The 141,938-nt window shown below is 47.3% G+C and overlaps 2 protein-coding genes and 3 long non-coding RNA genes across 9 annotated transcripts; 3 read left to right on the forward strand and 2 right to left on the reverse strand.

The window, feature by feature from the left end:
- Positions 1 to 2,166: 2,166 nt before the first annotated feature.
- Positions 2,167 to 9,041, reverse strand: LOC115511731. 2 transcript variants are annotated; one of them, XR_003968153.1, is made up of 3 exons: positions 8,888 to 9,041; positions 8,282 to 8,682; positions 2,167 to 2,676 (listed from the first exon to the last, which is right to left on the reverse strand). It is a non-coding gene; the product is annotated as an uncharacterized LOC115511731 (long non-coding RNA). The 2 variants fall into 2 exon arrangements; XR_003968152.1 differs by lacking the exon at positions 8,888 to 9,041 and having other exon boundaries at positions 8,282 to 8,873.
- A 307-nt stretch (positions 9,042 to 9,348) lies between these two features.
- AGPAT5 (1-acylglycerol-3-phosphate O-acyltransferase 5) lies at positions 9,349 to 70,979 on the forward strand. 2 transcript variants are annotated; one of them, XM_030312059.1, is made up of 8 exons: positions 9,349 to 9,705; positions 25,136 to 25,205; positions 30,113 to 30,228; positions 32,622 to 32,711; positions 43,898 to 43,988; positions 58,007 to 58,168; positions 64,444 to 64,567; positions 66,663 to 66,831. In XM_030312059.1, the coding sequence occupies exons 1-8, from the start codon at positions 9,487 to 9,489 to the stop codon at positions 66,679 to 66,681; spliced, it is 891 nt and encodes a 296-aa protein (XP_030167919.1). In that variant the 5' UTR covers positions 9,349 to 9,486; the 3' UTR covers positions 66,682 to 66,831. The 2 variants fall into 2 exon arrangements, with proteins under 2 accessions (XP_030167919.1, XP_030167918.1); XM_030312058.1 differs by lacking the exon at positions 66,663 to 66,831 and adding an exon at positions 66,838 to 70,979 and having other exon boundaries at positions 9,351 to 9,705.
- Positions 70,980 to 72,893: 1,914 nt separating this feature from the next.
- On the forward strand, positions 72,894 to 76,590 carry LOC115511733. The gene is made up of 2 exons (XR_003968154.1): positions 72,894 to 75,653; positions 76,037 to 76,590. It is a non-coding gene; the product is annotated as an uncharacterized LOC115511733 (long non-coding RNA).
- Positions 76,591 to 83,599: 7,009 nt separating this feature from the next.
- LOC115511736 lies at positions 83,600 to 103,964 on the forward strand. 3 transcript variants are annotated; one of them, XR_003968157.1, is made up of 4 exons: positions 83,600 to 83,728; positions 85,342 to 85,484; positions 102,235 to 103,045; positions 103,640 to 103,964. It is a non-coding gene; the product is annotated as an uncharacterized LOC115511736 (long non-coding RNA). The 3 variants fall into 3 exon arrangements; XR_003968156.1 differs by having other exon boundaries at positions 102,235 to 102,420; positions 102,890 to 103,964; XR_003968155.1 differs by having other exon boundaries at positions 102,235 to 103,964.
- Positions 103,965 to 112,807: 8,843 nt separating this feature from the next.
- Positions 112,808 to 137,844, reverse strand: XKR5 (XK related 5). The gene is made up of 7 exons (XM_030312060.1): positions 137,778 to 137,844; positions 135,706 to 135,889; positions 126,617 to 126,801; positions 125,311 to 125,520; positions 123,238 to 123,407; positions 117,143 to 117,254; positions 112,808 to 114,819 (listed from the first exon to the last, which is right to left on the reverse strand). The coding sequence occupies exons 1-7, from the start codon at positions 137,833 to 137,835 to the stop codon at positions 113,708 to 113,710; spliced, it is 2,031 nt and encodes a 676-aa protein (XP_030167920.1). The 5' UTR covers positions 137,836 to 137,844; the 3' UTR covers positions 112,808 to 113,707.
- Positions 137,845 to 141,938: the final 4,094 nt, after the last annotated feature.

Below are 141,938 nucleotides of genomic sequence, written 5' to 3' on the forward strand. Positions count from 1 at the left end.
CTCTCATCTTAGATCTTCTCATCATTCCAATTTTAATTTAAATGTCTCCTCCTTGGAGAGGCATTTCTGGACCTTATCATGTACAATGATCACATCACGTTGTCTTAGCTCACTGCTTGCCCTTAGAATTCATTGATACACTATTCTTCATCTCTCACCACGGACCTGGAAGTAACACCTAGACAGGGATCTTACCTGCTTTGGTCAAGGCTGTGTTAGCAGTTCCTACATCAGAGCCTTGCAAACAAGCCTTCACTAACAGATTGAATCGGCGAATGGATAAGGACCTAGTGCCAACAGGTGAGCAACAGATAAACGTAGAGTAACCCGTACGTTTCTAGAGGGGAGGACTGGGCAGACAGCAGAAAAGAGGAGAACCCACATCAACCTGGCTTTCACAGAGATTGGCTTGCTCCTGTAACCACGGGGTTGAGAGTGGGTTTCGTTTGATTCAGTAGCTGGAGGTTGTCATCAAAGACTTGTCTATTTCTCTGCTGGGCGTCAGCAACATCCCCAAACTGACTTCCCTTAACGTGGCAAAGGGACTATGTAGACGCAGGTGTCCCCCCCAGTCAACTCACTCACGGGAAGAGAGAGAGGGGCATCTCTTCCGGCAGCTCCTTTAGCAGAGTGGACAGGATTGCTTTCCACACTCCCCCAGTTGTCTTTGGGTCTCAGAAGCCCTCACGGGTTCATTCCTAAACCGATTTTTGTGGCCACACAAGTGGGGCTACTTTGTAATAGACCAACGGTTCATGAAACCTGTAGACAACACTTAAAAAAATCACTTCGGGGCACGTGGGTGGCTCAGTCGGTTGAGCGTCTTGACTTCAGCTCAGGTCATGACTCGGGGTTTGTGAGTTGGAGCCCCACATGCAGCTCACTGCTATCAGCGCAGAGTTGGCTTTGGATCCTCTGCCCACAGAGTTGGCTCTTGGACCCCCCATCTCCTGCTTGCACGTTCTCTTTCTCTCAAAAGATAAACCACTAAAAAATAAAAATAAATAGATCAGTTATACCTATTGATATTTACCGTATTGGAAATTTAAAACAAGAAACTTAAAAATATCTAGTTCCTTTAAAAACACTTTTAAACCTGTTACATTTTAACGATATTTTCATGAAAAAAGATAGACTTTGAAAAGGAGATTTAGTAAGAACAGTGGCCACAGCTTTACATGGTCTTTCAAGTCTCTTTGATGTCTGGCTTAGTTGCATACACCCGGCTTGTCTCCATTCACTCTGTTGCCGTGATTTTTTTGGTGGAGGCAAATGAAAAATATCCAGCCTCCACCAGATATGCGATTGGAAAAAGGACGGTTTGTATTGGCCTTTCCAGATAAGAAAGAATAGCCACATTATTACAGGAAAACCCAGCAACTGGTAGTTTCTTAGAGGTTGCTAGCCACGTGGAGCTTACTATAGGACGTTTTTGTACCCTATAATATTAAAATCCTTTGCTCTGTCTTGCGCTCTGAAAGAACCCTTTACCCATGCAATGGCTTGGACACCAAACACTGGCTTACAAATTATTGGTTCACCGACGTTTGCCTATCTTCCAGATAGGGACATAAAATACTGAAAAAGTCACTGTGGTGATTATCGCAGAATTTTTAAAAGTCTGAAGTATTGGGAACACGACAAACTCATGGGAGCAAACTTGAGCTTCCCAACTTGAAGTGACACTTGGTTCATTTTTGAGAAAGTATCTTCCAGAATAATCATAGCTTATGTTATTCTTCCGAGAAAAAAAAAAAAAAAAAAAAAAAAAAAAAAAATGTTCCATTAAAAAAAAAAAGTGGCTAGTTCAGTTCGAAAAAAAAGGCGTTTTTTTCCCATCCAGAGAACTATTGTACTTTGGTGAAATCACATGTGCTTCATAAATAACTCTCCATTTACTCACAAACAGTGTTAAAGTGTAAGGATTTAATAAGCTTGGTATTTTTTTTAAATCTTTATTCACTTTTGAGAGACAGAGACAGAGCATGAGTGGGGGAGGGGCATAGAGAAAGGGGGGACACGGAATCTGAAGCAGGTTCCAGGGCTCTGAGCTGTCAGCACAGAGCCCAACGCAGGGCTCGAACCCACGAACCGCGAGATCACGACCTGAGCCGAAGTCAGACGCTCAACTGACTGAGCCACCCAGGCACCCCAATAAGCTTGGGATTTTTTTTTTTGCTTCATCAAGGACATTAAGTGAAATGAGTGTGTTTCTGCTGCGAGTCCGTGGTGATGGGCACCTGGGCACTCGCGTGCTTTGGTACCTTGGCTTGGATGCGTGCTAAGGTGCTACCAGGTTCACCTGAAGTCGTCCCTGAAAAGTCAACACAGTGAGAAAGGCAAATCAGGATACAGTACCATCATGAAACATTTCCCCTGGATGTGTCCTGGGGGAGCTTCAGGGGTTCAAGGTCCACGCTTCAGACACCACTTCCTGACACCTGCTAATTTTGGCCCATCCCCAGAGCACAGGTGGGGTCAACTTCCCCCCAAATGGCACCTTCGTTGGGGATTGGATCTGCTCAAAAATCTTCATGTGAAGAGGGGAACAGGGCCATGGACGGACAAACATCCACTAAGAGGCAGAGGTAAACAACTAGAAAGTTTTTATAGCTCTAACTTCTAGGTGAGAAGTCAGGACTTGGGACAGCGGCAAAAGAGATTTCCAGATTTCATCTAACATTAAAAAAAGAAAAAGTACTGTGTAAGTCTTTTGGAACAAGGATGCCTTGTTTTAGTTTTACAAGTAAAAACACAGGATTGCATGGTAGCTGACTAATAGAGACCAAGTGTTGGGCTAACAAGTTTAGGTTGTTCGTGAATAGAAGGTATTCTCGTTGGAGATCTTCTATCCCTTTCTAAGGGCACTACACCCAGATCAGCACCCTCTGTTACCACCTACGAGGGTCTATTTACAGTATAACCGATTCGGTTACAGCTTTCATGACACTCCACACCTGAGCTCATGTGGATTCAATTTGGGTGTTCCTCAAGGCCCTCAGTGACACTCTAACATCTCACGGCATTCAGGGTGAATATTCTGTGGTTTGTAGCATAAATATAATTGCTTACTTAACTCTGCTGTCAGATTACTCTGTGGAGATTCCAAGATCTCTTGAGAATCTATACTCAAGGAGGATTGTCTTAGGATCATCCCAGATAAAATCTCCTCTATCTGAATATTATAAACATATTGTCTTCTATTTTTTATAGTATGCTCCTGTTTTTAATTTTTGTTAACGTTTTTATGTTTAAATCCTGTCTGGTTTTTATTTTGGTGTTAGCTGTCATGTTTGTTCACATTTTTCAAAACATGAACACTAGTATCAACATTTTTTGACTAATTCTTTGTTTCAAAAGCCACTTTCAAAAAATTCAAAATACACAGTACATGCGTTTCTCAACTCTTCATTTTGCTCACCTGAACCTTCTATTTCTTCACTAGTAAAACACTATGACTGTATTTTAGAGCACGTTTTGGTACCTACTGGAGAAATCCACCCTAGCGTGTTTCTATTGCTGCTATAGCAAATTACCATAGTAGCTGAAGTAATGTCTTATCTTGGAGATCAGAAGTCCAAAATTGGGCCTCACTGGATTAAAGTCAAGGTGTCAGCAGGCCTGGTTCCTTCTGGTTTCTGGGAAGGGATCTGTTCTGCAGCCTTCCTTCATCTTCAAAGCCAGCCAACAGGCCGAATCAGCCTGAGCTCCTTGTCTGCCTCCCTCTTTCCCTTTGTAAGGGCCCTGGTGATTACGTGGAACCCACCTGGATAGGTAGCCCAGGACTCTCTCAAGGTTAGCTGATTGGTAATCCAAACTCCAACGGAGTCCCAAATTCTCTTTTGCCATGTGAATTAATTTACTCACAAGTTCAAGTTGGGATCTTTGGATAGCCATCATTCTGTCTGCCATTCAGTATTCCTCCTTTAAAAAAATTTCTCGAGTTGTTTTCCTTCATGAGTTTTCGAATGGATTTGCCAAGGTCCCACTATACTCTATTTTGCTCCTTCACACCTCCTCTCAAAACAACAACAAAAAATCTAGAGTTTTAGTGAACATATATTAAAGTCAAGGTGTGAGGTTGAGCATTTTATTCATCGTAACGATGATAAAAACCCCACTTCCATTTATGTCAGAGGAGCGACTATTACTTCTCTTGCTGTATGTAAAAAATACGGTTTTCATAATCGAAAGGTATACTCTATTTGCAGATACATGATACAGTTACATAATGTTACTTTTCTGGATATTTTATTTTTGTGATCCGCCGGCTATTTTTGTGGGGTTTTTTTTCACTCTAAACAAATATCCATGTTAAAATCTAATTTTGTTTTTGTAACCTGTGTTTTTTTAAAAGGCTCCCACACCACCAGCTAAGTTCCACGCCCCATGGGACTGTTTCCATCTGTAGGCGAAATGAAATTCCACCTGGCTACACAAGCCTGAAACTTGGAAGGCATCGTTCACTCCTCCCTTTCTCATTTATCACCACCAGTCAATCAACTCCTGTGGATCACACCTCTTAGCTACCTCTTACAAAAGGTCACCTCTTGGCTTTTTATTTGCCCACGTAATAAGGAAATCCCAGCTCCTCCCCTGCCCCAACACACACCTCACAAGGGTCACAACCTCAGGGCCTTTACCTGTTCTCCATCTTTACCTCTGAAACCCAGCAGAGTGGGTGGGATATACAATTAGCAGTGGCTATGTATTTGTGGAATCAATATTTCTTTGTAAAAACTTGCAACAATCAAGTCCAGTTGAACTTCATCTGTGCTTCCTTCCCTGCCCCAGAGATAATCACGGCCATCAGTAGTTTCTAGACATTTGCATGTACAAATATATGGTTTTAGTTTTTACTGAAATGGGATAATAACTGCACATGTTATTCAGCAACTACTTTTCCCACCTAATGTCTTGGAGATCTAGGACAGTTCATTTGGATCTCTTTGTTCCTTTTTATCTACAGCATAGTATTCTACTTGGTTGTCTCTGTGAATTCATGTAATCATTCTACTGTGGACATTCATTTAATTAGATGTGTTGACTCAAAGGGTAGCTGTCCAGGTTTACTAGATACTGTCAAATTTCCCTCCAACAATGCTGTACCTGAGGAATTAGCTTCTTGTTCTCCATACATGGTCACTAACAAAGTCTAAGCCCACACTATTTCTAGCTAGGAGTCTAGCACATCTCCCAACTGCTTCCAATCTACTTTCCACACTGCCTAGAACAACTTTTTTTTTTAAATCAAGTCTAAGGTCACTTCCCTCTTTAAAACCTTTTAATAGCTTTCCAGATCCTTTAGGATAACGTCTAGAATCCTTTACATCTCCTAAGTTCTGCTGTCATGTGGTTCTTGCCTATCCGTCCTTTCCAGACTAAACCGCTATCATGTCTCCTTCCCTCGCCCACTTTCTCCACCAACAGTTCTCAAACTATTCCACGGGATGACCCTGAGAGTCTGTAAAGATGTGTTCATAAGTAGTTTTAAAGGAATGTGACTTTCGGATGCTTAACTTTCCTAAAGCTGGTCTATGAAGACTCCTGGAAGGCCAGACCCACCTTGCGTGTCATGATGGCTCCACCCACCTGGCCCACCTCCAATCTTACTATATGGTACTACAGGGAGGTGGAAAGGTGTAACTTGAGGATGGCAAAAGACAATTTAAACTTTCTTTTAATGAAGGCATCATTAAGGCACGCATTGCCAATAAAACTTTACTTTTATTTGCAATAATTACCAGATTTTGTGACACACACTGATTACACTGTATGATGTTAACAAAAGTAAGAGCTCAATCCAGAAGGAATTTTTACTCTTAGATACCTGAGATAAGACTGGTAAAAGACTTTGAGTCTTAAGAAGATATTCCATAAAGTCAAATTCTGTGATAGAAGTGGAATGAAATATGTTTTCAAGGAGAAAAAGAAAGGATCACTATAAAATCCTAATTGAGTAAAAATCTTAAGTATTTAAATAAATGATGATGGATAATAAATCCCCATGGTATTCATAATCCACTCAGACCATTTAAAAGATTTCTGTAATCACTTTAAAATGTTGGGGGCTCCTGGGTGGCCCTGTCCGTTAAAGGTTGGCCTCCTGGTTTGGGTTCAGGTCATGATCTCGCGGTCCGTGAGGACAAGTCCCAAGTCAGGCCGTGTGGTGGCTGCATGGAGCCTGCTTGGGATTCTCAACCTTCCTCTCCCTGTGCCCCTCCCCCACATGCACGTGCACTCCCTCAAAATAAATGTTAAAAGAAATAAAGTGTAACTCATCAGAACTTATTTTGTAACTAATTAAACCTATGACAAAAACAACTTTAGCTATTAACTGTAAAATGTGTGAGGGAAATACATTTCTTTTAGGGGGCATGCAGACAATTTTTTAAAAGTGTGGCCCATTCCATTGCTCCACACGGGGCTTTTCAGAGCTTGAGGGCACCGCACACTCTTTTTGGGGGGGCAGAAGGAGAGAATCTTTTTTTTTTTAAGTTTATTTATTTTTGAGAGAGAGCACACATGTGCACAGAGTGGGGGGACAGAGGATCCCAAGCGGGCTCCGTGCTGACTGCAGAGAGCCTCATGGGAGCCTTGAACCCACCAACTATGGGATCGTGACCTGAGCTGAAGTCCGACGCTTAGCCGAGTGAGCCACCCAAGGGCCCCAGACACTGCACGCTCTTATTTCAGCCCTTCAGGTACAGCCTTCTCACTCGGGAGGCTCCTCCTCTCCAGCTGCAGCCTAGCTATCTCCACTGTTCAGCTTCATCATAAGTGTCACTGTTCACGAAGGCTTCTTTGTCCCCAGACTAAATAAAATCTCCTTAATATCTTGCCCTATCCCAATATCCTGTTTGCATACACCTGGTCCCACATGTAAGCCCTCACACAACCTCGGCACCAGGAAGGCCTACACAGAACCAGTCTTTTCACTGTTGTTTGTATCCCAGGGGCAATGTCTGCAGGCTAGGGTAGCTATGCTTCTCTAAAAAAACCCGTTTTTCTAGAGTGGTACAAGAGGAAGTCAGATTGCAAGGAATTAAAAAAAAAAAAATGTACAGGGGCGCCTGGGTGGCTGCGTGAGTTGAGCGTCCGACTTCGGCTCAGGTCACGATCTCCCCGGTTTGTGAGTTCTGGGCCTGCGACGGGTTCTGTGCTGACAGCTCAGAGCCTGGAGCCTGCTTCGGATTCTGTGTCGCCTTCTCTCTCTGCCCCTCCCCCAAATAAAAAAAAAATGTACAAAGTGAGAAGCAGAAGCAGAGGATGTGGGTTGATTACAGCTTGGGGGAGGAGGGGTTGCTAGCACCCAAAAGGGAAAGCGAATCTGCCACTGTTAGAAAAGAGAAGAGCACACGGGCGTCACCAGGTAGGGAGGGGACGGGGAAAGAGGCTCAGCTCTCGAGTCTCCATGCCAAAACACTGCACAGAGCTTTACGACCGGTGACCAACAGTAACTGGGGCGTAATTCACAGAAATAACGCATTTACATACGTCCACTAATTACTGACTCCATACACACAGATTGTAATGTGAACGCCGAGCCTGTTTTATCTCTTCATACATTTTTCTAATTGTAGGGATGTCTGGTGTCCATCAAAGGAAGCAGGAGCGGCACTGGGTTTGCACATATCCATGCCCATGACTCTTTCCCTCCAAAAAGAAATCTAGTTCCTCTCACAGTACAAGCCATTACCTTCCATAGAAAGAGAGGGGAAACCCTGCAAAGTCTTCCTTTTGTGCAACACTTCCTGTTGGCCGTATACTTGTCCAAATACTTGGTGCCTTGAGAACTCTCTGCCCACCTGGCTTGCTCTCCTGACATAACCATCTACCAATCATCATACAGATGATTGTCAATCATGTACAGATAGAGAAAGGAGCCACTGTCCTGGCCCGGATTCCCATTTTCCATTAAAATGCCTCCCTGCATAAAGGTACCTCACTGGCTTCCAAGAAGAGAAAAACAAAACAAAATTTTATCATTGAAAGCCCTTGGCATTCTTTTGAAGTGCAACTCTCCCCGGAAAGAATTACATTTTAAACCTTTTGTAGTGAAGCCAAAGGCAGTAGAAGGATCCAGAAGTTCTCTGGATCTGTTTTTACATGAATAAAAATGCCCTGCCTCCGCAGGCTTTTGTGAAGGTCACCCAAGTAGGTCAGTACTTTACATATTCTTTATGCACAGTCCTGGTACTTTTTAAGTACTACATAAAATGAGGCTATATATATATATATATATATATATATATATATATATATATACACACACATACACCCTGGCCCTGGGGGGGGGGGGGGTGGTGAAGCAAGCGTGAATTGGAAAGGTCTGATCCAAGTGTGGTAAGAACCTCCCGAAGAGGCCGGCCAGCGGTGAGTTAACGTGTAATTATCATCATTATTGTGATGGAAGGAGGAGGCCTGACTCCCCACCACCCCAGCGGAAGGAAGGGAGTCCTGTGCACTTGCTGGAGAGAAGGGGAAGCAGCAGAGAAGGCGGAGGGTGTGGGAGCCGCCCTGAGACTGAAGCCATCTCGCTAAGCCTAGCCGAGGACAGATAACCCGGGGCGGAGCTTTGATGGCGCTAACCGCTCCAGTTCCGTCTTTCTGGCCTTCCCAAACCAAGCTTGACAAATATTTGCTGAAGGCATGAGTCCTCTTGACTGGAGACCGCAGAGTCTGCAACGCATGAGATACACAGCGCGTCATCTGTGCACCCCGAGTAAGGGGACGGACGTCTCGGCTTAACGGGCGCATCCCGGGGACCTAGGGGCCCTCAGAGCATGCGAGCTGCAGGTGGGGCATGCCCTCAAAGCAACCCGGGCCCAGAATCCAACGGAGGGCGCACACGACCGCCCGGGTCCCCTCTCCTGGCCGCACCCACCTTCACCCCACGGGCCTGGCAACCGCCACCTTCCTTCCCGCTTCTGCAGCGAGGCCGAGCTTTGAGGCATGCGCGGCGGCACAGCCTGACGGTCCGCGCGTCCGGTCGGCAGAAGCGCTTCAACCGTCAGCGCGCTCGACCAATCAGAGCATGTGTTAATTTCACGGAATCCCGCCCCCTGGGGGGACTATGGCAACCGGAGGCCAATCAGGCGGCGTGTTGTTGCCGCGGAGCCCCGCCCCCAATAGGGGTACTGGGTGACGGGCGAGGGTCATGGGGTGTAAACTGCTCTGAGCTGCTGAACCTCGGAGGGCCGCCGCATCCCCTTGCCCCGCGGCGGCCATCAGCGCGCGCGGCCCCCGCACTCGGCCGCTCACCCACCGTCCCGCGGCGGCGCGGCCCATGCGGCTGGGGGCGGAGGCCGGCGCGGGCGCGGGCTGGGCGTCTCAGGTGCGGCCGGCGGCCGGGAGAGGTGAGGGGGCGGCGGCGGGGCCCGCCCCGGCCCGGTGATTGGCCGCTGGCCGAGGGCAGCTGGGCGGCCTGGAGGCGCCCCGGGCGGGGAGCAGCCGGCGAAGCCTTCGGCGCGCGGAGCCGGGAAGATGCTGCTGTCCCTGGTGCTCCACATGTACTCGATGCGCTGCGTGCTGCCGGCCGCGGTGCTCCTGGGCACGGCCCCCACCTACGTGCTGGCCTGGGGGGCCTGGCGGCTGCTCTCCGCCTTCCTGCCCTCCCACTTCTACCAGGCGGTGGACGATCGGCTCTACTGCGTCTATCAGAGCATGGTGCTCTTCTTCTTCGAGAACTACACCGGCGTGCAGGTGAGGCTCTGCCCGCTCTCGGCGCCCGTCGGCCGCACCTGCCTCCTCCCGCCTCTCCACCTGGGTTCTCGGCTTGGAACCTTCCAACCGGCGCCCCGCCCCCCACCCGGGGTTCTTTAGGATGGTTCGGGTCTGCCCGGCAGATCCGGCGCCAGAAACACGTGCCGTCACCTCGTCCTCCCACCGCGAGGGGAGTCTCACGGTCTTATGTAGGCTTTGGCCCCATGCTTCTTTGCAGATACCCCAAGATCACTAGGATCTTGGAGTGATTGTAGTTCTGTTGTTCGCAGGCTACAAGTGGCACCCCCAGGTTTTGTAACTGTCTGTCTCGGGGCTTCGCGGAGTCGGTGCAGATGGACGTTTAAGTAGGGCAAGCAGTTGACAGTTTTTGGCGTTTGGTCTAAGAAGGTTGGTAATGTTTGAGGTCAAAAGTGCGCTGTGAAAAGCCGGAGACATTGTGTTGAAACGGATTGGTGTTACTATCTGGACAGCAAGTACAACTTTTTTTTTTCTTTTTTTGCGTTCTTCCAGTGTGAATGAAAGCTGGACGAGGAAATTAATAATTTGTTACTGTAGGAGCCCTACGGTACTTAAAATTCTGGCCAACTTACACTAGGTTTAAATGTGCGGCTCATTTTTTTCTCTGATGACTTCGCTTCTGTTACTTGGTGGAGATTGGATCTTTAGATTAAAATTTGTGGGGGGGAAATGGATAAGACCCTCTTTGGTTTTATTTCAAGCCTCTTTTACAAAAATAGCATCTGCGAGTTTTCCTTTTATTTCCCAGTTGGGACAAAAGAGCTTGATTCTTGGTTATGCCTTATGTCCATCCCGTTCTTCCTCTCCACCCCTCCCTCCCGTGGTCAGGCTTGGGGTGGAGGGAATGCCCTGGTATGGTTTTGTCTTTTATGCCCTTTCCCCACCCTCCCCCCCAGAGCAGCTGTTTTCACCCCGTTGTCGACCAGCTCCTATTTTCAGTTTGCAGTTGCACTGCTGTGGATCCCTGATGACTGGGAGTTTGCCCCAGTTGGAGGTTGTTTGGGGGAAGGGAAGTAGGAGAAGCCAGGGCCTACATTTAAACCAGTGTCTGTAAGTGCTTCCTAGGAGAGAAAGATCGCTCTTCCAGATCATGGCTTCCTCTTCGTTGACTTTTAAAGTGGGCTTCATTTAACATTTTCAGGAGTTCGGGTCAATCATTAACCCCCTGTGCTCCTACTTCGCCACATTGGTTTAAACGGGTGGCTTCATCATGATTACATCTTTAACTTCACATCCCTTGACAGCCGGCCTGGGCTAGGACGAAGACAGAACCTAGGACAAAGTGCCTTACCTTTTAGAAAAATGGTGCTTCCTGTGGTGGATTATTGTGATTTTGTTCAGAGAATAGAGCATGCAGTGCAATGTGTAATATACCAGTGACATACTGCGTGCTTAGCAAGTTTCCCATTTTATTTTTTTATTTTTTATTTTTTAATGTTTATTTATTTTTGAGACAGAGAGAGACAGAGCATGAACGGGGGAGGGTCAGAGAGAGGGAGACACAGAATCTGAAACAGGCTCCAGGCTCTGAGCTGTCAGCACAGAGCCCGACGCGGGGCTCGAACTCACGGACCGCGAGATCGTGACCTGAGCCGAAGTTGGCCGCTCAACCGACTGAGCCACCCAGGCGCCCCAAGTTTCCCATTTTAAAAATGGTTGCAAAATTTCAGAGTTCCTAAATTGTGTGGCTCACCTCATACCTTGTTCAGTGTGGGCTTCCAGTTTGTTTTTTTTTTTTTTAATGTTTATTTATTTAGAGAGAGACAGAAAGAGAGATGACGAGTGGGGGAGGGGGGAGAGAATCCCGAGCGGGCTCCACGCTGTCAGCACAGAGCCGGACTCGGGCTCAAACTCACCAACCACCATGAGATCATGACCTGAGCTGAAACCAAGATTCAAATATTTAACCGACTGAGCCACCCAGGCACCCCTGGCAATCAGCAGTTTGATCTCTGTATTTATGGGTCTGTTTCTTTTGTGTTTTGTTTTTTAGATGACACATGTAAAGTGAAGCCATTTGGCATTTGTTTTTCTTTATGTGATTTATTTCATTTTGTGTAAAACCCTTTGCATCTATCCATGTTGTCCCAAATGCCAAGATCATTCCTTTTTATGGCTGAGTAATACTCCAGTGTGTGTATGTGTGTGTGGCACATCTTTACACATTTGTGTATGAATGCTTCCATATCTTGGCTGTTATAAACAAAGCTAGAATAAACATCAGGGTGCATATCGTGTCTTTGTGATTAGTGTTTTCGTTTTCTTTGGGTAAATACCCAGTAGCGGAATGACTGGATCAGATCGTATTTGTGTTTTTAACTTTTGGAGGAATCCGCACGGTGGCTGCACCACTTTGCATTCCCACCAACAGTGTGTGAGGGTTCCCTTTTCTCCACATCCTCGCCAAAACTTTTTATTGTCTTTTTGATACTAGCCATTCTGACAGGTGTAATGTGATATCTCATTATGTTTTGATTCGCATTTGCATGTTAATTAGCGGTGTTGAGCATAAATTAGAATGTTTTTAAATGGCACTTTAATGCTTTTTATTCTGGATTTAAAAAAGAAATGGTTCATGGTAGCATAACAATATTTTTTTATGCATAGGAGTTTTAGGCTGAAGGAACAGAAGTCCATGAAATTCATGATTTGTGCTTGGCAGGTAAACCTATTTCAGCAGGGATACTTGAACGTTCCATTGGATTCTAGGTAAATGTCTGTTCTTCCTATTTCTACTACTTTCTTTTCATATGCATTTTTTTTTTTTTTTAATTTCTTTTTTGACAGAGGGAGTGCATGAGCAGGGGAGGGGGCAGAGGGGGAGAAGGAGAATCTTGCGGAGGCTCTACGCTCAGTGCAGAGCCTGACACCGGGGCTTGGTCCCATGACCCTGGGATCATATCTGAGCCAAAATCAGGAGTTGGACGCTCAACTGACTGAGCCACCCAGACACCCCTCCCGTGTGGTTTTGACACAGGAGAACATTTCAATCACTGTTGCTAAAGTTACTGTTTATAACTATTTATCCTTTTAGGTTCTCCTAGAATCTTTTTAGTACTGAGATTCAACTGGGTACCTTCACCATTTACTTTGCAATAAGCGGTAGGGTTTTTAAAGTTTCAGGGCACCTGGGTGACTCAGTTGGTTAAACATCTTGACTTCAGCTCAGGTCATGATCTCACAATCCGTGGGTTTGAGCTCTGTGTCAGGGTCTGTGCTGACAACTCAGAGCCTGGAGCCTGCTTCAGATTCTGTCTCTCTGTGTCTCTGTCTGTGTCCCTGCCCTGCTCTCTCTCTCTGTCTCTCTCTCTGTAAAAAATAAACATTAAAAAAAATTTAAAGAAAGGATTTTAAAAGTTTCGTATATCTCCCAATTTGAGACTCACTGAAAATCAATACACACTTCTTTATCATTTTGAGGGGCACCGATTCAAATAATTATATTTCTTTTCTGTTGCTGCCATAACAAATGACCTCAAATTTAGTGGCTTAAAACAAGAGAAATTTAATCTCACAGTTCTAGAGGCCAAGTGTCTGAAATCGGAGAGTTTGCTGGTTTACACTCCCTCCTGAAGCTCTGTGGCAGCGTCATTTCTTTGGCTGTTCCAGATTCGGTGGCTGTTGGCATTCCTTGACTTGTGGCCATGTAAGTCCACAGTCTGCCTCCTCTTCTGTCTCAAATGTCCCTCTGCCTTCTCTTCTAAGGACACTCGTCATGGGTTTAGGGCCCACGCAGATAATCCAGGATGAGCCCCTCAGCTCAGATCCATTGACTTAATTGCAAATGCAAAGACCGTTTTCCTGAGTAAGGTCACGCTCACAGGTTACAGGCGTAAGACACGGACAGTCTTTTGTGGGGTCAGCATTCAGCCCGCTAAGTAACTCAATTCTGCTTATTCTTAGAGCTGGAGTTCGAGAGAAACTTGGGAAGCTAAGGAGAAAGTGGGGAATACTGGCAGAGGCAGTGGTGAGGACTCAGGAGTTGGAAGGTGATGTGATTACTGTAGTCTGGAGTTTCTGTCCTAGGGTGCTGTCCTGAATGTTGAGATTCCTGCGTAAACAGTAATTGTGATAGTTATGGCAGATGATGAAAAATGCAAACATGTTGTTTTGGAAGCTGTTAAAAGTTCATGTACTTTTTTTCTAAATGTCAGAATTCTCTTGTCATTGTTTTCAAAAACAATTCTACTCTTTCCCCTCCTTCCAGTGGAATGCACTAAACACTGATCATTGATATTGGCAGGACGAAAATATCTAGAGATACAATACACGTCTCCTAATCAACATTAATAAACAGTTGAGTCAAATTTTTTTTCCTGCTTAAATCATTTTGTACCACTCAGAATTTACTTTAAAATGGTTTACATTAATAGCCCTATCTTCTAATTTGCTCTTCCTCAAATGCTAACGTGATCTATTGTAACAACAAAATGTGGACTTTGAGATACGAAAAATTTAGTTTTTCAACTGACCTACTTCAAGTACAAAATAGTCCAAAAAACACTGGAAAGAAGATAGAGCCTTTATGCCTAAGATTTTGATGTTTTTTTTAAATGTGCTCAGTTAGAATACTCTTAAATAAATCTCTGATAATGCATACCTTTAATGAAAACATTATTTTGAGTTCCTCAGCAACAACCAAAGCTTTCCTATTCTAGGTATGGTCTCTAAGACCATTTATAACTGGTTCTCTCTGTAGCTAATCTATTAGAATGAAACATGTTTATTTAGAACAAGAGAAGGGCCTTTATGAGTCGGCCTCCTTTTTATTGCATCTGGTTGCTGTCTGCATTTCTGCTAAAACATTGCCCAGAGATGTCTTGAATATCAGTCGTCCTAAAGAGGATATAAATATTTTGTATCCTTGATTTCCTTTTTCTCTATTTATTCATCATCCACGTGAAGACCTTAAAAGACCTTAGATTACTTCCTTCAGTGTAGCCGGTGTAAGGGAGCTGGCCAGATGGGCTTGTGCTTAGGCATTTGCTTGTTCAAGAATGACACCGGCCTTTCAGAGAGGAAATTAAACATTGCCCAAATCAAATATGATGTTAGTCTAACACATTTGAAGTCTGGCTAGGGAATAGACTTCTAAGAAAATCTTAGAGAAATGTAATTAGAGCCGTGCTTTTATACTTTCTATAAATAAAGCCCCCCCATTGAGCAAACAAGTTATTTTAGGTTGCATTGGTGTAAGATTTCTTTTAATGTCTTTTTTCTATTTTAAATCACAGATACAATAAAATACTGAAACACTGATACAATAGTTTGAGAAAGTTAAAGTTCCCTCCACCCACACACACCTTTCCCAAGTATGCAACAATTTGGTGTGTAACTTTAGATTTCTTCTCATTAAATAAATGTACATTGTGGGAAGACTCCCCCAATGAATTAACCTTTTGGATGTTTTTGTTTGTTTTGTTTTGTAGTGTTTACTTATTTTAGAGACAGAAAGAGAGGGCAGGAGAGGAGCAGAGAGAGAGGGAGACCCAGCATCTGAAGCAGACTCTGCACTGTCAGCACAGAGCCCCACACCGAGCTCGAACTGACAAACCATGAGATCATGATCTGACCCAAAGTTGGGCGCTTAATGACTGAGCCACCCAGGCACCCTTGGATAGGTTTTGTAGTAGTGCTGTATATGCCTGTGACTCCTGGGGACACCTCTGTGCTGTTACGATGAGGAAAAGTATGAATCTAAAGATCCAGTTTACTTTCCCTCTTTTGTGAATTTGTCTGAATTTGTGGAGCTGAATGAACTGAGAGCTGACTCTTCCTAAATGAAATCACAAGTTTAGTTTTACTTTGATATTTTCTCTTTTTTTTTATTTAAATTTTTTTTAATGTTCATTTTTTTTTTTTTAATTTTTTTTTTTTTTTTTTCCAACGTTTATTTATTTTCAGGACAGAGAGAGACAGAGCATGAACAGGGGAGGGGCAGAGAGAGAGGGAGACACAGAATCGGAAACAGGCTCCAGGCTCTGAGCCATCAGCCCAGAGCCCGACGCGGGGCTCGAACTCGCGGACCGCGAGATCGTGACCTGGCTGAAGTCGGACGCTTAACCGACTGCGCCACCCAGGCGCCCCTTAATGTTCATTTTTGAGAGAGAGCATGAGGAGGGGAGGAGCAGAGAGAGAGGGAGACACAGAATCCGAAACAGGCTCCAGGCTCTGAGCCGTCAGCATAGAGCCCCACGCGGGGCTCGAACCCACGACCCGCAAGACCATGACCTAAGCTGAAGTCGGATACTTAATCAACTGAGCCACCCAGGCGCCCCGATATTTTCTCATTTTATTATGGTTTCTTAAACACAGGTTTAATACAACCCCAAACTAAGTAGTAACTTCTAAGGAGTCCCCAGAAACTATCCTTCCTTCCTTCCTTCCTTCCTTCCTTCCTTCCTTCCTTCCTTCCCTCCCTCCCTCCCTCCCTCCCTCCCTCCCTCATACATACAGTACTGGAGTATGCACCCTGTTCCAGTCCTGTGCTGGGTGCTAAGGGGTAGGTGGGCAAACCGGAGACAAGATCCCTCCCCTCATGGAGCTCACCCTCTGGTGGGACACAAGCAGTAGCAACAGAATTACAACGTACTGTGCTGTATGAGATTGAGACTAGTGGGTGGAGGGCAGGGGGCTGGGGAAGTTTGCCCAAGCAAGTGACATTTGCACGGAGCTCTGACAAAGGGCTGGTGTGGGAGGGTTTGTAGTGATCCCGGCGAGAGATGGTGGTCAGAGTAATGGGCAGAGTGGACATGGAAAGAATGGAAAGAACCCTGGATCCATTTTCAAGGTAGCTGGGCCTTGTGACTGGAGGTGAAGGAGAAAGGAGAGGAAGGGGTTCCTAACAAACTTGGCATTTTGTGAGTGCTGTGTGCCAGGTGTTGTACTGCCATCGGCCTGTCATCCTTACAAGGTAGGCGCCTTCTTCCCCCTTTACCCTGGGGAACAGAGGCACAAAGAGTTCACATGTGTGGTAGCTGGGCAGGATTCCGTATATGGCGCTCCGGCTTCAGGACCCATTTTCTGAAGATACTTTGCCAGGTGATGTGGTTATGTTGCTTGGAACGAGATCCCAGTCTCGATTTATTCATGCCAGGAAAAGCGTGCACGAACAATCCCAGTAGAGGCTGATCCTGAGATGGGAGTGTTCGTGTTTGTCAGCTTGGTGACACGAAGGTGAGACACCTGCCTGGATTATTCAGGAAGGCTGTGTCACTTATCCTGAACTGCTTTGAATCCTATTTCAAACAGGAGTTAAGTATCACGGCATGCTTAGGAGAAAGAGGCCCTCGATTGATAACTGAACGAAAATGAAGATTCCTAAGGGTGGCCTTCAAAGCCGTCTAAATTCTGCCCTGGCCAGTTTTTCCTTTCACTGGTTTCACTGTAGGCCAACCACTGCTTCCTCCCCAGGCCCCAGAGGCCCCTGTGTTTTCAGCCACGTGCCTTTGGACCACTCTTCTGTAGCTACTTTCTTCCAACTCAGGCCCCAGCTCTTCCTCACCCCCTCTTGGTGTCAGGATCACATACGTGATATTAACATAACATTAGCATATTTTAACGTCTGTATTGCCCTCTCCACAAGGTTGTAACCTTTTGGAGATGGCAGTAAAGGGGAGAATAGTTTGACTTGATTTTTGCCTTTAACCAAAGGGCGGAAGTACTTGGGATGCTGGTCTGGTTGGGTTTCTGTGGAAGTGCGGATCCACTGTTAATGGGGATGGATTCTTAAAGGACCTTACTGGTTGACAGGTTTTGATTTAACAGGGACAGCAGGTCTAGTGAGTCTGATTGTATTCTTAAGTAGGTAAAGGGGAAAGACAAAAGAACAGTACCCTCAGAGGTACCACTGAGAAAGAGTAACGTCAGACACTTTGTAAAAGAGGGAGTTCTAAGGGCGCCCAGGTGGCTCAGTCGGTTGAGTGTCGGACTCTTGGTTTTGGTTCAGGTCATGATCTCATGGTTCCCGGGATCGAGGAAGTCTGCCTTGTCGCTGACAGCACGGAGCCTGCTTGGGATTCTCTCCCTCTCTCTGCCCCACCCTCCCTCCCTCTGTCTCTCTCTCACAAAAGAAAGAAAGAAACATAAAAAATAAATAAAAGCGGGCCTTCTGGAACAGTCAGCAACATAGAAAAACCTTTACTGACTTGTCAGTAAACACCTGTACTTTTTGCTGCTTTTGAACCTATGCGGTTCTCTAAGGTTTGTTCTCTTTCTCTGTGGGAACCGGCGATGCGCTTGGGTGTCTTAGAGGGTGTTGTAAGTGGTATCTTAAGACAGCCTTACTCTGCCTGGTCTCCGGGTGGGAATTTCAAGAGCACAAAGAAATGAGGGGGTTGACACCTGGAAAGGAGCATCACCTTAACTGCTAACCACATGCCAGGCTCTCAGGTTTTAGATTAAGAAAGTCGTCTCTACTCTCCAGTGACACACAATTCGGCAGTGTAGGAGGAAGTCACTTTAAAAAAGTGCATATGAGATAAGTTATAAAGGAAAGAAGTGAATAAAGAGCTGAGGAAATTGAGGAGTCATGCGTGTGAATCCCAGCACTTGCTTCGCTGTAGGGAGCATCGTGCATAAGCAGGTGGTTCCGGAAGTTGGATCCTGCAGAATGGATGCCAGTGCTTAGCGGCTCACAGATTGCTGTGCTCCCATCCTTAACTTGTATTTCTGGAGGAAAAACATTTTTTTAACTTATTATTTGAGAGAGAGAGAGAGAGAGCGAGCAAGCGAGCACACACACAGGAGGGGCAGAGAGGGAGAGCGAGAATCCCAAGCAGGTGCTGAGCTGTCAGCCCAGAGCCCGATGCAGGGCTCTGTCCCACCACGGTGGTATCATGACCAGAGTGGAAACCAGGAGTCCCACACTTAACCCACTGAGCCACCCAGGTGCTGAGGAAAATTTTTTATGTCTTATTTTTTTCTCATGAGTATCTTATCTCCTTAGAATTCAGATTGAAAAAATCACATAAGCTCCTAGTATTTGGAATTTTTGCAGAGAATAGTTTTGTGCCCGTCAAAACAGTTTTGGATCTTGGTGTGAGAAACGGGAGCGTGAGTCCTTGTTCTCTGCCACCGTGTGTGTCGACTTGAGTAAGTCAGTGTCTCAACTCCATATTCTCATCCTTAAGTGGACTACTTCCTGTCATTTTATTTTCAAGAGTAAATGAGATAATATGTGAAACTGCCCTCAATGAGGGGTGCATTGTAGATGCTCAGAAAAACACACCCTAGAGAGTAAGGACAATACCAAGAGATTTACATGAGGAATGTACAAGAAAGCTTTGTGATTCGTAAGGTTCCATTTTAAATGTTGCTCCATCATTATTTTCACATACTGGTTTTTAGACAAATGGCTATGTGTATAATTTGATCTTGGTTCTGAGGGGCATCAGACTTCCTGTTCAGTGAAGTGTTGTTTCAGATTGAGCAGAAAAAGACCAGTGTTTTTGTTTGCATTACAGTAAAAATCTTGTACTGGTTAACCAGTAGTATATTCCATTGGCATAAAAAAAAATACTGTTGAAAATTCATTTTAAATGATTATAAACAGTGTAGATTATACATGTAATCTTATTAGAACACATTCTTTATACACATTTCTGTGTAATCAGAGACTTTTTTTGTCTTATTCATCACTTAACACAGTTTTGAATAAAAAACTTCACTATTGGACAGTGGTAAGAACAACAGTTAGCTTTTGGAGGGATAGTTACTATATTCAAAGCATGGCACGACTAGTGTCGTAAATTTCACCACAACTGCATGAGGAGTGGTTGCTGTTATTACAATCATTTTACTTGTAAAGAAATAGATGAGAGAGGTAAGGTACTTTTACTCAAGTTCACATAGTAAGGTGATAGACTAGGATTCAAATCGAAGTCATTTTTTTTTTTTCTTAATGTTTATTTTTGAGAGTGCTAGTGGGGGAGGGAGGAGTGCAGAGAGAGGAGGGGACAGAGGATCCCCAGTGGGCTACACGCTGTGGGGTTCGTACTCCGGAACCATGAGATCGTGACCTGAGCCTGGAGTGGAGTCCGATGCCCAGCCGACTGAGCCCCCCCGGGTGCCCTTCACATCCGAGTCTTAATTCAAGTCAAATACTTTAGCCTGGGCTCTTAGTGACTGTTATGTTGCACTGCAGAGGAGGAAAAGCTCTTCCTCCGCTTTCTTAGGTTTATAGCTGAGGTCTGCGCATCAAACTGATAAAAGCCAGATTAACGGGCGAAAAGACATTTTCTGATGTTAATGTTTTTACATGCATTGGTGCCTCACAGAAAAGAAGTGGAGACCAAAAGAACTGAATAGACTCGGCTTAGGGGTTTATATGTCATGTTAACAAAGGGCAGTAACTTGTGGAAACATGGCTAGATAGAACAAGGGCTTCGGACCTTTTTTGGGCTGGTAAATTGTGGGAAGGTCCCTGGGGAATGTGTGCCAGAAAAGGGTGGTTTAGTAAGCTTTGCTCTGCAGACTCATCGGCTGCCTCTGGTCTTCCTGGCACTTTAGAAGGGAACGCCTTTAGGAAGGGGTATTAACGTCACCTGGACAAACGGAAGTTTATGCCTCAGGCAGGCAGAAGGGGTGTCTGCTGTTCCTTACTTGCCTTCAGCTCAAAGTAATGCCGTGCCAAAGGGGCATATTTGGGGGTAGCATGCTCTGACCCCCCTCAACAGACTCTATACTTAAGGCCAGTGAGAAAGTTAAAAAGTTCACTTTGCTTGCTGAAAAAAAATGGGTATTATTGGGATAAATGAAGAATCTTGTTTGTTTGTTTTTTTTCCCACAAAGAAAGAATGCTGTACATCCGTGTCCTGGTGGTGTCATCAGTTGGGTATTCTACTGTCTACTGTGTTAAACGTGATTGCTTTCGATTCCATTTCACTACCTCTTTTCAGGATACAGAGAGTCTTCAGGTAGTTTACATAACATGGAGAAGAGTAAACAATGTAAAGATGATGGTGAGGGAAAGAAGTCCAGCTCAGTCCATGCCTTCTTCTGATAGCCCTTTGGGCAGGTTTGTGTGACTAAAGGAGAATAGTCACCAGAGTGTTGCCATGAAGATAATTATTCATGGAGCATTTTTATTGTCCCCTTCTAATAAAATGAAAAGGAAAAAGGACTCTAGATGAGCTTTTAAGAAATGGGTGAGCCTAAAATCGAACAATTGTGATGAATCTAAAATTAAAGAGTTAGGAATAACAAAAAAGCCGTATGTTTTTCATCTGCCTGATTTTGAAGGAACAAATTACCTGCGAAAAAACCTGATTAATGTGATTCGAAATACGTGTACTAGAAGATTCCCAGAATGGATGCCTTAAAAAGTCACTGGTGCACTTAAAGCATTTTACTTTGTTTATTCCAAAACCTCTTACTGCTGAAAATGAGATGCAGCTTTATCTACTTGTGAAAAATAAAAGTGCAGCTTAATGATTCAGTAAACTTGTGCTCAAAACCACCTGAGTGCTAAGCCCTGGGGTAGAAAAATGAAGAAGACCCTGCCACGGAAGAGCTTATGAGCTCTAAGGGGTAGTATATGCACAGACGCACACAGCGCGTGGATGCTCCCATAGGAGTGTGAACAGGGTTCGTCCTGGTGCAAAAGGGAGTGTGATTAATCCTAGGCTCTGGGTTGGAATGAGAGGGCGCAGGTGGGCTTATAGGTCGTCAATAGAGTTGTCGGGGAGGAAGAACTTCCTCTGCCCTGTGGTCCTTCCAGCTGGACTTAGACTCAAGTTGCCATGAGACAGATGAACAGGAGAAAATCAAATTTAATAGGCATATGTATGGGACGCCACACAGGCGGATTGCGAAGATAGTGAGGCCCTGTGATGCTTACAGGAGCCGAGGACAAGGGAAGGGTCTGCAGATCCAAAGTGGAGAAGGCCTTTAGCAGGAAGCTAAAGGAGATGATTTGAAAAACAAAGACTGCTCTATTATGCAAATAAGTTTCTTAGGTAAAGAGGAGTCTCTGTTAATTGCTCTCTTCCTCGTACAGGCTCCCCTTTTCAATGCAAATTTAGGCAGTTGAGAGGAGGGGAGAGAGAGAGGCAAGAAGGTATCTTTTCCTGCATCTGCTGGGTTTTGATTACTTTGAACTTGAAATAATCTTTTTGCCAAAGTGGACTATCTTGGGGCAGCCTGCCCTTTTGTGTTTATATTTATGTGTATGGGTATGTTGTAAATTCTTAGAAACTTTTTTTTTTTACATTTAGCGAACACTACACCTGTCTGTCTCGTTGTATACTTAGTAAGGTAGTAATCGCTGTTAAGTATTTTGAGATTCTGCATTCTTAAAAAATGAAAATTTTTTCTTCCTCTCCATGTTAGTAAATTGAAAAACGAACTTTCCATCTAATGAAAGAAATTTGACAATTTCAAATTAGAACAAAAAGTTTTTTCTTTGAAATCTGGTAAATCAAGTGAAGGACCTTAAAACTTCATATATATGATACCTAACATTGTAATTCTGTGTTCCTTTCTTTGGTTAGTCAACATTTTTTCAAAGTACTTAAGAATGATATGCAACTATTACAATAAGATTTGCAGTTCATAATTTTATTTACTTTGCTTTTAGATATTTTCAAGTTTTAATTAGGAAGACTATTCTTTTCTAACTTATTTCTGTTGAATTTACAGTGGCAAATGAAAAAACTTAAATAGGCAATCATCCAAATGCCTACTTTAAGATATTAAATTATGTTTTGTGAAAGGCTTACCCTCTTTTGTACCATCCTGCATTTCATTTGGAAATAGCTTTTATTTCATATCAAACAGTATTGATATCGTATCAATCAATTAATATCATATATCAGTTTGATATTCATATCAAACAGTAATCTTTAAAAGTATGATTGATGTATTATGTATTTTCCCTTAAGTGGCTATGAATTCGTTGTTGTGGTTTTTTCCCCCCTTCTGAGTGGTGTAGCCGTAGAACTACATTTTCTCTATCTGTTTTGCCCAATTAAATTCATTGCTTATCTGGGGCGCTTGGGTGACTCAGTTAGTTGAGCGTCCGACTTTGGCTCAGGTCACGATCTCACGGCCCGTGAGTTCGAGCCCCGCGTTGGGCTCTGTGCTGACAGCTCAAAGCTTGGAGCCTGCTTCATGTTCTGGGTCTCCCTCTCTCTCTCAAAAATAAATAAACATTAAAAAAAGTTTTAAAAAATTCATTGCTTATCTTACTGTCTCTAGCTACTGTAGAGGCCACTTTTAGGCAGCAGGCTTGAGCAATGGAAACTCAAGGCAAAAGGGCCCAGAGCGACCACCAAGCTGAACGCAAAGAGGCTCATTAAGTGACCCACCAGGAATGGCCATAGGCACTAACTAACCAACGGGCTACTGACAGCCAGGCACAGCTACCAAAAACGGGAAAATTCCATACGTTCCCATCCTTCGTCACTGCACCCTGTAACTAAAGCCCCTCACCATCACCTCCTGGAAGAGTGTCTCCTCTGCTATCCCGCCTGCTGCTTTCTGCAGTGTATTCAGTAAACTTCCATCTCCCTTGCTCTGCCTGGGGTGAATCCTTTCACTGCCTGCGCCACTGGCCCCCATCTAATCAGCACACACCAGAATTACCACAGTCAATCTAAAATAACACCTTTTCATAACTTGTCTGTTATCTGCCCTTCAGAGGCTACAGCCTAGCAGTCTGTTACCCAAGCCCAGAGCAGGATAGGAAAAGGAGGGTCTCTTCTTGTATGGTCCAAGTGCTGACTTCAGCTTGAGGGCAGGCAGGTCTCCAAAGAGTAGTAACCTTTAAATGTGAGTGTGTCATCCAAGGAACTTAAGCCAAAAAACAGTCGCATCGCTGCAGTACCATAAACCCAGTGCATTGTAGCCAATGGACTCGAAGCAGTTCTGGCTTTTTGGTGAGAGAATGGGGATTGCTCACAAACAAGAACTCCCTATTAACCCTGCGTAGATCAGACTATTGGTTTAGGGTTTTGTTTTGTTTTGTTGGCATTGATTTACTTTATTAATAAAAATTTAAGCAAATATCTAAACAATTATGTATTATAAATTACATGTATAGCACTGAATAGTTTTCTGAGGAAGATAATAGAGATCTCAGTCTGAGTTCCTGACGTCCAGACCTCTATGCCCTCTATTTCCATTTTTCTACAGAGAAGCAGGGTTAATGTCATTTTCTTTCTTCTGTTGTTAAGATAGTAATGAAGAGTGTTGCCACCAATATATCTGTGTGGATATCTAAAAAGCCTTGGTTGATTCATAATCTTGCATAATCCATGATCACAAGGTACAGAAACAAAAATGCCCTGAGTAAAAAAATACCACTGTTAGCAGTCCTTTCCTTTAAAGTCTTTAAAAATATACTTTTAACTTCTTTAAATAATTTATTATGAAACATTTACATTTAAGACATGCAGACCTACAGAAAAACTTCTATAACGAACACCTGTGTTCCCACCATCCGGTTTAAGAAATAAAACATGACTTCTAAGAGTTGAAGCCACTGTGTACCCTCCCATGTTGAAGCCTCCCCCCTTTCCTGGAAGTCACCTGTATCCTGAACTTTCTTGTTCTTTTGTTTTATTTCTTATTTTTTAATTTTCTTAACTAAGTTCCATGTCCATCATGGGGCTTGAATTCGTGACTCTGAGATCAAGAGTCACATGTTCCACCGCCTGAGCCAGCCAGGCACCCCATCGAGCTTTTTTCTCTGTTCTTCACAGAGCTACCGAGAGTCCTAATCATGAACCGTGTTTCCCTGTTACTCACAAAATCACATTTTAGTCTTGAGTGCGGTGTTCAGAAGACTTTCCCCTTCTGATTCGGGTCTCTGTGGGGTCTCTCTGCTCCAGCTCACCAGCCCTGCAGGTAGCTTGGTCTGACTGCGATACCGCTAAGATGCCTCAACAGGTCTCAGACGCTACCGATTCCATTTCTTCGTCCGCCTTTTCATGAACGTCCTTCCTTCGTCTCATTTGCTGAAATCACACCTAATGGATGCTGCCTCTGCTCCACAGTTGACAGTTCTTTAATATAAAATGTGCCATATTTTCATCAAGTTTGCATTATGTCTCATTACAGTTGTATGTATCCATGGCTGTCTCGGTACACGGTAGGCTTTTTGAAGGGAGGCGTATCTTACAAAAAGGGTTCCGGAGATTGTAAGCGGTCAGTAAATGCTTCTGCTTTTCTCATGAGGATGTTGATCATTCTGTTCCACTCTATGACCTGCTCTGCACTAACTATGATAAACCTGTGCCACTTATGGTCTCTGATGCTTCTGAGAGAAATCTAATCTTTGTTCATCCTGGATGGAGATACTCATGACGTTGCCGATTCTTTGACCTGTTTTGTTACAGTGGTGTATGTTTTGAGATGTTAAAGTAACGTTTCTTTCTGTTTTATCTTTCAGATATTGCTATATGGAGATTTGCCAAAAAATAAAGAAAACATAATATATTTAGCAAATCATCAAAGCACAGGTTTGTATTTCATTTGCATGAAATGTAGGTTTTCTACAGAAAGTAGATGAGCCTTCAAAGTGATGTTTTTATTCCTTTAAATGAATTTTTGTTGCTGTTAAAACATGAGTTTTCAATGCAGACATTATATCATGATCTTACATTTTTATGATTTTACTTTTTTGGAAAGTCAGGAATATGAAAACTGAATTTTCCTAAACTTACCCTTCTCCCTTGAATGGGTGTAAATAAGCCATTTTCTTTCATTTATTCTGTCTCTTTGAATAGTTCTTTAAATAATTTATGCCTTCTTTTTGTAAGTTACGTTTCTGGAAGTAAAATTGGGTCAAAGAGTATACACATCTTACATATTTGACTGTTAACTTGCAGAAAGGTTGTGCTAGTAAGTGACTACTCCTTCCCTAAAGACAGTACTGTATTAATTTCTAATACCTGCAGTTCCTTTTGCCTCATCAAATGTTTTGCTTTAATTATAGCTTGTTATTCTGTCTGAAGAAACACAGAAGACTCTGGTCTTCGATTATAGTGCAGTGTATACTTTAAGGCACTTTAAAAAAAACTTATTATTTTGAAATAATTATAGGTTCTCAAGAACTTGTGAAAATAGTATATGGAGTCCATGACCTCTTAATCAATTTCCCCAGGGATGGCGTGTTATGTAGCTGTTGTACACTATCAAAACCCAAGAAACTGGCCCTGGTTCAGGTACTTTTTAGTTCAACAAATAACTCAGTCCAGAGAAAATCCCACTTCTTTTTATCAAACCTGTAACTGCTTCTGATGCGCACTCGCCAAAGTCCATTTTTATTACTTTAAAAAGTGTAGTACCCAGGAGTTCAAAGCCACACCAGCCTGATGGACGATTGTACCGTAATGGAAAATCACTTCAGCCTTGGCTGTTTATCTTCCTCCTGTCAACGGTGTACCTTCACGATTATGATTTGGTTGCTTTTATCACTGCCTGTGCCCTAGGTAAGGTAGAGGAAGGAGGCAGAGGTTGAAATGCATTTTTCTCAGTTTTGCTCATTGGTGATTATGCTCTGCTTTATGGGACCAGAGTTGATTTTATGGGACAAGGGTTGATAGGAGTTTTGAGGCAAGATGACAAACAGCCCTGCTTCTAATGCTGGCCTGTAGGGCAGGCCAGGGATTTCAGTGTTTCTCCAGTCGTGCCGGGCTTCCCTACCACCAACGTCCTGCTCCTGCTGTCTGCTGCCGATGACGCATTTCTCCCGGGCTTCCAATCTCTGAATGTGAAGGACTCAGGGGTCCAGGGTAGGGAGCGGCTCATGCTAGCCCAGATTTCCTTTGCATTGACCCACTCGTTAATTTCATTAAAGTTTTTTTTTTGGCCTAAGAGGATTCTGTTTTCAGATTCCTTGTTCAGGTTCCCTGCCCACCCCCCGTTTTCCAGGTTTCAGTGGGGAAATAGTTGATGAATGGCACTGTGGAGCTAGCGTGAACACATTCCTGGAGGCGGTGGGACAAATAGTAACAATAAGATAAGAACCGCTACTGTCATGCCAATGTGGGTGCTTCCTACGCGCTGGCCTTTATATACGTTACTTCAGAGGGAGGACTTTTGGAAGAGAGCGGTTTTGTTTTGTTTCCTGCTTGTGTTTGGAGCTAGAAAGCAATATGGGAAGTATGAGCTCCACAGTCAGCCCACAACTGGCCTGAAGAAAGGTCTCACTTCCCAGGTTGGAGAGCCATGCCCTCGTCCCCTTAACCTGACCCCCGAGGGCCTCAGACTTCCTGGTAGTGGGTCCTATACCAGTCAGCCTTCAGGATTGGAGAAAGGCGCTTTTCTGAATGCCTGTTTAAAAACCCACAGCTTGGGAACGTAACTAGATAGTGATTTTAAATTACGTTAGAATTGCCGGTTTTAGTCAGAATATGAAGGAATATGCCCAGAAAAATGAGCACATACAAATTTGTGTGTAGTTCCCGGTTCCAGAGGCCCCCAAGGCATGTTCACGGGTCATTGGCCGGTGGTGTCTGGGTGCCCTTTTTAAAACCCCTCTGAGATTATTAACCGCAAATGAGTATCTAAAAACATAATTAACAGAAAGAATATTTCTGTGTTCACCTTAGACTTTCTAGAGCACCATCTACAAGGCCTGCCAGAATCCAAGTCTCTTCTCGGCCTGACCTTCCAGACAACTGACATTTTAATTAGTTTCTCTTCTCTGTTGTTTTCACTTGATGTGTCCTTAGTCTCTTGTAACTTCTCTGCAGTGAGGATATAGGGGCCATTCTTCCTTCCGCTCAGCCTGTTTAAAGATCTGCTTTTGACACTGTTTGCCTCAATCTCATGAAATGCACCCTTTTCTTGGTTTAAGTGACATTTGTCTTGACTGACCGCATATGTGGTGAGTAGATGATCATAAAAAGACACGGGCTTTGCAGTCAGACCCTCGTTCATAAGCTGTTCCGCAACAGGCTGTGTGACAGTGGGCAGATTACCTAGCTTCTCAGCCTTCCCTGTAGGCAGTGAGTGATGTCTACTGCTCAGGGTTTGGGGGCAATTTCCATAGGCTAGCTCCTGGTTTCTCAGCCCGCCTGGCTTACTGGGGACATTTCGCGGGTGGGGGGGGGGTGGTGGTGGTGATGATGATGATGATGATGATGATGATGATGATGGTGGTGGCGGCGGCTGAGGAGCAGTGCAGTGCTAAATACACCCTACGCAAGTGCGTCCTGCCTGGTGTGTCTGACTTTGGGCCTCTTGTTACATAATAACGTAAGTGAGAAAAGCCTGGCTTTTCTTGCTATCCCTCCGCACTGCCCTCTCTTTTAACAAGTTGATGGGAATGATGATACTGCCTTGGCTGGATCGCTGTTGAGGAATTCTTATGTAGCCACATTTCTTGATCTCTTCACTAGCGTATTCTTGCCGGAAAATAAATGGTGAATAGTTACTGTAAAGGTACCTATTACCATCTCTGCTTTCAGTAACTTCGCTGTAGTCTAGAAACCCTATCAGAAACCTAGTTGAGAACAGTCAGGAGAAGTAAAGGTCATCGAGTAGCAAAAATTGATGGCACAAAGTGTGTGTGTTTTGACTACTAAAGCTTTTCCACTAAAATTTGCAAAAGTTTAAAGTCCTAGCCTAGGAGAGTTAATACCCTCATGACGGATTTCACACTTCGTCTTCGGAGTCCTCGGGAGACGCTTTCTTGGCCCTGTATACCATGCTTATTTCAATATAAAAATGTGTCACGAAAACACCTCCAAACTTTAAAAAGAAATTGTTCCAGGAAAAGATACCCTGTCTTGTTTTTAGCCTTTGATTTAGAATCCCAAATATATCCCAGGATGTATTACAGCCTTGGAACCATGCATTTAGTTCTCAGAATTTATTTACATTAGGTACCATTATAACAAGCTGGTTCATTTGGTTTCCGGGACATAATCAGAAAGAGAGGTGTTTATCAGTATTGTTTAGGTGATTTTAATTGGAAGGAAGGGGGTTGGCCGTTGGCCTCCATAGGAAGTTACGTGCTGGAGAGTAAGGTGGTAGTTGATGGTTCTTTAGCATAGGGACGTCCAGCCGACGTGGCTCCTACGGTCCCTGCTCTCCCTGCTCGGAGGGGAGCGTCTGCATCACTCTGCCCAAGGAGAGCCTTAAATAGAATTCATGCGTGTAATTTTAACTTAGATCCTTGAGAAAGAACTTGTGAATGAGAAAAAAGATTAAAAAGAGATTTATAATGATGGAATGTTTTTCCACAAGAATAATTTTTGGAGTTCCAGTGGCTAAGTCTTCAGGGTATTCTCCCTGGTATGATGTGTTGCCCAAAGGATTCGCACAGCCGTGACTCTGCGAAGGGCTGTCCTTTTTGGTTTAAACTAACACTAGCTCCTTTAATTCCCAGGCCTTTATTTGCCCCAGGTTTTAACGTTTTTTCTCTAATTCAGTCCTTTTGTTCCGGCTTATCAGGCCCTGGATACGCCTGTGGTAGTAGGACTGTATATTTTTCAGAGATTCTTACCGATTTGTTTTCCCACGTAGCCCATTCTCTGCTTCAGTTTTCATTCTTCTTGAAGAGATGGGGTAGTTCGTAGCCCTTGGATTTCCAAGCAGAATCTCTGGGCTTCGAGACTTCCTACTGTTTGCCCCCTTCGTGTCATTTCCTCTGACTCTTTGCACCGTGTCCTCAGTTTACCACCTTCTGCACACGCTTGCCCGGTTCCGATTCTTTGCTTCGGCCAGGGCTGGTCCTTCTACTGGGAATTTCTTCTCTCTTCCTAGAAGTTGTGTTATTATTAACACACTCATGTCTTCTTATTTTTATTTTTGTGACCCCTTAGTAGTAAGTTACCCGTGTAATGACACTCACTAGCAGCCTGGGTCCGTGTCCTGTGGTTCTGTAAGGACCACTCACCTGCCTGGCACAGCCGTGAACTTCAAGCGGGTGTTCATTCTGACATTACAGCCTAGGATCGTGTCCCGAAATTCTTCAGTCAGGACACAGTGTCCTTGCCTTTTGTCGTGCATGTTAGTACATACACAATATTTAGTTGCACCTCACTGCTTCACTGAACCACTTTTTGCTGGTAATTTCGTCCTGTTTTTTAGACTAAGAATTAGAGGAGCTTTATTCCTTGTTCACGCCACTTTTGTGTCACTCGTAGTGGTTTGTGACTTTTTTGCATTTTATCTGTGAAATAAAAAGCCTTTCAAGTAATGCGGGGAAAAAAAAAACACCAACAAAAAAAAATTAAAAAGTGGAATTTGTAATTTTTTAAAAGTCTGCATTTGTTACAAAGTAACTTTAAAATTCTAATCATACTTTCCGAGTACATTCCTAGTATAATCTTGGGAAGAGGCTTTTTCGGTCTCTGTGAAGGGAATGCTGGAGTTTACATGTGGATCGTTCACGCATTCATCTGTGTCTTTGCAGTGGACTGGATTATTGCGGATATTTTGGCCATCAGACAGAATGCTCTTGGACATGTACGTTATGTGCTGAAAGATGGGTTAAAGTGGCTTCCACTGTATGGGTGTTATTTTTCTCAGGTAACTTTTTCCATACTTTTTCATATATCTGTACCTTATAAAAATTTTAGATTTAGAAAGCTAACATGCACTTAAAAAAAATGTATAGGTTGTTTTGTTTATTTTTTAGGTTCAGTAGCTTACTCCAAATGGAAGTCATTTCATTTGGCATTTTTAATGGTGGGTGTCTATATACATATCTGATCACCTAGGTGGGTACATAGCATAAATACAAATGTACAAAAATCAAACAACTAGGAAAAATTAAAGGCATAGAATTTGAAGGACGATTACCTTAAGAAGCTAATAGTAAAAATTAATCATGATCAGTAACACACTAAAAAACAGAGAGCTGTATATGCGAAGTGCTTAGCATGAGTGTCAGACACATGATTAATATTTAATAAATGAAATTTTCCAAAATGCCTTTTATTTACTTCTCAAGCCATAAATTTGGTCAAGCCACTTGTCTGCTCAAAAATGTGTGTTTCTCAGCTGCATTAGGTCCTAGTTGCTATGCAGGCATTCACGGTCCACCGTGACCTATCTCCCTGGAACCCACTTTCCTTTTTCGAGCCTGAATTGGTTTCTCCCTCCCTATCCTTCTTCAGGCTGTCCCTTCAGTTCAAGGTAATAGGCTCTCCTCTGCCTCCAAGGCCCAGTTTAGATGCTATTACGAAACCTTTCCTGCGCCTGGAAGTTTTCCTCCTCCCTGCTTTTATCTTAGGCTCTTTATTATTACACTCCTCAGATTCTCCCGTTATCATTCTTGCATATGTATTTTACTGCACCAATAATTTTTTAAGTTCCTTAAGGAAATATACCTGTTTTTCACTTTTGTAGCTTCCATATACCTGGGAAAGAACCCGGATGTTTTTGAAATAAAATAGACTGTAATAAGCAAGTTAAACAACAGGAGAGAAATAGTATGCAAAGAATAGACATAAGGTCTCTCCCAACTCGGAGAAATTTTACTCGTGGTCTATGCATCCCGTGGCTTTTAATTCTAACGAGTTGGTGAAGAAGGAGTTTCTTCTTCGCAGTCCTCTCTGGGTGGATAATGACATGCATTGTGTAGAGCACGTGGAGTTCTTTCTGTGCACCCAGGCAAGCCAGTTTCTCTCTGGAGGGAACCACAAGCAAGCTGGAAGGCCACTCCACCTCCCCCCATCTTGAGATCACCCCCTCCTTGCTTCTTTCTGTGTGTTTCCTCTTATTTTTGCTTAAGACAAAGTCAAATTCAGCCAGCTGGTTTATTTTACAGACGTGTTCGAATTAGCACAAGCAGGTACAGATAATATGGTGACCTGATGCAAAGTTTTGATGAAGTACACTCACGAAGTTTAAATAAGGATGCCTTCATGTGCATGAAAGTGCCTGTGTCAGTCAGCCAGGGCTGCCCTGACAAAGTACCACAGACTGTCTCAAATGACAGACATTTATCGCCCCACAGTTCGAGAGGCTGGGGGTTCCAGATGCATGTGTCATCAGGATCACTTTTTCCTCCGTGTCTCTTCTTTGCTTGCAGTTGGCTGCTCTGTGTCCTCCCTGGGCACGTACCTGTTGGTGTCCTAATCTCTCCCTATAAGCCACAGCCCTACTGGATTGGGGCCTACCCTTAGGACCTCATTTAACCTTCTTAAATGCCCCATCTCCATAGACCATCACTTTGGGGGTTAGGCTTCAGCATACAAGTTTTGGAGGAACACAATTTGCGTTCATAACAGTGTTACATAAACATCTGTAGCTGGGTCGGTTTTAAAAATCCCTGAAGATCCGGGTGCCTGGGTGGCTCAGTCGACTTTGGCTCAGGGCTCAGGTCATGATCTCGTGGTTTGCTCGTTTGAGCCCCGCATCAGGCTCTATGCTGGCAGCTCAGAGCCTGGAGCCTGCTTCAGATTCTGTGTCTCCCTCTCTCTCTGCCCCTCCCCTGCTCATGCTCTGTCTTTCTCTCTCTCTCTCTCTCTCTCTCTCTCTCTCTCTCTGTCTCTCAAAGATCAATGAACATTTATTAAAAAATCCCTAAAGATCATGAGTATTGACATTTTATGGACACTTTGAGTGATTCTGCGTCATTGGAAAAATTGAAAGCTAAGAATTATGTTACTGATCGAGTTTTTTATTTTAAAAATATATTTTTGAGAAAGAAAGTATTTTTGTTTTAACTGTTAACAAAACTATATTCCTGTATTTTCTGGGACTATGTAGCACACAGTTTTTATTTCAATTATGTTGAAACCTACGGGCAATTTCAGCTGAATGTTCGTTAGATGGTAATATTTCAGTGTATTAGGAACAGTTCAATTCCTAGGATGTAATTTTATTCTTTACTTTTGGGGAGTCAAGTTACCTTTTGGATGGCTGGCCGCTGGATATTTTAATAGTAAATACCCCCGTTTTTTTCCACGTGGCAGCATGGAGGGATCTACGTAAAGCGCAGTGCCAAGTTTAACGAAACGGAGATGAGAAAGAAGCTGCGGAGGTACATGAACGCAGAGACTCCAGTAAGATTATACTCGTTTCTCTTTTCCTTTTCAAGTCCAGTGTTTAATTTAAGAACTAAATTACAAGTTAAGAATTGTTTAGTCCGCGGGTCATAAACCACTGAGCTTTGTTTAGGCAATAATAAGAAGCCTCGGGATACAGGTGAGATCTTGGCGGGCCGAGGCGAAGAGGCGGCAGACGAGTCCGTGCTTGCGGGAGGCCGTGGGTCCCGGCTCGGAGGCGCGGCAGGAACGCGGGTGTCTGGTCCGTGAGCGGAAGCCCGGGCCGCACGCGGGACCTTGCCCTTGGGCTGCCCACTCCTCGTCGTCAGTATCGCCTGTGGTCGCGGAGGAAGCAGCTTTCCTGTGCGTGCGCGTAAACAGTGATTGCTTGTGCATAGTGAGTTATTTGAAAGGTCAAAAGGGTGTGAAGAGCTGCAGGTGAAGAATCATTCAGTGTAAATGCAATTTGGGAAACCTTTGCTCCCTAAAAAAGGAATCTCCATATTCTCCTCGAAGAATGCTACTTGCGGCCCGGTGACACCTTGACCTGTAGTCCCCAGCGCTTGGGAGCCTAGCACGTGTCCCCCGTCAGGTCTCGTGTTCTCTCTGCCTTCCTTCCTCGGCAGGGCTCGTGGGTGGCAGGCCAGAGCTCGTATTTAAAGACGAGTTTCCACAGTCAGCTGACGGAGGCCCTGACATTCACAGTTTTTGCCCGTAGACATGTCTGGTTGTTTCGACCGTGTATCCCGGTTCGTCCTCTCTGAACTGGCATTTGTGGCTGGGGGACTGTCACTAATTTTGGAACATTACGGGCTCTTAGTTCATTAAATGTTACTCCTGCCCTGTTCTTTCTTCTCCAGTTACATCTGCTTTGGGCCCTCTGTTCCACAGTCCTTGCATGCTGTGTGTTTGTTTGTTGTTTGTCTGTTTTTCTTCACACTCTTTTTCCCTGTTGTGTTCCAGCTTAGGTCATCTCTGTTGACCTGTTGTCATGTTCATGGACTGTCCCCTTGGCTTGGCCCCGTCTGCTGATGAGCCAGTGCAAGGCATTCTTCACGTCTGTTCCTGCTTCTCATTCCCAGTGTTTCCCTTTGCTGCTGTGTCACCATGTCTGGGTCCGTGCTAAAGTATCCATCTGACCATGAGGCTCGCCCACCCCATCTACTGGGCCCTTGGTCCTGTCGTTAGTAGTTACTTTAAATCCCCCTTCTGGTAATTACAGCATCTCGACTCTCCCTGAATCTGAAATTTTTGATTGCTTGGTTTCTTCAGACTGTGCATTACCTTGCCTTTGCTTTTTTATACCTTCTGCGATTTTGTGGAAAGTTGGGCCTCTTGAGTAGGACAGTCAAGATAGAAGTAGTTTTGGTACCCGAGAATGGGTACACTTTTCTTTTTTGCTAGGACTTCATGGAGGGCTGGAGTCCATTTAGCCAGTTTTCCTGGATTTGGGTTTTACTATTGCAGTAATGTTTTTCACAGACTTCAATTACTGTAGCATTCGTTACTCTGTGTTTAGGGTGGGAGGTGTTTTGCTGGAGATTTTTCCTTCGCTTTTTTGCACTACACGTAGAGTTGGTGTCCTTTCTGCGTCTGCCCCAACAGAAATCTTCCTAGATTGGCAGGCGTGGAGGGTGAGGCGGAGAGGGCAGAGAGAGGGTCTTAGGGGTGGAGCCTTCTCCGATCCTGCCTTGCTCCCAGCTCTAAGTCTGTGCCCAGGATGGGTTCCTGCCCCATCCTCTGTGGAGAGTTTTTCCTTTCTGTTCATTTCCCCCAGCTGCAGGGGATTTTCAGCACTTTGAGAATTTAAGAATGTTGTCCCATGGGAGAGAGGCGAGGGCTCCGTGCTGGGTGCCGGGCTGTGTGCTTCCTGAGCCCCAGCTGCTGCTTCGGGTCCCCTCAAGCCTGCCTCATCATCTTCATTCAGGGTGATGTTGCCAGATGTTGCCCTGACCCAGGTTTTCTTTCTCTTTCTTTTCTTTTTTGGGGTGTGTGTGTGTGTGTGTGTGTGTGTACAGTGTGGTCTGTGGAGTAGACCTTGTGAGTTGTGGTAAATCCTCCTGTGTCTGCAGCCCCCAGAGGTTCTTCTGGAGAACTAGCTCACATTCAGCCTTTTGCAATTTGTTAGAATGTTAACCGAATCTTTTTATTGGCATCCGTTGGCATTTGCCCAAGTCAACGAGCGCACGATCTCATCTCTCTTTCGAATTGCTGCTTCCCTTAGATCTCCAGGGGGGGTTGGTCGCTGTGCAACCTCAACTCTCCGGAGGGTTCACTTTGCAGATTGTCCAGTGTTTTGTTCTCCTTTTAATAGTCTTTGTCCTAAGCCTCCTCTTTTTTGTTAATGTGTCCTAAAACTTGGAGTAATCTTAGATTTACAGAAGTGTTGCATAGATAGTACAGAGTTCCCATTTATTCTTGGCCCAGTTTTAATGTTAACGTTTAATATTAAAATCTTTCCTAACCATGGTACATTTGTCAAAACTAAGAAACATTGGTGTCATCCTGTTAATGGAACTATTCAGTTTCTCCAGTCTTTCCACTGGTTAGTCCTTTCTTTTGTTCCAAGATGAGTCCACTGTACCCCAGATCCGTTTAACACCTATGCTTTAAGTTGACTGTACTTTTCATGGCGTGCTGTACTATGCAGTTACTATCAAATCTGCCATTTTTGTTCTAATCGTCAAACTTTGTTTCTTTAAATGTTGAAGGCATCATTTAAGAGATGTATTGAGTAAATATGTGTTTAGTGATCTCAGTATGTGAAGCCTTGTTATTTTCTCCCAGTTCCTGCTCATGGTACTTTCTTTCCCTGTGTGCTTGGTTATCTTTATTTGCTGCTGATTGTATTTGGAAAATTATTTGTGGAAGTCAGCTCAAAGCTTAGAAAGTGCCTTCCTCCAGAGAATATTTGCATTTGTTTCAGCTGGCCCCCTTAAGGCTTCTCTAGTCTGAGCCCATCCAAATTAGATTGCGAACTTGAGGTTAACTGGACCAAGATTGCAAATCCACGTGAGACTGATTTTGATGTCTGGTTTATTTTTGCCCTGAGAGTGTAGCCTCTGATGTTCCCTTCACTTCTTTTCCCTCTTAATAGAAGGTCCGTGGGCTTTGATTTTTATTCCCCTCACTTTTCAGTCTGTTAAAGCAAAAGTTGTGTGGTATGCTTACTTCTGCTTTACTGTGTTTGTGTTAATTTTGGTCTTATTATCTTGTCAGCTCTTTGATAGTTTTAAAATGATGTTACATCCAGCTTTTTAAATTTTCAGTGGGAAGTCCTGTTCACATAACCTAGTTTTTTACTTTGGGAACCTGTCTGTTTTTCAAGGGCAAAAGACTAGCTTTTTGATGTTCATGCAACAGTGTTGAACAATAGACTGGCAGTGCCATGAGTGGTTGTCGCTTTGAGGCCACTATGGTCTAAGGTGTGGATTCTTAGAATCTGTACAATTGCATCAGCTTTTCATATTTAAGCACTGTGAAACAGACTTTCTTTGTTATTTAATCTGTTGTTTCTGGAAGTTAATCAAGTAACTGACATGGTAGAATGTATGAAATAAGTCCACTTTCATAGGGCTAAATATCCTCATAGGAATCTATTTCCCGATTAAATCAGCTTTTATCATTCAGTATTAGTATTATTTGAGAGGCTGCAGAATTTTGTTTGCAAAAAATATATCTGCATTATAAATTACTAAGAAATATATCTACTCAGTAATTACAGCTGGGACAATATTTTCATATGGTACTTACCAGTTGTGGGTGCAAATGAAACATTTGTAAAAATCACTACTTCATCTCTAGAAGTCATAGAGTCAACATTTGAGCTAGTACAATTCATGGCACGAATGTTAGGGTCTTACACTTTATTGTTGTTTTTCAAATTTAAAAATTTTTTAAATTTATTTATTTTGAGAGACAGCGCAATGGGGGAGGGGCAGAGACAGAGGGAGAGAGAGAATCCCAAGCAGGCTCCACACTGTCAGCGCAGAGCCTGACACAGGGCTTGAACCCACAAACTGTGAGATCATGACCTGAGCTGAGATCAAGAGTCGGATGCTCAACTGACTGAGCCCCTGGTTTTCCAACTTTTACTCAGGTTCCTTCTTAAAATGGAGGCAGCCTCAGGGATAGGAGTGTTGGCTTCGAAATCACATTTGTTGACTCTCAGATCTGCCATTTAAACTTTGGTACTTTGCACAAGTCACTTAACTTTTCTAAGCTTGTTTTCCTTATATGTTCCATCTACTCATAATTACTTAATTTGGTAGCTGGGATTAAGTAACATGTTTGAAAACGATGCTTATCGTATTAGTTTACTATTGCAGCTATAACAAATGACCACAAGCTCACTGGCTTAAGTCACACAAATTTTGGCTGTGGCAGCAGGAGCAAAACTACACAAGTAGGACCACACCACACCAGACTAAGAAGTTTCTGTGCAACAAAGGAAGTAATTCACAAAAGGAAAAAACCTACAGAATGGGAGAAAATACTTGCAAACTGCGTATCTGTTGTTAATTTCCAAAGTTAACCTGTAATTCACTAGCAAAAAAGCCAATAACCCAATGAAAAAAATGGGCGAAGAACTTGAATAGACGTTCATCCAAAGAAGGCCTACAAATGGCCGACAGGTGTATGAAAAGGTGTTCCACCTCACTCATTGTCAGGGCAATGACACTCCCAGCACACGGACGTTAACACCTAACACCTGTTAGCATGACTGTCCGCTAAGGTCAGAAGGGATTGGAAGGGATTTAGAAAAAAGAGAACCGTTAGATGTTTAGATGTTTCTGGTGGGGCTATATATTAGAACAGCCGTTATGAAAAATGGAATGGGGTTTCCTGAGAAGTTTAAAAATAGAAATATCATATGTAGCAATCAACTTCTGGGTGTATATCCAGAGGAAACAGTATTTCCTGCTCTCTTGTTCACTGCAGTATTATTCACAGTAGCCAAGGTATGGAAACAACCTAAATGTGTATCAACAAATGAGAAAATAAATAGTATATAGTATGTATACACAACGGAACATCTTTCAGTATTAAAAAGAAGGAAGTCCCGTCACTTACGACAGCAGAGATGAACCGTGAGGGCATTACACTAAGCGAAATAAACTGGACACAGAGCGACCAATACTGCATGGTCTCACTATATGTGGGATTTTAAAAAGTTGAATTCATAGAACGGTGGCTTGGGGGTTGGGGTTCGGGGGAATGGGGAATATGTTAGTCAAAGGGTACAAACTTTTGGTTTTAAGAGGAGTAAGTTCTGGACACGTAAGGTACAGCGTGGTGACCATAGTTAGTAATGCCGTATTGTATACTTGAAATTTGTTAACAGAGCAGATTTTAAGCACACACAAAAAATATGGTAACTATGCCACGTGGATATCTTAATTACTTTATGGTAATCATTTCACAGTGTCTATGTGCATTAAAACATCACATTGTGCACCTTAAATGTATACAATTTTTATTGTCAGTCATACCCCAGAAAAAAGCTAGAAAAAGTGACAACGTTATCTTCACCATTCCAGAGATGAGCAGTGCAAACGGGGTCTCACTGGACAGAATCACAGTGTCTTTGGGGCTGAGGTCCTCTGGAGACTCTAAGGGAGAATCCATATTCTTGCCTTTTTTGGATTCTAGAGTTTGCCCTCATTCCTTACCTCATGACTTCTGTCTTCAGAGCCAACAGTGGCCGGGCTGGTCTTTTTTTGCCAGCGTTCTGGTTCTGACTCTTTGGTCTCCTTCTTTCCTGTTTAAGAATGCTCATTGTTAACACGGGGCACACCGGGACATTCTAGGCTAACCTCATTGTTGTGCAGTCCACAGTCAGCAGCTCTAAGACCCCTGCCACGTTCCATAATGTCCGCAGATTCTGAGGGCGAGGATGTGGACGTTTTGGGGAGGGGACATTATTCTGCCCGCCACATGCATGTATGTATTTACATGACTTTGTAGTTTTTTTTCTAATCATACATGTAGCACTTTCATGCTTAAATTATAAGCTCTTTGAGAGATTGTTACTTTGTATCCTGCTGCTTTTTGGCATTTTTTTTCTCTGTAAATGTAATGAGTTGAATGTGTCTGGTCGTTATTTTAGAAAAACCTTTTTTAAAAGTTGTGGTTTGCCAGACTGCATTAATTTTGGGGGAGGAAAGCAGAGATGAACCATCTTGTTTATATTCTGCACATCTCAATCCGAAATGGCTTTTCATTTAAAGAGAGAGAAGTAACTAAAAGATGTCTAGCTAATCAAAGTTTGTTAAGTTCTGAGATACTATTTCCATATAAATACGTCTGCTTTGAAAATACTTAGTGAAGTAGATAGAATTTTAAAAACCAGAGGGGAAGGAAACAATATAAAGAGCCTGCCACGTGGTGCTTAATATTCTCACATGTAGGGGCGCCTGGGTGGCTCAGTCAGTTGAGTGTCTGACTTCGGCTCAGGTCATGATCTCGCGGTCCGTGAGTTCGAGCCCCGCGTCAGGCTCTGTGCTGACAGCTCGGAGCCTGCAGCCGGCTTCGGATTCTGCGCCTCCCTCTCTCTCTGCCCCAACCCACTCGCATTCTGTCTCTGTCTCTCTCATAAATAAATAAACATTAAAAAAAATTTTTTTTAAATTCTCACGTGTTTCCTTTTATCTCTCAGCTATCCTGAGTCTTCATTTGGGAATGAAACTGAAACTCAATTAAAAGTAAATTAACTTATCCAGTGCATGGAGGAAAGGCTATTTTTAATAGAAAGTCATCAGTTCCATAACTGGTTGAATATGAGTATATTTTAAACTCTTAAGAAGCTCTTTTCTTTTTGAATGGAATTTTAATATGGAATTGCTCACTGGTTTCCATTAGATGCTGAAGCATCTGTGCTTAGAATGGTTCATCACATCTTGAATATAGATCTTCTGTGCAAAGTCAGTCCCTGTTAAAGGAAACAGAATCTCTGGTTCCTTCCAAATGAAACTTTAGCAGAATAAAAGATTTCTGTGCACACTAGCAGTAATCTACATGATTTGGTTTGTTTGGAACTGTCAGTTCTCTGTCATTCCTGGGGCTTCCCTGTCCTTGAGCGGGAATTTTCCTTAACTGAGAAGTGGGTCCAGGAATGTCACACTGCTTTGTGGTAGTTTTTTCTTGCCCTGATGCTCCATGTTTAATCCTTCCTGTCCTCTGTTGCCACCTTCTCCGTTTCCATGGGAACTAAAGAAGACAGCTGCCTTTTTTGTTAGCAGTGTGAACGCAGTGCTGAGGAGGTCATCAGATGCGAACCGCGGAAGGAGGAAGGAAGTTTGACTTGGCGGTCTTGACTCTACGTCTGCTGTGTGCCACAGTCCGCTGGTGCTGGAGAGAGCCAGACCTGCCTTGGTTGCACAGCCTCTAGGGGCAGTTGTTCTCGAGAATGAGGCGCTGAGCTGCATCTGGGGTCGCGCTCCCAGCTGCTCCTGTCATGTGCCTTTCTTCGAACCACATACGTCCTCTCCCTGCCATCTCACGTTTCTAAAGCAGATGTGTTTTACTTTTAACAACAGCAAATCGCACTGTTATTTTGTGCCAAGCACTGTGTTAACGTAGATCACACAAGTTATCACCTTTTGTCATTACAGTATGTGAACTGTCATTTCATCTTGTAGTCAGGGAAGCTTAAGGCACAGAGGGGATGAGGAGGTCATCCCGGGGATCGGGGCCTGCGAGTGGAGTCTGGGATGTGAAACTGAACATCCAGACTGTTGTGTTCTGTGTGCTTTGGTTACGGTCTTTGTAGATACGATTTCCTATAGAAGATCGCCCGCTTTGTGACGTAACGGGCGGGTTTGGGCGTTAAAATGTAACTGCTAAGAATTTGCATCTGCGGCTTGCCCTTTCATATCCCAACAGAATCTTCAAAAAAGTTTTAAGATTTTTGCCTAAGTGCAGTTTATTGATTTTTCTCTCCTAAAATTTTTGCCTTTTCTGCCCTATTTTAGAAGGTTTATAGTTTCAGCATGCATTTAGGTCTCTGGCCCGTTTCGAGGTAACTTGTATATCTGGTGTAAGGCCAAGGCTCCTGTGTCTAAATATGGATATCCGTCACCACTTATTGACAAGGTTATTCTTTTCCCCATTGTTTGAAATAAATTGATTTCATATATACAGGTCTGTCTGTGAACCATTTGCTCTGTTGGCACTGATCTATACGTGTATCCCCATGCCCGCACTACACTATCTTGATTACCCTTGCATTACAGTAAGTTTTGAAATCTGGTGTAGTTAAGTCTTCTAAATTTGTTCTTTTTCAAAGGTGCTTGGCTGTTTTTGGTCCTTTGCATTTCCATATAAATTCTGAAATCAGTTGTCAATTTCTGCGTGAAAGCTTGCTCGTTTTTTACTTCAATTGCATTGAATCTGTAGATCCATCTGGGAAGAGTGATGTCACAACGATATTGAATGTTTGGATCCAAAAGCGCAGTATTTAGGTCTTCTTCAATATCTCTCAGCAGTGTTTCATGGTTTCAGAGCATACAAATTTACACACATTTTGCAAAAGTTAACCACATTTGCCAAAATAAATTCTTAGTTTCCTGTTTTTTGACGCTATTGTAGATGGCATTTTTAAAAATTTTATTACATGCTGATAGCATGTAAACATACGGTTGATTTTTGTATATTGATATTTTCTTCTGTAACCTTGCTAAACTTATTTATTATCTAGTAACATCTAAAAATAGTAACGTTTCTTAGGATTTCCTACATGGAGAGTCATGTCATTTGTGTATAAGTACAGTTTTATTTCTTTCTTTTAATCTGGATGCCTTTTGTTTTTTTTGTTTTTTGTTTTTTTGTCTTGCCTGGAGTGCCCTGGCCAGAACCTCTAGTCTAGCTTTGACCAGAACTGGTGAGAGTGGGCATTCTTGCCTTGTTCTGCATCTGTGGCAAAAGCACTCATTCTTTCCCCATTCCTTAGGTCTTAGACCCACCATGCATTCAGTCACCCTCTTGTTACTCTCCTTCATAACATTTTGCTCTTTTTCTACACGGTCATAGAAGTGTAATTACATTTTTATTTGTATTTCGTTTAAGTTTGTTTATTTCCAGTGAGACAGAGACAGTGCAAGTTGGGGAGGGGCAGAGAGAGAGGGAGAAAGAGAAACCCAAGCAGGCTCCGCGCTGCCAGCACAGAGCCTGATGTGGGGCTCAAACTCACGAACTGAGATCATGACCTGAGCCGAAACCAAGTGTCAGACACTTAACCAACTGAGCCACCCAGGCACTCCTGTGTAATTATATTTTTAAAACTTATTTGTTTAATGTACTTTTTTCTCACTTGTCTCCAAAACCATATCTATTTCATTACCCTCTATAGTACCTGGCACATAATACTAGGTGTATAAGAAATATTTCTTGAATGAATCCTGAATGAATTGTTCATTCTTGCCTTCTTGCTGACCATCAGTTCTCTTTTTAATTAAACATGTAAAGAGACAGAAAATAATAACCACTTGAATTATTAATCATTCAAATCATGAATCATTTTTATTAAAAAAAATTTTTTTAACCTTTATTTATTATTGAGAGAGAGAGACAGAGCATGAGCATGGGAGGGGCAGAGAGAGGGGGAGACACAGAATCTGAAGCAGGCTCCAGGCTCTGAGCCCCGACACGGGGCTCGAACTCACAAACCGCAAGATTATGACCTGAGCGGAAGTCGGATGCTTTACCAACTGAGCCACCCAGGTGCCCTGAATCATTTTATTTTTGAGTGCTTGAACTAAAAGCTAAAATCCATCAGTAATTGCTTTCATGGCGTTGAATACAAACTTTACTTATTTAAAATGTATTCTCCTGATAGTGAATTTGTGGTTTTTGGAACTAATTTTAATTTTTTTTCCTGTTTTTCCTTCTACTTACTGGAATATAATAAGGAATTCTTAACTTTTTTTCTTAATTTTACCCATTTTTCTACATTTTCTTGGTAGCTCTGGTTAATCTTTATTATCCAATATTAAGGTACATAGAAATCTATTAATTTCTATGTTTGGCAAAAATAGTGGGCTCCAAAGACAATTTATGTAGATAAATAAAAAGTTAATCTATTTTCAGGGAAGCTGAAAATGCAGAATTGTAGAGCCACCATTAATTCAAGTTTTTCACCTAGAAGATTGAAAGAGATAAGCTTGTCTAATGAAAAAATTTGAACTGTCACAAAGGTTCATTAGGTAGGAGTTTTACAATCAGAAATCATTCAGATAAGGGAATGCTTCTGTACTAGACATCTAGACAGACAGCATTACCTACAATCTGATGAGGGTGGATTAAATGAACAGAATGTTCTTTCCTTCTCTCCCACTATCCTTTTGTTTCCTGTATTCTGTTTGTACTGGAAAAGATTTGATATGAATGCCTTACTTTTGTCTTTTGGCTGTCACTTAACCATGTTGGTGTAGTTTTGGTAACTCAGTTCTAAAGTTAGGAGTTTCTCCCAATGTTGTATCGTATGTTAACTAATTAGAATTTTTTAAAAAAAATTTTGAAAAGAAAGAAAAAATCAAGTTAGGAGTTTCTCATTGTATATTTTTATGGTCTGTATTTTTCCAAGCAGATAGAAGTAAAAGCTCAGATGAATTGATTACTTAGTAAACATTCACCTTCCTTTTTTACTTATACATGCATTATTTCAGTTTATGAAACTGCTAATAAATTGAATTATTTAAAATGCAGTAAGGGAGCTCCGTAAAATAAGAACACTGTGGGAATCTTTTACAATATGAATACTTAAGTATATTTTATACTGTGGAAATTTAGATATTGCCTCAAATGAGATGTGCTTTTCTTATCGATACTTAGGGACACTGATGCGTGACATTTGCAACTTTTAAAAAAGTCGTTTTTCAGAATCTTAGGGCAGAAAAGCTCTTTATGAGTCAGCATTTCATGGGCAAATTTTTAATTAAGGAATATTAGTGTGTAATTAGAAACATTGTTAGATTCTTAATGATTGACCTACCAGTGTATGTAGGACTGCATTTTAAATATAATCCGTTTTAAGACTTAATTGCATTTTTTTTTTTGCATTTCGGTTGCTCTGCTGGAAATGAATCGTGTAAAATGAATATACATTTTCCCACCATAGAATCTACTCCCTTCGCATTGGCATTAAGTTAACAAGAACCACAAAAAAAGCTCACATGAAACAAACCATATTTCTTTCTGCTTCACAGATGTATCTTGTGATTTTTCCAGAAGGAACAAGGTATAATCCAGAACTAACAAAAGTTATTTCAGCTAGTCAAACATTTGCTGCTAAAGAAGGTAAGTAAAACTTTGACAGTATTTGAAAAAATAATTTTTAAAGATACCTTTGCAGTTTTTCTTCCTGGAGAAGATATTTATGTTTTACAACAATGGAAATGAATTCACTGATTCATTTCTTTGGTGAGTGCGTATATTAATTACTTAGGAAATGAAGTTTCTCAATTAATTCATATGCGTGTTATTATATATGTCTGAAAGATTAATTTCAAGTGCTTGCTAAATACGTATTTCAGTGCCATGGGTTTATTTAAAATCTGTCTAGGTACCCGACTGTGCAGATGGAGCCTTTTTCTTCGTTGTGGCTTCTGTGTGGTGGAAAGGATTTGTGTTCTGTGGGCTCACAGACCTGGGTTGGAATCCAGACTCTGACGTCTGCTAGCTATGTGGCTGCAAGTTGCCTCATGTTACAGACCTTGTTTTCTCGTCTCTTAAGAAACACATACCTCATAGGTATACCTAACTGGGTGTAAGAATGAAGCTAGAAGATATGTGAAGTTCCTGTTGGAGCATGTTACACATAGTACTTGGAAATTATTAATGTTCCCCAAGACAGGAATGTTTCCAGTGTCCTTATTTTAGAATGTGGGACAACTAATACACCTATAAGCTGTTCACTTTAACCAAACTGGGATGTCAACAGAAAACAGTGGCCATGCCGTGTTTTCAAAGTTGTCCTTGAAGATTGAGTTAGTATACGATCTCCGTACATGAATCACCAGACACTCACTGAGCAGATGTCTTGTTGATGGCGTTCTGCCAGGGTCTGTGCAGTGCTGTCTGGAAGGATTGGCTGCAGCAATGGTAGTCTTTTCTCTGTCTGCTCTCCCCAGTGTGGTAGCTCCTGCCCACATGAGGTGGTGTATCAGGGGAAATGAAGTTTTAATTTTGTTAAATTTTTTTTAATATGAAATTTATTGTCAAATTGGTTTCCATACAAAACCCAGTGCTCATCCCAACTAACTTTGTTGATTTTAATTAATTCATTGTGATCTGAAACAGAATTCTTGATACTTTTCCTTATTGAAATTCTTTCCCTAGACTTCTGTAGGGCTTGTCTCCATTTCCTTCTCCCTGTCGGGTGATTCCTGCTCAGTCTCCTTTCCAGCCTCCTCTTCTGCTTCACTCTCTCCCGTTTCATATGTTGTGTCTGTTGTTGGCTGGTCTCCCATTCATTGCATTTTCGTGTTTCCCTGTGGGCTTCATCCACATCCCTAGCGTTGGCCTCCATTGATTTGGTTGCTGATGACTCACAGAAACCTTTCTCCCATCCATATCTCTGACTTTAGACCTAGAGGTTTGGTTGCCCAGTAGACAACCTCCCTCAACCAGCCCAAAGGCCAGTGATGCTCAGCATCACTCGTCAGGGAAACACAAACCAAAACCACAAGGAAACATCACCTCACAACTGTCAGAATGGCTAAATCAACAACACAGGAAACAGCAGGATGTCTTTGGTGAGGATGTGGAGAAGGGGGAACCCTCGTGCACTGCTGGTGGGAATGCAGGTTGGTGCAGCCGCTCTGGGGAACGGTGTGGAGGTTCCTCAAAAAGTTAAAAATAGAACTAGAACTACCCTGTGGTCCAGCCATTGCACTACTAGGTATTTACCCAAAGGATACAAAAATACTGACTCTCAGGGACACATGCACCCCAATGTTCATAGCAGCACTATCAACAACAGCCAAAGTATGGAAAGAGCCCAAATGTCCATCGACTGATGATTGGATAAAGATGTGGTATATGTGTGCATATAAATACATAAATAAATACACACTCAGCCATCAAAAAGAATGAAATCTTGCCTTTTTCAATGATATGGGTAGAGCCAGAGAGTAAAATGCTAAGCAAAATCAGTCAGAGAAAGACCTGCATCATGTGGTTTCACTTACATGTGGAATTTAAGAAACAAAACAAATGAACATGATGGGGGCAAAGGAGAGACAAACCAAGAAACAGACTCTTAGCTATAGAGAACAAATTGATGGTACAGAGGGAGGTGGACAGGGGGGTGGGTTAAAGAGATGATGGAGATAACGGAGTACGCTTGTCATAATGAGCACCAGGTGAGGTGTGGAAATGTAGAATCACTATAATATACACCTGAGATTAATATAACACTGCGTGTTAACCTACTGAAATTAAAATAAAAGCCTAAAAATAACCTATCTCAAGGGAGAACTAAAAGTTAAAAATCAAAAAAATAAGAAAAGCATATCTTACAAGAGAAGTCACAGATACATGGCTTTTTTAAAAAAGGGTTTTATGTCCAAAAGTGTTAGAGAATGTTGCATTTTCTATCCTTCCCTTGGGGAGGTACAGTTCACATTTATGTATTAGTCTCAGAAAAGTGCTATTGTAAAGATGTCTGATTTTGTGTATTGAGCTGGGGTTTTTTTAATGTTTGTTTATTTTTGAGAAAGAGAGCGTGAGCGAGCATGAGTGGTGGAGGGGCAGAGAGAGGAAGACCCAGAATCCAAAGCAGGCTGAGCGGTCAGCACAGAGCCTGATGCGGGGCTCAAACCCATGAAACACCAGATCATGACCTGAGCTGAAGTTGGACAAACAACCGACTGAACCACCCAGGTGTCCCTATTGAGCTGTTCTCTAATTTTCATATTTAAAAAAAAATTTTTTTTAACGTTTATTTATTTTTGAGACACAGCATGAACAGGGGAGGGGCAGAGAGAGAGGGAGACAGAATCTGGAACAGGCTCCAGGCTCTGAGCTGTCAGCACAGAGCCCGACGCGGGGCTCGAACTCACGGGCCGTTGAGATCATGACCTGAGCCGAAGTCAGATGCTTAACCAACCAAGCCACCCAGGCACCCCTCTAATTTTCATATTTTAGAAAGGAAACAGTGATCTAAAATTACTAAAATTTGGAATTTTTGTGGGGTAAATGTTTAGAGTTGCAGAAAATTCTGTCTCTAAGATTATTCCTTCTCTAAAGATTCTAGATGGCTGAGTTCTGACTTCAACAAAATGTATATTTTACTCTGAAACTTAAAATAGCTTATAGATGAGTCAGTTGTGGGATTCTTTTTGTGTGTGGGGTGGGGAGGGGGGATTCTTGATAAACTTGAATATAGACCTTACACTATATAAATTTTCAACTACTCTTATGTGTCGTCTCGTGTAGCCATGTTAATTCTGTTCCAGAATTATAGTTTTGGATTAGATAAGGTGAAAGGGAAATAATAAACATGTGGGGAATTTTTTTTCTTGCTGCTTTTCACGTGTATTGTAAAATTTGACACATTTCATTGTTACTGTATGATCGATTTCATCTTGAAACACTTGTGTTTTTTATGAGTTGAACAGAGTTGGCCTTGAGAGAAGTTTCCTGGAGTGCATTAGATGCTCAGAGTCTGCTGATTTTGTTTTTAAAACAGTACAGTATTCTACCTTTAAATATTAACAAATCTTTATTAAATTTTGAATATGTAAAACGTTCCGCTAAGTGGTAGAACTAACTTTGATGTTTTCTAGGAAGTTATAATTAAATAGCAGAAATGAAACAGAGTTGTATTCATCATCTGTTGATGTGTAACAAATTATCCCAAGCCCTCGCGTGGCCTCAAACAGTAAACATGTGTTATCTCCCAGTTGATGTGGGCCAGGAGTCCCGGTGTGGTTTAGCTGGCGGCTTCTTGCTCCGGGACTGTCACTGGCTGCAGTCATTTCAGGGCCCCCCCAGGGAGGATCTGGTAAACGCCCTCTCACATGGCTGTCGACAGGTCTCAGGTCCTCACTGGCTGTTTCTTGCCACTTGGGTCTCTCCACTGAGCTCTTCAGGACATGACCACTCACTCCCCTCGATCACCAGAGCAGAGAGGGGTGGGGAGGGACCGTGGAGGACGTAGTGGAACGGTGAGAACATAGAGTAGGGTGAGCAAGACAGAAGTCACGGTCTTCCTGTAACCTAATTCTGGAAGTGACGTCTCATCATTTCGCCATATTTTATGTGTTAGAAGCACATCACTAGGTCCAGCCACGCTCAAGGGCAGATTACATGGGAGTGTGAATACATGGGGGTAGTGGGGGACCAGTTTACAGGCTGCCTACCTCGGTGATGTTGAAATCAGATTTCTACGCAGTTACATCAAACTAGAATAAGGTAGGGATAAGCAGAGTATGCTTTAGGTTAGATTACCTGCAGATGTGGGCTCAGCAGGGCTGTGTGGAGGGGGAAACACTTGGGCTGGGCTGGGAAGAATTTCAGCAGGTGGAGGTGAGGAAGGGCTGCGTTTCCGTGGGAAGGAATGGGTGAGAGGCGGAGAAGGGGAACCGTGAGAGCCGTCCTCTTGAAAGAGCAGTGAGTACGGGGAGAGGGCAGACGAGCGAGAAGCTGGAGTATTCTTGGTTACGTGGGAGGTCCTGCCCCGGACTCTGCAGGAGAAGTCCAGCTGATGGAGCGGTGATCCACTTTCCGAAAACCCCAGCGTGCCGTTTTCCAGCAGTTTTGCCTCTTGGAATGTGTGATGCACTGCTTCATTCATTTTAAATATGTTAACACAGACATTTTATTATATCTTGTCGCTGGGCAGATCGCCATTTGTTGAGGTATGATAAGTTTGCATGACAGAATGGGTATAATCTGGGATTACTGTGTTTGTGTGAAAAGTAATGTAGAATTCTTGTGGGGCGCCTGGGTGGCGCAGTCGGTTAAGCGTCCGACTTCAGCCAGGTCACGATCTCGCGGTCCGGGAGTTCGAGCCCCGCGTCGGGCTCTGGGCTGATGGCTCAGAGCCTGGAGCCTGTTTCCGATTCTGTGTCTCCCTCTCTCTCTGCCCCTCCCCCGTTCATGCTCTGTCTCTCTCTGTCCCAAAAATAAATAAACTTTGAAAAAAAAAAGAAAAGTAATGTAGAATTCTTGTGTGTTTTAGTATTCAAGGACTTCTGACTTCTTTTATAAAATTTACCTGTGTGTGTGTGTGTGTGTGTGTGTGTGTGTGTGTGTGTTCCTATTTGAATATTGCCATACTGCTTTCAGTTGGGCAAAACAAATGTTTATGTGGAAATAGATTTATTTGCTGTGTAATAATTATTCAGAGTTTCAATCTCAGTCCGCGTTTTCGGGCCTGTGCTAATCCCCTTGGCCGCCGTGACAAGACAGCACGCTGGGGGCTTAAACAGACACTGATTTTCTCACAGCCCTGAAGCCGGAAAGTTCAAGATCAAGGTGCCCACAGGGTTGGTTTCGGTGAGACTTCCCTTCCTACCTCGTAGCTTGGTCTCCTTCTGGCCGTGCCTTCACGTGGCCTGCTTTCCGTGTGCTCACACACAGAGGTCTCTTTCTGTGAGGAGACTGGTCCTGTTGGATCAGGGCCCCACGCTTAGGACCTCATTTCACCTTAATTACCTCCTTAAGGCCCCGTGTCCAACTACAGTCACGTTGGGGGCGGGGAGTGGCTGAGACACACACAGGGTCTTCACTTATCTTTCTCTGTGGAATTATATTTAATACTAATGTTTCTTAGTATTTTTAAAACAAGTTAAGATGAATATTTACCTTATGTCTTACAATCTTACTGAGATGACTGTTTAATATAGCTCCCAGAAGTTACTTATCTCTTAAAAATCCACACTAATTTTGTAATGCCAGATCAAGTGTTTTTAAGTAATTCTCAAAATGGCATAATAATGACATACACTCTTTAATCTGATAACACCCCCACTCACCTATAATCGATCAATTATTGGTCTGTCATTTTTCCCTGAGTTGTAGATCTTTCTCAACGTTACCAAAAGGGGGGAAATGAATAATTTGTCCTGTAGATAATAATTTTTCATTGCTGACTGTTCTTTCTTTAAATTCTTCAACTGGGAAAACTCGGTATCTATCAGAACTATATTTTCTTGTGACTGTAAAGGTAATTATTTCCCACCGTATACAAAAGAAATTGATTGTGAACTGTATATCTAAAGGAAAGAGAAGAGGAAACCACTTCCTGTTTTCTTTCCTCTTAGGTCACAACTAATTGAGATTACTTAAAAATAAAAATGAGGGGCGCCTGGGTGGCTCGGTAGGTTGAGCATCTAGCTCTTGATTTTGGCTCAGGTCGTGATCTCACAGTTCACGGGTTCAAGCCCCACTCCACACTACGTGCTGATAGCACAGAGTCTGCTTGGGATTCTGTTTTTCCCTCTCTCTCTGCCCTTCCCTGTTCGTGCTCTCAGTAAATAAATTAATTAATTTTTTTTTAATTTTTTTTTTTAACGTTTATTTATTTTTGAGACAGAGAGAGACAGAGCATGAACAGGGAAGGGGCAGAGAGAGGGAGACACAGAATCTGAAACAGGCTCCAGGCTCTGAGCTGTCAGCACAGAGCCCGACGCGGGGCTCGAACTCACGGACCGTGAGATCATGACCTGAGCCGAAGTCGGCCGCCCAACCGAGCCACCCAGGCGCCCCTAATTAATTTTTAAAAAATGAAACAACTTGTTTATCTGTTAAGCTAATTTTTCTTCAAGAAAGATGAATCTTAGTGGCACTTGTCAGTGTATAATATTTAAAACATTATTATTATTCCGAAAGTAACTTCCTTTGAACGTGACAAAAAATAAATAGAAAAACCAAAGCCAACCTTTTTAATTTGGATTTTTAAACGTGTTTAAATAATTATACCTTATTTTCCTCTTCAGTTTTCTGTCAGCAGTTACTTTGGCCTAAAAAGTATGGGTGATGGGTATGGTTTGTCTGTCTTAACTCTAAATATTTGAAGGTTCTGGTTATTGCTATTTCCTAGAAGTGTTTTCCTTCGAAAATGTGTTTGCCACACACTCTGTCCATTCGATATCAGGGGTGTTACTGAAGATGATGTCTGTGTTACAGTGTCATGAATTCTTAATGTTTACTTCACAGTTTGTCATGATAATGCTTTCTAAATTTCTCACTGAAAACTGAATGTTAGTTATTTCTTTAAAGCAGACTTATTCAGGGGCGTCTGGGTGGCGCAGTCGGTTAAGCGTCCGACTTCAGCCAGGTCACGATCTCACGGTCCGGGAGTTCGAGCCCCGCGTCAGGCTCTGGGCTGATGGCTCAGAGCCTGGAGCCTGTTTCCGATTCTGTGTCTCCCTCTCTCTCTGCCCCTCCCCCGTTCATGCTCTGTCTCTCTCTGTCCCAAAAATAAATAAACGTTGGGAAAAAAAAAATTAAAAAAAAAAAAAAGCAGACTTATTCGTATTTTTAAATAAATTAGCCAAGATTTTGTTTTTAGTTACAGTCTCTCCAAGACAAAAATTGAGATCTGGAGAGGTCTGAAATATAGGTAGAGTCTCCAAGCAACTACTAAACGTCAAGTAAGCGAGGTATATTTTGAGGGCTGCTCAATTTTGTAACAGTAAGTTAGGGAAAAGAGAATTTTATTTTCAGAATGGCTAACATGGAACTTGTCATTTAACAAATCAGTGGTGAAACATTTAGTAAGAAAAGCTTCAACATGTCAATAAGACAGTATTATGTAATTGTATTATAAATATAAGTGAAATGGCATGATAGGTAAAAATGATCATCCTATATGTTAGTAAGATGTTTTGCTAAGTGATTAGATGAATGTAAGTCCAACAAACTGGTCACAGAGTGACCTCTTCCTCTGACCTCCCCAGCCAGCTCATTTCCGCGGCAGGTTTCAGCTCTTATCGCTGTATTGTGTGGTCGACTCTCCATTCGTTCATCTTTGTGGTGATTTGTGGGTGCAGAATGCTGCCTGCTCCCAGAAGGGCCACAAAATGAATGTCAGGGGCCTCGATTACTATTGAATGAAGGATCATAGATGGCTCAGGAGATAAAAAACAGAAAAGAAGCACATTGGAAAACCACACTCAAGAAGACCACACTGGGACTTTCATTCCCAGTGTAGAATTATTTTTTCTTAGATGCTAGGCATTTTTGAAAAAGAGTAGGGATGAGTAAAGGGAGTGAGAAAGCTTTCAAATTTATAGTGATCCTCAAAATGAATCAGCAAGTTTCCCTTTGCATATCAACTTCCCCATCAACAGATTTCACTTTGTGTAACAGCTTCTCCTTCCGGGTCTGAATTGCAACTGTATTTCATTCTTAGCCTTTGGCCCTACTCTCCTTCCCTGTTTCTATAGCATGGTTCCAACTGGCGCCTGGGTCAGGTCACAGCCTTAGGGGTGACAGCAGCAGGGAGCGTTGCCGGTAACCCCGCGTGTTCTGAGGGGGGACCAAGTCACCACCATAACGCTCTCAGGTGTGACTTGGGACATCGCGAACGTTCCAGTGGCTTGGAGAGTTCGGTTTTCCCTCTTTGAGGCCATTTCCATACCATTGACTTACAATTTTTTACCAAAACAAATATTACCCCTTATTCCTCCAGCCTTTCCACTGCTTCAGCGGCCCGTTGATCTGCTCAAGCCGCAGTCTCAGTTCTGAGTCAGTGGTGCAGGAAGTGGTGCCTGAACCAGCGGCCTCAGCGCAGCCCTGAAGGTTGCCTGTCACGCAGCTTGTCCATACCACTCAGACCCCCTCCATCAGCTGTTCCAGGATAGAGTTCTGCCCTCCGCGCGATTCTCACGCACCCTAAAGTTTGAGAACCGCTCGTTTCAATGAGATTAGTCGTGCTCCGCAGGTTAGTGGAGTCAGACTTTTGTGTTTTCCAGAACATGCAAATCTGGTATTTATTGGTGAGCCTTCATTTTGTACTTAGGTTTCATTCAGAGACAGGGAAGTTTGGTAGCAGTTACCCACCCAGTGTAGGGGACTTGGAGGCGGGCAGGGAGGCTCCACGTAAACATCCAGGCACTGGTGGAATAACTTACACCCCTCTCACTTACGTGAAGTCTTTCATTTCAACTAAGTTTCCTTAGAGTCATTTTAGATATTTTGCTTTTCATTGGTTACTGAGGGATTTGGAAGCTGATGTATCTTAATCTTCTTCCTGAACCTATTAACATGAGCCCCATGGTGGCTTTCTTTTACTATAGCAGCTAGCAAATTATATATTTAGACTTAATTGTCCTCGTAATAGAAGGGAGGAATTTAGCAACACATCTGTAATAGCAAACCAAATACCTCAAATTTTCATATTATTGAGCAAGTAAAAAGATCCTTGTAGTTTTAAAACTCTTTAGAATTTATGGAATTTGGCTTTTACTATGTGAATAACACTGGCTATTATGTAGGCTTAATTGTCCTTTTAAAATATAAAAACAAAAGGTTTTTTCTCCTTTGTAGACTTAATAAAAATTATTGTTATATCTGTGATACCATATTAACAAATTTAGGTGGCAAATGACAAGCTAATGATAATTGTAATAGATGGCTTATTAATAAACTTCATATAAAAATCTCTTGCTAGTTAAGAAAAAGACATGAACTAGAAAACTGGGAAAAGCACATGAATGGGAAATTCAAGAGGTATGACTGACCCACGCACATGAACCTGGCAAACATTAAAAAAGGAAGTTACTGTCCTGTGTTGGCCCAGCTTTTGTGGAACAGACGCACTTCTCCTTCATGCGGGAGCCAAGATGGCACGTTTGCTCCCTGTGGCTGCAGCCCGTTAAGAGACGTGGTGTCTTAAGACAATGCAGATGTGTTCTTTCACACTTCAGGAGGCGGGAGGTCTGACACGGGTCTCACGGGGCTGAAGTCGTGTGTGGGGAGGGCTGTGCTACTTTTGGAGGTGGGGAGAACCCGTTCTCTTGCCCAGGATCCCGTGCTTCGTTGAATGCTCTGCTTTCACGGTCTTAAGATTGCTTGCACTGGGTTGTGCACATGATGTCCACGACGGTTCTGCTTTGACCTCTTCCTCGCTCTTTCTTCCCCTGAGCCTGGCTTTTGGTTAATTCTGACCTCTTTTTCCCTGGCCCCCAGGCTTTCCAGGCCTGGAGTGGTCCTGGTCTGCCCCCTGCCCCGCGGCCCCACCCTGCGGTTCACACTCAGCGCGCGCGTGCGTGCATGCGTGCGTGTGTGTGTGTGTGTGTGTGTGTGTTGCGTCCTCCCCCATTCTCAGCGGTTCTCAGCCACGGGGAACCTGCTTGTCTGCTCCCTTCTTTCCGGCTGGGGAAGTGAAAGTGTGTGCCGATCGCCAGTCTGTACCGTCTGGTCTCAGAGCCCGCTAGTGTTGTTTGGCGCTTCTCTTTTTCCTTGGGGACCATGTCTTCTAGTTTTCGGACTTCTTCTCCTCGCATCTCAGAGTGCCTCTGCCTGAATTGGAGAAGTTTTCTCTGACTTCTGCATCAGGCAGTCACGCCTTCCCTTCTTTACTTCAAACTTTTTATGTGATTGCTCCAATAATTTCCTTTTGCGTACCTCACCGCCACGCTCCTGTCTGCTGGGTTTCCCCCGGTTTACGAGCACAGTCTGGTTCTCATACAAAGGAATCTGTGTGTTCATATGGCCCCATATGGCCCCCCTGTGGCTTTGCTGTTTTCTTCTCCCGCTCTCTTCCCGCTAACGGAGGAGTTTGGGCCCCTCGCCTTCTCCCGGCTGACTCCGTCCAGTCTCCAGAAGCGTATCCCACTGCCAACTTACTGGTGACCTGTTAGTGACCCCACTCGCCAGAGAAGCTTCCTTTTATCGGTCCTCCTGTCTGTCGGGGTTTCTGGCAGTGCCTGGGCTGCCTCATCCCCCACCGTCTGACTTTCTCAGGGCGGCCAGTACGGCCAGTACCTCTGCCGACCTGTCTGTTCAGGTGATCCCAAGTGTTTGTGGCTGCTGGTTGCCACTTTACAGACCCTGGTTCTCACCACTTCTGGAGTGTTCCAGCCAACAGTGCCTAAGTTGAACACACGTTTTCTTTCTTTAGCTGCCTCCCGCCCTCACCTGTGCTCTCGGACGATGGGCGTCCGCACACGTGTGCGTGCGTGCGTGTGCACACGCACACCCCCAGCTCTCCTGCCTGGCCGCGCTCCGTGTGTTTATGGTACAGCCTCGTGTCTCCAGGGGCAGAAGTCTGGTTATGTTTTACTCCTTTTCCTTTTTTACCATGTTTGATAAGCTGCTGGATCAATGTGTGTTTGGTTCTTGTAACATCACTTGACTGCATTTTCCCTGTCCATTTTGGTTCGGTCCTAACTCAGTACCTTGTTGCCTGTGACTTATGCCCTAAAGTATTTCGGAAAACTAATGGTTCTCTTGGCACCTAGATTACATCTCTCCTTTGGCCTAAGATCCGTGGAGTCCCACAGTACCAGCCTGTCACTGTGCAGCTCTTCTCATGGGATGCCAGTGCCCTCCTCAGTCCTGCCGCTCACACGCTGGGTACCTGTGCTCCCCAGGCCTTCCGGACCCCGACTTCTTACCTTGTTCATAGGTCTGCCTGTCCCCGCTTCGTATGCCCCATGCCTCCCTCTTGGCCTCTCTCCAGGCTCCTCTTTAGCCTGAAACTTTCACCAGTCAGATATGACAGATTGAAAAAATCTTTAGTATGAGGAACATTTTTGTATTCTGGGAATATTTTGTATCTCTTCTAGGACATTCTACCACGTTATAGCTACTTATGTTTATTTTATTGACTCATTAATCTTTAACCTACATGCTTAGAGTGTTAGATTAGTATCTTGGTAATAGACACGAAATAGAAACTAAGTACCAAACGGGACATTATAAGGTCTTGTTAGCTAGCTATGTGACTTTGAGCAAGTCACTTTACCTCTCTGAGCCTTAGTTAAATTAATTTCCAGGAGTCAAGTCAGATGGTGAGATATATATCATCTAGAGGTTGTAGACCATTCCCTGTGTGGACCGGAGAGGGTCATGGGCTCAGACTTAGGATTGCGAAGTGACTTCTGGTCTTCAGAGAAGGGCCGCTGTCTATTTGTTGTCGTGGTAAGGGCGTCCGTGTAATTCTAAGCCTTAGAAAGTACGTCGACTGTGTGTTAGTAAGTCCGTGCGGAGAATTGGCAGCTGCTGTGTCCTTACCTCACTTCACCCACTCTTGGAGCTTCCGTTCTTGCCGCTCCATGGAAAGTGCGAGTCCCATGACACATAGCCTTTGTTTGGCCACACAGCCCCTTCTCCATTCCAGATGTCTCGGTGGCCTTCTGGAGATGTTCTCTTCTCAGGGCCCCTTTGTCAGCTCAGTCTCCTTGTTCTCCTTCCTCGTTGGCTGTTCTGTCTTAAGAGCTGGAAGATAAAAGCTGGAATATTCAGGCTGTAGACTGGACTAGAAAATGTGTCTAGTGCATTCCTCAGTAAGAAGGTTATTTTCCTTAGTCTTTTTTTTTCTTTTTCTTTTTTTTTTTTTTTTTTTACACACAGTAGTAATGGGCATTTCTTACTCATCTGTCACAAAGCTGATATTTTCAGGCCTTCCTATAACTTTTTTTTTTTTTTTTGAAATACTATTTTTCTGTCTTCCTATCTTCTTACTGACTTACTGGAGTTTTGTAATTGTTCTCACTGAATAAATACCACAGGGTGATTCTATGGAACTTTGGACTTAATATTGGGTGAGCTCCAGTAGTGAAGAAGGAAGTATTAACTAATTTAATTGACAAATAGATGTTTCCCAGCCTGGTATACTATTCAGATTTTTGTTATAAGTTCGTGAATAAATTAAGCTGCTTCTGCCCTAGGGACTTAAGTCAGATATGTGGTTGTGGGAATCTCTTTCTTTCCCACACTGCTTTGCATTTTAAAAATTCTTCTGCAGGAAGATCCCAACATACTATAGCTGTTCGTCTTTATGCTGCCTGTTTTCCCTGGAGAGTCGGGAGAAAATCCAAATCAAATTTTGTCTAGTCTAGGTTCGTGTCACTTCAGAGAGCCACTATTTTCTGTTAAATGGTCAGTACATATTCTCATTAAGAAAAAGGGAGGCAGTGGGATATGGGAAGGGGAAAGAACAAATTCGTAATACTGGTAGAGCACTCACAGATATGATGAATTCTTCTATAGGAACTGCAGTGTTTTCTCCGTTACAGAAACTTCATATATATAAATGTGTGTGTACATATATAATGCAAATGTACCCGAGAGCATTGAAATCCTGTGTCTATACAGAAACTTACTTAGCATTCAGTTTATATCAGTGTTCATGGCAGGATTATTTATAACAGCCAAAGGTTGAAAACAACCCAAGTGTCCATCAACTGATTGTCGATAAAATGTGGTATATACATACAGTGGAGTATTATTCAGCCATAAAAAGTAACGGAGCCCTGATACTTACCCTCAACATGGAGAAGCCTCGAAAACAGAATGCTAAGTGAAAGCAGTCAGGCACACAAAAGTCCACAAGGTGTGATTCCGTTTATGCGAAGTGTCCGTCATGGGCAAATCCAGAATGTGCAGTGTCTGCAAAAGGTACAGGGTGTCTTTTTGGAAAGAGGAAAGTGGTCTGGAATTTGACAGTGATGATCTGCAAAAGGTACAGGGTGTCTTTTTGGAAAGAGGAAAGTGGTCTGGAATTTGACAGTGATGATGGTTGCCCAGCTTTGCGAATATTCTAAACACCAGTGAATTGTACAGTTTAAAATGATGCATTTTATGGCATGTAAATTATACCACAATTTAATAATAATAATAAAGCATTCCGAGTATCACGCCTGGTTTCCACATAATATATATCACTTTGGGTATCGTGCAGCAGGGCTCATTTGGGCGATTCCGCACTCCCACGTCCCTATTTGAATAGAAATAAAATTAAATCATGGACTAGGACTTAGAAAGTATGAACTGTATTCCTGAATCTTAAGTGACTGTGGATGTTCCCACCTTTAATTCTGTTGCCAGAAATGAGGGTGATAATACCTACCCTTGTCAGGGTTTACCAGATTGAAGGGTTTCTGGTTTTCTGACAGCTTCCCAAAGTATCTCATACAGGTAGATGTTTCATAAATACATAGTAAATGAATGTTTGATTTAAAGAGATCAAGTCATGGGAGTACTTTCTAAAACGGCAAGCCCTGTACCTATGAATGAGAACATGGCTTTAATATATTCTGGTCTGTCTATTCCTGGAAATGTGAAAACAATTTGGATATTCTACTCCTGAGGTGTTTTGTAACTAACTTATGGCCACACTGAATCAACTTCTTTTTTAGGCCTTGCAGTATTAAAACATGTGCTGACACCAAGGATAAAGGCAACTCATGTTGCTTTTGATTCTTTGAAGAATTATTTAGATGCAATTTATGATGTGACAGTGGCTTTCGAAGGGACTATTGACGATAAAGGGCAGCGGAAAGAAGCACCGTCCATGGCTGGTGAGTTTATATTTTCAGTGGAGTCCTATATTTGTGAATGTGTCGTTATTCTTTTTAACGGGTAAGTAAATGTGCTTTGTAACATTTACTCGATATATTTTCCGAGGATATACTTGATGTGTTTTTCAAGTACTTTTTATTAATCCGTAACAGTTTGAATTTCCTGAGTCCTGCTAAGTTTGATATCTCCTGGTTGCCATAGGAGTCCTTTGGACTGGCCCGTTATCAGCCCCTTTCTACCCAAAGTTTCACACATAAAAATGGAAGGCTGCATAACTCAAAGGGGGGAATGAGGAGGAGAGTGCTAAGCTAGCCACCCGGAGGTGTGCATCGATGGTTAGCATTCATCTTTGTATGTACTTTTATAGAATACTTAGGAAACTCAGTATCATTGGCAAGAAGAAAAACAGTTAAATGTGGCTCCGTTTTTCAAACCTGTGCTAGGTTTTAAAGACCTTTTAGCTACTGTCTATGTGTCCTATCAGATATGACAAGAAAAAATAGAATTTTAAGTGAGTGGAATATTTTAGTTAAACATAAACAGAGACACTCTTGCCTGTTAGAGAAATTGAAATATGGGAATAAGTAAGCATGCAGGGAAGCCTGTGAAGCTGCTGCCTGAGCTCTGAGCCCGAGGGAGAACACCGGGCTTTTGATTTCACGTTGGTGGCTGTTGAAGGTCGGAATCCCGGGCCTGGAAGAGTGTGTCAGTGGGTCCTTGTGAAGCCCGGTGTCCCCAGTGTGTCCCGGAGACAGCGACCTGGAGGGAGGACGGGCGGGCGAGGCACGGGGGGGCTGAGTGGTGTGGGCATCCGTCGCGGTGGGGGGAAATACAGATGCGAAGTAGTGACCGCGATTGCTGTCACAGTTGCCTTTGACACAGAGCAGTTGTTATGTAGGAAGCTGAAGATTTTCTTCACTTTAATTTTTTGGAATATATTATACATCGAACAGTTTAAAAACCAAAACTTAATAAAGTTCACAGTGAAACAGCTTGCTTTCTGCTATGTCCCCTTCCCACTCAGGATCCACCTTCCCCTGCTCAGAAGCGACCACTTTTCTTAATTTCTTAATTTTGAGTCTGCATTCTTACTCTCCAGTCCCTCCTTCATGAGTCCTTCTTATGAAAAAGGCAGTATATTAATGTTTTTCTCTTTTTTTTAACCATCAAAGGAGTCATTGACCTATTTTTACATTTGGAAACACATGAATTTAGTTGTTCAACGATATTGTCACCAGTTTATCACCATTTAAATAATGAGATTTATTAAACATGTCTTTATTATAAGTTTCTAAGAAACATATAATTCCCGTAATGACCTCTGCAACATGCTTCCATTGTGTCGCCGTCCGGACCCTAAGAGCTCCTTGGGCCAGGCTCATGTGCCCCGGCACCCCCTCGTGAGCCTGCCCTCTTGGACCATGCACCCTCACTGTCCTGCCTCTCTTCCCCCCCCACCCCCCTTGCCCCGTGTAGGCCACGCCTCCTTTCCAGGGGAAGCCCCTCCCCTTGCAGCCTCCCCCACTCTGCCCCCACATCGGTCTTCCAGGGGCCCACTAGCTTTCTCCTGCTTTAGCGCTCCTGCCCTCCAGCCCCACGGGGAGTGCTCAGCATGTGGCAGTTCTCTTCCTCCTCTAGACCGGAGGAGAAGGCCCTGAGGAGGCCGACCAGTTCAGAGTTGCCTTGTCTAGATCCCAGCCCTGCCCCGCTTCTGTCCCGATTCCTCTGTCTCCTACACATTAGCCGACAGAGGTTCTGTGTTTTCCTTACAGATTGTCTCTTCTTGAGAAAGCTGGCTTTTCTGTCACACCCAGAAGCCATGTGGCAAATAAATCTGTCATTTCAGTCAATTAAGCGTGAATATTTCTGCAAGGAAAAGTATACCAGAGTAAAATCAAAAGACTGAAGACATACTGGGGAGAATATTTGCAATTTAGATCACAGAAAAAAGGCCTGATTTCCTTAATGTATAAAGTCCTTCTACAAATTGGTAAGAAGGTGATCAATAAGTCAGCAGTAATTCACAGGAAAAAAAGTGTTCAGTCTCATTATACTAAAAATGCAAATTGAAATTTACAGCGAGATACCATGTTTTGCTATCATATTAGCAAAAATCCCAGTATCAGGTTTTCTAACAGGCCCTGTGGGGGAAATACTTTCCTACTTTGCTGTTAGGAGTGCAGTGCATTTAGCCCCCCAAAAGTTTCCTGGCAGTATCTATCAGATTTATAAATGTGCTGCTGAGAAATCATTCTACCAGTATACCTGTCCGCGCGAGATGGTTTTCCGTGTTACCTGCTGATTTTAATTATGAGTTGGGATCTGTAGCTTGAAAAACCCATCTCTCATTATTATGTAAATTGATTGATACTCTGCTCTACTTAAAATCTATTATAGATTAAGATGCACCTTCAATTTATGATGTAAATTGGATTGGATAGAAAAATTCCTTAATTAGATATAAAATTCCAGAATATTGTACATTCTGCGTCTGGGTGGTTGAGTTTAATATTAAGTATAATCCCCACACATGGTGGGTTGTCATTTAATAGTTGTATTTTGTAGCCCACTTAAAAAACATTTCCGTAGTTGCTAGATTGTTCACGTATAAGCTGTATGCCAGTCATTTCGAGCACTTTAGGAGCATTAGAACTCCATCAGAACCGTCTGGGATGGTTGCTGGCTGTGCGGGCCTCAACACCACCCTAGACCCCTCCCCCCCCCCCCCGCGACCCAGGCTGGCCGCAGGCAAGGGTAGACTGCAGTGTCAATGAACTCTCGGGATCACTGGTGTCACGATTCGGGCCTGAAGGAGGCGTCACGAGAGCTAGGCAGCAGTGGTGTCCCTTGTCCTTCCCCATTGTGTGGTGTGTGTCATTACAAGGTGAGTGGGCTTGCACTTGTGATTCATCTGGTCTTGTCAGAGTCAGTCTTCCCTGGACGGCGTCATTGGCCAGAGGTGAGCCGGGCCCGTCTGAGTATAATGGGCTTATTTAAAATCCTGTTTCTACAAGTGGGTGGTATACTGTAATGAATTCATGAAGTTAAGGATAACATTTGATGCTCTGTTTAACCATTTAATATGGTTCTAGGTAACTTTTTTCTATTAGTATTTTCTTATATGAAAATAAAACTTACAGGTAACCCAAAAGAAGAAGGAAAAAAACTCCACAGGCTCACCTGTGCAGATGGAACCCCAGTTAACAGTTTGGATGTTTTCCTCAAAATCTTCCTTTTCGTGGTGTCCATATGTTGGAGTATGTTTGTGCCTCTGGATATTTTTTTAAATGAGATCATTTGTGTATATTGTTTTCTTTACATCCTGCTTCTATTTGCTTAATAGGGTGTCATAAACATCTTTACATGTCAGTATATGTACTTCTGTAATTTTTTAAAAATGTTACATAATGTCCATTGATGTGGACATTGATGTGACTATGCCGCAGTTTATCTACCCAGTTTGCTACTCTTGGATTTAGGTCATTTTCTTCCCCCAGAGGGAATGGGGGCAGGTAATAAGCCAGTGAGCCAGCGGTGTGGGGGCCAGTTGGGGGCCAGGGCCACATGGGCATTTTCTGCCCTGCTCCCTGAGGTCTGCTTTTCTCTTCTGTCTCCGCCTTGCCTGGCTCCCCAGGCCCAATGCGCATGGGACTCAGTTTCTCCCGAGACCAGACCCTGTGACCTGTGTGAATACTTGGAAGACTTTTGTATCACTCTAGCAGATCAATACACTCTAGGCTCTACTAGGAAAGTTCTAATTAGGAAAAAATTATACCTTAATTAGAATACTTTTTCCCTACATATCCTAAATATTATGGGGCAATTTTTGCTCATGCGATACGAAATAAGCTCCAACTGAAATAGATATTACAAGTATAGATACACGAGCTTTATTAGACATTGAGCAAAAGATCTATGCCACTTCCTTGTCTGCTGAAAGTCATTTAGTGTTTATCTGATGATTGTCTCGTGGTCTATGTTTGGGTCCTCACGACAGACCCTGGACTGATCGGGCTCCACTGCTGTCGCTCGGGGCCTTATCCTCTCTTGGCCCTGCAGGGGTAATAGTACTTGCCTGTGAAGCCTCGTGGACGTCAGATGAAATCAGGCACACGAAAGTACCATGTAAATTTTAGGGGAGGGGGACCCTAAAAGCACCCGTATGAATGTGGGAGGCAATGCCTTTTCCCTTCTCAGCTGATGTCTCATGAAAGACATCATTTCCCAGGCACTGTGGTTACAAGCATCCATTTCTGACTTGGGAGGTACGCTCACTTTTTCCTTACGGCCTGTGGCTCTGTGGCTCTGCCCCAGTGTGTGCAGTGTGAAGGAGAAATCCAGGTCCCTTGCACTGCTATTTAATTATGGAGATATGGTGGGGGGGGGGGGTGGATCATTAAATGGAGGTAGGAAAATTGGTGTCAGGGTCTACATTTTTATGAACCAGAAATGCAAATAAGAAGGCCTGCTGAGAAGTCCTTGTCACAAACACATCGAGCATCCCAGGCGCTAGGCACTGCTTCCCGGGCCCCAGCTCTCCTCACTGGGATTCTGTCAGGCAGCTGCTGTCCCGGGGTCTCTGTTTTGCAGACTGGGGAACAGGCCCAGAGAGCTAACACATGTGTTCAGGGCTGACCAGGGATCGAAACCCTGGCTGCCTGCCTCCCTGGTCGTGCTCTTAACCACTGCACAGGTCTGCTCTAAAATACCTCTTAAGCAGTTCTTGGATGATATACATGAAAATGGAACTTGAGGAAAATGAAGACAAAAATATTGAACAGTAAAATCTTCCCTATAGCAGTGCTTTGTGCACATTTATCATCAAAGCCAGTTCACTCCTAATGTATATAACCATGAGATAATTTTGATGACAGAAATGCGTGTTATTAAGGATAGCAGTGGTAAAAAAACAAACAAACAAAAAAACAACTGTAGAGAATACTTAACAAAACAGAGATGTGTGTGGAGTCAAAAGAATAGAGACTTCTTTAAGCTTAAAGTCTTCTTCAGACTGTAGAATATACGAATCACCTTTTAGAACATGGTCTTTGAACATACTTAACTTGTTATAACAGGGTCTCCGCCGCCCCCTTCTTGCATACCCACCGAGGGAATGAGGGAATGTAGCTTTCTCTTGGATCTCTTAGGAACGTTTCCTTGTTCTCCAAGGAATTTAAATATGTTAATAATCTCACCTCTTCACCAAAAGCCACCTACCAAAAAGGGAATTTCCCAGCTTAGAGTTCTATTTTGTCTTTAAATAAATTCTGGCCTCCTCCCTTGTGCAACCAGGCCTGAAAAAAGACTGTCTGCTTTGTTCAAAGGAGCATGTTTTAGGAATTGTAGTTAAGAGCTCATAGCTATTCCACAAAAAGAATGTTGGTTCCTAAACCGAATATAATATGTGAAAATACAGCAAAGGCAAGGAGAGCAGTGAGTACCAGTGAATAGTAACCAATAGCAAGTCACAGAGGGACAGAGATCTCTCTACCATGTCTGTAGTGGGAGTGCAATGGTGAGGACAGGCTTCCGTGCCTCCGTGCCCCCAGGGCTCTGGCAGAGTGAACCTGACAGACCTATCTCCGTCCTTCTGGGTCTCAGTCTAGTGGCAGCAGCAGTGACCATGTGTGGTGCGTGAAAAGCTTGGGAACAGCAGACTGGTGGTTTCCTGCAGATTAGCGAGTCTGGAGGTGGTTGACATTTAGGGGTCCCTTCAGAGGGTGGGTACGAACTTCTAGCGGAGTCCAGCTTCCTATTCCTAGGCCATCTGTAGAACTAGAGGTTATTGTATGAAAAGTAACATTGGGGGGGCGCTTGGGTGGCTCCGTCGTTAAGAGTCTGACTTCGTCTCAGGCCATGATCTTGCAGTTTGTGAGTCTACGTCGGGCTCTGTGCTGACAGCTCAGAGCCTGGAGCCTGCTTCAGATTCTATGTCTCCCCCTCTCTCTGCCCCTCCCATGCTCATGCTCTGTTTCTGTCTCTTGATAATAAACAAACATTAAAAAAAATTTTTTTGGAAGGTAACATTTGGTACTATTGATGTAACGTAATGACTTCAGGTAATTGCGGTAGACTCAGAAATTATAACAGGTTCTTCTACTTTAGCTTGAAACCTAAAACCGTCAGTCTGTAATTCTTACTTTTAACTTTTTTTTTTGCTAAAGAAAGAATCTGGTTTTTCGTCATTTGAATTTTTTTACCTCATTTTTCAATTGTTTTCTATAACCATGAGTTCTAAAACAATAAAAAATGAAATATTTTTGTTTCTTGTTAGAATTTCTCTGCAAAGAATGTCCGAAAATTCACATTCACATTGACCGTATAGACAGAAAAGATGTTCCGGAAGAACAAGCACGTATGAGAAGGTGGCTTCACGAGCGCTTTGAAATAAAAGATAAGTGAGTAACACCAGTTCTTGCGCTTGAAAACCTTGGGTTCAGCTAAATTTCACTATAATACAGTCTTTTTATCTTAAGAATGCTTTTTTATAAACTCAAGTCCAATCTGTCCATGTTTTCAGCCTCACTGTTACAAAGTCCCATGAAAGAACTTATTACAGGAGGCCTCTGTTTCCATTCATGGTATTTCCTAGACACTGTTCTGTGGGGGGATATGAGATTAGATCTCTCTCTCTCTGCCTTTCTCTCTCTCTCACTCTCACACACACGCGCGCGCGCGCACACACACACACACACACACGCACACACACACACACCCCTGCAGTCCCAGGTCAGACGAGGCGATGCTGTGGTTGAGGGCTAGCTGGACTGCCCACGTTCCCGGGAAGTGAGGCTGTGGGATAGAAGCGTTAGTCTGATGTACGTGTGGAAATGACATGGGTGTACTGGTTGGAAGAGGAAGGGGCGGGTGACATGTTTCTGACCAAAATGTCTTTTTGCTGTTAGTATTTGGGGCCTAAATGGTTTTAGGCTTCACCTTGTGTGTGTCCATGCTAATAACATCACTTGGAGCAAACAGTGTTGACCCTTGCTGAGCGTTACCTGTAAGTAAAGTACAGGTGTGTTTAGATACCTATTCGGTGAGGCACAGCTTAGCGTCAGGCTGAGGGAGGGGATGTGACGTGCCTGGAAGAAACAGGTGCCCCCGGGAATAGAGTATATCAGAGCCCTTTTGATTCAATATAAATTTCTTTTTTTTTTTTTTTTTAACGTTTATTTATTTTTGAGAGAGAGAGAGGGAGACACAAATCTGAAGCAGGCTCCAGGCTCCGAGCTGTCAGCACAGAGCCCGGCGCGGGGCTCGAGATCATAACCTGAGCAAAGTCGGACTCTTAACCGACTGAGCCACCCAGGCGCCCCTCATACAGATTTCTAAAGGAAGAAATTTTAGAATTTTCTTCTGTTTTTAGGAAGATAAAAAGTGCATCTTGGTTTTTATTTAATACTTAAAAATTGAGTTTTCTTGGGGGAAAATTTTAGGATATATTATTTATTTTCTGTTTGTTTGCTGTCAGTGGAGGTTTTTATCCTTTCTGATACATTCCCTGTTTTTTGAAAGGTCCGTTTTAAACATCTCTATTTTTTATCCTCCTTTTGAAAAAAATGGGTCCGCTAGTTACAGGATGCATCATTTACTAAAACCACATTGAGACGTGTGGAGTTCTTACAGACTCAGACTTAAGACTTCCAAAATTATGTTGAGAAACTTTACCTATTTCCTTCTCCTGACACTCTTCTCAGCAGATTGCTTCGTGCCCCCTGTCTTGTTGTTTTACAGTAAAATTATCTCCTCATTAGTCCTTCTATGTTAACTCTAAGAAGTGAAAATTACTGAAAGTGTGCTGCATTGAAAATGAAACTTCGTGAAGCTTATAGACAAGTAGCTGGATTCCTGTGTTCCGTTGACTGTCACTTGCATGTGACAGAATTGATTCAGCCAACCATCGATGCCACCCACTTTGGTTGTGGAAGAAATTTCGAAAAGTGAAATACAAGTGTTTTGACATGAAAATCAGTTCTCAGATAAAAAGCCTGAACAATATGTTTCGTATCCAATGTATTTTGTGGTATCGGTGCTTATGTGTACTTAGACTGAGTCTGGACATTTTGAAACAGTGGTTACTTTAGGGAATGTGTTCTGGTAAAAGAAGCACTTTCCGTTTTTTATCTGTGTTTGAGAGTTTTAGGCTGAGTCTCTTCTGCTGTAAGTTTATATTTTTTAAGTAAGATAGGAACATGAGTTAACTATGCTGTTTTTCTAATTCCATGCAAATAAGGTGTTTTGGGGGAAACTCCATACATGTTATCAGAACTGCTGATCTTTTCCTTGACTTTCTGGTAGAATGGGAGGTTTAGGAGGAAGGAGGAAGGATTCGGGAAGCGAGATGGGTTATTACCCATGTGTGAAAAATTATTAAAAACTTAAAGTTAAAAGACCAAAATCATCCCCATAAATTTACTTAAAGCCATCTTTTAAAAAATGTACATCTAATTCATCTACACTAATCATGAGCATATTAAATATATTTTTCAGGTCTGGAAACTCCAATTAAATCAAGTCCCTGGGTATTTTCCTTATTCATCTTTAGTTCCCAAGGACCTGTAACTTCTCCAGCATGTAATTATCATCTAGTAGCTATCTGTTAAATTAAAATCTTAAATGACTAAACCTGAAACTTTACATTTCTTTTTTTCCATTCTGACCCTAGGTTGCTTATAGAATTTTATGATTCACTGGATCCAGAAAGAAGAAACAAGTTTCCCGGAGAAAGTGTTAATTCTAAATTAAGTCTCAAGAAGACTTTACCATCATTACTGATCCTAAGTGGCTTGACTGCTGGTATGCTTATGACCGAGGCTGGAAGGAAACTCTATGTGAAAACGTGGGTTTATGGAACCTTAATCGGCTGCTTGTGGGTTAGTATTAAAGCGTAAACAAGTAGCCGTGTCCAGGCAGTGGACTGTGCTACGCGGTTTACTGTTGGCAGCCACACGGGACATCAGATTGTTGCCTGAATTTAATAAGAAGTGTAAATAAAGCCTTGTTGATTGAACATTGGATAAAATAGAATTTCTGACTAAAGCCGACCTGCAGGTGGTCTTGGGCAAACATACGTGGTTTTGCAACTTTAGAACAAGCTGCTGGAAGGGGAAAGCTAACCTCTCTGCCATCCTTGGTGTTTCCGTGATCTAGTGTCATCTTCAGAAGATGGTTAGGATTGTATGCTTTGGTATCGGTTCGTGACTCAGATGGCTGCATTCATGAACGTTAATTTGCAGCGTATTTCACCGTATTCGTTATTTTTAGTTTTTTACAACCTGACTAGTCCCAACTCTCATCACCGAAGTATTTAGTATCTTGCAGCTGTGTACTATTTTGCCTTTTGCTTAATGTCTCCAAGTGGATGAAGGAAATTGTATTTATGTATCAAGAAGGATGCAAGGAAAAGGTCAAGAAATGTCTGCGGGGAAGAAGCTGTGGTTTGCGCATGCTTTGATTGTAGTGTATTATTAGCTGATCTTATTTTCTCTTTGCAGAGTAATTAACATGTCTAATATTTATTGAAGCAGCTTAATTTGCACGCCCTGCATTGTACACAAAAGGATAATGTGTCAAATGTGAGCGTTGAGTTTCGGTTGGAGGCGTGACCCTGGCCCGCTGTCGCGGCACTTGACGCTGCCCAGCGTTCTGAAGAGCCAAGCGGAGCCCTCAGTACGTCCCAGTGTCTGCGCCAGAATTGCTTAAAAGCCTTCAGGCTTCCTGTTATTTTTACATCAAAACAGTCACTGTGAACCTTGGTGGGACCCGAGTCCACAGATGCTTGAGGTGATGGGAGCCTTCACACGTCCGCCTGGATTTCCGAGCATGTGCCTTTTGCCTATTATTACTCTTGGGTTCGGCGGAAGCCTTTGCTTTTCCTGGCATCATGGTCGATTTCCACCGTGTTTGAATTCTTTTCCTCTGGACTCCTGGCAGCGTGCTGCTCGGTGCCTGGCACAGGACGGGCGCAGGGGAGAAGCATGGAGCCGGCCTCGGTCCTGCTGCGGGTTGAACTTGGTCGGCGAGGCTCTCTTGAGCCCGCCCCAGTGGCTGCGGCTAAGACGCTCGTCTGTCTCCCTCCTCAAGCCAGTGAACCACAGGCTCAGCCCGCGAGGCCCGGATGAACTCGTGGAGTCCCCACTAGTTTTAGTGGGGAGTCCCCACACAGTTCATCCGTGCCCCCTCAGAACAAGAGCCGTTTTCAGTCAGGAAGTAATAACTATGGCCTGTGGCTGACTTAAACTGGATTGTTGCCTACTAGTCCCTTAAGGTAACATTTCTGCCTGATGGATTTTTGTTGTAAACTCGTGCCAGTGTCCCCAGATGAAACACACCAACTGAACCGTGATGAGCAAAATGAAAATAATAAGTAAGGGAAATTTTGTGTGACTGACTCTCCAGACCCAGAGACCAGGCCGTGTGAGACAGCACCTTTGAAGCTCTGGGTAGTCTGAACTGGTTTGTGTGTGTGTGTGTGTGTGTGTGTGTGTGTGTGTGTCTGTGTGTGTCTGTGTGTGTCTGTGTGTGTCTGTGTGTGTGGGGATGGACATGTGCCCGCAGGATATGGTTGGTCTCCTTATGCATGGGGGTGTAGGTAAAACTTCTGAAAAGTGTTCCCATGCCAAATTGTGATTTTCTCATACCTGTAAAGTGAGATTTAAATCAGTCTCACCGTCTTTGTTAATACTTTTTTTAAACAGTCCTAAAGATTGAACCGATTTCTAATTTATTCAAAGTAAATGTAAGTTGTGTAACTTACTTTGAATATCATGGATATGCTCTAAATTTAAACTTTAAGAAGAAATATCATTGGAATTATGTTGATTATAACTGATCATAAGAAGTTACAGTGAACTGCATAAGATCACTTTGAACATCATGTCTCTTATGACCATACTTATATTCTCACAAGAGTTCTATAAGATATATTTGTTAGTTTAAAAATTTTGTATTAAAATATTTGGAAATTAGAAGCTTCTTTTTAACATGTGTTGATATGACTTGAATTCTTACTTTCTAAAATTAGGAGCCCTGTATCTCCCTGTAAATCTTTTCACATATCTTTTAAGCCTGTGTTTCTGTTATTATTGTTCATTTGCAGCTTAGTTATTACTTAGTTTTTCTTTATAAGAATGCCATCAATGTGCATGCTTTTATGTTTTCCAGAAAAGGGTGTGTTTGGATGAAAGTAAAAGAAAAAATAAAATCTTTCACTGTCTCTAATGTCTGTGCTATTTAACATTTTGCGACCCAGAAATTCCCCATTGGTCTTCTGTTACGTTGACTAGGCTTCGTGGCTGGTCTTGCATTCTGAATTTATAAAATTATAATATTTTTTCTTACATGTTGAACAAGTATAAAAAATACAGTACTCAAAATTGTGAAGCAATATATTAGTTTTGTTATATAAACTCATATTTTATACAGTGAATATAGCAAGTACTAATTGCTTGAGAATTCTGTAATCATTAGGGTATCTCACTGAGATTTGTCCAATGCCTAAATTTAGCCGGGTTGGTAGGGAGAGTAACGATCTGACTGGTCCTTACATCACACATACTGCTGCCTTCTTCCAGGTTGGTAGGGAAAGGGCCATCTGACTGGTCCTTACATCGTACATACTGATGACTTCTTCCATTTATTTCATTTCTGGGGGATTTTTTTTCATTTATAGTCATACCAACTTTCCTCTATATCCAGATTATGTAAGCTTTATTTTTCTTTTGTAATGCTGTGTGGTTTGTTTTTACATTCACTGAATGAATCTTTGTCAGTAAAGTGATCTTTTAAATAGATGGGCCATTATAAAAATACAGTCTATATGAAATTTGTCCTCTCCCAAAATGTGCCATCAGGAATAGATACAAAGGGACTACCAGATACATATCTGACTCATTTAAGAAGCTCGAGAAATGTCTGTCACGGTGCTATTTCGTGTGCACAATTGTAAATGTATAGTACAAATAGATTTTAACCATAGTAGTATTTGTTCTTGACGTATTAGATGAAAGACAAGATGGCCGACACTCCAGATACCACCGTGTAGTAAGTTACATATCTTTATAAGTAGGTTTTGGGGGGCAGGGGGAGGGGTTAGACCAGTTTTTATTGTGAGTTACACATACCTTCAGATTAAAGACTGGCTCACTTAGAATGTTGCCTAATCAGTTAGTATGCTTGGCATTATACAAATTGTTAATTTGGAAACGTTCAGATATTTGATATTATGTAGGTAAAATAACCATGTAATCAAATTTAAAATTTCCTTCAGATATCTTTAAGTGGTAGATCTACAGTTACTGACTTAGTTGGGAGTAGTTACGGCACGACATTATCCCCAGGATTTCATTTGACACATTTTCCAATTTGTGGGCAATGAAGTAAATCCATAACTTTTACCAACCGGGGAGTCACTCTTGGTGTAGTCCTGCATGAGGTCAAAGAGACAAATACCTTATCCTGAGCAGGAAAAAAACACAAAGTTATTTTTCAGAAAGCCACTCCAGATGGAAAGCTTGAGTTATTTCTGTTGTTAAAGGAAAGTAGGATCCTGTAGGTGATACAAACTCGCAGTGAATGTTTTCTGATGGTCCGTTACTCCATCCAAATTAGTAATGGCTCGTGATTTTGTATGTGAATATGTAAGAAAGACCTGTTCTGCAATTTTATTTTTATAAATCATTATGTCCTAAAAAAAAAAAAAAAAAAATGCTACTGATACTCTCTGTGTGTTCAGCAGGAGGGAATATTTGACTAACAGTCTTGGCTCCTTATGATGTGTTCGGAATAAATTGTGATTTCTGTTCTCGAGTTTATTGGTGCTTCATTAATCCAGAAAAGGAAAAGGAAAATCTAAATCTCAGAAGTTACTTGGTGATACATAATACATCTATTTCACGATAGTCGTTTCATGTATATGTGATAATATGTATGTTTTATATACGTATATGTTTTACTGCCAAACAATAGCTACAGAATACATTATTTTAAGATTTTACTTTGTTTTGATACTTGCCAAGATGTGTTGAGTGCTCGCCGTCTGCCGGGCAGGGCGCTAACCTCCTCTGAGGCTCTCTCCCTCCACACACGTGGCCCCCAGGCCGCAGGCCGGCTCAGCCTTGAGGTCAACAGGTCAACAAGTACAGGCCGAAGACCAGTTTTGGGTCCTGCTTCGACCACTCGGGATTCAACCTCGGACAGGTTAATGTTTCGGTTTCCATTTCATGTTTCTGTTGAAAGTTTCCCAATTTTCTCTTCTGTCAAATAGTGATAATAATTAATATATTTACCTCAAAGGGTTGCTGATGATGCAGTAAGTTACCAAACCTCTGGATGTAGGTAGGGCATGAAATGTGGCAGGTGCTAACTAAATCTTGTCCTCCAACTACTCTTGCTCCCAATTTTACAGCTGAGAAAACGGAGACTTGGAGTTTGAATAAAATACCCAAAGTCACACTAATATTTCTAGTAGAAAAATGTCTGCCCACTCTTTCCTGCTTAACAAAGATGTATTTCATACCACCTAAATGCCTTTAGAAGTAGATAGTCATGGGACACCTGGGTGGCTCAGTGGGTTGAGTGTCCAACTCTTAATTTTGGCTCAGGTCATGGTTCCAGAGTCATGGGATCAAGCCCCGCGTCAGGGTCTGTGCTGAGCACGGAGCCTGCTTAAGATTCTCTCTCTCTGTGTCTCTCTCTCCCCTGCTTGTGCTCTCCCTCTCTCTCTAAAAATAAAATTTAAAAAGTAGGTGGTCATAACTGTAATCTTAGTCACTTAAAGATATTTTGCTTAAAGTCTAAATCAAACAATACAGAGATTACAAAAGGAAAGATTCTCTATCTTTCATGAGAAAATTTCATGGTCTCCAAACCAACTCCATGTTGGGCTTGAGGGCTGGGGTGGGGGTGGGGGGTTGTTGCCTGTCCCCTGTGTTGGTAGCACAGCCCTCACCATGGCAAAAGATGATACGAAATGGCAAATAGATTCAAAGATCTTTCCTGATAGTGGCACAGAGAACAGTAATATTTGAAATTGTTCCCCTGAAGGTCACTCACTATGGGAAATCCCAAACTACAAAATGGTCTGTGTTGCATCACTACATGTATATAACCTTAAACAAACTACCTTCCCTGTTTGAGCCCTTGTTGTTTTTGTTTTTTTTTTTGTTTTTTTTTTTTTGAGAGAGAGAGAGACAAAGTGTGAATGGGGGAGGGGCAGAGAGAGAGGGAGGCCCAGAATCCCAAGCAGGCTCCGGGCTCTATCAATAAAATAAGGGGATTGCTTATTTGCCTCCTAGAGTTTACTGCGAGTCAAAGGAGATAATAGTAAAAATGCATTTTTATATAAAGTTCAACATAAATGTGAGACGTTACTGTAATTCTTCCTAAATCGTTTTGGCTTTACTTTCTACAGTGTGTGAATAAGTCCATTCTTCTCTGATGCAGTTTGGAATTCAAACACATGATCGTTAGCACTTGTTATTTTGAAATGTTTTCAGTCATTCAGTGGTCTGTCCATGCACACTTGAGTTATTGTCTATTTGGGTCAGGTCAGTTTATAATTTCTTTTTATTTTTTTAATGTTTATTTTTGAGAGAGACAGAGCACAAGCAGAGGAGGGGCAGAGGGACAGGGAGACACAGAATCCGAAGCAGGCTCCGGGCTCTGAGCTGTCAGCACAGAGCCGGACGCAGGGGTCAAACTCACGAACCATGAGACCATGACCTGAGCTGAAGTCGGATGCTTAACCAACTGAGCCACCCAGGCGCCCCTCTTTACAATGTACGGACAGTTCATTGCTCGTGACCCCTGGATCTTCTCCCTCCCCAGTGCCCTTCTTGTGTAAAGCCCCTGGAAGGGTGTGGAGGGGAGATGACAGAGATCTGTTCTCCCCGTGGACGCCCCGTCCCAGTGTTTTGTCGCGGCCGCCGTGGGAGGTGAGTTCTCGTCCGTGCGGTGGAGACCAGGATGGAGCGAGAAGGCGGTTTGGAAGGAAGAGCGCTTGGAACAAAGTGTGCATGGAACAGACTTGGAACCGAGGAGGACATGGGGAGTCAGGGCGTAGGGCCGCGGGAGAGGAGAGCGTGTCCGCCTGGAGAACACCTGCCGGGGGTGTGTGTGCTTGCTTCGGCTGGTTTGATTTTATTCCAAATGGTGGGAGTTGAAGTTTGGCCTTTGAGTAGAAAGCCAGGCAGAACTGTGAGCATCACAGCCCTCGTCTCCCCCCATCCTCCCCCCCCCAACCAAGCCAGAGCAGCATGCGGCTACGTGTTGTGCCCCCTCCTGTCCCCACAGTGTTGTCACCGCACCAGCGTCGTGGTTCGCAGACCCCGGTCCAAATGGGGCACTGCTCTCCAGCCGAATCCACGGACTGGCCGGTTCGGCAGAGTCAGCCAGGTCAGGGGGCGACAGGAAGGCCCAGTCGCTCCGCACGCTGGACTCGGCCCTCCCTGCGGTGTGACCATCAGCGGGCTGTCCGCGGGGGTCCTCCTTCCTAGGAGGGGGCTCCCCTCAACCCAGGGAGGGTGCTGCTGTGCTCCGGGCGAGCCGGAGGGCGAGGGCACCCCCGAGTCAACCTGGACCCCGCCGTCGGTTACACATTCGTGCGTCTCTCAAAATCGTGGCTTTCTGTTGTTCACGTGGTGGAAACAAGGGTCTTCAGAATTCATTTTATCTTCTAACGTCTCTTTGTGAAGGAGATTGGGGGAGGAGTGGTGGGGGGAGCACGGGTTCCGGGGCCAGGTCCCCGGGGCTTGAATCCCAGACCTGCCCCTCGCTCGCTGTGGGAACTTGATCTCCTTCCCGGTCTCTGATGCCTTCATTGTAAGCTAGAGACTCTGATGGTGGGACCTGCCCCCTAGGCGGGTCACCTCCGTAAAGTACCTGCATTCGTTTCTGTCACATCCTCTGGATAGCGCTGGTTCTCGGCCAGCTCTGTGTCCCAGTGATGGCACCGACCCCCCCTGCCCGACGTCCCAGTGCTGGGTAGTGGACTGCAAGTTCTGTTATCCTTGTGCCTTTTGCTGAAACCCCCTCAAATACTCTGCCCACGTGTACGTCCGTCTGCAAGTGGGTTCTGCCGTATACTAGAACTCGCAACTTTTTGCTTTTAGGTTATGGGTACGTTGGTCCGCTTCGGCGTGTGACAAACACAGACTTGACCTTGTGACGTGAAATAAAGTATATTAAAAACAGCCCAAACAAGGTATCCTCTGTTCTCGTGTGCTAATGTCTTTGTTTTTGTCTCTGTATTTCCTCCCCTCTCTCTGTTTCTAGAAGTTGAGATTTAAAAAAAAAAAAAGGAGGGGAGGTGCATTTGGGGTGACAAATAAATCCACTACAGAGCATGCCGCCACGTGCCTTGCTCTCTGCCAGTTCCTGGCTCTGGTTGTCTTCACCAGGCCGTAATTCCTGGTCGTCTGCCGGCTTTCCAACCTGCCCTGTCGTGTCGCTATTGTATTACTGACCCCAAGCTCCAGTAAAACATAAAGCAGCAAAGGCCCAAACTGAGGTTGGCTTCAAGGTGGTGCAGGGCACAGAAATGTTCGTCTGCGGTGGGTCACGTCCATCTGGACCGCCGCGTGTTCTGTGACACGGACGGAGTCTCGTTGCTGGAGACGTCGACCTTCCCATCTGTCATTCCCTCCTGCACGAGTGGCCTCCTGGCCCACGGGCCCCACGCGGGGGCACCTCCCACCTGTGTCCTCAGGCGAATCTACTGGATGGTTTCTTCTGCTTCCAGCGGCTTCCCCTTCCCTCACCCCCCAACCCTCCACAGCCCCTTACCCGGCAAACCCCTGGCCAGTACGGTTTCCCAACTTCCCTCTTGGAATGCGGGAGCCACACCTGCACTTGGCCGTGTGGTGACCCTGATCCCGTGTGCCACAGAGCCCCAAAGTGTGCGAGATGTGCTGTAAGTGTACAATGCACTTGCTTATAATTAGATTGCTTATAATTAGTTTTTTAAAAAAATGAAGTTCAGTAGTATTTATATTGATTACATATTATAATAACATTGGATATATTGTGTTCAGTAAAATCCGTTAAAATTTCACCCGTTGTTTTTAAATGTGGCTACTGGAAAATTAGGAATTGTGTGTATGTCTGACATTGGATTCCTTGCTAGACTTTTCTATCCTGAGAGTCTACCACAATTGTCAGCTTTTATTAGGCACTGAGCACGGTTTGTCTATTCAGTAGATGGAAATCTGAGGCCAGACGTTTTGCGATTCGATCAATTGCATTATCAGATGACGACAAGTTGAAGTTTTTCTAAAGCAGTCATGTTTCTACAGTCTGAGGCCAACAGGTTGCTTTTAAAAGTAAGTGGCACACTCAACAAATACTTCATAAGTGATACGGAAGTTACGATTTGGAAGGATCAGCAAGGAATTCTCGGCGTTTGGGATAATAAAGCACAACCAAGAAACAAAATCTGAAGAAATATGGCAACACGGAACTGTGTCATTCTTGGGCTTACAGTGGGTACTGTATCATCCTATTCTTGGTGGGTTTTTTTTTTTTTCTATCTTTAAATGTTACCAAATTTTAAAAATGTTAAATATAGGCACATAGGTTATTTTGTTTAAGCTGTGTTATGTGAGGATGATTCCATATCATATCGTCATCACTAGTTAAAGAAGTCACCACTTTTCCTTGATCACTAGTCCAAGTGTGCAGGGCATCAGTAAACTCTCATCATCTGTAAGTGAAGAGTCTAAATGTATCTAAATGAATGTAATCAGTTAACGGTACCTGGTACTGCGATGCCAAGTAATTAGTGGAAGTATTTCTTTACTGGTGCATCTGCTTATAATAAAGAACTAAAATCTTGTTACTTCTGTCTATTTCTTTTATTCTTCCCACAGGAACTTAGTTGGCATGAATTGTGTTGAAAACCAGTGTCTGCAGTGGCCTCAGAAGACACATTAAAAATGGCAACAGCAGAAGAATGAGTTTTCACAAGGCAGCAGCTAATAACCCTGAGCGGTGTGTAGGAAACCAGAGGATTCCGCTTGCATTGCTGAAAGAATGTTCTTTTTATCTAGTAAATAATGTGGGCACTGTAGGTTAAGGCTGATGGTTACCTATAAGATCGATTTCTAAATAGCTCAATGCAGTGATGCCGTTGGGAAACCTGAGAGTTGTGGGAGCAAACGTAGAGGAGGAATCAAGCCCACTGTCTCACTTTCCGGATACAGAACCGACCGTCCGGACACAAGGGAATGCGGGGACCTGATTAAGATCTCCCAGGCAGAGGGAGCGAGTGGTAGAGATGGAACGAGAGCCTGGTCTTCCTGGCCTTCGCCTGTTTGAACCGTAATCACCAAGTATTGATGTGACTTTATTGTAAGGAATATAATACGTACAAAAGAACATATATGATATGTAAATCTACTTTCAAATATACGAAATACGTATGTGTATGTGTGTATATACACATTTCCCACCGATGATAAGGATTTTCCAGGCTGCTGAGTCGCCTGTCTTCTCATTTTTGATGTTTAATTCAGGGTCTAGGCGACCTCGCCAGAGTCCCTCCACGCTTCGTAGGTGAGCAAGCAGCTTGCTGTTCAAGGGCACAGTGAAGGCTTTAGCCCATCTCCGCCTTGAAGCCTCAGTCAGTTTGCAGACAGCCGACTTAGATATAAGTGACTTATCCATGTGTTCCTTAGTGTCCACACATGCCCGATGACCATGTCTCTTAGCACCTGGTGGAAATCTTAACTTTCTAGAACGGATTACCTTTATATGCATAATCATGCCATGTTCATCTGTCCCCACTGAATAATGTCAAGTTTTGCAGTTGACAGATTCTCAAAGTATCAGCCATACCCAAATTCAGACAGATGGTCCGTCGTAACAGAAGAGCCATCCTGGATCACTTACCATCTAATGGGCAGGGTGCAAACCGCTTCACATATTCTTTTCCTTGATAACCTTGTGACATAGAGAAGGGTCCCCAAGTGTCCTGCAGGGACTTACCTATTTCGTTTTTTTTTTTTTTAATTTTTTTTTCAACGTTTATTTATTTTTGGGACAGAGAGAGACAGAGCATGAACGGGGGAGGGGCAGAGAGAGAGGGAGACACAGAATCGGAAACAGGCTCCAGGCTCCGAGCCATCAGCCCAGAGCCTGACGCGGGGCTCGAACTCACGGACCGCGAGATCGTGACCTGGCTGAAGTCGGACGCTTAACCGACTGCGCCACCCAGGCGCCCCTACCTATTTCGTTTTAAAACTATCATCCCGGGGCACCTGGGTGGCTCAGTGGGTTAAGCATCTGATTCTCGGTTTTGGCTCAGGTCATGAGCTCACGGTTTGCGAGTTCAGGCCCCACATTGGGCTCTGTGCTGACAGTGTGAAGCGTGCTTGGGATTTTCTCTCTCTCTCTCTCTCTCTCTCTCTCTCTCTCTCTCAAAAACAAACAAATAAATAAATAAACTTAAAAAAATAAGTAAATAAAAATATCATCCCAAAGCAGAGCTGAGTCCTTAGAGATGCCTGACATTTGCTCTAGAACACGACACGTGTCTGCCGAGGCTGGGGATGGGACAAGGTCTCCCCCATAGGACTATAAAGAGAAAGCTGCCACTGAAACCATAAACCTTTGACGCTATGAACACACAAACGCCGAGGACGCCTGGTTAATAGGATCAAACACACTGTGGGTTTTCACACTTCAAAGCCTCTCTCGACCGGCCGCGTGGGGAGTGGTGTGGTCGCTGTGCATTCACGGACCTGGGACTCACGTCAGGTGTGGGAACAGGGCACTGAGCCGAGCTGAATCTCACTTTGTATCCAAGTCTTTGCCACAATTGTCTGCCACCCCCTGGTGGCCACTTAATGGCAGCAAAGTGCTTCAGGAAGGGGGACAAAGACCTCTGGGGAGAAGTCACGCTCGCCAGGTGGACAGCCTCACATCCTGCACTGCCCAAAGATGGGGAAGCCACAGGGAGTGTCGCTGGCATCTTCTCTCCCTGCTCCCAACCTGGAGGACCTCATCTCAGCCTCTTCCACGGCCACGCGTGCCAGAAAAGGAGCCCACGGGGCAGGCTGTGCTGTCCTGCAGGCCAAGTGCAAACCCACAGCGTCTACCCAGTGCCGGGCCTGCCCACTCTTGTCTGGCCCGTCTCCCCTTCTCGGGCTGCGTTCTCTTCGAGGTCACGAGGCTCGGGGACCCTCGGAGCCCTTGGGAACAGCATCTGCAATGTCCTAAGTGGCTCTGACGGGTCAGTGAACCGGCAAGAGGGGCTCTGGATCGGTGCCTTGGTCAGATGGGCTCTCAGTCCCCCACTCGGTTGAGGCCGCCACCCCAGGCCATTGCACACACGCAAGGCAGACAGGCCTCTGGGCGTTCCTGCGGGCCTGGAAAACCTGTTCTTCCCTGCCCGCCACCCGGCCGCGCCCACACGACAGGCAGGCCCTGCTCCAGAGGCCGGAGCCCCACATCTGGGAGCTAGGCAGTGACATTGAGATGAGGAGGCTGAGGCCAGAGTGGAGAGTCACCTCCTCTGAGGGGACGGGACCAGGGTCCCCTGACTGTTAGTCCCACATGACAGGGTGTCTGCCATCCCCGGAGCAGCGGGGACCCCGACCTTGGCGACCGAAGCTTGGACTCTAGCTTGGAGCTAGAGGGCTCCCAGCGGCCGAGTGCCAGCAGGAATGTTCCGGAAGGCGGGCTGCAGAGGGCACCGGTCTGTGCAGGCCCCAGGCCTCATGGGCACGGCCACAGCTGCCCTCCCCACCTCCAGGCTGGTTTCCCTCAGGGCCTATGTGGATATTTGTGTTAACCTTGAGAGGAAGGCACAGGGACATTACCATGCTATGCTTAATCCTTGACATCTGGAGCTTTGGGCCTTGTCCCTGTCCCTCCCCGAGGGACAACCTCAGCCAGACTCCTGCCAGTTTGAAGGTGAGTGTCTGGCATCTTCCCGAGTCACAGGACGAACAGCACTGATGCGTCCTCACCAGATTGTAAGCCGCTGGAAAGGGTAGCAAAGCTTCATCGGGCGCCGCTCTGGCTGCCGTGACAAGTGACAGCCCAGCCACCGAGCGCTGTCGTGAATCCTGCCTGCCGTGACCCAGAGGAGCAGTGTCCTCCCGCTTCCAAAGTGCGGCCACCTGTACCGGCTGGGCACCGTCTCTGCACCTAGAGCACAGCCCAGCGGGGGCCGGGCCCGTGACCAGCCCAGGAAATGACCGGACACCTGCTAAGGGTCCAAGTGCGTCTAACGGCTTCTAATTTCCAGGGGGAAATCAGGGTTCGTAGAACAGATGGACCCTGAGCTGCACTTGAGTAGTAACACCACCAAATGTCAGTTATCGTATCTCGGGCGCCCACTGCACAGGTGTTTTATTTTTAAGTTTATTTATTTTTATGATTTGAGAGAGACAGAGAGCATGGGTGGAGGAAGGGCAGGGAGATGGGGGAGAGAGAGAATCCCAAGCAGGCTCCCCGCTGTCAGCGCAGAGCCCGACGTGGGGCTCGAACTCGTGAAACTTTGAGATGGTGACCTGAGCCAAAACCAAGAGGCAGGCTCTTTACCAACTGAGCCACCCAGGCGCCCCTGCATGGTAGGTGTTTACACGTTTTCTGCCTCCTCACAGTGGGAGCTCACAGCCAAGGAGGCCTCAGAGCTGGGAGGAGACATGCCCTTCACCACAGAACTGTCACAAAGAGCTGCCGACACTTGACCCCACGAGCCTTAGAGGGCAGATAACCGGCGGGGGGGGGGGTGGTTCAGGAAAGCAGAATATGTGAGGAAAGGTTTGGCATCTGTGGATGGACAGAACATGCACGGGACAATAACACCAGCAGGGGCGTGGGGAGGGGAGGGCCGCCTGGAGAACGGGACAGAGAAAACATAAGGAGATGAAGCCACACCAGACCACGCCCACACCTGCCAGCCCTGGGCTGGCATTTGGGGGTCTCATCCCGCTCGCTCCTCACAAAACCCTCAGGACACAGAAGTTCATCCCGCTTCCGCCACTGAGGTGAACGAAGCCACAGCCTACATAATGCATCCAAAGTTACTGGAAGAGCGAGCGGCTGGGCCCGGACCCCACAACCAGGGCTTTCCCCACACTCCCCAGGGCCTCAGAGGAGGCCTCAGGAAACACCACCGCCTGGAAGTGAGGAGAGGCAGGCCTGCCCCCATCTTCATGCAGCCGGGCAAGGCATCTGCTGCGCTGGGTCATTTCCCGCGTCTGTGCAAAAGTACAGTTAATCCACAAGCTCACTCTCAGCTACGGAACTACCGACAGCTAACTGAGAAGCTGTTTGGACATGTGGGTTTGTACTCTGCCCGCAGAGCGGGCGCGAGCGAGGTGATCTGCATTATAACCCGTATGCAGCTGGCGGAGAAACACGGGCCCACCTTCTCCTGCCCGCAGCGTGCACCTGCCGGGCAGGACTGAACTTGGCCCCGGAGAACAGCTGATGCTTCCTGGTGCCGGTTCTTCCTGCTTTCTACTTGTTCTTCTGCTTGCACAACATCTTCCTTCGGGGGAGTTGTGGCTTGGACAAGCACGACCTCGCTGTCCCAACTCAACCAGAAAGGATGGGCTGTGCCGTCCACATTGTCTTTCGGTGCCTCTCTGCCTTTCATGGCTTCGGTCCCTTCAGGCAGGCTCCTGCGGTGGGGGTGTTGCATGGGCGACGAAGAAAGCAAGTGTGGTCAGTGAGCAAGCAGTTGGCTCTGTCTGTTTTTGCCACCGGTGGCACCAGAGCTAAGATTGATTGGTGGCGATGGCAGGGGGAGACAGTGAGTCTGTCCCTATCCACTCTGGCTGGGGCATCTGTCTGCAGGGGGGTGTTATTCTGTGTGGACGGTCAGGGTGAAACCCAGGGGATGAGCAGCAGGTGGGACACCAGACAGGCATTTCCCCAGGAGGGAGCTGTGCGCAGAGGAGCTCCTGACCACCTCCTTCCGGAGCACGCGGACACGCTCAAATGCCCAGCCCAGCCCAGTTCATGGATCCTTTTCTGCCCTCGAAGTGCCTGTTGATGTTTAGTCTACGTAAATCCACTGTTGACAAGTTAGCCCATTTTTCTAGGGCCGACGGGAGTGCCATGGACGCAAAAGGACGTTGGGTTGAGTGAATGAATATGTGTCAACACTCCCCTCTGCAACGTGCCAGGTGGGTCTGGAATCATGGAGCTGTTATGGACTGAACTGTGTCCTCCCAAAGCCGTATGTTGAAGTCTTGACCCCAGGACCTCAGAGTGTGACTGTGTTTGCAGATACGGTCTTGAAAGAGTTGAGGGAGGTAAAATGAGGTCGTTAGAATTGGGCCTTAATCAAATCTGACCGGGGTCCTTATAAGAATTGAAAGAGAGGGGCGCCTGGGTAGCTCAGTTGGTTAAGTGTCCGACTTCGGCTCAGGTCATGATCTCACGGTTTGTGGGTTCGAGCCCCCCGAGTCGGGCTTTCTGCTGACAGCTCAGAGCCTGGAGCTGCTTCAGATTCTGTGTCTCCCTCTCTTTCTGCCCCTCCCCCACTCATGCTCTGGCGTTCTCTCTCAAAAATAAACATTTAAAAAAATTTTTAAAAAAAAGAATTGAAAGAGAGCCCGGGGATGTGTGTGTGCACAGAGGGGGACCATGTGAGGACACAGCAAGAAGATGGCATCTACACACCAGCTTTCAGGACTGTGAGCAAGTAAATTCCTGTTGGTTAAGCCCCCAGTCAGTGGTCTTTGTTACGGCAGCCGGAGCTGACTGATACAGAGTTCAACGAGAGATCCTCTCCGCCTCGGAGGCCTCACTGTCTACAGGTGGCGCTCACACCTACAATGTATGTGTTGTAGCAGAAAAGGAACATTAGGGCACCTGGGTGGCTCAGTCGGTTAAGCAACTGTCTTCAGCTCAGGTCATGATCTTGCAGTTCATGAGTTCAAGCCCCACCTCGGCCTCTGTGCTGTCAGCTCTCTCCCCCCTCTGTCTGCCTCTCCCCTGCTCACATTCTCTCTTTCTCTCTCAATAGTAAATAAAAACATTTAAAAAAAAAAAAAAGAAGAGAAAAGAAAAGCAGCATGCTTTCCGTCTGACTGGCCTGCCTCTCGGTGTCCCCCTCCACACCTGTATTTAATTACCAGTTCAGGATAGCTCTCCAGGCACATCCCGTATACAGTGAACCTGCACCAGACAGAGGCAAGTTGAGATGGCCTTGACCGAGGCTTTTATATCTCCCTGCCATCCCAAATCACTGAGATCTAAATACCTCTTATTGTTGACGTTCTGAAAGTAACTCAATACTCGTCCATCCGTCTGGAGATCTCTTAAGGTCCATTACAGTGGAATGGTCGCTCTGGAGATTCTATACGGACTCACTTCTCAATGCTGTTCACGAGGGACACCCCTTTGAGTGAGTTAAATGCTTTGTGGAGGAGTGATTTATTGGATGGATTCGTCCATTGTTTTACTCTTTGAACAATTAAGAAAAGTTGCTACCGCCTAAATCCTTGGCTGGGATTCCCTTTCCCTTGGTCTGCTACTTACTTCATCCTTGACAAACTCCTACACATCTCTCAAAACCCAACTCAGGGGTTTGTCTTCCCTAAGCTGAGCTGACTAGCCCCTCTTTAACACTATCACTCCTTGTTAAACCCCATGACCAGTTTGCTATGGACTGAATGTGTCCCCCCTAAATTTAATATGTTAACACCCTAACCCCCAATGTGATGGCATTTGGAGGTGGTCCCCTTGAAAGGTGATTAGAAGAAGTCATGAGGATGGGGTCAAGGGATGGAATTGGCAACCTGGTAAACAGAGGAAGAGACCAGAGCTGGCTTTCTCCATAATGTGAGGACACAACAAGAAGACACTGCCTGTGAACCAGGCTGCAGAACATCCCCAGACACCTGACCTGCTGGCACCTTGACCTCAGACTTGCAGCCTCCACAGCTGAGAAACACGTCTGCTGTTCAGGCCTCCAGTCTGAAGCATTTTGTTACAGCAGCAGAGCGGGCGGACGGAGACACGGTCTGTGTGGCTTCCAGGTGGGGTGGGGACCCCTGGAGGGGAGCGGGGCTTTGGCGCCGCTCTCTGGAAGCATCTGGCCACAGCTCTGCGCATAGGAGGATGCCCCCCAACGAGGAGGCGAATGAATGAGCTGCCACCTCAGGGATCCAACCACCCCGCAGGCCCCAAGCAACCTCGCAGGTTGTTGCCTAACCTTAGGGTGTGATGGTTTCCGGACGTTCTACGCCGGAGGCAGCCCAGAACAAACCAGTGGTATTTTAGGGGGCGAGGAAAAGCCTCTTCCTTTATGTGATAAGAAAACCACTATCAAAAGGCGATCAAAGTGAAGTGCAGAGCAGCCGAACCGTGCTTTCTTGATCCTGGTCTCCAGGCCTTGCTGGTTTTCCCGGTGGGCGGAGCTTGTTAGGGGCACAGCCCGCTGGAGCCACGCCGCCCGCTCAGCGCGGCCCCGGTGGAAAGTCACAGCAGCGCGCCCGGAAGGACGGTCTGCAAGGTCTGCACGGTTTGCACGGTTTGCACGAGGAAGGTGGCGACCCCGGGCAGGCTCCGGCTTTGAGGGATTTACAGCTAGCCTCGTAAACACCGCGCCCGAGCCCTCCAGGGACCCCAGAGGCACAAGCAGCCCGGGGCTTCCTGCGGGGGGCGCTGCGGCCCGAAATGCCCGGGTGCAAAACAAGACCCAGTAGCAACTTCCGATGCCGCCCTGGGACAGAAAGCTGCGGGTCTCACGGGCCCCGCTCGGGGCGCCCGGGTTCTCGTGCACTTTGCCGGGTGGGGGTGGAGCTGTGCTGATTTTCACCGAGAACACGCCACTTCCGGTGCCCCACGCATTATTTCGGCGCCATATTGTTTCCCAGACCCGCGTCCAGATTTGGTGCGTTTGTATTTGGCGCGTTTTCTGCAAATCTTTTCTAGATTTGACGGCCCTTCTGGCTTCTCTCCCGCGGTCCTCCCGGGAAGGGGCGGGGGGGGGGGACGGTCACACACTCCCCCGGGTCGGGCCCCAGCTGGTGCGGCGCAGAGAGGCGTCCCTGTGGCTATCGGCCGCTTGAGGCTGCATATGAGCTGGGAATTAGATAAAGTAGACGTTTATCCACGTCCCTCAGCCAGGAGTTCAAATCCAAAGATGCACAGAGCAAATCGAAGTTACGGGCAGGTGTCTGTGTTAACGCAAACCGGTCCTGCCTCAGCCCCCCACTTGGGTGGGGACAGCACTGTAGACCCAGTGGGCCCGGGTCTTCGGTTCTGCCTTGGGACCTACTTTACAGAGAAGCTGTGGGTGCAAGGCCCGGGCTTGACCTGCGGGGATTTGTGTCTGCCCGCATCCCGCATCCCTCTGGGTTCCCTCCTGCCTCCCAGCTGCTGCCAGAACAGAGCCAGCGTTTTCCATCGGCCTAGCTCTGCGCAGAGCCCTGCACACTGCAGGGAGACGATGAGGTTAGCGTCCCCGATGGTCTGGTCACTAAATCACCCAGGTCCATCCTCCAGAAGCGGGGTCAGTAGGTCTGGGAGGATCCCAGAAACTCTCCGCCTTGAACACCTGCCAGGTGAATCTGAGCCAGGCTGTGTGGACAAGGGGCAGTGGCTCCCAGTGGTAAGCAGGAGTTGGCCTGTGTGTGGCCACCCCACATTTTCTGCCACAGCCACCCACGTTCATAATCTCGCGCACCAGTGACCTGGGCCAGCTCTTCCTTTGAGGATACAGTGGCCGCCTTGGGGTGGCACAGGCTTTCGTCTCTCAGGAGGAGACTGGTTGTTGCAAGGACAACCGGTTTGGGTCCTGCTGACATGTGGTGGACTGTGCAAGATACCTAGAAATAGGTATTTCTGCTTTCTCTTTGGACACCGGGGGTAAGATATTCGCTGGAAATATAAAGCAAAGGGACAGTTTCAGACAGCTGCAAAGAGGAGAATCACAGAGAGCCTGGCCTTTGAGTCCTGTGATGGATGGGGTTTTCAGAGGCAGGGGACTCGGAGGAGACAAGCCTCAGCCATCCCCCGTGCAGTCATGCCTTTGTTTTCACAGAACAGTGGAGAATCATGCCCCAGAAAGCACACGGTGAGGTCTGAAGAAGGTCTTGGGAAGAAAAGCATTATGGAATATAACTAAAACAGGGTTAGGGGCCCACATATAATCTGCAACAGATCATAATTCTTAGGGTTGCTATTAAAATGTGCTTATTTCCAGGTTGAATGAAGCTGGCATAGACAGGAAAGTTATGAGGTGTGGAGTTTCGCTCCCGTGTCCTGTGGTGACGTAAGCGTGGACCTCTGGCTCTGGGCAAGAGTGTCTCCAAGTTTTGCTGGCCTCATCAGCAGCATGGGGAAGAGGTAAACAGTTCCCTCCCTGCTGGGTTGTTGGAGGGATCGGGTGAAACACTGCATTATGTCTGACACGTGTAACAAGTGCTTGATAAGTATTTGCTACCTGAAAACAGTATAACTCGTTGAAAGAAGTCCAAAGAAATCAGTGGAAATGTTAAGCTGGTATGTTTTCCTGTGAATGGAAAACCATCGTCTTTAGGCTAAAACCAAACAAAAAAACCCCAAGTTGTATTTTCCTTTTTGGCTGGGTTTTCCATTAAAAAAAATTCTTCCTAAACATAAACAAGCAAATGAACTAAAGGAAATTTACAATTGTGGGTTGTCATTAAATTGCAAGGCCCCCCCTTGGGACCGGGTAGAAGCCCATTGCTCCATACCCCTGGCCCGCGGAGTCATTCAAGGATGCCCTTCCCGCGACTGGACAAAACGATGCAGGCCGATTTTCCATGTGTGACGTCTACCGTGCTCTGGGGATGGTTCCCACTGGCCACTGACCAATCTGAGGTGACTGCTTTCTTTCCACATGGAAAAACTGCATCTACTGGGAGAGATCAAAGTCCCGGAGTCCTTTGCGTCTCATGACGTCAGAAGCATTTCCTAGTCCATTTCCCTAGAGTCTGACCACCAGGAGCACTGACCCTGTTTTAAACGTGAAAGTCCCTCTGACATGACTAGAATTTTCCCCGATCACAGCCATTCGACTCAAGTTGGAACGCACGGGTAGTGTGGGTGTTCCTCGTTCGTACCAGGGCCCCTACTCAGAGGATGAGTAGGAATTAGCCTTTGCACGGACACCAGGCTGCCCTCAAGGGTATTTACCAACTGTATGGTCTTGAGATATTCTTCCTTTCCAGTTTCTGGGTATTCATCTGTAAAATGAGGCAATAGAAGCTAACAGGGTTAGCGTGTGAGGAATAAAACCCTGGAATATGAAGGTTTGTTATACAACGCTGGATGTGTAAATACTAAGTGAATAGTATTTACATATTCACTCATGTATGTATGAGTATGTAGTAGGGGAAGGGCTGATATGTTGGTAAGGTTAGGATTGCAAAAGGTTTGTGGAAACTGTGAGAAAAAACTTTCAGTATGTTGGTGAATATATGTCAAATGCTCCCACTTATCTGAAGGAGAGATCCGGCAAATACATCAGTGTGGGTACAGGAGGAATTAGTCTGTTTCCTAAAGACTTCTGGAAAAGTCTCAAAAAACCTTACATGCCTGTTGCTTTTTAAGAATGGTGATGGCACTAGGTTTCCCCCTACAAAGCTGTTGCGGATTGTGCTGTGTGTGTTGGGAGTAACAGAAGACCCACAGGGACACCAGGGGTAAGGGACTAAGGGACTAGGTCAGTGACAACCACACCATGGCACAAACCTAGAAGAAGACCAATTGAGTTCCATTGGGCTTGGTGTGAGTTTCCACCTGATACGGGTCCGCCATGTTGAATGGGAGCAAACACCCCCATCGAATCCTCTTTGTGGATTCCTATAACATGAGGGTGAACCCTGAGAAGCAGGAACACTTGACTTAGGCTGTATTCTGGATTGTGGGGAATCTCTGCACCACTTCTGCATGCATCTGACTGTGCTCCCTGGTCTCAGAAAACAAGTAGGAGTAGTGTCCTTGTAAGAAGGGACACGAGAGAGCACACTTTCTCTTTCTCTCTGCCTCTCCACACACACACACGCATGCACGCACGCACCCACGCAGAGAAAGGCCACGTGAGCAGACAGCAAGAAGTCAGCTCTCTGCAAGCCAGGAAGACAGCCTTACTAGAAACTGAATCAGCCAGAACCTTGATCTTGAACTTGCAGCTTCCAGAACTGCGAGGAATACATTTTTTGTTGTTTAAGCCCCCAGCCTCTGCCGTGGTATTTTGGTACAGCAGTCCTAGGAAGCAGTTTAACCGGTCATATCAATCAGGGCCTGCTCCAATGACCTCATTTTAACTTGATCACCTCTGTGAAGACTCTATCGCCAAATCAGGTCACATTCTGAGGGACTAGATGTTGGACTTTGACATACGTATTTAAGGGAAACGGTTCAGCCTATAACCTAATATGGGAGCTAAGAATACCTACTTCACTGGCTTGCTTTGAATACTAAACATGTGTATAAAGCACCTGACACAGAGTAGGCCGTCAATGGCAGTGGCTTTTATTATAATGACTGCCAGTCAACATCTTGCTGATACTCTTTTTTTTTTTTTAATGTTTATTTATTTTGGAGAGAGAGAGAGACAGAGTGTGAGCAGGGGAGGGGCAGAGAGAGAGGGAGACACAGAATCCGAAGCAGGCTCCAGACTGAGCTGTCGGCACAGAGCCTGATGTGGGGCCCAAATTTGTGAACTGTGAGATCATGACCTGAGCTGAAGTCAGACCCTTAGCTAACAGCCACCCAGGTGCCCCTTGCTGATACTAATAATACTACTAATAAAAAAGACTACTACTACTAAATTATAAGTAATATATAATATATAGTTAATAATAATAATAATAATAAAGCTTCCGGTGCCCTCCTCTTTGCTCCGTTACCTGGGTTGGGGGGTTTCGAGCCATATGGTCTGCACACCCCTGGAGGAGGCCATCCAGGGAGTGGGGCATGTTGAACCTGGGCGGTGGACCCCACGTTGAGCCTGGCACAGGCCTGCTCCCCATCGTAAATGCTCTGGGAATGTTGGCCTCCCCAAAAAGCTGCTAACAACAGCCTACCTCTCTTTCTTTCCTTGTTGACTTGTCAAAATTATGGTAAAAAATACACAAATTTACCATCCTAACCATTATTAAGGGTACAGTTCAGTGGCATTAAGTGCATTCCCATTGTTATTCAGCCATCCAGCCTCCAGAATTTTCTCGTCTTCCCAGACTGAAACTCTGTCCCCGTGAAATCCTAACTCCCCAGGCCCTGGAAGCCTCCGCTCTATTTTCTGTCTCTATCAGTTTGGCTCCTCTAGGGGCCTCACGTGAGTGCGGTCAGGTCACGCGGCTTTTACCCTTAAGTGACTGGCTCGTTTGACCTCGCATGACGTCCCCAGGACTCATCTGTGCTGTTGGCGGTGTCAGGATCCCACTCCTTGTTTGGAGACTCATTGATATTCCCTGGTATAGGGTATGGCCGCACCACATTCCCCCGCACCGCCTTGGTGGTTTCTACCTCTTGGCTGTCTTTATCTGTCCTAAGACCTCGCTCTTCCCCACTCCCGCGTGCCCTAGGGCACTTCCTCCTTGTCATTCATCATCATGTGTGGTTACTACTCTGGAGTTGCCATTTATAAATCATGCCTTTTCCCCTAAAACTTACTTTGGCTCATGGGACCGAAAAAGGACAAAAAACACAGGCAGGATCACCATGGCCGTCGTAAGCAGAGTTCTCTGTCCGGGAGATGGCAGCTGGGTGCAGGTGCATGGGGTGACCAGCCTCTCCGGCATCCCCTGTCCAGTTTTATATATCAAATCTGAAAGCTTCACTACGGGAAAGTTTTCTGCAGCCTAGTAGATTTCCACATTGGCGCTGAGGCCAGCTGCAAGGGGTAGGAATTACCGGCTGACTTGGCTCAGTTCACCTGGTTTTGTTTCAGGAAATGACCCTGTTTTTTTTCAAGAGGTCAAGAGCCACCCACCCAGTGCTCGCTGGCAGGCGGGAGGTGAGCAGGGCGGGCCACGGGGACTCCCCTTCCAGGTTCAGGGTGCAGCCCGCAGGCGGGGACCCCGGGGTCACCCTCTGTCCGCGCACTGGCAGGTGACCACCTCCCTGAGCACCTGCCTGGCATTGCCCCCACTCCGGCATCTGGGCCGTGCCCACCATGTCCCCCCACCCCCCCCCGGGGCTCTGGCCCTTCCCACCTCGCGGGGCCCCAGGAGGGCAGCTCTAGACCAGCCGCGGTGCCCCGAGTCCACAGTGTGATGCCACTGGGAAGTCTTCCCGACAGGCCACTGCGTTTCCTCTTCCTAATCACACCCCCTACTCGCGCTTCCCTCTCCACCTGCTGGCAAAGTCAGTTCCTTTCGTGCTGTTGATGCCTCTTGGATGTTTGTGGGCCGTGAGGGCATTCCCTTCCCTCTTGTCCGTCCGTTCTAGTGACAGTCCGCACTTGGGCTGGCCCTGCCTTTCTTCCTCCATCAGTCCCTCCTCCCTCACCACCACTGCCCTTTGACCCGTCCCTGCGGCGCACGCTCACACCACAACACACACTGACACGTGCGCGCTCGCACCCCCGAACACACTCGTACCGACACAACCAGCAAACACACGCTCACACCCAAACACATTCACACCCCCAACACACAACCAACACAGGCAAACGCGCGCGCTCGCACCCGAACACACTCGCACTCAAACACACGCGCTTACAACTGAGCACGCTCACAATCCTAACGACTCAAACACGTGTTCACACCCGAACACACGTGTTCACGCTTGAACACACATGCCCCAGCACACATCTAACACTCAAACACACGCACTCACACCTGAACACATCCATGCACACTCACACGAGCTCCCTCTCTCACACCAGCTCACACTTACACCCCACAGGGGTCTGCGCTTCCCTGCTCTCTCCCTCCATGACACACACTTCCCTCTGTGTTTCTGTCTGTTCACCTGCCCCTGACCAGGCCGCGGAAAGCCAGGGAGAAGAGTGGTGTGGCCCAGCCAGCTGGGAGCCATCTTGTCCAACAGACAGATTTTTAAAAGCAGCCTTCCTCCCAGTGTCTTAACTCACCCCCAGCATGAAATAACTATTCTTATGGCTCTGCAATGGGAGAAGCACTACGCAGGGGTAGTTCGCTCTGGAACAACCATGAGAAGCCAGTGCCTGCCCGCCACCTGGCTTTTTGTTTAACTGAGCTCAGTCGACAACTTAGCCAACTCCTCCTACATCTCAGAAGCCGACCTAGTTTACTACCAGTCAGACAGCCTTTCTCCGCCCTGGAGGGGCTAACAGTCTAGTTATACACGAGTATAGGAGTCGGAGTCCACAGATGAATGACTACATTGTTACCCACTGTAGTGAGTGCTCCTCAAGGAGAACTCCCGGCCCCTCACCTCTTTCTTCTCAATGGTGTCTGCCTTCCAGCTCAGACATTCATGCCGGTCACACCCTCAGAGCCATCCCTCCAGAATCTCAATGCCCACTACTGCACATTTCAGCCATCACGTTCTTGCTCTGGAGCTTGCTTCCTCCAGTGCCCCCATTCCTGCCGTCTCCTGACGCTGGGGACCTGGGGACCTGCAGTCCTTCCCTGGAGTGCCTTTCCTCGCTTTCCTCCCCACCACCCAGCAGAGATGCACCATTGATCACTGCGTGGCTGCCTCCCAGGCATCTCCAGCTCCCCTGTCACATTCTGCTTTGTCCCTCTTGGCAAAGTCAAGGTCCTGAGTCAACGCACCTTGCACTTGGCTGCAGGAAACTGCATTGTATGGTGACTATCCTCCTCGAGGTCTTGGTCATACTCCTCAAATGTGCCCTGAAGGCGGCCCAGATCTGTTTTCTCGTTGTGTTGTGTCCTCTGAATGTGCTGTCAGTACATTCAAATGGCTCCCTTCCGTCCCCACTGAGATGCATAATAAATACGACACTGGGAAACCAGATGGAGGTTTGATGCAGAGACAGGTGATGTCAATGAATACTTAGGTGTGCGCCTTTCTTTAAATCTTAACCATGTATTATGTGTGTAGAGTGTAGGATACAGTTCTCTTGACTGATCATTTGTATTTATGTATTTAGCATTATATCCTTGTTGTTGCAAACGGCAGGATCTCTTTTGTTGTATCGCTGATTAATATTTGGATAAATACCCAGAAGTGGATTACTGGATCATAGGGTAGTTCTATTTTTAATGTTTTGAGGAACCTCCAGACTGTGTTCCAGGGTGGCTACACCAGTTTGCATTCCCACCAGCAGGGCACACGGGTTCTTTTTTCTCCACACCCTCACCAATACTTGTGATTTCTTGTCTTTTTGATCCTAGCCATTCTGACTGCTGTGGGGTGGTAGCTCATATGGTTTGGATTTGCGTTTCCCTGATGATGAGGGCTGTTGAGCGTCTTTTCACGTGCTTGTTGGCCATCTATATGTCTTCTTTGGAAAAAATGTCTATTCAGATCTCTGCCTATTTTTATTTAACTTTTTAAAGTTTATTTATTTTGAAAGAGAGACAGTACACACACAGGAGGGGCAGAGAGAGAGAGGGAGAGAGAGAATCACAAGCAGTCTCTGTGCTCACAGCATGACCCTGACATGGGGCTTGGTCTTACACACTGTGAGATCATGACCTGAGCCAAAATCAAGAGTCAGGCGCTTAACCGACTGAGCTGCCCAGGTGCCCCTGCTCAGGTTTAAATTAGATTTTTTCTTTGCTATTGAGTGGCATGAGTTCCCTTTAGACCGCATCTAACCATGTAGTTCACCGGCATTAAATACATTCTGTGTCAACGTCACTATTTTCCCCTTTTAAATAGAACTTGTTTTCCCCTTTTCAATAGACATTATGTTTTAGAGCAGTTTTAGGTTCACAGCAAAATTGAGCGGAGGGCACTAAACTCCCATATACCCTCTGCCCTGCCACGTGCACTGCCTCCCCCATTACCATCACCCCCCACCAGAGTGGGGCATTGGCTACAACTGATGGACCTACAGTGACATGTCACAATCACAGCGAGTCCACAGTTTACGTTAGAGTTCACTCTGGCCGTTGCACACTTTATGGGTTTGAACAAGGGCATAATGATATATATCCATCATTATAATATCATACAGGGTGTTTTTACTGGTCTAAGACTCCCCTGTGTTGCACCTATTCATTCCTCCTTCTACCCCTGGAAACCTCTGACCTTCTCACTCTCTCCATAGTTTTGCTTTTTCCAGAATGTTATATAGTTGGAATCATTCAGTATGTAGTCTTTCCAGATTGACTTCTTCCCCTTGGTGATATGCATTTAAGATTTCCCGAGGTCTTCCCATGGCTTGATAGCCCTCTCCGGAAGTTTTTCATCATCCAGAATTGAAAATCTGTACAGCTTAAGTTTCTTAACTGACATAAATTTGATCAAGAAATAACCTCTGCAAAGCTCTGCTGCCCAGTGCTACATTGAGGTGTCATTACGGACCAAATGACATGGATCTTTAATTTAATATTATTTTACTTTTTATGTTTTTTAAGTTTATTTATTTATTTTGAGAGAGAGGGTGTGTGGGAGCTGGGGAGTAGCAGAGAGAGGGAGAGAGAGAATCCCAAGCAGGCTCCATGTTGTTAGCACAGAGCCCAATGTAGGGATTGAACTCACGAACCCTGAGATCGTGAACTGAGTGGAAATCAAGAGTTGGACACTTAAACGACTGAGCCACCCAGGTGCCCCTGGATCCTTTGTTTTAATACCCCAAGTAGCTCTTATGTTTTACTGAATCATTTACAACAGAGGACATTACATGTGATGTCAGGAGTGCCCTCCTCCCTCTCAAGGTGCCCTCTCTACCTCCTGTCCCCCCTTTTTCCTCCTCCTCTCTGCCATCGCACTTCCTGGCTCCTTCTTTTATGAAAAGTGCTGATAGGATGGTATTAGGTGTGCTAGGTTATTATGGTAACAGACAAACAACGAAAGACAAAAACTCTCAGAACTTAGGACTAAAAGTTTTTTCTTGCTCAGTCTGCCTGTCTGGTCGGACTGGCAGGTGTCCCTGCTTTTGGAAATTCCTTAGGGGTCTAGACTTATGGGGGCCCCATTGGAACACGTGTTCCCATGATCGCTGCACCAGGAAAGAGAAAGTAGATGGAGACACGGCAACTTGAAACTCCCACCTAGAAGTGACACACATCAGATGCTTTCGCATTTCACGGGGCAGAGCACGTACATGGCCATGCTTTACGTCAAAAGGGACATAGTTCCACGTGACCGAAAGGAAAGGAGAACCAGAACATTTGTACAAAGCCCTAATGACTATCATAAGGAGAATAGATTGCATTAAAACCACTTTGTATGTAAGCATTTTTTTTGGGATGCAGATAACCGAATCTTTGTCTAAAATCTCAACTTTCCAATTTCCCAAATATTTACACATCTAATACAGCCTTTGTTTGAAGCATAGCCTTGTGACAGGCTGGGTCTAACGCTCTTTCCCAGTGGAAGCAGCGTCATCGGAAGCCAATGCTTGCAGGTGAGCTGGTCCATTTGTGGGCACCAGGAGGCTTCAGCCGGGGCTGGCAGGATCCCTCAGAGTGTTTTAAAGAATCAGTACAGCATGATAAGTAAAGCCAAGAGGAGGTGCAGGCCATCTGGGACCTTGTGCAGGGAAGTGAATGTGTGCATCGTCAGTGGGTGATGAGGCTTTGCAGAGGGCCGTGCGTGTGTCTGGGGAAAATGGGGTGACGGGGCCATGAGGAGGTGTGTGGGGTTGGTGAGGAAAGAGGGGCAAATGGTCAGACAGAGCTAGGTTCTGTTTGTGACTCTGACAACTACCAGCTTAGGACATTGGATGAATCCCTTGTTTTCCCTAAACAGCAGTTTCATTATCTAGAAAATGAGGACACTATGACGAACTGAAGTAAATTGAGACAAGGCATGTATGTGCTTAGCACAGTGCTTGGGTCAGTAAAGTATAGCTGCGATTATGATTTAATGTCACAGACAGCCACGACCTGATTCTAGGTGGTTCTAGTCCCTATAGCCTGTATAAGGTAGCCCTCTGCCACACCCCCACCGCCTCCCAAAAGACCCCATGACTGAGGGAGAAGTTCTGATTGCTCCAGTCTCCTCTTCCCGTCCCCCAGGGAGATTCATGAACGCTCCCCTTGAGTTCAAGCCAGGAACCACCCCCATCTCGGCCATGCGAAGTTTTTCCTTGTACACCAGCCCCATGCCCCACCAGGGGCCATGTGATGGGGTTCCACTGCTCCAGCTTTCCATTTTCCGGGCCAAGATGAATTGACAAGAACTCCCAAGACACTGCGAAAAGAGCGGCCACACAGCGCTACACCTAAGAGCTTTGGTGGCCACAGGGCAGGATGCACATTGAGGGGCTGTTGGAAAGGCGCGAGGAAAGGGTCCACACCTGCACTAACACTTACTTGAGATGCCTCCTGCGTCCGTGGAGCTCAGAGTAATTGCTTCCTGGCCGCTCCCGCCACCTGCTTTGGGCGGGCTCCTCGACGGCCTCTCCTCCAGGGCTCCCAGCTGATAGCGTTCTTCCTGAGGTGCTCCCTCCCAGCCAGCCTGTTCCAGCGGAAGCCCACGCCTCTGCCAGGGGCGTGTCTGCCTTGGATCTTGTGAGAAGGAGTCCAAGGTGCATGTGTGTGGATGTCTGGCTGAGGTTCCGGGCCCCACAGGGGCTTTTAAACTGGGGTGTGGAGGAAAATGGGGCTCCGCCTGCCCAGAGTGAGATCGGTTGATGGGAGAACTGAGTATCTAGATCCATCTAGGGCGCTGAGGAGGCATGGACACCGGTCTTGTGTGTGACAAAGCGGGGCTGTGGTGGGAGGGTCACCGGGCACGGCTGTGTGAGTGGTATTTCGCAGCAGGCGTCTGGGAAAGAGGGAGTCCAACCCAACCCAGATCGGGGAGCCCTTTCTTGACCTGTATGAGGGGGGCCATGAGGGCTGGTGGTGTTTGGAACTGGAGCCCGCCGTGCTGTGGGGGCAGAGGGCCGTGGAAGGGGAGAAGCTGATGTGCAGCACGAGGTTCACTGCCACAGTAGTTCAACCAAGTTTCTTTCTTTTGTTCTTTGCGTTGTTTTGTTTTGTTTTTGTCACTGGCATTTATTATGAGTCTAAAATGCCAAACACCACGGTAGGCACTTTACTTCCATGATGTCCCTGCACAGCAGCTGTTAGGTTAGACCCACTCGACAGATGAGGAGACTGAGGCCCCAGGTCGGTGACCTGGCCACAGCCATCAGCAGGATGGCTTGAGTCGAGAGCTAAGAACTTTGCTTTGCATTTGTCTGCTCCTCCCCACCCCCACATGGAGGCCTCCCGGTCAATGATGTATTTTATTTTCCTCCCCACCTTTGTAGTAGACATTACATCAATTTTCAAATAAAAATAGCATTTTTCTGTGGGATGGGAAAAGCACAAAGAGAGTATCTTGAAAATTGCTAAGTGTCCCAGAGACAGTATTGCAAACAGCCTCATTATACGGTGTGGCACAAAGTGTTGTGGTTTCTCTTATTAGGATGCTGTAAACATGTCCTAGAATTGGCGTTTCCTTTTACTGCCTAAGGACTGACCCGGAGATGGGTGGGAAAGGAAAGGAAGAAAGGACTTCTCTGACTAGCTCTCCAGACAGAGGCTATCCAAGGTGTCTTCATCCAGACAGAAATCAACCTCACTGAAAGAGAATCGGTTAAATAACTAAAGGAAAAATGAAGAGTGAATGAGTGAATGAATGAAAAGGTGGTAAGGACCAGAGTAATTGCTTCTGGAAGAATCTTTTTTTTTTTTTTTTTTTTTACTTTTTAAAATTTTCAACATTTATTTATTTTTGGGACAGAGAGAGACAGAGCATGAATGGGGGAGGGGCAGAGAGAGAGGGAGACGCAGAATCGGAAACAGGCTCCAGGCTCTGAGCCATCCGCCCAGAGCCTGACGCGGGGCTCGAACTCACGGACCGCGAGATCGTGACCTGAGCCGAAGTCGGACACTTAACCGACTGCGCCACCCAGGCGCCCCTTTTTTTTACTTTTTAAAAAGCTTATTTATTTATTTTAGAGGGGTGGGGGAAAAAGAGAGAGAGAGAGAATCCCAAGCAGGTTCCACACCGCTAGTGCAGAGCCCATTGCGGGGCTTGAACTCACAAATTGCAAGATCGTGACCTGAGCTGAAGTCAAGAGTCTGACGCTTAACTGACTGAGCCGCCCAGGCGCCCTGCTTCTGGAGGAATCTTGACCCTAACTGTCAACTGAATTCTAGTGCATCTGTTACCTTTTCTACGGGACAAACCTATAGGGCCTCTTTAACTTTAGAAGGGAGCCAGAACGATGGAATTGATAGGCTTACTGACCAGGCCCTCCCGAAGGAAAACTGTATGCTGTTTAAAGAACGCTACGAATATGAACAAACCAATGATTGGATGCTAAGTAATTTCAAATTGTCTTTTGCCTCAGCCCTGTTCCGCACTGTTGGAGACACACTGGGGAGGTCTGTGTGCACTGCCTTCACGATTCCTGCAGGAAGGACTCCCCATTTCAAAAGCAAGCCCCCAAAGTGGAAGCAGGGAGCCCGTGCCCTTCATTGCATTGTGGAAGAGAAGGGGCCAGGGCGTCACGTCCAGGGATGAAGTGTAGGGGCGGGAGGCACTGACCCAGGGCGGCTTGTGGGGAGTGAAGAAGGGCTAGCAGGGCAGCCCTGGGGCCGGTGCAGAAAACCAGCCCAAGTGGGAGCGGAAGGAGGGGGACCAGCTGAGCTGTGGGTGAGGGAGAGAGCGCGTTGTTAGGTGGTCCTGGGGTGGGGAGGGGCGTGGGAGAGGGGAGCTCTGAATGGGAAAGTAGTTCAGGGCTCTGATCCCGAGCCCGCCTTCACTCCTGTGACTCTGGGAGGAGAGTGTCACCTGTACTCACCCTTCAGCCTAGCAAGGAGAGCTGAGATCTCGTCTAGATCAGACACAGCCTGCGTGTGGCGGCTGTGTGGCGGCTGCCACAGTCTGGGAGAGCGCTGGCAATGGATGCAGAGGCTGGGGTTGAGCCCCAGGGGGTGAGGCATGGGGGTGGAGAAGGGGGGAGTCGAGGAGGGAGTGGGGCGAGAGAAGGGTGTAGGGCAGTCCTTCTTAGTGGAGAACACTCAGATGCGCTTGGGACCTTAGGGGAGGCATCTAGAGAGAGAGAAGCAGGGTCACTTGTGGAGGAAGGGCAGGAGGAAGCAGGAAGGGGGGAAGCACCAGAGGGGGAGATGGGTTTTTGTAAGGAGGAGGGACGATTCAAACCCTTTATAGTGGGAAGACCTGGGACTCAAGGGGGTTCCTCACACGGACACGTTCTGTGTTCCCTCCAGAGGAAGGTGTTTGGGTAAATGGCGTGGCCAGCGTCACAGGGACTGAGGGGCGGGGAGTCCAGCATTTTCAAGAAAGCACAAAGATCCTCACTTGGAATCAAGAGGGTGAATTTATAGTGAAGTTGGTTGCCTGCTCTGCTGCTTTTCTCCAGGAGCCTAGAGAATGGTTCCTAGGGCTCCAGGATAAGGTTCACAGTTGCCATTCCCTGTCCGGCACTTCCCAGTCAGTGTCAGCGGGCTGTGATGGCCAGATGAGGAAGGAGGGGCCCGGTGCCCTTGGCAGCAGGTGCACACTCCCTCGAGCCACGGGGACCTGCAGTCAGTGTCAGGGGCTTTCTCCCCAGGGTCTGGAGGCCTCCCTCATTTTGGGTTCATCATGAAAAAGAGGAATAGCCTAGGTCTCATCACCATTTCACTGCAGAGTCGAAGGCACTAAAAAAGTCAGTCTGTTTAGGAAACATGCATTGAGCACCTAGGGTATTCCGGGCATGGTTCTAAGCCCTGGGGATTAGAAGCGGGTGCTGTCAGTGCAGAGCCCGATACGGGCTTGTCTCACAGACCTTAAGATCATGACCTGAGCCAAAATCAAGAGTCGGATGCCTAACCGACTGAGCCGCCCGGGTTCCCCTGTGGATGCTTCCGAAACCCGCTCCTCTGAGTGCGCAACAGGGGTCCCTCGCGGAACAGAAACACATTTAAGAAGTTCGCTTAATTTTCAGTCGGGAGCGTGTCATCACCGCTGGCCTCTGGCCAGTGTTTCTGCCCCCGCTCAGTGAGGAAGCTGCTTTCTGTGTGATCCGAATCGGTCCGTGCAGTGGCTTTGACCCGCGTCCTGCCTTCAGCTCAGCCTTCTGGATGGAAAGGGCAGAGACGGGTGGGGTCATTGCTGTGTGGGAGAAACCAGCCATCCTATGCTGAGTCAGCACCTGTTGCTGAAGACACTGCAAGACCGGTGCTCAACCCCTGTAACCTTTTGCCGCTTGTTGAGCCAGAGCCTTTTTAAATGTTCCAGAACTCTCTCTAGGCAGAAAGAATGCGCCCGCAGCCCTCATCAGGGCAGCCCCCAACAGGACAGTTGGCTGAAAGCAGGAATCCGTGGAAATGGGGTCACCTTCCCAGTGCACGCGGTAACGGGGCCTGTGGGGGGCCGTCTGCAGTGAGGGTACCCGTGGGGAGCCTGTCTGGATCTGAGGTGTAACGCGAGCGTCCAGGTCTCGGCCGGAGCAGCGGTCTGCCCGGCTGGGGGTGAGGATGTGGAGGAGGCTGGGGCAGCAGTCAGGGCCCCGGGGATACACCACGCTGCCCGCTGGCCCCCCTGCAGCGCCCGTCCTGGACTGCCTCTAATCTGGGGGGTGTGCCCCCTGGAGCTCCTCCCGGGGCTGACGTTTCTCCCGGGGCTGGAAGACTTCCCTCGGTGTGCCTGTGTGACGCTGAAAACGTCCCGGGTCCCAAACGAGGCGAAAGGGAAGCAGGCCCAGCCAAAACCTGTTAGTCCTTCTTACGGCCCCGCCTCTGCGGGCCACCTGCAGCACAGTGTCCCCGGGGCCTCCGACCCCTGGGAGGGCCCGGGGAGTCTGCTTCTGTGAGCGCTAGCTGAAGACAAATGGTCGCCCGTGGCACTTTCCTGGGCGCCCTCGGTGAGACACCGGTTTCTATTCGGTGGGTGTTTTCCTTGGTCCTTCGCCAAACACGGCTTTCCCGGAGGTGGAGCAAACCAATTTGTTAACAATTGTCATAAAATGAGGCCAGGGGAGGGGAGGGAGAAGAATCTAGAGGCAAAACCCTCAAGGCAAGGACCACAGGCGGAGTGAGAGGCTCTGGTGCAGGCACTCCCTTTGCCTCCGTGCCTGGCCCTCAGTCCGACACACCCTCCTGCCCCTCGGGGCCTCCTCCACCAGGAAGTCTCCCTGCTGTTCTCCATTGTATTACCCGCTCTCTTTATTACCCCGAAGGACATGACCTCCATATCATTGTCATTTTGATTTGTTTTTATGTTTCGTCGCATGGTGCAGCCCTGCTTCAAAGTGCCCTGCTCCTGAGCCATCAGGACATTTTTGTTTCCTTGTTTATTTTTTTTAATGGAGTTCATTTTTTTAGAGCAATGAGACATTGCTTGATTCCATTCAATCATAGCAAAATTGAATGGAAGGTGGAGAGATTTCCCACTTAGCCCCTGTCCCCCTCACTCGGCCTCCCCCAATATCCACATCCTGAACCACAGTGGTACAGTTGTTGTGATCGATGAACTTCCATTGATTGGCGCGTCATCATCACCCAGAATCCGTAGTCCATATCAGCATTCATTCTTGGTGTTGTGCATTCTGTGGGTTTGCACAAGTGCCTAATGACACGTATACACCATTGTGATATCACACAGTCTTTTCACTGCCCTAAAAAGCCCTCTGTGCTCGTCTATGCCTCCCTTCCCCCAGCTGCAAATCTTACTGTCTCCATAGTTTTGCCTTTTCTAGAATGTCAGATAGTTGGAATGACACAGTGTGTAGCCTTTTCACATTGGCTTCTTTTACTTAGTAACACGTCTTTAAGTTTCCTCTGTGTTCTCATGCTTTGGGAGCTCGTTTCTTTTCAGCACTTAATGCTGTTTCATTGTCTGGGTGGACCTGTTTATTTATCCATCACCTACTAACGGGTATCTTGATTGCATCCAAGTTTTGGCAGTTATAAGGCTCCTGTCCACCTCCATGTGCGGAGGTATGCGTGGACATAAGTTTTTAAGTCCTTTGGGTAAATACCCATTGCCGGGTCACATGGTAAGAGCATGTTTAATGTGTAAGAAATTGCCAAACTGTCTTCCAAAGGGGCTGCGCAGTTTGCATCCCCACCGGCTGTGAGCTAGAGTTCCTGTTTCTCCACGTCGTCCCCAGCATTTGGTGTTCTCAGTGCTTCCAGATTCTGGCCGTTCTCACAGGTGTGCAGTGGGGTGTTCATAGTCGCATTTCCCTGATGACAGACGATGTGGAGGGTCTTGTCCTGTGCTCATTGGCCATCAGGGCATCTTTTCCCCAACGCAGTGACAGACACACGACAGCCACCACCAGAACTGAGTATGGGCCTCGTTCCCGAGTTCCTTATTTCTGAAATGAGGACGAGAGCTTCCCGCAGGCAGAGCACGTCTGTCCTGTCTGCTACAGTGGGCCCAGTGGGGTAAGTAAGAGCCATACCTGCTCATGTGATCACGGAGAGACTGCTTCACCAACCTGAGCCTCAAGCTCTTCATCTGGGAAATGGGAGATTAATAGGACCTACTTTGAGAGAGTTTCCAGCGGTAAATGTGCTAATACATATAATGTAGCTCAGAGCCTCTCACACGGGCAACGCTCAGGAAAGATTAGCTGTCAACAATGATTAATTGCTTTTTGGAAGCACGACGACGTTCCATTAGTCCAAAGAAGGCCTGAGCTGGGACAGACCAGCTGGTATTCTCTGACACCAAGAAACATGAAGCCAAGCAAGCAGAGTGGTTTCTTGCATTGTTTTCTTGTGGATATTTTTTCTAAAATAGGTGCCTAGGAGCTTTTGGGTAATGGATAGGTAGAAAAGGTTAAAACAAAACAACCATGCCATGGAGACAGCTCAGTAAACTTTAAGTCCCCAAGCAAGTGTCTGCTGGGAAAACACAGTTACGATTTAAGAATTAAATTTAGAGATTAAGAGGAATTAGCTAGTTTTGGGATGTCACCCAGGAGTCAGGCTCAAATGTCAGCAAAGGGGTCAGCTGGTTAACGGAAGACTGGTCTCTATGCCACTCAGTCATTTTCGCGACTCTGCTCAAGGTCAGTGCTGGCCTGGCCTCCTTCCTCACACCATTAACACGACAATTAATGAAATACTGGAACAGGGCCCAGACGAAACACTTGTTTAGAACACTTCCTCTCCACTTCACCGGCACAAACATCTATTCTGGGTTTGGGCTATTTTCCAACGTGGGTTACATGATGATAAACAAGTTGTTTTACTTTAATTAATTAATTATTATTATTATTATTTTTGGTAAGTGAAATTTTAACTGGGTACTTTGCAAAACACAATTAAAAAAAAGTTATTTGAAGAAACTATTGAGCGGAAAAGTTAGAGACGTAAAGAATTGCATGTGGCTATAAAAATGTTTTCCACTAAGCTCTGTTTATTCCTTGGCATTTGAAAAGACCTGCTTGGACACGTTTCTGACCAGAAGTATGCATTTCCCACAGATTTGGGGGTTTTCTTATGTAGACCGTCAATAATTATCCATCTTGTTTTAAGGACAAAAATGGAAAGTGAAAAGTTCAAGAAATCAATTAGCTGGCTTGAATTTGCTGAGGAATTCAGAACAACGTTCATGGCTGAAATTTACAAAGTAAATCAACATAATATGAAGAAGTAAATTAACCCAGAATGACACAATGCAAGGATGGTTCCCATGTAACCTCATAAATTTCCTGCTTGATGGATTTCAAGTCTCTGATTTCTAATAAAATTCTCATGAGAATGTGGTATTGCTCCATAAAAACTCCTGAACTCTCCCCATGAGAAACGGCTAGTTTATAAGGGCACATGGGTTCACGGCTGTGGTTTATTTATTAAAAATTTCTCAGTAAATATATCACGGTCCAGTGGATAGCGCCCCGTGATTGTGGAGGGGCTGTGTGTCATTTCTGCTGCTCCCAAAGTATGAAGAAAAACAAGAAGAAGCATGTCAGGAACTTTCTGAACCAGAAAAAAAGAAAAGAAAAAACCCACAGCACTGTAACCTTTTTTTTTTTTTTTTCCAGGAGAAAGTTCTATGAGATCTGCTCCTTGACTTTACCTTTGGTCCACAAAGACCCTGTAGGATTTTCACATTTGTCTTCGGAAAGTCTGAACACGCCTGCCAGATGGTTGACAGTGACCCCCACAAGACACAGAATGGAGGCTTGGTGTGGTCCCGGTCCCTGCACGGGGCACACAAAAGTTGCCAAGTGGGTATTGCAAGTTTTGAGGGACTTCAAATATCTCAGAGAAAAGATGTGTAACTACACATAGTCACGAAGATAATGAGTTCATGGCTTACTCACTTCTCTTCACCCGGAAAAATAATGTACGCTAAATGCTGTGTTTTTAATCTGGGCCAAATAACTTGGCTGAAAGCTCTCTGGGCTTATCCTACTTGATTCTACACACAGTCCTAATATGTAGGCTGTTACTGACACCCTTGTTTTAGAGAGAGGGATGCTTTCCACAGAAAGGGGAAGCTGCTGATGTCACGGACCTCACGAGGAAGGGAGCAGGTATTCAAACCCAGGGAGACCGACTGAATGCCGATATACTAACGACCAGACTAGACTTTGAGGGATTTGCCCCCTTCCCCCCAGGGAGGGTGGTGTGGGTCTTGAGGACCTTTCAGGATTGCACCCTACTCATCCAGGATTCTCCTCAAACAATCCACAGGTTCCAAGCTCCCACTGGCAAAGCACCAGGAGCGAGTTACAAAGTGTGCTGAACTACCCATGGAGGGGCCACATCTGATCTTCAGAGCAAGCCTCTGCCCCTTCCTCCCACCGGGTTCCAATATCCAAGAGTCAGACCTTATGTTTCCAGCCCCTGGTGCGTAGAGGTGCTTGATTAAATCTTTTGATAAGAATTAAGTTTTGGTCCATCACTGAGAAGAGAGCATAATTAACAGGCTTAAAAAAAAAAAATAGGCTGCTTGTTAGAGCAGTTTTAGATTCACAGTAACATTGAGGGGACAGTACAGAGTGCTCCCTCACCCCTGCACCGGTTATGGTTGATGAACCTGCACGGATCCACCATCATCACCCAGAGTCCATAGTTCACGCCAGGGCTCACTCTTGGTGTTGTGCATTCCGTGGGGTTCGACAACTGTAGAAGGACATGCATGCACCAGACAGTATCATTCAGAATAGTCCCACTGCCCTAACAGTTCTCTGTGCTCTGCCTTCTAACGCTTCCCTACCCAGCCCCTGGCAACCACTGCTCTTACTGTCTCCGTTCTTTCGCCTTTTCTAGAAGGTCATATAGTTGGAATCACTCAGTACATTGCCTTTTCAGATTGGCTGCTTTCGCTTAGTGATTTGCACTTAAGGTTCCTCCTTGTCTGGTCACGGCTTGATAGGTCATTTCCCTTCAGTGCTGAGTATTAGTCCATTGTCTAAGGAGAGCATAATTTTCATCTCATAGAAATGAAAAGCACTCCCTAGATCCATGGAATTTGTACTGAACGTCGGAGCCAGAACCAGCACAGAACTGCTGGCACATCCAGGATCCACTGTCCCTAAAGAGACACAGAAAATATTTTTTTCCCCCTGAATGGCAATAGCGATTGGATCCTGACCCATAGGTCCCCATGATAAAAAGCAGCCCATGTGGCCCTGTCATCTGAAGTGCGAACAGCTATTATGTATACGGTCCAGTCTCAAGGACCGGCATGCTTAGCTTCATGAATAAAGCGCTTGCTGGAAATTGCACTTCTAGGTATTTATCCAAAGGATGCAGGTGTGCTGATTCAAGGGGCACGTGCACCCCAATGTTTATAGCAGCGCTATCAACAATAGCCAAAGTATGGAAAGAGCCCAAATATCCATCGACAGACGAATGGATAAAGAAGATGTGGTGCATACGCACGATGGGATACTACTCGACGATCAAAAAGGATGAAATCCTGCCATTTGCAACAACGTGGATGGAACTAGAGTGTATTATATGCTAAGCGAAAGAAGTCAGAGAAAGAGAAGTAACATAGGATTCACTCATATGTGGAATTTAAGGAAAACAGATGAACACAGGGGAAGGAAAAATAAAATAAGATAAAAACGGAGAGGAAGGCAAAGCATAAGAGACTCAAATATAGAGAACAAACAGGGTTGCTGGAGGGGAGGTGGGGGGTGGGGAAGCTCTGAATGGGTGACGGACACTAAGGAGGGCACTTGTTGGGATGAGCACTGGGTGTTATATGTGAGCAAGGAGTCACTGAATTCTCCTAAAATCATTATTACACTGTATGTTAAATAACTTGGATTTAAAGAAATAAAAAGAAAGACACTTGCTGGATATCTCACGAATGCTGACTTCCAAGTTAAGGGCACTTGCTACTGAAATTGGAGATTCGTCATATTCCTTTAAGGGGAATGTATAACCGCATTTGAACACGTCCCTATCTCAATAAACCCTTAAGCACACGACTTGAACCAGGACAGGTCCCCAGCTTGCTGAGAAAATGCAGAAGGCACTGTCTGTGCCAAGCGTTTACAAGCTCGGGGTACAGTCCCCGTGGGGTGTTTGTGTGTGTGACCGAGAGTAACGAACTGATAAATCAACCACCCAAACTTACACTTGAAATAGGACAGGAGGTGGAGAACTGGATACGACACCGCCCCCCCCCCCCCCCCCCCCCCCCCCCCCCGGGCTGGACTACCGGGACGCCGAGTCCCCGTCGGGATGGAGGGGCAACAGCGCCACCTGCCGGGCCCACGCGGCCCTGCGCCACACGGCGAGCGCGCCTGCAGCTGGGGGCTCAGGGGGCCGCTTGAAATCCCAGCTTCAAGTACTCTCTCTACGCTCTGCCCACAGCTGGGAATTAGGCGACATTACAGTGGCATCAGGTGCTCAGTTAAAACATGAGTGTGAAGTGTGCTCCGCTCATAATATCGGCCTATTCAAATTGCCCCCGGGGAATGTCTCCATCGGGAACGCCAGCCAGGTCCCCAGCCGCTCAGGGCCTTAACCTGTCAGCGATCTGTTCATTCCTACCCAGGACCGGCTCCTTGGAACTCGTGGGTGTGGATGAGTGTTGTCATAAGTGAGAGACGAAGGCATTTGGCCATTTATTTCAAAACCAGGTCAAAAGGAAGCCACATTGAGCTTTTAGCTGACAGGTGTTTAAAATGAATGACTCAAAACGCTGAAAGTTTTCGTAGCCTGACAAAATTCAACCTGGACCCTTGCCCACCTAACTCCATTACTCAAATTAATCACATTACTTCTTGGCCGCTGGGGAAAAATATGTATTGACCTCCAAATTCTTCAGACATTTGAGAAAGGTGAGTGGGGTCCTAATACAAGTAAAACTTTCTTTTTATCGTCCACTTCAAAATGGCTGTGATTTAAATTTTTTTTAATGCTTATTTATTTTTGAGAGAGAGACAGCATGAGCCGGGGAGGGGCACAGAGAGAGGGAGACACAGACCCGAAGCAGGCTCCCGGCTCCGAGCTGTCAGCACAAAACTCAAGAACCATGAGATCATGGGCCGGAGTCGGACGCTTAACCGACGGAGCCACCCAGGTGCCCCTTCACGGTGGCTGTGATTAAAGCAAACAGATGCACGATCAACGACTAGAATTGGTTCCCTTCACGATTCCCAGAAGTTCTGGTGATGAGAGGGAACGCAGCGATCTGACACTTTGGGGGATTCCCATTTTGTGCCCTGGTCATTTCACCAGGGCCATGTTGTCACCCTGTGAACCCACGGGGCCTGAGAAGGGTCTCTCTGCTCCACTCTTCAACCACAGATGAGATTTTTGCGTCTCACGTCAAACAAGGTCAGGAGACCATAGGAAGTTGACCCCAAACAATTTTATGGCTTTGGAGTGATTACTGTGAAACTTTTTAGAGAAAACAAGCTTCACTGTTCTTCACGATCCAGGACACATTTGCTTTGGGATGAGTCAATATTCAGAACAGGGGGTGAAGGTGCCTCCATCGGCCGTGGTCTCAGGAAACAGTGGACCCCTGGCTGCACAGGATGCCTCTTGGACTGCGGCTCTCCAGAGGCCATCAGCATGAGGAATGGAAAAGAACAGGAGGCTACGGTCACTTGGGCAAGACGCTTCACCCTTGCCTTGGTGGGTGTGAGTAAGAATCCTATAACCGAGCCAGGCCAACTTACAGCACCCTCACAGGACAGGAACCTGAGGCTCAGGGAGATCGAGTGGTTTACAAACAGAGAATGCGCTAGAAAAAGAATCCAGAGAGAACCCGGATGGAATCTCCCACAAGGTGTCCCCGTCACGTGGCTTCCCTCAAGGCAGAGAGAGCCAAAGCCCATATCTGTGGTTGACTAAGCTTCAGGTACAAGAAAAAAAAAAAAAAAAAATCTCTGTTCTTTTATCAAACACTCCATCTTTTGAAGTTAAAGACAAAGTGTTGCCTTTAAAGCCAAAAGTATCAGGTCTAAATGACATCCTTAACTGACCTCGGTTGGTTGGTTTTTGTGTTTTCTTAGTTTCAGTTTAAAGAATACACTAAGAACGAAAGTCCATAGTGTGTATTCCGTTCCCAGCCTCATCCTCCTGCTCTTTCCCTGCACCACCGCCCCCAGCCTTGCCAATTTGTAAACAAATCAAAAAAATCCCCAATGGACTGAAAACCTGTCCATGGTTTACTCCAGCTGGAAAGAATTGTGCTCCACCAAGATTCAGACCCTGTTGATAATGGAAACCCTGACGGGCAAAGTTGTGATTATAGTCTTGCCGTAATGAATGTATCTGTGTGGTCAAAGTCACGGATTTTTCCATGGTATTTTTCCATGGGAGATTTCCTCCCTGAGGGATGTTAACTTAAAATCTGGATTACAGCTTTGACTTTACAGCAGGATCTCTAACATTGATATAGCTGACATCGCTATAGCTTGAAGCTAGTGATTATATTGACCGTGGCAGTCTTAATTGGCAAGGGGGGGGGCATTAGATTGATTTTTGCAAGACTGATGAGGGCAGGGGATAGAGTTTTAGTGGGTATAGAAACTTACATCAGGAAACTTAGACAATTTCCTAGATTTTTAACCAGGGAGTATTTTCTCTCCTCTCTGAATTTGTGGTTACAATAAAGTACAAAAAGTGAACAGGGCTGACAGGTATTAGGGTGACCAGCCATCCCCACCGGCCTGGGACAATTTGGTGTTAGCCCTAAATAAAATCCCTCCAGCCCTAGGGGAACCAGGATACTTGGTCATCCTAAATGGTATGAAAACTTTAATTAAATTCAGCAGGAAAGAAAAGTAATAGCCTATTTAAAAAAATTTTTTTTTTCAACGTTTATTTATTTTTGGGACAGAGAGAGACAGAGCATGAACGGGGGAGGGGCAGAGAGAGAGGGAGACACAGAATCGGAAACAGGCTCCAGGCTCCGAGCCATCAGCCCAGAGCCCGACGCGGGGCTCGAACTCACGGAGCGCGAGATCGTGACCTGGCTGAAGTCGGACGCTTAACCGACTGCGCCACCCAGGCGCCCCAATTTATTTTTGGGACAGAGAGAGACAGAGCATGACCGGGGGAGGGGCAGAGAGAGAGGGAGACACAGAATCGGAAACAGGCTCCAGGCTCTGAGCCATCAGCCCAGAGCCCGACGCGGGGCTCGAACTCACGGAGCGCGAGATCGTGACCTGGCTGAAGTTGGACGCTTAGCCGACTGCGCCACCCCGGCGCCCCCTGAGACCTTCTTTTTTAAATGATTGGATCAATGGTGGACTTTGTTTTGAAGCTTGTATTTAAGAAGGTATTTAAGAAGAGTGCAGTTCATGCTCTTCACATCCTTAGAAATCAGTCCTCAAAGACCACAGCACCACCTGTCAATCCAGCAGACACCGCCATGTAACAACAAAGACCATGAAAGTTGCTTGTCAACTACTTTGAGTTGGAGCAGTTTACTTTCTCAATAGATGAGAACAGAGGACTTTTTTTTTTCAACGTTTATTTATTTTTGGGACAGAGAGAGACAGAGCATGAACGGGCGAGGGGCAGAGAGAGAGGGAGACACAGAATCAGAAACCAGGCTCCAGGCTCTGAGCCATCAGCCCAGAGCCCGACGCGGGGCTCGAACTCACGGAGCGCGAGATCGTGACCTGGCTGAAGTCGGACGCTCAACCGACTGCGCCACCCAGGCGCCCCTGTAATAGCCTATTTTAAAGAGAGCAGCCAGACTGAGGTTTCAAGGAAAATCCTTTCTTGATGCTTAAAATGCCTCAGGATAATCAGCATTTAGCTTGAGAATGTGTTCAGGCAACAGCTCAAAAGGAATGTAGAAATGTCATGGCTGGCGTGGCAGAAGGTCACGTGCAAAACCAAGCAAACTGTTCTGGCTCACAGTTTCAGAGGTGAACCTCTCCTCTGGTCTTCTGCAGGCATAAGCAGAGGGAGGGATTTCACGGGTGCTTAGGCCCCCCAGGAGGCTGCTGCCCAGGGTCCCCCTGCCGCAAGCCTGTTCACAGGTTCTAGATGGGCCTGCAAACACTTCTTCTCTCTGTTGGAAGAGGAAAAGGACACAGGAGAGAAGGAACTGGGAGGCCCATCTGGGGAGCTGGGGTTCCCTATCTGAGCCCCTACCCAAGGGCCTCCCTTTCTGGATCTTCTCTCAGGTGGCTCTGGTTGCCTTTCCAAGGGCCGTGAAAACCGCTATTAGGAACTGGTAAGCGGGGCTCCTGGGGGGCTCAATCAGTTAAGTGTCTGACTCTTGATTTCTGCTCAGGTCATGACCTCACAGTTCGTGAGTTCTAGCCTCGCATTGGGCTCTGTGCTGACAGTATGGAGGCTGCATGGGATGGGATTTTCTCTCTCTCTCTGCCCCTCCCTCGCTCATGGTCTCTGTCTCAGAAATAAATAAATAAGCATTTAAAACAACAACAACAAAAAGGAACTGGTCAGCGGTCTGGGGTCAAAAGGAAGGAATACAGAATCAAAACTAAGGCAAAAGTGGCCAACGCAAGAGCCAGAACCATCGGTCAAGGAACCCCACTGACAAGTCTGTAGTTGAAAGGAAGCATCAAACCTCTCTCTTGACTTAGAGAAAGGTACGTCAAGACATGACATCAGCCCTCTGTCTTCAGTCATAAATGCTGAGGCTTCGGGACGTGATAATGTTTCTGGATTTGTAAGTTCAGAGCCTTGTTAGATGCGCACTAACCCTTCCTGCTGTGGTAAAGCCCTCAGCCCTGACGTCAGGGGCCGTGGGACGGAGGGACAGGGTGCCAGTGAGGGGAGGGCAGCGGCCTGTGGCGGCGATGGACTTTCGTGGTACCCCTGCCCCACGGAAGTAGGTCATGGCCATGTGACTTGTTGAGGCCACAGAGCGTGGGCGGACTGGCCCATGGCACGTGTCCACCAGCACCTCTGGAAATTTTGCACGTCCGCCGCTCCTGTCCCCTGGGATGCGGAGCACGTGTCACTTTGACCGGCAGCCTGAAGCAGAACCCCGTGGGTGACCGCAGACCCCCGAGTGAAAAGTGTTTGTGGTCTCTGGTCCCCAAGCTGTTCCTTTGGCCCTGCTTTGAAAGAAGGAACTTCACCTAATCTCATCACATCTGATTCTACTCCAGTGGTGCAGTTCCGTGCAAGTCACAAAGCAGCTGTGACATATCCAGGAATTTTCTTGGTTCTAGGCTCCCTTCTGATCTCATAGGAGCGCAGGAGACGTAAGACTTTCACTCTAACTTTTATGCCTTTTTCTTTTAAGTTGAGGTATAGCTGACGTACATTAGTTTCAGGTGTACATCATAATGGTTTGATGTTTGCATATATTACAAAATGATCACTGTGAGTCTAGTTAACATCTGTTACAACTTTTTTCTTTTTTCTTTTTTAAGTTTATTTATTCTGAGAGAGAGAAAGAGAATCCCAAGCAGGCTCTGCGTCGACAGAGCAAAGCCCAACGGGGGGCTTGAACCCACGAACCGTGAGATCATGACCAGAGCTGAAACCGAATGTTCATCGCTTACCCGACTCAGCCACCCAGGTGCCCCAATTTTTTTCTCCTTTGTAATAGAAGTACCTTCAGAGAATTAACTTTATGCCAGCAAAGATCACAGAGAGATAGTAACCATCAGCCCAGAATCTAAGCAACTAGGTAGATAGAAATAATTGTTTTCTTCTCCTCTCGTATGAGGGTGAGGAAGACACGGAGAGGAGACGTATTTACAACGGCCGTAGCTTGTAACTACGGGAGCGACAAAAATTCAACTTCTGTAGACAGCATTGGGTCCCCGTCCTCAGCACAGGTCTGACCAAGGCAGTGGGGGTAGGAGAGCCAGGCCCAGGCACTCCCTTCCTCCCAGTCACCACGGCACAGAGCCCCCGGTGTGGACCGGACAGACTGGCTGAAGCTGGAGTGCTCGCCTGGGTGTCCCCTCGGGGGCAGAAGCAGCAAGCCGGGCTGCTCCCCCATTCCTCCTCGGTTTCGGGAACTCTAGCCCACATCGCTGCAAACAGTCCTGTTGCTGGACTCCCCATTACCCCACGCGAGCATAAGAGAGGCCGTCAGTTTCTGAGAAGGTCTGGGCCTTCTGCTAACAAGGCAGGGGGTGGGCAACGGTTTTACAAACACCCATGTCCAAAGTGGCTATTCAGTGGGCACCTGGCTGGCTCAGTCGGTAGAGCATGTAGGCCTTGAGCTCGGGGTCGTGAGTTCGAGGACCACGCGGGGTATAAAGACTACTTTAAAAGTAAAATAATAGAAAAGCAAAACCAAAATGGCTACTCAGAGGCTATGTTTATGAGAAGTAAAACCCTTAGTCATCCCGGAAAAACCTAGAAATTCAATTCTCCTTCACAGGTATTTACGAGTGCTTGCTGGGAACCACTCATCCCGCCGGGCCTCACCAGGGCCAACAGGTGAATTAGAGAGGCTACTGCAAGCAGCTGACAATCACTGTAGAAACGTGGGAATCCACCCCAGTTTCCAGCAGGTCCTGGATGGCTCGGGCTTTCCCTGCTTTTTAGAAACAGCAGTGAAGGTAGTGTTTGTCCGGTCCGTGGTGTTTACGGATCCTATGTGGTTTGTCGCATCCAGTGTGGTTTCATGCGATAAGAAGGAAGAAATCCAGAAAACCAGCCGGGCGGGTGCCACTGCAGACAAAATGCTCTTGGAGCGAATATCGTGGGAGGGACACACACGAGTTTTGATGTTCTGGATGATGGCCGTTTACGGAGGCAGTGGTGTGGATAGAACAGATCCAGTATATGATGCTTAGCTGAGCAAGCAGCTGTAAAGCTACTGCTAATATTCCAGTGAGAAAAGGTCAGCCTCTGACATCTGGGAGCCCGTCTGGCGCCCACAGTCAGGCCATGTGTTCTGCTGGAAACCAACGATCTCGTACAAGATTAGCCTCAGACGAGGCCACGTGCGGACGGTGGCCCGAGACAAAAGCCCCCGTCCCCTGAGCCCCTTCTCCCACCTCTTACTGAGCCGCCCCCATAGGGTGCACTCCCCCTCGATGCGAGGGGTCGTGAGCCCAGCTGGTTAAATTCCAGGTGGCCCCTGACGCTCTTGACCTGAAGGGCTTGGGCCCTTCCCTCTGAAAGTGTCACACTTGTGCCGAACACAAAGACAAGCGCAGTGAAGCAGACCCCTGTGCCTCGTAACCGCGTCTGCAAGGTAGCGTGGGCACCCGGTCCTCGGCGAGACCTTGGCACGGGAGGGGGAGGCCAGCGTCCCACTCGGAAAGTGCCTTTTATTGTCCTGGGCAGAGTCGCCGATGCCGCAGCGCACACCGTCCTTGACCAAACCCTACTCAGCCTCCCGTCAGCCTTTCACCTAGGCCTGCCTGCGTGTTTCTCTCTGCTGCGTCCGGTTTTAGCAAAGAATCCTCCAAATGCTCCATGTCTGACCACCTTCTGTACGTAGATGGTCAGATTCCGCAGACCCTGCCACCCCCAGGTGGAGTCTGATGGCCCGGCCTGCCTCCAGGAGGAGGTCTGTTCGGCTGCGTTAGTCAGAACCTTCCCTCACCTCTTGGGCTTCCTCAGTACATTTCCGTCCACTGACCTCTCCCCTGCTCCTGGACTCTCGGTTCCCACTCACCCGTGCTGCATCTGGAGCTGAGCCCAGTTGTAGACTTCTCTCTTTCCCCCATCGCAATGGTCCTCAGCACCACCTGTCTGCGTGGCTGGAGCTACTGTCCAGCTGTGGTGTTTCTTGGACACTCTCCCGCCGGGCGGTGGCCTGAGGTCCCTTGTCGTTACCTGTTGTACCAGGAGTTCTGAGCCACCGTCTGCTACGTCCCGCTGGAATACGCAGCCGGCAACAGGGTCACTGACGGTCCTACCGCTCACCACACTTCCTCTTCGGGGCTTGAATACTGTCCCTGAACCCAGAGGTGTTTGTGAAGGTAGAAGAGACCACATGCAAACATGTGGGGCCCGCCTTCTGCTTCGGTGGCTTAAGAATGCATTTAAAAATTTATTTTTTATTTTTAAACTTGTTTTTTAATGTTTATTTTATTTTGAGAGAGAGAGAGAGACAGAGAAAGTGGGGTAGGGGCAGAGAGAGAGGGAGAGAGAGAATCCCAAGCAGGCTCTGTGCTGTCAGTGCAGAGCCCGACTCGGGGCTCCATCCCACAGACCGTGAGATCACGACCTGAGCTGAAAGCAAGAGTCAGACGCTTAACCGACTGAGTCCCCCAGGAGCCCCTATGCCTGCACTTTTTACACCAGCTCTGAAGGAAGGCTTGCAGAAATGATGTGAATGCCTGCCTACAAAGAGCCCAGGTTAGGGGAAGAAGAGAAAGAAATAAGAGAAGGAAATGGACAGCGGCCGCACTTCTCGCCCGGCGAGTCCAGACCACAGGTAGTGTCCCCCGTGGAACGGAGGAGGGAGCAAAGTGTGGGGGTCGAGGAAATGGAGTGTGAGGTCCGGGCTGCCGGCTGGCTGGCCTGCGGGGCGGGGGTCTGCAGGGTCAGCAACGAACGTAGCATTTTTTTTTTTCTGGCAAAGGAATCTCAGGATGACATTTGCATTCTTCCGCTATGTTGATGATGAGAAGCACAGCCTTCTCACCTGCTTCCAGAAAGGGCTTGCATTATCTTATCATGGAGGCCCGTAAAGTGATACAGGGAGAATACATTTTTAAGGGACTGATCATCCCCTCGTGTCAGCAGAGGCAAACTGTAACGAGAACTCACGATGAAACGGAACCCTGGGCTTTCTTTACCTTTGACTTTCGTGGAAGCCACAGCAACAAAACTAAGGTTAAATTAAATTTAAAAATCGGGATCAGATCGTTGGTAAAAGGAAGCGGGCAATTTTGACGGGAAGCCCCTTGCCCCGCTCCCACAGCGTGACAGGAAAGTGTGTTCTGTGCACACGTGTGTACGGGGAGCTCGCCAATAATCTGGTCCAGCTCGTTCATGCTTCAGTTGTGCAAACAGGTCCGGGGGATACACGGAGGGCAGAGGTAGAACTGGGATTCTCCGGTCTCAAATCTCAAAGCCCAGGGACCAGCGTGACTCGGCCGCCTGTCGCCCTGCCCGCCGGGACTGCGGTCACATGGAGAAACTTGGCATGGTCCTCAGCCGGGCCCTCCCGCCGCAGTCCCCGTGGGCAGGCTCACACTTGGGGGTGGATGTGAGGCAAGGCTCGTCTGCGGGCCTCAGACTCACCTCTGGTAATGCCATCCGTGTCCCCGCAATGGTGGGAAGATTCGGGTCCCCCATGGGCTCCTGCTGTCCCCCTCGCTCTGAGCCACCCAGGGCTCTGCCGGGCAAGCCTGTGCTGGGGCGGAAGCTGCTGGTGCGGCCCGGGCCCAGGATCGGGCTAATGCTGGCCATGGTGGCAGGGAAGGGCCGAGTGGCCGGCCGAGGGGAGGGCTCCGAACTCCTCCCAGACAGGGGTGTCTGCGAAGTCGCCTGCCCGGCTTCCCGCTGTGGGGACGTGGCCCCCTCGGCCGTGGCACTAAAGTACAGGGTGGCGCTCTCCTGTCCTGCCTCTCCTCTCCGGTCACCTGCACCCCTGCCCTGCAGCGGAGAAACCGCCTCGGCTCCTTCCCTGGGGCTGCCCTCCCTGGGTGCAGCTGACCACCGCCGGCCAGGAGCTTCGTCTGGATTGTCGCCGGCCAAAGAGACGTAGCTTGAGGTGTCCAGCAGGTCGGCCTCTGCTTTCCGGACAACTTGAGACTCACAGCCCTTGTCTGAGGAGAGGGGGTCATGGGGTGACGATGTGAGCTCCTTCTGGGAAAACCTGGGCGTCATCTGATGGTTGCAGTGTTGGCTCAGTCCCCACTCAGGGGGACCGAAGAAGCCAGGACCGTCTTTTCTGAAGGCTGCGTTGATCTTAGACACATTTCCTGTTTTGAGGGCAAGTTTCACCAACAGCCAGTGATGGTGACCGAGGAAGGAATCTTCCTGAACGATCTGGCTTTCCAGCCCAGCCTCTGGGGGTCCCCACTGTGGGCTAGGGGCCCTACCCAGATGTGTTAACTCACAATTGCCCCCCGGGCTCCCTGGCCTCTCTCCAGCTGCGGCCGAGGCCCGGGGAGAAGATTCTCTCTCCGCTCTATCACCCACTGCAGTGCCACGGACCTCTGTCACAAAGCCCTGCCAGATGTCTGTAGACTTAGGGTGTAGCAGGCTGTAATAAATTACCAGCGAGATACTGCCTAGAAAAGAAGAAAAAGAGGAACATAAGGTCATGTTCTTTGAAGTCCTGTATCCTCCCCACGGCTTGAGAATTCCAGAGTCTGGAATTGTGAACAGAGGAATAGAATTGGGATCTCAAACGTGATCTCTTGCTGGAGAATCAGATCTGGATATTTTGGGGGCATTTAAGTAGACTCCGGCTTCCGCAAGCTGCAAATATTCCTAAACTGAAAATCCTAGTAGCCAAGTCAATAACCTGTTGATTCTATGACTTCTTTCTCGAGGCACCCTAGATGGGGGGGTGGGGGGGGCACGCGAGTGTGTTATGTGTGTTTGTGCTGCGTGTGAGGTGTCTCGTAGCAATGCTCATTTCACTTTCAAGTGACTGGAACAAATACTCAGAAGGCAAAACCATCCACACGCCGGCTGACGGACTGCAGCGCTCGAGGAGGGGGTGGTCAGGATAACCTCAAAAACAAGCCCCAAGGAAAGGCTGACCACAGCCATCAAGGAGCCCGTATCAAGGAATTTCCATGAGCAGCAGCAACACTTCCTCTGTGCATAAACATCTTAATCACACTGTTGTCAGTGCGATTTATTTTGATCAGAAGTGTTGACGGCAATAATTTCTTTAGCAGAGCATTCCAGTAGCCTCCCACGTTATTTCCAGTTTCCTGTTGTACTAGATCAAGCGCCCGGTTTCAGGGCACTCATTATAAACAGCAAGAAGTCTGAAGCCGGAGCGGGGGGTCAAAGCCCCGGAGGGGCTGGCAGACGGCAGGGTGACGGAGCTGGGGGTGGAGGTGGGGCTGACACGTGGTCCCGTGGATTCTCCCCGAGGACTTCTGGGGGATGAGGCGTGGGGGGGTAACAAAGCGGGCCTCCTGCGGGGGAACGGAGACAGCATTCCCGTGGGGTGAGTGTTGGCTCTGCCGTGGGCACCCCTCAACCTATTTCTACCCGCTATTCTGAGTTCTCACGATGCTGGTGGGGGAGAGGTCACCCTTCTTTTATGATGAGCCACCCAAGGTCAGAAAGGGGAAGTAAGTCCCCTCATCAGCCAAGTCCAAAGTACACGTTTCATGGGTAGCCTTTTGGCCAGGCCATGTCATGCACAGGGTTCTGGGTTGTGGCCCCAGGCTGGCATACAGCAGGAGCTCAGTAAATGTTGGTCAAGGGCGCTCAAGATGTGAGCCAGCGCTGCCAGCTTTAAAGCCTGTGTGCCTTTGGGTGGCTCAGTCGGTTGAGCGTCTGACTTCGCCTCAGGTCATGATCTCACAGTTCGTGAGTTCAAGCCCCACGTCGGACTCTGTGCTGACAGCTCAGAGCCTGGAGCCTGCTTGATCTGTGTCTCCCTTGCTTTCTGTCCCTCCCCTGCTCACACTCTCTCTCTCAAAAATAAATAAATAAATAAATAAATAAATAAACATTAAAAAAAAAAAAAAACGGTTTATAAAGCCTGTGTGCCTTTGACTAGAGCTCACTCACCATCTTCCCACTGAGGACGCCCTCCGGGGCCACTTGGGAGTCAGGGGTTCGGGCAGCTCCGGAAAGAGGGGGAGAAGGATCGGCAGGTGTCTCTGTCTGAGCCCCGGGGCTGACCCTTGTCCCCAGCTCCCCAGTCACTGTGCCCTGGGTCACCACGCTGAGAATGAAAACACCTTTCCTCCCTCCCTCCTTTATTTTCACTTCCCAAGAGCAGACAGGAACTCCCTTTCCAGCTCACAGCCATCTGTGAAGCCAGGTTAACGCGGCAGGCACGGCGTGCTCTGAGTCATACACTCATTCACAAAACGAAGCTGATGATCTGAAACTGCCAGGCACCGTGTAGATGCCAGATGGGAGTAGGGTGTGAGTCCCAGCTCCGCCACCTACACCGTGTCTGCCTTTACAGCACATTATTTAACTTCCTCTGTGCCACGCTGCTCAGCTCTGAATTGGGGGTAACTCAGCACCCACGTCCTAGGGTTCCTGTTGGCATACAGCACGGGGTGTCATGTTGGGGATCCCTGCTCTGCTCCCCGATGCTGGGATGCTGAGGTGGAAAGGAGAGGGAAGTCACGTGCTGGACCCCAGCCAGAAGCCTGGGGAGGAGGCCCCGCCCACGAGTCATTTTTGATAGAAGTACACAGTGTGGGTCCGGATTTTCTCGGGTTCCGGATGAAGGCCGCGTTCAGTGTCTGGGGCCCTGGTGGGGGCACAACCGGAGGCACAGTGAGCTCCACTCCTTGGTCTCCACCTCACGCTCCTGAGCATCACTTCCTGCCCTTGGAGTCGGTTTATGGTAAAGAAAAGAGTTGGGAGTGGGGAGGGAGGGTACGAGAGGGCAACGTGGGGCCTTACCAATCAGAAATCCAGACGAGACTCCAGCTATGGTCCACAGGCTGGTCCGGGAGGCCCCCTGGAGAAAGTCAGTGGCCAACAGCAAAAGGACGATGTTCTCCAGCAGCATAATCTGTGGGACCGAAAGGTAGAGTCAGCACCGAAAGTCAGGTGCACGTGGCCTCGGGGACGCTCACCCTAAAGTCTGCAGCAGTGTCCTTCAGTGTTGGAGCCTCTGTCCTCAATGTCCACTGGGGTCCCCACAGCTGACCGGGCCACCTCCTCCCAACAGAAGCAGGGTCAAGGTCTGAGAGAGCTTCTCTGGCAAAGGGGGAATTCTCCCTGTTTTCAATGCAGCTCATTAAAATGTCTGCAGAATCATAAGTGCACGTGCAAGGTAAGGGCATAGCCCACGTGGCCCGGTGGCTCCCTCCGCTGAGTCAGGTGGGCTGAGGGAGGAGACTTTTATTTCCGGTTTTATACATTTCATGTTCTCACGCTGAGTGCATGTGTGTCTGAGTTTTATCGCCCAATAAATAAAACTATGCGCAGAGCTCACAGTGCCATCGAATTCCAGTACGCTAGGTCACAAACTTTGATAAGAGTGTTAGTATTGTTTGTTCAATTATTTGCCTCTTTAGAGGTAAATTTGGCCTGTGGCCCAAGGGAACAGCAAGGAAAGCCTTCCTCCACGGTCCAAAATGGTGGCCGCTCTTGCAGAAGGCTCTTTGTACCCCCCCCATCCAGGCTGGCTTCTTAACTTTGGTTGCCAGTTTTTATATATTAAAATATATTTCTTAAAATAAGTAAACAAACTGGACATAATTAGAAGATGATACATTCCCATACTATACAAGAGGCATTAAGAAATTAAGAAATTCTAATACTGGTAGGCCAAAAGTCTTAGGAATCTTTGCCATGCTCATTCATGGGCCCCATTTTAACTCCAGGAAAGTCAAATATGGAAAGAACTAAAAATGTTATTAAGAGCTACTTAACAATCCTAAGAATGCCCACTCTCCCCAGGCCTTTAGGCTCTGGGCAGCAGTGTTTCAAAGGTCCAGCAGGCATATTCAGCATTAAATGACGTTACCCACCAGCCCAGTCCACAGACCGTGGGGTCTGTCTCTCTCTGCTCCTTACATTAACCATGTCTCATCAGCTATCTGGTCTGTGGAGCCAAATTCTTATGTCTGTCTCAAATTCATTGCCGTTTTGCCTATCCTCACTGCCACCGTCATAGTTGTGATCCTGTCACTACCTATCCGGGTCCTATGGTTTCCTGTCCGGGTCCTTTGTTCCCTGTCCACAATCACTCCTCCACGCTGCCCGGCGATGTGTTTCACCTACAGAGCAGACCTTGTCATCTCCCCCAACACACCTCGAGACAGCCCCATCTCAGCCCAGGGCCATCGAGACTCCATTCCCTGACAGTGTGGGCGATTCTGTTTATAGCGCATCCCGAAGTTTCCTTTCCAGAGTAACCCTCCAACATGCGGTTCCCACCGCATGGTGGGAGATGTGATGGCCATGACGGGAGACCGTAATGGCAGATGTGATGGGCCAGCCTGCCCGGATGCTGTCTGGATGCCCGGACGGTAAAACAGTATTCCGGAGTGTGTCCGTGAGGGCGTTTCCAGAAGAGGTTAGCGTTTGAATCAGTACACTGAGTAAAGACCAGGACCCTCAGCAGTGCGGGTGGGCCCCATGCAATCTGTGGGGGGGGGGGGGGGTCCCAATAGAAGACAAAGTGGAGGAAGAGTAAATCATCCATCTTCTTGAGCTGACCTCCTGTCCTGGGACGTGGGAGCTCCCAGTGCTCGGTCCTCTGGACTCAGACTGAATTACACAACGTTTTCCTGGTTCTCCGGCTTCTAGAAGGCATACCGTGTCCTATCTCAGCCTCCAAAATTGCGTACGCCAATCCCCATAATAAATCTCCTCTTATGTGTCTCTGCGTGTCCTCCGGGTTCTGTTTTCTCTGGAGAACCCTGACTGATACGATGCCATTCCGCTGACATAGACTCTCTCCTTGACCAAACCTGACGCAGATCCGCATCTCTAAGCCCTCTCCTTGACCAGGCCTCAAGCTGGGCCGATGAAAGTTGCAGACACGTAGAACAAATGCTTCTGTCCATCACTGCTCCCCTCCCCCCGCCCCCCCCCCAACACACACGTTGAGAGACCTGAACGAACACTAACACAGTTCCTAGCCCCTCAAGGCTGTGTCCCGAGGGTGAGGACCTTGGCCCTCGTCCTGTTTCTGCCCAAGGAAGCAATGCTGCTTGGAAGACTTCCTCTTCGTTCCAGCTGAAATCTGGTGAAAGGCCGGTAGCCCCTGAACCCCCTCTTGGACCTGTTGCTTTATAAAGCTTGTATGTGCAGGGGCGCCTGGGTGGCTCAGTCGGTTGAGCGTCTGGCTCTTGTTTTCGGCTCTGGTCGTGATCCCACTGTTTTGTGAGTTCAAGCCCCGCCTCAGGCTCTGAGCTGACAGTGTGGAGCCTGCTTGGGATTCTCTCTCTCTCTCTCTCTCTCTCTCTCTCTCTCCCCCCCCCCCCTCTCTCTCTTTCTCTGCCTCTCCCCTGCTCAGGCTGGCTCTGTCTCTCTCAAATTAGAAAAAAAAGCAAGCAAGCAAGCAAGCTTCAGCATACGAATCCTTTGTCTGCGTCTCTGAGGTGTAAATTGTCTGCAATCCAGAAGGACGGTTTCTTTGAGCCTTGAACATTCAAGATCACCCTCCAGGCCCCCCGGGGGCGTGGGGGCGGGGCGGGGCTCGCTCTAACTTGCATGAACTACAGCTTTCTGTCATCCAGATACGAGAAGTGGGCGCCTCGCCAGATAAACGCCAACCAGAAAACCAGATGTCACAGTCCCATTAACCACCTCTCTCCCACCTTTGATAAATTTCCTTTCCCCTGACCCTGCTCAAACGGCCCCTCCGTGTCCCCATCTTCCCTTTAAAATGCGCAGTCACGTCCACACAAACGGACTGAGGTGGGCTCATGCTGGACCCTCTTCCCTGTTGCGGTGGACTTCATTAGCTCTATTTTCGTTGCCTTTATTTACTTTTTAATGTTTAAAAATATTGATTTATTTTGGAGAGAGAGAGAGAGCACGAGCAGGGGAGGGGCAGAGAGAGAGGGAGACACAGAATCTGAAGCAGGCTTCAGGCTCCGAGCTGTCCCCACAGAGCCCGATGCGGGGCTCGAACTCACAAACCGTGAGATCATGACCTGAGCCAGAGTCGGATGCTTAACCGACGGAGCCCCCCAGGCGCCCTTCGCTGCATTAACTAGTCTCTTCCGCACCACCACACGTATGTCCCTGACACTCTTTATTTTGCTTCTGTCGCATTTGCCTCAAATGCCCCTGAGCCCTCACCGCCTTTTCTTCAGGCCACATTCATCTCCCGAGACCCGGCTCGAAGGTCACCTCTTGTACAGTCTTCTCTGGCATTCCTCTCTCAGCCTCTGTACTCCTGAGGGGGTCTGGTAACGTCATTTCTCTGGCCCCCGTGGTTGCATTCACGGGTCTGTGTCTCTGGCCGCTGAGAGTCGACTTTTGCACACCCCGGCATCTGAATCCATTTCTGGCGCACGGAGGAAGACGCGTGTGCAGGCTCAGGTGAGCGAATCGATGACACGTGAACCAGGGCAAACCTGGCTTCCCCGTCACATGTCACCCAGGGGCCGGCTTCCACCTTGTGAGGGAGAAGTTAAGGTGAATGGTTCTTGATGACACCGAACATCAGCACCATGTGATGCGGCTTCTCAAACGCTGATTCCAGGGCCCCACTCACACCTGTTGGCTGGAATCGCTGACAAGGCACCTGGGAATCTACCTCGAAGAGGCTCCCTGAGCGCCTGTGACAATCGCCCAGGCTGAGAAGGGGTGGCACAGAGGCCCGAGGCCTTTCCAGCTCAAACGCTCCTGGCTGCCCTGCCCGGCCACAGCTGGCCTTGTAGCAGCAGACCAGCTGGATTTGAATCCTGCCTCTGTCTGACTAGATGCCTGGCCATTCTATGCCTCAGTTTCTGCATCTGTAAAATGGGTTTCGGTTCATCCGGCGTTGTGAGAAATAAAGACAGTTAATGAGCTTAGAACAGCGGCTGGTGCAGGATGATCCTGCCCGAACCGTTAGCTATTCCTAAGGATTCCGTTACGATTCCCAGGGTTGGAAGATGAGAACAGGAGGTCCACAGGGGGACAGGAACACATCGTGGCACAGAACCTACAAGATTACAAATGCTTCGTACTCTTGTTGAGCGAATCAATGAGAGAAGAATTGTAGAAGTCCCTGCTTTGACCTTGGAGATAGCTTTCCATGATTTAAGCAAAGCCATTAGCCATTGAAAACCAGAGCTACCCCAAGCTCCCAGGCCCACCCCCTTTAGCAAGTGGACTTCCAAGTACTCTGTACTCTTTTGGCTTTTGGAATAACAACAGACGAGGAGGCAGCATTAACATTCTCTTTGCCGACACTGCACTTTACCCCAAAGGAGTGACATTCTGTGGGGGTCAGGACCCGTGTCTCTTTCCCAGGAAGGCGCCTGTTGGGAAGGCAGTCCAAGAAAGGACAGATGGCAGGCCTGACATTTGAGGGGGTGTTGGCAGGAGGCTGGGACCAGACGCCCAGGGATCGGGGTGCAGCCTGGGCAACCCCGCTGGCCAGCCTGTGGCCCTGGATGTGCCTGGTCACCTCCGTGGGTGGAGTCCCTAGCTGTGATAAGCCTGCAGAGGTCTGTGAGGCAGAGCAAGAGGGCCGGACGACAAATACATGTGCACCTCAGGACTGTCCACCTTCTGTCTTTCCCGCTTAATTGCCCTTGCCCGCCGGCCCAGTGACAGAGTAAGTGGGCTGGGAAGGCCCGAGTTTTCCTTTCCCTTCCTTACGTAGCAGCCTCTCAGACTCCAGGGGCTAGGCTGGTGAAGGTGTGACTGTGACACAGCCACGCAGGTGACCTCTCTCTGGATGCTTCCAGCTTATCGGCCACACCCGCCCTCTTCCCGCACAGCGACATGGGTACCGTTATTCCTGGTTCTCAGACAGGGAGGTCGAGGCCTGGAGCGGCTCTATAACTTGTCCAGCACCACGCATCCTCACCGTCTGTGGACCCCGTAGCCTGCAGGGCTGATAAGCCGTTCGGGGCTCCCTTAATAGCAGGAGGTGACCACACCACCGCTGTCTCCTGGACACCTTCCGTCTGCTCACAGCTCCGTCTTAGAGGGTCCGCTCCCCTGAAAGTCTCTTTCCCTTTCTATCATCAATAATGGCCACGACGTGTTGGTTATTCGGTGCCAGGCTATGTATTTAATCTTCACTGGGGGCCCTGAGAAGTGGGTGGATCTTATAAAATTATCACAGCCACGCTGAGAGACCTTGCTCCTAATGTGCGATGGAAAAACAGACTCAGGGCGTTTCAATCCTTGGCCAAGTGGGTTGGTGACAGTAAATGGCGAACCACGGTCCCACAGAAAGTGCCTGATTCGAAAACCGGTGCTCTGAGGCGCTGGCCGCATTTTCTCTCCGTTGCTCTTTGCAATGCAGCTAAACTTCCACCTTCTAGAAAGGGCGCCTCTGCTCATCCGACAGGAAGCAATCCCCACCATACTCGTGAGTTCAGACCGCCGGTCTTCCGGGATTTACCCACGTTCTGCCTCGTCGTTCAGTTATTTGGGAATGGAGCCCATCCCCCCTACTGGGCTAGAAGCGGCCCAATGACAGGCATTCTGTCACCGTCGTGGTTTTCCCACCGTCCTAGGAACACGCCTGGAACTCAGTAATGACAGAGCTACTAGGACACTGTGTATGTGACACTGACATAGGTGAGCTGTGATTATAGTTATCAGATGTAGACAGTGTCCAAAAAACACAGTTCTTACTACATTAACCACGTAGGAAAAACTGGAGGTCAGATTGCGATTTATAGAGCCTGTCACTGTCACGACAGTGATTCCTTTTAGAATTTTTCCTAAGACCAAGCTATTCCTCCTTCAATAGATGTGCGTGCACAAGTACACACACGCCTGCATGCACACACTTACACCCGCGTGCACTCTATACATATGAAATTTGTAACATTAGCAGTAAAGAAAGCCATCATTGCCCCACTTGCCGTATAGAACATGGCCATCCGGTTTCTGGAAGGGCTGTCCCAGAAGTTGAGGTAGCAGAGGATGTACGCGGCCCCCACGAGCAGGTTGAACAGTCTCCAATGGCAGGTGCTGTCGATGATGTCACTCTGCTGTGCCACAAGCCAGAAGGTCATCACCAGCCAGTGGGCACCTGGAGGGAGGCAGGCCGTGGAAGTCAGGGTCCTGGAGGAGACCCGGGGAGGGGGAGGGGCACGGACATGGAGACCCGGGGCTCGGAGCCGTCCTCTCTGTCCTGACCACACCTGACTCAGCATCCCAGAAGAGAGATCAAAACCCAGGAGAGATTCACAGGGCACAGAAAACAGGCAGCTTTTCTCTTTGCCCGTAGTATCTCATCTGATCCTCATAAAGGGTAGTTGAACTAATTTGGGGACAAGCACACAAAGGCTAGCTTCAAGGACACTTCCCAAACACTATGTACTGACTCTCTTCCAGTTCCAGGAGGTGCCTAAGGAGGCTGTTATGAACCTCATGGCTCACTATTTTTTTTTTTTTTTTGAGAGAGGGTGCAAGTGAGCGAGAGGCAGAGAGAGAGGGAGAGAGAGACAGAAGTGGGTCTCGTGCTCACCTGATGGGGGCCTGAACTCAGGAACTGTGAGATCAGGGCCTGAGCCATAGTTGGCTGCTTAACCAACTGATGAGCCACCCAGGCACCCCTGGCTCACTGTTGTTTACTAGTTCAAGAGCTGAAAACATCTGCATCAAAGGAAAGATCTGTATGTGGTCCAGCTATAATTTTTATTCCCCTATTTTAAGATGAATAATACCTTACTGAAGTTTGAGCTGAATGTGTTTTTAAAAAAATGAATAAAAAAGCTCATCTCTCTTTAGGAGCACAATTTCTTTCAAAATTTCTCCTTCCTGCCAACAGGTGTATTAATGTTTGTTCCAGGCTTCAGTGTAAATATCTGTCAGTGTCTCCTGTTCTCTTAAAACATGAGTACACTGTTCCTTCTTACAGAGCGCATTGCCTGATGGCCAGAAGAGATACCTCTGCTTGGTGGGGACACCGAGACCCCCGCAGGGCTCCCGCAGGGTCAGGCAGACCCCATCGTCACTCTCACATCCACGTACCTAGACTGAGGGCGGGGGGGTGACAGGTGGGCTCAGTGGAGATGCCCTATTTGAAACAGAGAAGATGTCCAAAATCAGCATTCAGAAGAAACGGAGGGCGGTCAGAAGCTGGGCACTGTACATTTTTGTGTTAGGTCAGGACAAGCGGGACCCTACGCCTCCCTCCTGTTTTTCTACAGAAAAGATCTCAGGCGTGATACAGGACATGGTCTTTCGAGGAGCTCTCACAGCGGCTGCAGCTGTGGTCTGGAGCTGGCCGGGCTGAACACTGGGCTATCTAAGCCACGGGAGTGTGTCTCCAGAGAGAAGCGCCATATGCAGCCCCCTCCCGGGGCGGCGTAGTCTACTCCTCACGGGGGGTGGAGTCTACTCCTCTGTGCTCTTGACTCTAGGCTGGCCGTGACTACTTTGACGGGCAGAATACAGCAGAAGCCGTGCTGATCCAGCGCTCGGCCGGTCTTAAGGGGACTGGCAGCTTCCCTCTGCTTTCTCTCGGAACCCCCGCCACCCTGTCCACAGCCCAGGCCGCTCTGCTGGAGAGAAAGGGCACGCGGGCACCCACCGTGGGAGCGAGACCACCATCTGTGCGGCCAGCCCAGTGGAGCCTCCTTATGAATCCCACAGCACCCACCTGAGGCCCCCCCCTGAGCAAGAACCCCCCAGGTGCCCAGCGGGGCCCCCCAGAACCGGGGATGATGGTCGTGAATGGTTACTTTAAGGCATTAAGTTCTTTATATGTAAGTGATGAATCACGAAATTCTATTCCTGAAATCATTATTACACTACGTGTTAACTAACTTGGATTTAAATTAAAAAATAAATAAATAAATGAAAATAAATAAATGGTGGGGGATAAAATAAAATGCGTCCAAAAAAAATTTAAAAAACCAAAAGGCATTATGTTCCGGGGTGGTCTGTTACACACAGCAACAGCCAGCCACAGCATTCGCCCTGCTTACCTCCAAACACTAAAACCCAGACGCGGTGAGCTCCGAAGAAGAGAACCAGACTCAGGACGCGGGCTCCCACCATGCCCATCCTCCAGAGCTGCTGGCAGAGCAGGGCGGCCCACGGTGTGAAGACGTGGCCCGGCTTCACGAAGCCCATGAAGCAGGCATAGCACACCAGGGCCCAGGACAGCGCGGACCAGGAGCACAGGGCGCTCACGCCTGGAAGGCAAGCGGACAACAACAGTATTTGTGGGCCGTCTCACGTCCCCATACAGCCCGGCTGCTCACGGGGCATCCCGAACCCAGCACCCGGATGGGCGGGGAGCGCGGCAACTCTGTGCACAGACACGAGCACACACGCCCAGGAAGAAATGAGGACGCGCGGGAGGCGGTTCCTCTGGTTCCTCTGCACAGCCCAGTGCGTGCTCTTTCCTGGCAAGCTAGTGGGGCCCTTCCTTTCTGAGCCCTCGGGCCCTTCCTTTCTAAGCCCTTTAAGAAAAGAGCCCGGGCCACTGACCCTTGCAGCCCTCCGTCCGAGCTCTGTTGGTAACGAAGCAGCTGTAGGAGAATTCCTGAGCAGGGAGCTCCATCCCAAACGTACTTTGCTGGGCAGACTCTCTCTGGTCCCAGCTTTTGGCAGCGTGACAGGTGTGCGTGACACGTGTGGGGAGTGTTTTCTTGTAGCCAGTGTTCCTTCATGTGGAGGGTTAGTCAGAGAAATAAAGCCAGAACACAAATCGTGCCAGGCCCCACGATAAAGATGGACGAAAGGACAGCACAGTCTTGAGTTTTAGGTACTTCGTGTAAGCACATACAAATGTGGGCGCTCGGCAAAGAGGGAGGAGGAGGAGGAGGCTGGCAGAGAATCAAGAAGTGACCAGGAGAAAAAGAGAGAGAGAGAGAGAGAGCCGACGCCACAGAAAACGTTGACTGGTGACACTGGTGACGTTTAGTGGGCCAGACTTGTTCTTGGACGGTTAGGCCTCTGGCTGTGTCAAGCTAGGCCAGGGCCTGAGGACACGGGAGACGCTGAGGCACTGATGCCCCTGAGGAGCAGCGTGTGGTTCCTTCCCAAGGCACGTCTGGGTCATGTGACTTCGCGCAATTTCTGCCTTGTGGACTGACCCCACGAAGGAAGCCAACCTCAAACAGACACCTGTTTTAGCTGCCATCTCATGCCAGGGAGCATGGGCGGCCCTAATCCTCCCAAGCAGGGGCCGATCTTGGGTTGCAAGTTTTTTCTAAGTAAGGCATCCGTTGTAACTCCCCTGAGGAAGTCTCGGGGGGTCTGCGCTCGGGGTTGGACGTGTCTCACCTGGCACAACATCTGTGAAGTCCGAGGCGAGGAAAACATGCGTCTGGAGGAGCAGGTGGGGCCCGGTCTGCAGGAGGGCTTCCAGGAGGCGGAGGGCGGACAGGTCGGCCTCCTGCAGCAGCAGCTGGCCTCGGCTGGAGGCTTCCCGCTCCTTCTGTAGAGCAGTGGACGTGGCGTCCCAGTGCCTAAGGATGAGCGAGGGCTCGGGGTGCAGAGTCAGACTGTGACAGCTTTAACAGGATGCCTCACCCCCTTTTCTGGCCTATCATATACAGCATCCTAAATTTTGTTTTAATGTATGTGTATATTTTTTTGAGACACAGCGAGTAAGCATGAGCAGGGGAGGGGCAGGGAGAGAGGGAGACAGAATCCAAGCAGGTCCCGCACCGTCAGAACAGAGCCCGACTCGGGGCTTGAACTCACAAACCATGACATGATGACCTCAGCCAAAATCCTGAGTCGGACGCTTGACCGACTGAGCCACGGAGGCGCCCCTCCCATGCGGCACTCTAGAGAACACCACGCTGAAGCGGGCAGGTCTCACTCAGGTGCCACGGCGGGTGATTGCTCTTCACGGGTGGCCGGGAGGGCGGGGGTGGCATGACGGGAGCCTGGACCCGCCAGGCTGGCTGGGGACTGCTCACAGCCCTGCGAGGCGTGGAGCTAACCCCGGCCTGCGTCTTCCACCCCAGGACCTGCTGGGATGGGAATTAATTCATCCAACGAATGCATATTGCAAGACACCGTGCTGTCCTTGCTTTAGAGCATAAAGAAATGAGAGAACTCTCGTCCTCGTCCTCACAGAACGTGGAACTTTGTGCGCCTCTGAAACTGAGACAGGCACAGAGCCGAATAAGGAAGGACGGTGTGTGTGGGGGGGTGCTTCTCTGGGGACCGGGCAAGAGAGACGCCTGGAAGGTGACGGGAAGGTGGGGCTCTGGTGGCCCTTCGAGGTAGCTCAGGCCCTGAATTTCAGGTCATGGGGTTTGGATTTTGCCCTGGAAAAAGGACTTGGCAGACCTGTGTGTGTGGTGTTTGGGGTATGGCTGACCGTGTTCCTGTGTGTATGTGATGGACTGAATGTCTGTGTCCTTCCAGAATCCCTAGGCTGAAGTTCTAGCCCCCAGTGTGATGGTTTTAGGAGGCGGGGCCTCCGGGAGGTAATTAGTTTTCAGTGAGGTGCTGAGGTGGCCTCCATGATGGGAGGAGTGCCCTCACGAAAAGAGGAACAGCGACCACTCTCTGAGCCTCTGCTCACATGCACCGGGGCCAGGCCACGTGAGCACACACAGCAAGATGACCGCGAGCCAGGAAGCCGGCCCTCACCACGAGCCGAATGTGCGGACAACTTGATCTTGGATTTGTAGCCTCCGGGACTGAGGAAACAGGTGTCTGTTGTAAGCCACCCTTCCAGGCCCTTACACGTACGTGTGTAGGTGTCGTGTGAGCTGCAGAAAGAAAGATCAGGAAGACGGCTCGTGTACTAGTCCCAGCAATAACAGCTGCAGGCTTGAGTGAGAACGGAGAATGGGGGTGGGAAGCAGGGAGCAGACGGAGGAGATCTGGGGGGTGGCCGGGGACCTGGTGATGGACAAGGGAGCTGCCGCACGGCGTGCTCCGGACAGAAACAAGCCAGAGTTTCCGGGGGGACACCCGACGGGCCGGGAGGATATGCCGGCCTCAGACAGAGGCATCTGAGGATGGGAACACGGCACACAGAGGCACACAGACAGCAGTGGCCCAAGGACAGAACCCTGGGGACCGTTCCCACTGAGAGGCCTGCACGAGAAGGAGAAGGCAGGCCAGGCTGGGAGGATAGAAGCAGGAAGCGAGGAGGGCAAGCTTTCGAAAGGACCGCACAGCGGCCAACTTCAAGTGCACAAAGCTAACAGGACGCTGTGGGTCTGGAGACCTCCGACTGCCAACTGCCTGGTCCCAGGAGTCAGGCCTGGCCCAGAGGACAGCAGGAAGGGGAGGCCAGTCCCCAGCGGTCCGCAAGACTCCGCGGTCACAGGCCCTGGGGACACACTGGCTCCCCCAGGCTGGGCGACCTTCCTACGGTGCACGAAAAGCAACCAACACAAAAGAAAAGAAATTAGGAAACGCTCCCGTTCCTGTCTTCCATAGACCCGTCCCAGAAACCTCTGCCGATACTGCCCTGTTACGAAAGCTGTCTGCAAGCTGATATGGATCACCATCCTTTACCACCGGGCGCCGTGGACTTTGGGCTTCCACACCAGGGTCTCCCCCGTGCACCAGTGTCCCTCCCTCATGAGCAGGAACAAGGGAGATCACTACACCTGACTGTAGCAGGTGTCCACCAACCCTAGAGGGATGCGAGCCTGTCTTGTCCGAGTTAAGAAAAACCGGAAGTCATTTCAATTTACCTGCTCCTAGCTCAGAGCACGATACACCTTCACATCACCTGAAAAGCTCCTCTCCAAGGAGCTCCCTGGGGCGCTGGCCGCAGGCCACAAGCCTCCCTGTCATCTCTGGCCAACATGTCCACGGTCAGGGCCGATGGGGGTCCTCTTTGAAACAGCCTTATTCACGGTCCTGAGGGCCCAGGAGAGATGCTTAAGGAAAAGTTTTCCTTTTTCACGATTGGGAATCCTGGATCGGACTGATTTCTTACTGCGCCTTTGAAGCTGTGACCTCTGACAGGAACACAATGGTAAGAAAAACAACAACAAAGAAAGCCACAACTGTAAACATCAGGGGATTATAGCTTCCCTTTCAGTCCTGAATCATCTGTCCCCCAAAGCCTTCACTCGTTCAAGGAGCATTTTCACTGGGCTTTCACCACCTGCTGGAGCTAGCAGGAGGCACAAAAGGAAAGATGTTCTCTAGAAGCCCAAGGCTCAGCCGGGGAAAGAAACCACGTGCACCTGGAACGTTTAAGCCGGAAGAAAATCATGTGGAAATGAGCAGTGTGAATGGTGGATCGTGTTGGAACCAGTCCAGGGACCGGGGACGTGGTCAGAGAGGGCTCTCAGGAAAGGAGCGGTGCACGCACCTTGGACAAGCAGCCGGGGAGCGGGGTCTAAGAGAGCGTTTGTGGGGCTGGTGGGCCGAAGAGGACCCCTGAAAGGGCGGCTGCATGAGGGGAGCAGTGAGGCAGGGGCCGGCCAGCAGGAGCCTCTGCGGGTCTAGCTGAGGGTTTGGGTTCCGTTTCTAAGAAATAAAGAGCAGCCAGGAGGAATGCAGTCCACCCGGTGTTCTGAGCGGGGATCTGGATGCCATCACAGAGCCTGGAAGTCAGACTGAGATCACTGGAAAGCCGTCGGGGATGCCCAGGGTCAGAGCTGAGGCCAGGTGGGGGCGGCCGTGGGCAGGAAGAGGACTGGTCAGTAGCTCCCGTCACATTCCGTCCCTGGGGTTGATGCCTCCATCTGGGTCCCCCTCGCTCTTGCCCGGATTTCCCGCAGCCTGCCGGCCTTTGGTCTCTCCCCAGCATGTCCCTTTGCCTTTACTGTCCCCACAGCCATCTCCCTAAGTGCCTCATTTGACCGTGTGTGTCCTTTGCTTATACCTTTCCAGTGGGTCTCAGACGCCTGGAGGGTAGAACCCAAATTCCTTCCCTAGTGACAAGTCCCTGCGGGACCCAGCCCAATCGGTCTCCCATCTAGAAAATTCTTGCCTGTGCTCACATTATGGCAAAGTGCTAGTAGACCAAGCACAGCATCTGAGCGAGCCCTTCTGCCTCTCCATGTGCCTTGGAAGCTGTCTGCTGGGTGGGCCGGGCCTCCGCCTCCAGGCGGATTGGGTCGGCCACCTCCTCGGCCCTGACACTAGGGCTCCCTCGCCAGCACCCGGTTCTCCAACTTGAGCTCTAGTCACCTGGAGGCCTGTTTCAGTACAGTTGCTGGGCTCCAGGCTCAGATTTTCTGGTTAAACAGGTGCGTTTGGAGAATCACAGACAGTCTGCTGTCCGGGCACAGATGGACGACTGGGTTTTTAAGGAGCTCCCGGTGATGATCCGTGGCTGGTGCCCAACCGGCCGACAGCCACTGCTACCGCGGGAGCCTCCCCCAGGCTGTCCCCCAGGGCTGCGAACACCTTCTCTCTGTTCTTCTGAGTTCCCGGCTTTCGGTTATGTCCCCAGCCAGGCCTCAGAGACCCCATCTCAATCATGGGTATCTAGACCCTTTCGTCACACACGTCACCGAGTGTGAACAAATGCATACTGGGCGGGTCGAGCTGTGTTGGTGATGGTGTGAGATTTCTAGTTGCGTTAGGAACAAACGCTTTAAACTGACCTTTGGAAAGACAGTAGTAGTTCAGCTAACGCAGGCCTTGGGAATGAAGTTTCCCAGCAAGCTGTGCTCTGTCCTCACTAACAGCTTAAGTAGAAAGTCATACATATCCACCTCATCCAGAATAGTCTGTCACAGGCCTACAAGCTCGAAGAGTACGCACACTTCTCTCCACTTTCACACTTTTTGGCGATGTTAAACCTGAGATAGCGAGCAGCTTGAGGTCATGGCTATGGCTATATTTCTTTTAAATCTTTTTTTAAATTGGGGTAAAATACACATAAAACTTGCCATCTTAACCATTTTAACTGTACAGTTCAGTGGTATTAATAATTAATACCACTAATATATACCATTAATATATGAGGCGCCTGGTGGCTCAGTCGGTTAAGTGTCTGACTTTGGCTCGGGTCATGATCTCAGGGTTCGCGAGTTCAAGCCCCGCATCTGGCTCTCTCCTGTCAGCACAGAGACCACTTTGGATCCTCTGTCTCCCCCACTCTCTCTGCCCCTCCCCTGCTTTCATTCTCTCTCTCTCTCAAAAATAAATAAACATTAAAAAGTTTTTTTAAATGATTAAAGTAATAGAATTTAACACTATAATTTGATAGATCATTAATAATTTGTAGTAATTCATAATGCTGAGCAACCATCACCACCATCCACCCTCAGAACCTTTTTATCTTGTAAAACGGACACTTTGCACCCATTAAACACTAACCTCCCCATGCCCTCCTCTCCCCCGGCCCCTGGCAACACGATTCGACTTTCTGTCTCTATGAGATTGACTACTCTACATGCCTCATATAAGTAGATTACACACTATTTACCCTTTGGGGACTGCCTGATTTTACTTAGCATAAAGTCCTCAAGACCCATCCATGTTGTAGCACTGAAGAATTTCCTTCTTTTTAGGGACTAAATAATACTCCATCAGGTGTGTAAACCACATTCCGCTCAGCCATTCATCTGCTGACTTGCTTTGCTTGGTGGTCCTTCCTGTTTTAGCAATTGTGAATAATGTTGCCATGAACACGGGCATGCAAATATCTTTTCCAGACCTTGCTTTCAACTCCTGGGAGTTCAATTTCCTAGGGAAATACCCAGAAGTACAATTGTTGGACCACACGGTAATCCTGTTGAACTTGTTGAGGAAAATCCATCCTGCTCTCCAGAGTGGCCGCTCTGGTCTGCGTTCCCACCAGCAGCGCAAGAGGGTTCTCCTTTCTCCACATCCTCGCCGACACGTGTTGTTTCTTGTGTTATTTTTAGCCATCGTGACAGGTGTGATGCGGTACCTCATGGCGGTTTTGATTCCCATTTCCCTGATGAGGAGGGAGGTTGAGCATGGCTGTATTTTACATACTTTTAAATAGACGTAACCTTAAAATTCACCTCAACTTCCCTTTTAAGAACTTGTAGCTTCCGCTAAAGAAAAATTTCTAAGCCAGGACAGGTCCTAAGGTTGGGATGAGTTACACAGTCCTCCATTGTTTCATGCTGAGGTTCCAAATGGATTCACAGGCTTAAACATTTTTTAAAAAACATGTCCGCAACATGTATCATTATAGTGGAAATGTAAAAGCTAAATGGAGAAAAGTGGCTGATTTTGTTTAAACAAAGGATCACAAATGTCAGGGTCACTTGAATAGAATCAGACTTCCCATCAATATAGTATATATCATTTGGAATAAAAAAATACATATATGTTTTAAGCTCTTGTATTTTTCATAAGGTACTTTGCTTCAAGAGGTTTGTGTTTTCTTAGTTTTCCTGTTCTTAGCAGATTCTTCTGCATTAGGTTATAAAGTCACTTAAAGTGTGATCCATTCTTTTTTTTTTTTTTTTTTTTTAATTTTTTTTTTTCAACGTTTATTTATTTTTGGGACAGAGAGAGACAGAGCATGAACAGGGGAGGGGCAGAGAGAGAGGGAGACACAGAATCGGAAACAGGCTCCAGGCTCTGAGCCATCAGCCCAGAGCCCGACGCGGGGCTCGAACTCACGGTCTGCGAGATCGTGACCTGGCTGAAGTCGGACGCTTAACCGACTGCGCCACCCAGGCGCCCCAAAGTGTGATCCATTCTTAAAGGCCAGTCAGGATTGTGCCAAATGCAATTGTTTTGGCTCCCCCTACAGGTGCTTCGGAAAACTGCACTTTTTCTTGAAAGGCTTCTTCGCAGGCTTTAAGACAGTCTTGCAAAATTTAGGGTAGACTTAGAATAAGGACCCCACCTCACCCAGCTTTCTCTCTGGAAACCCAACTGGCCCATCCAGGATGAGATGCAGAATGGCTGCTTTCTACTTCTACTTTCGAAGCTTTCTTCTATGGAGGTGGATTTCTGTTTGTGTGTTTGGATCTCGGAAACACGGCAAACCTCATAGCTTCTGCTTGCACGGGCTGTTTATAAGACAGGGAGTCAAATTTGTGGCTCACCGTGAACAACTGTCCGTTTTCACTCTGTCCTGTTTTCTAGCATTATCGTTCCTCTTCCTGGCTTTTCTCATATCTTTTTATTTTGTCCTTGTAAATTATGTGGGTTTTTTTTTTTAATTTTTTTTAACATTTATTCATTTTTGACACAGAGAGACAGAGCATGAACAGGGGAGGGTCAGAGAGAGAGGGAGACACAGAATCTGAAACAGACTCCAGGCTATGAGCTGTCAGCACAGAGCCCGATGCGGGGCTTGAACTCACAAGCCACGAGATTGTGACCTGAGCCGAAGCCGGACGCTTAACCGACTGAGCCACCCAGGCGCCCCTGTAAATTATGTGGGTTTTTAAAAATTCCCTTTAAACTTACTTTTTTAAAATAAAAAGAGATACAGATGACAAGTTGTCTCTCCTGAGGTCTCACTTTCATGACTCTCTTCCCTTATCCATTTTAGTGTTTAAAAACACTAGTGTGTACCAGAAACTCTTAGCACCACTTACGAAATGTTGAGGGAGCATGGGGGAGAAAAGAATCCGGAATCACAGGCGACACCAGCAGAGTGTCGTGGGCCTGACCCAGCCCCATCCCTGAAGAAAGCACTGGATCGGATGGGCCCAAGGGTCCCCACACAGCCCCACAAGGCAGATTTATCGGGCAATTATTCTGGAAGCTTCTCTCAAGTGACTGGCATTCACTGAACTCTCCTTTTGAATTATCAAATGTTCGGTTATCTAACCTCAAGGTCACATACGTGAGGACCTACAGGGCACCGCAGCCCTTAACGGGTTTCCTACCAGGCTGGGCTGAGGGAAGGCGCTGAAAATATCCACTATGGTGGATGGTGCCCAGCACAAAGGCCTTGAACACAAAGGCCCATCTCTGGGCAAAACTGCTGTGGCCGCAAATGTGCTTCTGGTGCCTTCAGAGAAGGAGGGCTCCAGCTGTGAGCAGCCCAGTGAAATTTGGGGCAGTTGCTTAATGTCCTTACTAGAAGCACCCGCTACGTCCTATTCGAGATTCTGCACTGGGTGGAAAGGAGTCATTCCTTTCTGAGACTGATTCCATATGAGGAATCATTCCCTCTTCAGACTCAGCAGAGAAATCAGAAAACTTATTTCAGCTCCTCCAGAGAAAGCCTTGGGGGAAGGCTGAAGGCATAAACCACCCATAGCGTCCAGAAGCATAGCCCAAGATCTCAAACTCGCACTGACTTCCTGAATACCCTTCCAATCCTTGGCGTCTATAACTTAATGAACACTTGAGCTGCATGGCTTCACTGGTATGATCCCCGAACTTTTCTCTCTTTTTAAAAAAGTTTATTTATTTTGGGAGAGAGAAGGAGAGAGAGGAAGGGGCAGAGAGAGGGAAAGACAGAATCCGTGCTGTCAGCATAGAGCTTGATGCGGGGCTTGAACCCACGAACCATGAGATCATAACCTGAGCTGAGATCAAGAGTCAGGTGCTTAACCTTCTGAGCCACCCAGGAGCCCCATCTCCCGTTTTTTTTTTTTTAACATTTATTTTTTTGAGACAGAGAGAGACAGAGCATGAATGGGGAGGGGCAGAGAGAGAGGGAGACACAGAGTCGGAAGCAGGCTCTAGGCTCTGAGCCATCAGCCCAGAGCCCGAAGTGGGGCTCGAATTCACGGACCGCGAGATCGTGACCTGAGCTGAAGTTGGACGCTTAACCGACTGAGCCACCCAGGCGCCCCCCATCTCCCGTTTTTAAAAAAATTCCTGGCAGCTATGGGATTATGAGGTGGCTAAGAGCTGAAATTTGCCATTTACCTAAACTCCCTGCCAGATCTCTCCTGACCCTCCAGGTATCGAGGTACTCCCAGGGAAAACAGTATCTTACCTGCAGAGGTGAACCACAGGTAAGGCTATTGGGCACTAACTAGGTCCTTTGAGGCTGCTTTTTTGTGTGGGAAAAAACAAAAACAAAAACTAGCTCCCAAATGGCTTCATCCTGAAATGAAGCCTTGATGCAAACGTAACGAGGCCAGTCCTACTGCCTAGTCTGTGGTTAAATCTACATCACCTTCCTCACCTAAGGTAGTAGGGGCTTAAATGCAACTTCCTGAAGCCAGTCACTTTCTATACGGCTCCAAAGCCTTGACCAACAAATGGAAACAAGAGCAAGACAGAATTCAGCCAAAGCAAAGAAAAAGCTTTCAAAGAGTCACAGCTGCTTCTGGAAGGAGCCCTCTGATGATAGAGATGCTCAAGGAAGGGCCAGCTGGAAGAGGGGATGCCCGTATCAGAGCAAGGATTCAAAGCGGTGGCCTTGAGCATTTTCCCAGCCCTGAACTTTTACGACCCTAAGGACAGAAAATGTCCGCTCCTACTGCATGTATGAAATCAGGCTCCAGAGGTGAAAGGAGGCTGCCTGTTCTTACCGCTTCCACACGCCGAGCTGAAGGAGGTGTAGCATGACCAACAAGCAATGACCTCGATGTCCATCTGCTCGGAACCACAGATAGCTCAGGCCCTGGACCAAGAAGCCGGGCAGCAGCACAGAAAGGGCCAGCCACCCCCAGAGGGGCTGTCCCGTGATGAAGTAGTAAACCACGGAGCAGAGGCCTGCAGACAAAAGAGGAAAGACGAGGGTGAATGGAAGGCTGGAGGAAGAACGAATGACCGCCAACCCTGCATCCCCAGAACTCAAAGGGCTCTCCACTCGGCCCAGCCCAGGAGCCGGCAGAGCCCGCCAGAGTTCTGGACAGGCATGAGGTGGAGTGAGGGCACCAGGAAGTTCCAGCAGACCCAAGAGATCAGACACATGGTCATACAGAGGGGCTGTTGGGTTGCATAGGACAGCACACACCAAATACCTGGCCCCTACTATGTGCATTAAAAAGTGCTAATCCTCAGGGCACCTGGGTGGCTCAGTCGTTAAGCGTCTTTGACTCAGGTCATGATCTCACTGCTCATGAGTTCAAGCCACACCTGGGGCTCTTGACAGCTCAGAGACTGGAGTCTGCCTGGGATTCTGTGTCTTCCTTGCTCTCTGCCCCTCTTCCGTTCATGCTCTCTCTCTCTCCTTCAAAAATAAATAAACATTAAAAAAATTTTTTTTAAATGCGAATTCTCCTCTTTGGGGATTTATTTTTTTTAATATTTGAGGATGCTAGGGTAGAGTAACAGAGGAGAGTTAGACAAATCTAGGTTGGGATCTGCAGTCTCAGTCAACGAAGTTGGGGGGGCGGTGGTGGTGCTTGAAGCTTCCAGGGCTAGTAGATGCACTAATTCACTATAATCATTTTATATGATCATTGCTTGCGTTTTCCAATATTAAAGTTTAAGATGGATTTATGGGCACATAATGCTGTGGACTGTAGTGAAATTGCCCCAGGTCCAGACGGGACCCTGCAGGTCTGGACCGAGGGGGCAGAGCGGCTATTCCCTGCCCCCCCCCCCCAGGCTCTGTCTGGGAGTTGCGACCACCCTGGGCTTCCTGCTCCCCACCCCCTCGTCCCACCGAGGCAAACAGGGTCTCCGGTACAAAGTCTCTGGGTCTCAGGAGGAGTCACCGCCCTGCCTAGGTCCAGCAATGCTGTGGCCCTAGTTTGTTCCTGGCTGGGCGGGAAGGAGGGACCAAGGTCTGCGGGACCACCGAGGGTGGGTACTGACATGGGGGTCCTGTGTCTGATGCCTGCTTGTCGCGGCGCTAGACCCGGGACATTTGCAGCAGCCCTCACTCGGGCTCCTCCCGGGTGCGTGGCCAAGGAGCCTTTGAAACAGCGCAGCGGGGACGCCACAGAGGGACCCACAGGGACAGCGGTTCAAGCTGAGACCCCGCCGACCCGGAGGCAACAACTCGCTCCCAAGGGGAAGGCCGAGAGCCGGAGCGGGCCGGGGTCACCAAACGCGTGCGTGCTGCGAAGGGCGCGGGGCTCCTGGGGTCTGGAGGCCGGGGCCCCATTAAACCCCACGCCTCCCCGCTGAAGCCTCTGCCCGGAGCCTGGCGGAAGTGGGCGGGGCCTCCTCCACGGCGCCGAAAGAGTTACAAGTTCAAACTGCAAAGGCGCTAAAAGGTGTTGCCATCTTGCGTGGCGGGACCGTCTGCCCCCAGCAGGCCGCGTCTGGCCCGGTCCTGCACCCCGCGGCGGACCCCCTGTCCCCCGGGGCCACGCGGACGCCTCCCCCGCCGCCGAGACCCCCAGGCCGGCCCGGGCCCGGGAGAGTCGGGCGCGATCAGGCCCGCGCACGGCACAGCTCGCGCCTCAGCCCTCGCTGAGTTCAGAAGGGCTTTTGCGGAGGGAAGGGCGGAATGCACGTGCCCAGGCTCCGGGGGGGGGGGGGCGTGCACACGCGGGGTCCCACCTAGGACGGTGACGGGGCGGGGGCGGGGTGCCACCTGCTCGCAGAGCTGAGCGCGGGCCCGGGCCAGGCTGCCCGCCGCGGCAGGGGTGGTGCGGGAGTCCGGAAGGGTCGGGGGGCAGGAGGGGTGCGCGGGGTGGGCACTCACGCGCGCTCTCCTCGGCCGCCTGCAGCAGGGCCGAGAGCCCCAGGGCCCCCGCGTGCATCCTCGGTGTCGCCCGGGCCGCCTCCTGGCCCCCGCCCCTTCCCCTGCCCGCCCCCCGAGCCGGGGAGGCTTCCGGCCCCAGAACCGACGGCGGGGGGCGGGAGGGGCTCGGGGTCCGTGCCGGTTCCTCCCTGGCTGCTAGCCAGGCGCGGCGGCACTGAGTTTTCTGGTGCCTGGGTGGGCAAGCAGAAATCAGATCAGGCCTCTCCACAGGGGCAGCAGCGTTTCTCTGCCGTCGCCCAGACTTGGTGAGGGGCCCTGGAGGGTACTTCGTGGTCGATGTGACTGCAGGTAGGCTGGTCACGAGACGGTTAAACTGGTCACGGCCTCCGGGGGCCGCTGAAGGACAGCCCTGTTAACCACTAGTCAGAGTGCGTTTGTGTGGATGGCGTTGCATTGGAGGCGTTAATTGGTCTTTTTGAAATTTCACAGGGGATGTTAACTGGCATCTTCCTCTGCATCTCGCCCTCAGATTCATCTCTGTCCTCACACTTTTTCCAGATGGGCTTGAGGTTTAACCAAGATTGCAATGCGCAGGAGGGAAAGCTGCGTATCCGAAAACCTCGTCTCCGGCCACGTCAGTCCACCTATATCCGTGTGCTGTTTACAGTATAATTTATGGAAGAAGTGGTATTCAGGCATGCTGGTGGTGATGATGAATTTGGGGTCTTTAACGCCTAAAGCAGGCAATTAGCCAAACCATTCCTCCTTTTTATTCTGGGGGGAGTTTTCCAGCCACCATTCTTGAGTCAAGGACACGTTTGCCACTTCCGTAGTATCTTGCTGTACTGATCACACCGGTTTAATTCGATGGACTACTGCCCCCTTCCCTACAAAAGCCCTGTAGTAGGAAAAGCCACAGTGGAAGAACTTACCATCTTGATAGGGGAAGCATGGAGTTGGACCACCCAGTGAATCTACAAAGCAAGGAGACCTACAGTGATTACCTACTGTGATACTTATTTGCCAAACTAAAGCCACTGAAGCCACAAAGGCATCTTGGGTTCTTCCCTACGGCTCCACTGATTGTCATGAAATGCTTTGTTTCAGTGAAGATCATGCTTGTTTGTCCTAAGAGGCTCCCGGTCCTACCGCAGCCGCTTCCATTCACTTGTCAGTGTGTATCTGGTTTTCTCATCACAACTGCAAATTCTGCCCTCTAGGTGTCTCCCCGCTTCAGAGACTCAGCTGCAGTACCGGAGATCACAACCTCCTGTAAACCTCTTGAACTGTCTTCCCTCGAAGCCGATACAAGGGGGCAATTCTAAAGCCTGGGTTTTCATTCCTTCAGTTTCATTTTCTCCAAAACCTCACAGACAAAAGTCCCTTTTGTCTACTACAGCCTCTCCTTTTACTCACCTCCAGTTCCCAGATCCTCCTTTTTCTGGTTTTCCTGAAAAGGCAGTATGTTGCTATTTGTACACGTTGGAAGCAGGACTGTCCTCTACTAGAAGAGGAATATAAAATTGAAATCAGGTGTAGAAATTAGTGTTGGGGGTAGAGAGTGTTTATGGTTGGGGAGAGATCATTCTGGTATTCCATACTTTCTTCATTTCGTGTTTAGAAAAAAATTTTTTCCCTTAATTCCCAGGTATTATTTGAGGGATATACATGTATCCTATATTTCATACATTACAAAAATGTAATGACTTAGAATTCAATGACTTAGAAGTTTGAAGGAGGGTATGTCTCCTGGGACAGCAGCAGTTTGAATAAGAGCCACAGTTAATGTGTCCTTCCTTGAAGCTTAGTGGGGGGGGGGGGGGGAGTTGAAAGGAAAAGTGGAAAACATCATGGAGAAAAGGTTTATTGTCCCTGGAGGCTAGCCTTCAGTCAGAAAATAGCAGTTCCCACCCCAAATGACAGCGATGGGATGACAGATGGTGAGTGGGCATGGGGTCGTGCAGAAATCTCAGAAACTGGAGGACTGTGTATTGCTAATGTGTAAACGCCCTACCCTGCATCTGACCCTTTTGTGTTAGACTGGAAAAGACAACCACAGATTCCTTCCATGTTCAGGTGCCCACCTTTCTGCCATATGACTTTGCTACTTTCTCCATGAAGAAGTGGAAGGTGCAGCATCCCCAGCACCAGCACACGGCACCGTACGAGGCACCAGAGTGGCAGTGTTGGCCGTGTGGGGCTCCTTATAGTTTCTGAGAGCCCCGAGCTCTCTCTCTTCTCCCAGTCCTTGGGGTGGGAGCTGCTGTGCCTTTTTGGCTTTTCCATTTCTCCCAGTTCATTTAGCCAGTTCCCCACGTTAAATTCTCTTTGTTAAAATACCCAGTGTGGATTCGATAGACACTGTGTTCAAACTCTATTGGCATTGAGACAGCTCCTAGGTTGGTTGCTGCATTGAGCTAACTGTGCATAAGAAACTAACCCCATCTGCCTTGCTCTTAAGGGATCTCTTCCTAGGATCCACAGATGGGACAGTCTGGATTGCAGATTTGTAGAAAATCTGATTATATGGTCACAGCAGGAGAGGGCATGAAACACCTCAAACCCAGTGGGAGAGAGTAAGTGCTGAGAAATGTGCATGGTTTCCACCTTTCTCCACATCACAGAGTTGTGCTTACACACGGTCTCCCTGTAAGTAGAGGAACCCACAGCTCTTGGTAAGTGTGTGACACTTAGAACAGAGCATGAGCATGGAGAAAAGCCACCTGTGTCCTAAATGAAGGACCGAGGGGGCGGGGGTGTGCTTTCTCTTCTTTGATCCTGTCTTCTTGAATTTTAGGTCACAAATTGCCACTATGAGCAGAGAAAGGTGTGAGAGGTCACAGAGGCCGGGCCCAAGCTCACGGGTGTGCTTTGCTGTGGTTGAATTTGGAAACACACCCCTCTGGGATCTGCAGGGCATGGCATGTGTTGGGAGCAATGGCCGTGCCCCTCTGTTCTCACACACCAGGCCGTGTCCCCCAGGGGAAGCAGGTGCAGTCTCTTATACAGTGCAGCGAGGTTCGCGGGACCTTGGGAAAGTGAGGGAAGAGTGCATGGCTTGGCCGCTGCCCTCGAGGAACCCGTAAACAGGCGATTCCATCACTGGTGTCTGTTTCTAGGGTCTAAACAAATTGCCGTGGTCTCCTACTTTGTAAGAGCCAGCAAACAAGGTGGTGGAATTCGTAGGTGCAGTTTCCACTGGATGTGTTAATAACAAACTAACATTAACTAACATCCGGGAGGAAAAAAAAAGCCAGGGTTTCGCTTGGCTTCTCCGGGTGTCGTGTTGGCCACGGATCCATTTTTGAGGCGCGTGCCTCACCCTGAATCATTGAGGGGAGTTTAATGCTGTCTGTACTCCCAGACATGGGCCTGAGGACAGCCTGATTCAACAGATGCTCTGGTAGATGAGGTTGTTCCTTGCCTCAAAATACAGTGAATTGATAGAAAATTTGAGATGCAATGAGGCCAACAGATCAGGAGACTGTTGCCATTGAAAAGATAGTTTGTTGTTCACCGATCCCCAGAGGAAGGGTATACCACTCGGGGACATCTGGGGTGGGGAGCAGGGCCAGTCAGCGGTCAGAAGGCACAGGGGACTGTGGGCATGGGTCTGTATTGGGGTTTCCACGGGAAGGAGCGGATGAGGCAAGGGATGCAGGTTTAGGACTGGGGAGTCTGAACAACTGGCAGCCTCCCGGGCTTGGGGCCGCCCCTCCTTGTCTGGCCCCTGCCCTGGGGTCGTAGGGCAGGTGGAGAGTGGCCTGGGGTGTGAGAGCCTGATGGAGGAGGTGGTTGGGGTGTGGGATCTGGACTGGGTGGTTTGCACTAGAAAAGTCCACGGGCAATTGTTTGCCGTCCCTAGGAAATGGCCAGCTCTGGGAGGGGGGTCCCTACAGGGTGAGCAAGTCCCCAGCGTCAAAGCATCTGGGTAGAGAAGATGAAAATCATGGCTAATACATGCTCTAACATGCCTCCTCTTAGCCATGCTCTGCAATGCCTCTCAATCGGTGCAGTTTACAATCCCGTCTGCTGACTCAGGGCCTGACCGGATGCCAACGGAGGCCAACGGGGACGAAGTGACCGCGTCATGTCTCAGCTCAGCCCCTCGGCACTCAGCTTCCATGAGGAGAGCGTGCCAGCGGCGGCCACCGGCCGGGA

This window comes from Lynx canadensis, chromosome B1 (genome assembly GCF_007474595.2).
Source record: "Lynx canadensis isolate LIC74 chromosome B1, mLynCan4.pri.v2, whole genome shotgun sequence".
NCBI lineage: Eukaryota > Metazoa > Chordata > Mammalia > Carnivora > Felidae > Lynx > Lynx canadensis.

What these genes read in the sequence shown, in the direction of transcription:
- AGPAT5 (XM_030312058.1), top strand. Translation starts at nt 9,487, where the DNA reads ATGCTGCTGTCCCTGGTGCTCCACATGTACTCGATGCGCTGCGTGCTG. An exon ending in AGCAAATCATCAAAGCACAG is followed by an intron (nt 25,206 to 30,112) that starts GTTTGTATTTCA and finishes GTGTCTTTGCAG; the next exon opens with TGGACTGGATTATTGCGGAT. An exon ending in ACATGAACGCAGAGACTCCA is followed by an intron (nt 32,712 to 43,897) that starts GTAAGATTATAC and finishes TCTGCTTCACAG; the next exon opens with ATGTATCTTGTGATTTTTCC.
- XKR5 (XM_030312060.1), bottom strand. Translation starts at nt 137,835, where the DNA reads ATGCACGCGGGGGCCCTGGGGCTCTCGGCCCTGCTGCAGGCGGCCGAG. An exon ending in CTTCACAGATGTTGTGCCAG is followed by an intron (nt 125,521 to 126,616) that starts GTGAGACACGTC and finishes CTTGCCTTCCAG; the next exon opens with GCGTGAGCGCCCTGTGCTCC. An exon ending in CTGGGTTTTAGTGTTTGGAG is followed by an intron (nt 123,408 to 125,310) that starts GTAAGCAGGGCG and finishes GCCTCCCTCCAG; the next exon opens with GTGCCCACTGGCTGGTGATG.